The sequence below is a fragment of the Crocodylus siamensis genome, chromosome 5 (assembly GCF_052110815.1).
Source record: "Crocodylus siamensis isolate JL-2025a chromosome 5, ASM5211081v1, whole genome shotgun sequence".
Taxonomy (NCBI): Eukaryota; Metazoa; Chordata; order Crocodylia; family Crocodylidae; genus Crocodylus; species Crocodylus siamensis.
Genome location: NC_143399.1, coordinates 155,436,619 through 155,556,358, shown reverse-complemented (window position 1 = coordinate 155,556,358; position 119,740 = coordinate 155,436,619). Strand labels below are relative to the sequence as shown.

The 119,740-nt window shown below is 43.8% G+C and overlaps 1 protein-coding gene across 1 annotated transcript; it reads left to right on the top strand.

Moving 5' to 3' along the window:
- The first annotated feature begins 26,168 nt into the window (after positions 1–26,168).
- Positions 26,169–116,578, top strand: ABCB5 (ATP binding cassette subfamily B member 5). Its single transcript, XM_090046804.1, has 28 exons — positions 26,169–26,238; positions 27,095–27,192; positions 46,793–46,853; positions 47,341–47,491; positions 52,327–52,381; positions 54,030–54,221; positions 56,198–56,369; positions 59,151–59,275; positions 59,357–59,534; positions 61,937–62,050; positions 62,493–62,603; positions 63,208–63,333; positions 66,709–66,912; positions 68,049–68,219; positions 69,157–69,318; positions 71,357–71,509; positions 72,282–72,425; positions 74,540–74,656; positions 74,980–75,057; positions 81,431–81,514; positions 83,708–83,911; positions 85,708–85,808; positions 88,234–88,374; positions 103,236–103,392; positions 106,791–106,988; positions 109,850–110,056; positions 110,610–110,756; positions 112,930–116,578. Exons 2-28 carry the CDS (start codon positions 27,116–27,118, stop codon positions 113,125–113,127), a joined length of 3,828 nt encoding a protein of 1,275 aa, XP_089902930.1. The 5' UTR covers positions 26,169–26,238; positions 27,095–27,115; the 3' UTR covers positions 113,128–116,578.
- The last annotated feature ends 3,162 nt before the right edge of the window (positions 116,579–119,740 follow it).

The following is a 119,740-nucleotide window of genomic DNA, read 5'->3' as shown; positions in this document are numbered from 1 at the left end:
ACTCTTGAAGGTGTTCAATGTAGGTGCTTGAACCACCTCCAATGGCAGACTGTTCCAGACCTTGGGGGCTCGGACAGTAAAGAAATTCTTCCTTATGTCCAGCCTGAAACGGTCTTGCAGGAGTTTGTGACTGTTCGACCTCGACATCCCTTGGGGCGCTCTGGTGAACAGATGTTCCCCCAGATCCTGGTGGTCACCCCTGATAAACTTACAGGTGGCCAACAGATCACCCCTGAGCCTGCGCTTTTCCAGGCTAAAGAGTCCCGTGGCTCTCAGCCTGTCATTGGAAGATCTGTTTTGCTGACCTCTGATCATGCACGTGGCTCTCCTCTGGACTCTCTCAAGCTTCTCCACATCCTTTTTGAATTGTGGAGCCCAAAACTGGATGCAGTACTCCAGCTGCGGCCTCACCAAGGCCGAGTACAAGGGGAGAATGACGTCCCGGGATTTGCTCGAGAAGCATCTATGGATGCACGCCAGCATTTTGGTCGCTTTACTAGCCGCAGCATCGCATTGCAGGCTCATGTTCATCTTGTGGTCAATGATGACCCCCAAGTCTTTTTCTTCTGTAGTGCTAACCAACGTAGCACTGCCGAGCCTATAAGGGTGCTGCAGGTTTTTCCTCCCAATGTGAAGAACCTTGCATTTTTCGGTGTTAAACACCATGAGGTTCTCGTCTGCCCATTTGCTGAGCTTGTCCAGGTCAGCCTGGATCACCCGCCTATCTTCTGGCGTGGATGCTTTGCCCCAAAGTTTGGTGTCATCGGCAAACTTGGCCAGTCCACTCCTCACTCCAATGTCCACATCGTTAATGACGATGTTGAACAGTATGGGCCCCAGGACAGAGCTTTGAGGGACCCCACTGGTTACAGGGCACCACGATGAGTGACTGCCATCAATCACAACCCTCTGGGTCCGACCACGAAGCCAATTTCCCAGCCAGCGGATAGTGGTGGAGCCAAAGCCACAACCGGCCAGTTTGGCCAAGAGGTGATCATGGGATACCAGATCAAAAGCTTTTTAGAAGTCAAGATATATGACATCAATCTCTTCTCCCTTGTCCAGGTGATAGGTCACCTGGTCATAGAAGGAAATGAGATTGGTCAAACAAGACAAACCCGTGCTGGCTGTCCCTTAGAATGTTAGCCTGGGCCAGTCCCTCAAGGATGGCCTCCTTAATAAACTTTTCTAAGATCTTCCCCAGGATAGAAGTCAGGCTAATGGGCCTGTAGTTAGCCAGATCCACTCTCCTCCCTTTCTTGAAGATCAGCACCACATTGGCCTTCTTCCAGTCTTCGGGCACTACACCAGAGCGCCAGGAGTTCGCACTAGACAACCTCCTGAGGTCCCTTCCAACCCTATTTTTCTATGATTCAATGATTCTATATTGACCGAGGTGCTGGAACACGTTATCTACACAGCAAGTGACTTGTACCTAAGCTCAAAAAATTACAGTCTAGAAGCTGCTAATTAATTTTAGGTCATATTTCTCTGCAACCCAAAAGAAGTTCATATATACTCTCCACTGCTGATTCAGCAAATGCTCCAATGTCACCCATGTGAAAAACTCCAGAACAAATTTACCAACTTTTTTTTTTCTAATTCTCTTAAATTGTTGTTTTCCTGGGAACTTCCATAGAAAGAGATATTCTTAGTCTCTGCTGACTAGTAATAATTCTTATTTGTATGTTTACACTGACCACCATGTGCTCCCATTACCCCCATTCTTACATAAAAGTGGCACCCTCACCCCCACATACTCAAGGGCAGGGATGTCTGTAAATACTAATATCCCTTTATCTTGTGTGGACCAACAAGCAAATGCCTTTCAAGCAAACACTATATTTAAAAAATGGATTGAGCTGTTGTATCACCATCCCTGCTATTGTAAGGAATGGTTTGGGTATAGTTATTACTTCTCCAAGTAATCCTATCATTTTCTGCCTTTTTCCTGCCATTTTCTGCATTTTGATGTAATGCATAGTTGGTCTTACAAATGTGAATTAATATGAATTCTCCTTGTGAAAATACTTGTCCAAATTTCATTCATGGCTGCAAAGGACCAGTGGATATAGTATTTGGCCATTAACTATGAGGCATCTGGAACTGCTGCCACATGCCTATCCATAATTTTAGCAGGCGATGATAACTTGAAAGGGGAATAAAGCTTGAAAGTCTGGTCTTTTGAAAAGAGCTATTTAGGTTGGAGTATCTACTCCTAGAAATAGTCTTTGGAAATAGCTTTGGCACCAAAATGGAATACAGAACACAAAGGCAACAGTGAATAATTTGTTTGCAAACAATTTACAGTCAGGCTTTTGAGGAGAGGAAGTATTTCTACAATTGTGGGAAATAAGCTTCTTGATTTTGGGTGGAGGAGTTAGATTCAAGAGGAAAGCACTGGATATAAGGATTGTTGTTGATGACTATCTAGGATTGGGACAAAACTGGCAGATTACAGCAGTAGCACCCAACACTACTTGCAAGAATTGACTGAGTGAGTAACCAAGAAGCCTGCAATTCAATCTTTGTTTAAATTTTACATGAGGGTGTGTGTGTGTGTGTGAATATTTTACACAAATTTTTAACTTGCTATTGATCAGGGTTCAAAATAGATGGTCTCTATTCCTCCTTGGCCTAACCTGCTGTTATGAACCCTCTCTTCCCATGGTAAGTTAAATTCTCATTTTCCCATTAGCTGTTCATCTGAACATACACCTGGGAATTTTGTGTATACATTGCTTCAGGGGCAACTCTGTCAAACAGCTATCACGTTATACAGCATTACTAGACTTAGTTATAAACCCAGTACATATCTTTTATTTAGTATAAATAAAATGAACATCACATCAGCAACAATGAGCATGAAACCAGAAATGTCATGGTCCTTTCTGTGATGTACCAGATGCAAGCAATGTGAAGAGACATCTGTAATGTGATTTATTTTTTCATACTTGGTTAAATAAAATAGTTTTAGTTGGACTAGGCAGAGTTCCCTATAAAGACTCACATTACTGTTTTTCATGTTCTTATTTCAAACATACTTTGAGACCTGGAGCAACTTTTTCCATGCATTCATGCCAATCCTTTTTTGGCTTTTTCCAGTCTTATGTATTTACTGTTTCTTTTCTTTCATATCTTAGCAAATATGCAGTTCTTTTTTTCACTTATCCATTCAGTTGCATAACATGACAATGTGTCTTGATTCTAATAAAAGCTGTCTGCATCTATAGAAATTATGTTTTTATGAATCATGTTAAATGTCTTTTGCAAAAAAAGTGTGTTTGTTAATTTGCTTAGTACAAATACAAATGTGCTAGCCACTCTTGTGAAACTGACAATATCACTTTTGGAGATGTGTGTGCATTCTGATACCTTTTGTAAATAAACAGAAGTTGACTAGCATGGGCAGGCTGGAAGGATGCAAATAGTCTGATGAATCACAGGAAATCCAAATTGTTTTCAGCAGATTCTTTTAATTATGCAGGTGACCATAAAAAGGGAGGGTTTGACTATCATCAGGCTTTGATGATGCATCTTGTCTGTCCAACTATCTTTGGTTAGTCACATAAACCACTAGATTCAGATCACTTGCTAACATTTGCCCACATGACATTAGTCACTTGTACAGATTCATTTATTTTTTCAGTCATTTAAACCTTCGCTATCTGGTATGTCTAAGCCTTGGTGACCAAACTTCCTCAGAGAAAATACACCCTGCATTTGGAAAGCCAAGTCAGATCACTTTAGGCTGGGAATAGAGGAAATGTAAAAACCTCAGAATGTGTCCTTTGGCTTTAACTAGATATTGGTTGATAAAAGACCACAGAGTTTCATCCTTAATCATCAGTTCATATGCTCTCAGCAAAATCAGAATCTCCCAAGTTGACTCACTTCTTTATCCATAAACTCCTCTTTTTCCAAAAAAAACCCAAAAAACCTTTTCTGTGAATGCAGAAAGCAGGGTAGATTTGCACCTTAAAAACTAAGTCAAAGATGTATATATTATAGGCTTCATGGCTGGATGCAGAGATCTCCTCTTCGTAAATGGCTGTTATATCTGGATGATTCTGTGTGCTGTTTGTTAGTTCTGCAAGTCTGGTGTTGAGCTGTTGCTGTTCTTTGTATAGAGCAATGGTAAGGTGGTTCCTTGCTTACTGGACAAAGAAAGCACAGCTTTTCAGAATAGGCTGTATGGTACGGAGAATGGAGTGGGCTGGTCATCCAGAGTCCCTTCAGTATGCAAGTCACCTGCTTGCACCTGGTAAGAAAAAAGATAGCTGAGCATGCCTGAACAAATTTCTTGTGTAGTTTGGCTGCAGTCCATTTCATTTGGCTGTGCATGGTACCATCCACGTTCAGGGAGAGGTAATTAGCCATAATAGCCTGAAGTCAGGCAGAAAGTAGAATATCTATAAGGTGCCAATCTGCCCTGCCTTCTGTCTAACTTACATAGCTAACTACCTCTCTCTTTCCTATGAAGGCCAGATATTTTCATCTTGAAGCATCAGTCCCGCAAACATATACCTTCTATGCCATATTCAACAGACACCTAAGACCAGCTCTCACTCTTGTCCCCATTTACTGCCTCAGTGATATATTTGTCCACTGAATAAAGGAACCATATCTGGCTAAGGTAGAATTCTTCTTGCACAGAAACAATATAAAAGTGCCTGATGGTGAGTTAAAATATGCCTCACCAGGACAGACTGTTATTAAAGGGTACCAGGATACACTATTATTAAATACCATTAAATTGTCTTATTACAACAGGCATAGGTGCTGTGTAGGGCAGGCCTTAGATTGTTTGGCTATCGTAAGTATCCATTTTCATACTCCCACCATATTCCATTTCCTGTAAAATGGAGTCCTAGCTATATTTTTTTTATGTTCTATTGTTTGGTTGGGGTTTGATAACAACTTCCCTGTAATACATTTTATCCTCAACTACTGCTATGTCCTCTGAATCTTAGCACCATTTCATGGATATTAGTTTTGTCTGGGAATAAGCTTTTATAGATTTTGAAATAACCTTATGTTTAACCAGATAAGACTTAAATTGAACTTTAATTTCCCAAAATACTAGGAGTTAAAAAACCAACACCTGAATTTAGTGAATACCTCATAAAATATACATCATAGCCTTTTTTCCACCACTGTATATTCTAAATGTGAAAGAAATCCCTAGATTGTAGTGTGTGTATCCCCTATAACCATTCATTTTTGAGGGAATGGTCAAATGAAATTGTTACAAAGCTTTAACTTCCTGAGGGGGATGATTACAGAGGTGCAGATGAATGCAGTGTAATTGTTTTGTCTCTCCACTCCAAGGTAAATCAAAGCTGAACTGGGAAAATTCACTCCTGAATGAAACAAGGTTAATTTATTGCAGTTAAGCTTCACTTACTACATGATAATAGTGGACAGATGTATGGTCTCTTTAAAAAAAAATAACCTGCAAATAAAATAATTGTTTGCTACTTATACCTTTCAGGATTCCTAGTTCTATAACTTTTTTCATGCGTGAAATTTAAACTTCTGGCAAACATAGTTGCACCCAAAAAAAAGTTGTGTTGTGTTTCATTTAGTGCCAAATTATAACAGATTATTAGCCATAGTCTGAAGGTAGGGGAAGTGCAGAACCGCACCACACCAGGTCAGCCACCAAAGAGACATCCTGTGTTGGGCTGCAGAATTCCCACCTCATTTGTCTACAAGTGACAGAATGCAGAAAGCCCTACACGCAGTCCTCAACATTTCCCCTATGTCTCTGTCTCTTACACTGTGCACAGCCATAGGATCCTATTAAATAGGCCTTGATCAGTAAATGAGTTGGAATCGGGTTGTGAGGGACTCTGTCCTTGGTGCAGGTGAGGAGAATTCCACAGGCAGCTGAAATGTTATCTCAGCCTTTTAAATCCAATGATAGTTTTAAAGAAATCTAAGATTCTGGCAACAGTCAGTTTCCCCCCTAATTTAGGAAAGTCATTTTGTACACTTTTCCTAAGAGAATTATTTCAAGGGCAAAAATAAGTAAAGACTAAAGTGGCTGGATTGGACAGGGTTATGAGAACTTCATCTAGTGAAAAAGTGTATTCTATATAGAACCTCAATTTTAATGTCAAGTTAGATGTACTGTTGCTTATTATTATTTACATTGTAGTTGCACCCAAAATGTGCTAGTCACTTTGCATAAAGAGGAAAAGAAAATCCTGCCCTGAAAAGCAATCGACCTGAAAAAAATAGGTATCTACAAGAGGTGAAAAAATGTATACACACAACCAGAATTATCTCCAAATCTTTTCCTAGGATCCACTCCTGCTTTAAAACTTACAAAAATAAAGACACATCAATGAGTAAGTTGAACAACAGTTGGGTATAATGTCTTTTTTGTGTATTTCCTGAGTGTGGCAGAAAGGGGGAGGCTTAGCTGCTAGTCACCAGGGCTGCACAGCTGCTGGTTGCCGGGGCAACTGGTAAAACCAGCTGACCAGAAAGGGGCAGGGCTTATCCCTTCTTAAGCCCAGGTAGGAGGCCAGGAGGGCAGTCCCTCTCCAGCAGCCATGGGAGTAGGGACTCAGCTCAGACAGACAGAGGGGAGGACTCTGGCATTGAGAGCATCCCCCGGTCACTGCTGAGGTTGGGGAGCCCTCCTTCCCCCCCGCTCCCTCACTCTCTAGTAGGGAGTAGATTTTTGTTTGACCGGACAGTCTAGTTTTTTATATTGTAGCCCAGGGGCTTTATGGTTTATGTTTACTGTTTTGACCGGAGGACCGGGCGAAGCTATTAGGGGTGGAGGAGGCCTCATAGGAGCTCCACAGTAGCGTGGGGTCTCCTGGCACCAGAGAGGGTGCAGCTTTGTTTGGGGGCACATTGGCCCCAGTCCCGAGAGAGAAGGGGGCAGTGAGGACCCCGAGAGACAAAGGGGCAGCAAGGAGCACCAGAGCAAGCGAGAGAGGGGGCAGCGAGGAGCCCCGGGAGTAAAGAGGAGGGCCAGAACATAACAAGGCCCAGGTCAAATCACGTCAACTCCATCTGCGAGGCTTGGGCTGTGGTGTAGGGGAGGAAAAGGAGCTGCAGGTAGCGCCCCCTGTCACTGGGGCGCGGAAAAATGGGCAGCCTCTTGCTGATTACAACCATCTTCTAATCAAGTAAGATCAAGGCATGGCAGGCAAGTAAGCAGGTGGTTGGCCCATTACAGGGGGTGGGGGGGCACTCCCAGAAAGGCTCTGATATTGATACTCCTGTCACACTGAGGAACAAAAAATACTTGAAGAAGATTAGGAATTGTCAAGTTGAACAGGGTCATTACATTTGTATCATCTGTAGACCCTCCTCTCATTTTGTTGGTCACATTCACTTGTCACATTTCAGTTCAAACTAGACTACAAGCTCTTTGGGATAAGAACTGTGTCTTTCTATGAGATTTTACAGCACATGTCAGATAGGGCTGTGCGAAGCTTCAATCCCTGATTTGATTCACTGCCTGATCAGGTGGAGGTTCAGCCCAATTCGGTGGCTGAATCTCCAAATTCGAATCAAATCAGAGGATCCTTTAATCTCTCCAAACTGAACCGGAACCCTCTGAATCGATTTGGAGAGAGTCGGAGATTCGGACATAGAGACAGCCTTTAAAGTTTTTTCTACATACCTCTAGGTAGCAGGGGCTCCTGAGTGCTGTGATGCTGGGATGAATGAAGTGTCCCACAGAAGCATGGAGGGCTCCCCAGTGTGTTCCGCAGCAGAACTAGAAGTGGACCAGAAGCACTTCTGGGTCTGCTGGGGAGCACACTGGGGGCCTCCCCATGCCTCCCTGGCTCAGTGACTAGTGCCTCCTGGGTCTGGGGTGGGGTCTGCAGGGTCCCTCCGTGACTGATCGCAGAGCTGGGAGATGCAGGGGGACCCCCAGCGTGCTCCCCAGCAGATTAATCGCCAAGCACGTGGAACCCTCCCCCCCCCCAGTGGGATGCTCCATGTGCCCCAGCACAGTAGCAATCATGAGACCATGCTGGTACCTCGAGGTATATAGAAAAAACTTTTAAAGCTGTGTCTATGTCCAAATCAGCATTGAATCTTCAGATTTGGATTCAGCCAAATTGAATCAGAGACAGTGATCTGAATCAACTAATCAAATCACTGTCCCTGATTTGGGCCAAATCCAAATCGAATAGGGCCCACTTTGTACACCCCTAATGTCAGCACCACAGTGGCAGTGTACACCAGCTGGGATGTACACAATATGCCCTCACTGATTAGTTCCCATTCACACGCTTCAAACCTGGAACTATGCCAGTGGAGCTGTTTCACAGTCAACCCCAGCAACCTCTCAAGCACAATGGAGACAGAGGTCTTGAGAAAAGCAGAGAAATTCCTTGGAGCAGCCTCATGGGCATATTTCTGTGTCTGGAGTGTGTGAGCAGGAGCAGACGGGCTGGGCATGCTCAGGAATATCCCACCCAAAGCATGCTTGGGTCATGCTGTAACATATGCACCGTGTCTAGTGCCATGCAGCTCCAATCCTGACTGGAGCCTTTCAACATTGTACAAAATAATAAAATAGTTAATAATAGTTCATAATAAAGTGTTTGAATTTGCAAAGTCATCCTCATGCAGTGACTAATGACTTCAGGAAAAAGATCCGTGCTGAAAAGATAGAAAAAGAAAGATCTTTGACTGGAATTGTTGGTCACTGAATGACTGGTAAGAGAGTTTGAAAGGTTGTATGTTATGAAGAAGCCTCATTCTTCTTGGATTCCCACATGGCAGGGATTTTCTCTATCAGTGACATCGGGGACAAGTAATCTTTCGGTTTAGTTCCAGCTTTCAGAACTGTGAGTATGTCAGACTTTTCCATAAAGTTTCCCCTTGAGCCTCCTGGGGCCTCTGCAGGAAATTGTACAAATACCATTACCAAGTGAGCAGGAGGGAAACAACAGAGAGACTAACATTGCTTGAAGAATGGCTATTTTGTTAGATCCTCCGCAGTCGGTACCAGACTGTGCGTCAGAGGGGCTCACACTGCGATTCCTGCTTCTGTCTAATGAAGTTAATTTTACTATGACAGGTTCTAAGTACAGCTGTGTGGATAATGGATTTTTGGCTCACCTGCCAACAGGAAAAAACTCAAAACAAAATTAGTTTCAGGCAGGCCCCAAATGAAATCTTTTCAGTTTTTTCACTGGGACAAAAGTAAAAAACAACAACTTGTTTTAGCCTGACTGCAACAGTTTGACTCACTGCTCTTTTCCAAACTAACATTTCCAGAACCCCCTGAAATACTTTACAGGCCCAGTAATGACAGTAGCTCTTTGGCTAAAAATCAAGCCTCAGGGGAGGGCTGTTGCTCCTTCCTCCACCTGTGCACAGCACTGCAACAGGATGATCCCTCTCTTGAAGGACCTGCTTCCAGCCAGCCCACCTCAGTTATTAGCCCCAGCTGGAAGGCAGACAGGGTACAGCCAGGTTGGGGAGAGCTCTTGATAGAGGGGAAAAAGTGTTGTTTAGTGGGTGTTGTTTCTGTGGACAGTCTTAGAGCTGCATTCAGAAACCTCTGGGGCCTTGTCCTCTGTTTTACATAGAGGGACAGCCTTGTTTTGTGTCACCTTCTTAAGTTTGTGTGTGTGTGCGCGCATTAAGATGTTTTGACTTGAGGACAGTGGTGCTGATCCTTGAAAAGCTAGGGAAGTAGGCCAGACACAGACGAGCAGAAGGGTGCAAGTAAAATGAACGGAGCCACTTGCTGTGCCTTGGAGATCCAAACCCTCTCCTTGACCGGGCCATGATCTTGCCCCTGACACCAATCCTTTTAACTTGTACTGTTGGCAGATCGTGGGGAGGATGTAAGAGTAAAAAAGGAAATGGGTAGAACAGGAGAGAGGGCAACGAAAGTCTATGCAGGAGGTAGTGATAGCTGCTGCCTCCTAGGTGTCTTGCCTGATTGTCCTGCTACAAAGCCAAGTATTAGTCTGTGTCTGCCTGGTAGCTGCCCTTGTATCATCATGAGTTTTCAAAACACCCCTTCCAACAGGGTTGCGGCTGCTTCTGATTAGGTTTGACCTGGGCATCCACCTCCCTTGAGGATGCTGCTGTGCTCCTCATGACATTGTCCCCTGGGCAGTGCTCTGCTCCCTGCTGTGCAAGACTGAGCCGCTGCAGAGCAGGGCTTGCTTTGGGCTCCCTGCACTCCTACTCTCTGTTTCCCAAAGGACCTGTCTTGTTTGAGCAGCTCCCTTCCCTCCATTGTGGGCTGCCCTGACACCAGTTTTCTGTTGCCTGTCCCTGTCCTTTTCTCTGTACCTTCAACACTGTAGGCTCTGTTCAATGCTACTCTTTTCCTCCTCTCCCCAGCATTATCTCTGCTGTCCATATCTCATTTTCCCCACCAGCGTATCACAACACTCAAAAACACAGTTCTTAATTTCATAGGACATACCGTTTTAATGCCTAATGCAGCATAGGAGGGAAGTGCTATTACAGAGAAGGGTTTCTGGATTAACTTGCTTTTCCAGGGGCTAGTGTTGGGTTAGAACTAGACCTGCTTGTAAATCAGAAAGGAAAGCTGTGACTGTCAAGAAAAATTGCCTTAGAAATTCTGGATTGCACCCCCTGCTACAGGGGTTGTCTAAATACCATTTTTGTCATTAAACAAGGCAACAGATTACTAGCTAGCATTACATAAAATTCCACTCTTCCTCTCTTCAAGAAAAACCCACAAAACTCTCAATGCCTTTTAATTCTTCAGCAGCCAGCTGAGAATATTTTATAACTCCCATAAATCAGAGAGATGCGTTAGCTAAAATAGATCGGAGCAAAGCTTTCCTGAGAATTCCCATGCCACCCCAGCACAGGAAATGGCTGAGATTCCTCAAGAAAGGAGAGCATTACGAGTGCAAGGTGATGTATTCTGTAGTTTTGTATATCTAACTTCGGTTATTTTGGTGAGACCAAGTCTCAATGACGAGCTCTGCCTAATAGTATTTATCTCTTTAGGACATTTATGTCAGTTTAGGGGGGAAACAATTAATCACCTACAACATTTACTTTGTTAATGTTGAAACCTTGGAAGTAATTTACCAGAAGCATGGTCTAACTAGGACAGGTTTGGTTCAGATTTGAATCAGATTCACTTTTTATCCCTCTCGGGAAAAAGAAAGCACAAATTACTTAAGTGACTTTCTCAGAATTAGAATGGCAGGGGAAGTTACAGGACAGAGGTCATCATCCCTCCTTCTACTGTGTCCAGTTAAATGAAGAGTGCGTCAGATCAGGGGTCCCTCTATACCTATTTTCTTGTTCTCCACCCCAAAAAGAGTGGGGGGAGACCCATTAAGAACATGGGGTCTATTACTTCCGCCAGGCTGCTTGGCATCCTGGGGGAAAACAGAACTTGTCTTACTGATAACGAGTCGCTTTCCATCTAACAAGCCCACAACGAGACACCCAACACATAGGGCAGTATTTGGATTGTGCTAATGGGGAAACTTAAACTAAAACTAGCATGCGGTGAGAGACAGTACTCTTTCGTGCTTTTAAAAATGGGTCTGCTTTTAAGACCGTTGCTTCTGCCTCGTTACAGATGTGGAATGGGTCTTTTAATGAGATGCAGGGAATTTGGGAAACCAAAACCCTCAGAGACATTATGAACAATGAGAAGAATTGCTAACGGGATCAGAAGATACCTTATGCATTATACCTATTAACCTGAGAGTAGCACATTTGACATAATTCATAAAACATTACAATTTGAGGATAAACATATTGCTGTGCCCTTTCTATTATAAAGCAGGAAAAAAAGAGTGAGCATGTGGTTTGAAAAGAATGAGAGAACAAGGGAGACAGGCCTCTAACGTGGCAAGAAGGTCAGTATGTAGCAGTGTTCTCTATTTCTTCAATAGAGAATTTCTTTGCTATCTAGCCAGATGGGTGAGAGTCGGTGTGGATCCAGAGAAGGTGCAGTTGTACCCTCACTTTCAGACCGTGTCACAGAGGCAGCAGCTGGGAATGTTTTTAAGTCCCCAAAGTGGGTAAGAATCCCCTCCTTCCCTTTCCCTCCTTGTTCAGTGGCACGTCCCCTTCCCTGCCCTCCCCAACCTGCTGTTGCCACTGAGCTTCAGAGCTGCGACTGCCCAGCTCCAGCTGAGGAGCTGAGCTTCTGAGCATGGAAAGAAAGAGAGGGGCAGGATTCTTATCTGATTTGGGGATTTAAAACAATAAGTTTTCAGCTCCTGTTCCTGCAGTATGTTCTACCTATCCTGCTTGGGGGCGGAGGGGATGGTAAGATGAGACAGGGAGCAAGGGGTGCAGCCACCCCTGCAGTATCAGTTGCTGCTGCCATACTTTCCTCTATAAAAGCCTGGACCTGCCCATGGGGAGAGCGTACCCTGGGTATAGACAAGCAGTTTGAAATCAGGTGGCTATTGAGGTCTATTCAGCAGGTTTATAAACTGTCAATCTCTAGTTAGAAATGACAATTCCTTTGACAATAAAAATAAGCTATTTCAGTAAACTGCGGTCCCCCTCTGATTTCTCAGGCAAAGGGAAAGAGAGTTTTTATTTTCAGATGGATGATGTATGATGTAGAAGTGTCTGGTGGCATTGCCAGAATGCTTTGTGCCAAATATAGCTCTTAGTGTCATGCACTGCCTGAGGTCAAGAGTGTGGCATGTAAGCAGAAATTTGCCTTATAGCCTCAATGATGGATACTCTCTCACAGTTGTAACTGAGTGGAGAGTGGTTGCTTTAGGCAAAGTGTTATGTTATGTTAAATTGACAGCTATGTTCCATACATAATATCTCCAGGGTATCAAATTGCAAGTGCAAAGGTGGTATTCTATCTACAAGTCCCACCAATTAAAACTGAGATTAGAGAATCAAGCTGTTTTCTTCTTACCATCATCTAAAACACGTAAACTAATTTTACCATTTCTTTTAATGTTGTGTAAGGCAGAAAATAATCCTATTCCATTGCTCATTGTATCGAGTGGCTCTGTCGTGTTCAGAGGAACAGACATAAAGGAACCAAGTCTATGAAGTGCGAGGAGAACATTTGCTTATAGTCACCTTTCTGAGCAAAACTCTCAGAATTTGCAAGGCGTGTGTATATGCATTACATATACAACAGTGACATCTAATGGTGCCTCAACTCTGTTCAATACCTATTATTTGTTCTCTGTTTAAAAGTGCTAAAATAATTTTCAGGAGTATTGGTAACATGTTTAGTTCTGTGCTAAGATAGAACTCTCTTAAATAATAGTTTCCAATTATGCAAAAAGTTGAACTCAGACCCTGCAAACCAGCAAGTTGTCTCCAGGAAGTGGCCAAATTTATGATCAAGCTCTATTTTTACTATGCTGTGAACATTATAAGCACCTTAAATACCTGCATCTTCCTGTTCAGAGAGATGGCTAGAATCTTATGGTCCCAATAGATATTTTAATATGTTTAAATATTTAATTATAACAGTGAATTCCTCTTCTGATGCATTAGTTGTATAAGGTAAAAAAGGGATAAACCTGAAATCACATTTTTATGGTCTTTCAAGGTCTTCCAAGGTCATAGAGACTGAGAAGCAAGAAGGGTAGGAAAAAAACTGATTTTTGGAGAGGAAGTGCCTCTTGCGTGTTTGGTTGTATGTGAACTGTATCTCTGGATAATGGGAATCCTCTAGGAAGAAGAGAAGTAAGAACAAGCAATTTGGCCTCTTCTAATGGTGAGTAGAGAGGTGAAAAGGAGGGGAAGTGAAGGAGGACAAAGAAAGTCATCCTTTGGGCAAGGAAAGCAATGCATATTGGAAATGGGAGAGAGAGAATGGAGAGGAGAAATGGCAAATCCCCTTAGTTCCAAGCATAGCCATCTTTCCCTTCCTCCCCACCCCTGCTATGTCACCACCCAAAAACAGTTCCGTTTTATGAAAAAGATCCTGTAGCTAGTCCTTCTTCTTCTTCACAAGAACCACTTTCATTTTTAAAGTGTTATTCAAAATCTTCAAAGACCCATGTGTTAGTCATAAACATTTCCTTTACTCTCTTTTCCATTACTTTCTTGGTTATGAATACACAAACACGCGCTTATGAATACACAAACACGCGTGCACACACAGCTCTGTGTGTGTGTGTGTGTGTGTGTGTGTGTGTGTGTGTGTATAGAATATTCCCCAATATCATCAGTCTAAGCCCTTGCAGCAGTGAAGAGCTATAAATAGCTACTTGAGACCTCTACACTATATTATTTCTTATCACCAGCAATCAAGGTAAGCCTTGCTGCTTTTAGGTCCCTTCCTTTTTGAGATCCAACATTTTAAGACACGCTTCCAATTGAACTGGCAAGACAATCAATGGACACTTCTCACAAACAGACTCTCCATCGCATCCAATTTTCGATGGGCACAGTCAGCAAGGAGGACCCGGCCATAGTTTGCTAATTTTGGCACAGGTTAGCCTGGAGCCTGCTTTGATTTGCTTCAGTTATGTATGGCCTCTGAAGAATTATACACTGTACGCTAATCTCAGAAGGGCCCTTCTAGAGGTATTCTTTGTGTTGCACCCCATGGTTGGCACAAAGGGAATGCAACAGAAGACAGTCTGCTTCTTGCTCCTTAAAGATAGAATTGGATATAATCTATTTACTATATGTCATGACACAGGAGTGAGTGTGTGGTTAGTGAAGGGGATGAGCTGACACTAAGGAAATGAATTGGTGCCATACACTTTATCTTTAAATTAAAAACAGTAAGCCTTGAATAAATTGCTTTGTCATCAAGGAGGCAGAGGATGCCATGATTATCCTCATTTGCCCTTTGCTAGGAGAGGTGGTGGAAGTGGCATCAATGAAACAGATTTGCATACAACTGGAGTCCCCTATTCTTTTAAGCAACCAAAATCACGGCAATAGAGTTAGCTCTTTAGAAGCTTATAAAGATTAATGCCCCTATCTCCTTTTGCTATATCCATAAAAAATCTCTAAAATTATACAAACTAAGGGTTAAATAGAGTTCCTAAAATACTCAAAATGCAGATTGAAATCTGTATTTCAAGAACTCAGTCAGGTCAGATTGAGCTTTCCTTTTGTCATGTTTTATAAAGACTAATTTCATTTTTTTCCTGATTTTTGCCTGTTTTAAATTACATTAGGGAAGCATTTTAGGCATATAACAACAGCAATGCTTTTACAGTATAAATAGCCTAGTATCCTGCCAGGCTTTGAAAAGCACATACTATTAGAAAGTGTAACCAACAAGAAGTAGTTGCTGTCATTCTCCCGGTGGAGCAGAGAGGAAAAAGGAAACTCAGAATATAAATGCTTCAAAGTAAATTAGATTTTGAGAATGCTACCAGTTTATATATTCTTTGCTATTTCTGGTAATATAGAGGATTGTGTTATATAAAAAGTGACCTTTAATATGACAGGATCATTAACAGGCAAAAGGAAAAGGGAAGTTGCACCCTATAGACTAAGTCAGAAAAGCACAATAGCTTAGTTCATCAGGTAGAAAACCGGTCTGCAGAAAAGCATCTAAATTAAATAAGATCACACAACATGAATGTTTTGAAATAGATCAATAAAGAAATAGAAACTGCTGGAAAATGAGTAAGCACAGTGATTTTCTGCTGTAGTCCTGCAGACAGTGAATCAGAGGAGAAGGATACAACTTTTGGGACTAGACACCAATGCGATCCCATCGCTTCTTCCATTAGCAAGTGCCCAGGGAAAAACAGAAGCTAATGCACTTACTCCGGCCAGCTGAGGAAGCACAGCCCCACCTGGACACAACGCTCAGGAGGAGGAGGATTTTTCTTTACAGAGAGAAAGAAAATCCCCATCTTCTGAGAGGAAGACAGGAAGGGGGTGTTTTCCCAGCAGGATCAGAAAGGTAAATCATTCATATGCTTTATCATTCTTTCTCATGTACGGTCAAAGTCTGCAGCAGGTGTGTGAATCTCTGTGGGTGAGAATTGCATGTTAGTGAACTCTCACCATCAGAGATCGAGCTGACAAGGTACTGAAAAAAAAATTTGAGAATATTTCCACTGAATTTTCATGGCTTTGGGATTTTGCTGGTATCAAATTTTTATTGTTTACTTTTCTGGTTGCATGAACAGTCAGGCAAATACGTGCTGTTTGCACTAATACAAGTGAGCAACTGCAGCTGGTTGGGAAAAGGGAATAATAAGTTCACAAACATTTTTAGAAAGCCTTGCTAGGTAAAGAGCATAGTCCACATCCAATTTGCAAGCTTATATAATTAAAGCAGCTAGAAGCAAGTGATGATCAGTTACTGAATCCTGGCACCCTGGTAGGCTGTTTGCCATTATCAGGTCCCTGGCTGTACATCCTCTTAGGGAGTCCTACATTGTTCCATGGCTATGCTTTTTTATAGGGCTTCTGTCTTTCTATTCCCCTCTTGCCTTCACATAACTATACATACAGTATGACCTTCCTCATTTATTCAGATAGGACCTTTGAGTTATATAAATTATTCAGTCATTTCCCAAGTAATTCTTTCTTCAAAATTCAAAGAAGCAATTCAGTGATTTCCTGTTCCAGGAACTATCCATTTCTATACAATTTGAGTCACATGAGTAACATGAATCCCACCTATAAAGGTTAAATAAACCTCACAAAAAGTTTTACAAAAAGTTTTACATGAACAGCCAAGCATAGGAGTCTTTGTCTTGCATATTTATTAGATATGCAAGGATAAATGAAACAAGTATCAATAGTTCATATGATCCCTCAATCACTTGTTATCCAGCAGTTTGTTTTCCAATTGTTTTATTGAAATTTTGTTTTCATTGACGTCTCCAGCTCTTACCATAGCACCTGTTTTGTGAATACACACGTGGACCTACAAACAAGGATATTTGCTATCAAACAGGAAGTGTTGCATGTGGCTATAACTTGTCATCCAGTCAAGAGTTAGAAATGATACTGTGCAGTGTAAGTAAGCAGTCACGTATTGCAAATAATAAAAAGCAAAGAATGGAAGACAGAATCAGTGTACATAATTGTGAAGAATAATACATTCACACACTGAATTAGTCAAGCAATTGTGAAGAAAGAATAATTTGTTTGCAAACAGATTTAGAGAATTCATTGTCACAAACACAGCTAAGATTGTCACAAAGGTGTTCCAGTTTTCCCAACTCTATTCTAAGGAAACTGCCAATTTGGAAAGTGGTACCATTGAGGACAACTTCCTGAGACTCACCAAATTCCAGTAGCTAAGCCCAGTGCCATTACATTTGATTTCTAAATAGGATGCTAGGAGTCCCAGTGTCCATGAACTCTGCACCTTAGATGCTAGCAAGCTCTTTGCCAGAGCTGCCAGGGCACTCCAGTGTCAGCGAATCGTATCTTTGCTGCCTCTAGCATTCAGAGCACAAGAATATTTAACTGCTTCTTAGACGTGTTTTAGAAGTAGGATAGAGACGTAATGAGTTGTAACTTTATTGCTTCCCAATCTTTGTTCTTAATTTTATAATCTTTTCTTAGAAAAAATATCAACAAATAAAACTGCCCCTTTTTATCCCTCTCTTCTTGTATCAGCATCCTCAGTCTTGAACCTCACTTCCTTTGGGTTGAACTGTCACCAAAGTAGGGTTGCAGACTTCCAAATGACAGTGTAACACCAGGGTCCTGGAAAGTAGATTGAGGCAACTTCCCAATGAGCTGACAGAAAATGAGTTCTTCACTGCTTTTCCCTACTCACTCAGAAGTCCCTGTGGGGACCTTGGTAGATGTAATAGTGTTTGCTGGACTATCTGCTATATTTAAACACCACTTAATTCTGAGCCTTTGTAATCTTACAAGAGTGCATGAGGTTTGATTAGAGAAGCCTGGCAGAAGGTGCTAGTACTGAGGACATGTCTGATGTGATGTAGAAATCCTTCCCCACCTGGGCTGAGGCCTCACATCTCTATGGAGCTTGCTTCTGCTACTGAGGGGGAGTAGAAACAGAGCTCCAAGGTCTGTCCTTTCACCTTCTCACTGACTGCCCAGAAAATGGGAGAGGGTGGGCATTGCATAAAAGAACAGGCAATTCACACAGCACTAGACAAGTAACTGTATTAGAAACAAGAAGGCCAACATTTTCCCAATACTTATTCCATCTCCGTCTGCACTTCCCACCCCTTCTCACCCCTTCCTGCTTTGTATCTTGTTATGGTTTTAAAGAAACTGCACATGTAGCTTCATATCAGGGGAGTGTCAAGAGCAGGAAAACAGACAAGTCCTGGTTCCTATGGCAATAAGCAATTCTGGCCAACTCTTCTGGAACAGTGAAGCCATTGGTGACTCCAGTATAACCTCTCACATATAGCTTTCATAGACATTAGGGCTGGAAGAGACCTCAGAAGATCATTGAGTCCAGCCCCCCGCCCAAAGGGCAGGAAGCCAGCAGGGATCATAGGATGCCAGCAAGATAAGCATCCAATTTGCTCTTGAAGGTGTTCAATGTAGGTGCTTGAACCACCTCTGATGGCAGGCTATTGGCCCCCAGATCTTGGGGGCTCGGACAGTAAAGAAATTCTTCCTTATGTCCAACCTGAAATGGTCTTGCAGTAGTTTATGACCGTTCGACCTCGTCATCCCTTGGGGCGCTCTGGTGAACAAACGTTCCCCCAGATCCCGGTGGTCACCCCTGATAAACTTATAGGTGGCCATCAGGCCACCCCTGAGCTGCTTTTCCAGGCTAAAGAGCCCCATGGCTCTCCACCTGTCGTCGTAAGGTCTGGTTTCCTGACCTCTGATCATGCGCGTGGCTCTCCTCTGGGCTCTCTCAAGCTTCTCCACATCCTTTTTGAGTTGTGGAGCCCAAAACTGGACGCAGTACTCCAGCTGCGGCCTCACCAAGGCCGAGTACAAGGGGAAAAGGACATCCCGGGATTTGCTTGAGAAGCATCTATGGATGCAAGCCAGGGTTTTGGTCACTTTACTAGCCGCAGCATCACATTGCAGGCTCATGTTCATCTTGTGGTCAATGATGACCCTCAAGTCTCTTTCTTCCGTAGTGCTAGCCAGCATATGTAATGTGTATGTGTTTTCCTAGTGAAGCTGGCTGCAAAAGCAGCATGTGAAGATTCATCTAGTTATGCATCACGTGCTGGGGGAAGAAGTAAAAGTCTGAAGGAGCAAAGGAATAGGGTAGCCAGTAAATGAAAAGGGTGATGCTGAGGTCCTCGTGAACTGTGCACTCCAAATGAGAATGAGTTGCACCTCCAAGATGCAGAGTTGAAATTCACTTTCAGTCAGAGAGGTATTCATAGATAGTTATATCCCAGAATACAGCAGCACCAAATACAGAGAAGTTTGTAAGAGTTAGTTTTGGAGGTAGGAATAGGTTCAGATGCTAGTGTAAAAATGATCACAAGGGAAATGGGCATGGTCCAATTTATCTGACTTCTCTATCCTTTCCAAAGAATGTGCTTTGATAAGACTGAAACACAGGTTTCCCTCCCAGTAATATACACCCATTTGCTAACTCTAATCCTTTGAAATGTCCTACATAAAAAGACTATTGCATCATGTTGGATGTCTTTTAATCAACAAGTGTTGGTGATGATGTAGAAGGAGAAATAGTAGCCATTTGAAAATAAATGTACTTTCAGACAAACACCTTTTACCGCTATATTTTCTGTTAAGGCAAACCTGTTCCCAGATGTAGTCAGCAAATGAATTCCAGCTAACCTTGTACAGTCTTTATTAAAATGGACGTTTGATTTGTGCTCAGCCCACAAGCTTTATATTATTCTTTAGTATCAGTAAAATACTTGTTACTGTCAAGTATTTTAGTAGAGTCACTCAGTCATAGGAATTAACAGTATTCTCAGAAAAAGTGTAAGAAACCAAAAGAGCTTCATCTAAAATCCAGAGTCAGCATCTTGAATCATGTTCTGCCAAGCTGGCAGTTAGACCCTGTGGGGCCAAATATCTGGTTGGCAGTCACAGAGCTAATGCTAATAGGTAAATCTTTCAGACATATGGATGGGAAAGGGTGCAGTGCCTTGTAAAGTTGTTTGGATAAAATGTCTTAATTTTGGGTGTGTTTGTAGTGAAAGAGCTGTTCCAAAAGCAAAAGTTAGAGGCCAAAACAACTTGAACATATGTGGTCTCTGTGTCTGTCTGCACATGTATATGGAAGAACTGGTCAAGATTCCATGCTTAAAGATGTTAAAAAGTAGGAATATCCATAAAGTAGGAATTCAGTCTTATATATGAAAAGTGTGCTGCCCAAACTTACAGTTATTCTTTGAGTATAAAATGATATTTTTAAGGATCTACAAGTACATTCATTAATTAAATTGAAAATTAAGTTTAGAATGATAATTTATAAAAGTTGGCCTGTGGGCATGAGCACCCAGATGTTCTCATTGACAGCACTATATGGCATACCTAAGGCAAAGTGACCAGGGCCGGCAGCAGCAGTGAGAAGTTGCCACCGCCCTTATGTGTGGCAGCTGCCTGGGCACCCAACCCTGTCATTGTGTCACATAGTATCATAGTGCTTAGGGTCAGAAGGGACCTAAACAGATCATCAGGTCTGACCCCCTGCCCCAGGCAGGAATGAGTGCTGTGGTCATAACACCCCAGCCAAATATCTATCCAGCCTCTTCTTGAAGACCCCCAAGCCGCCTCTTGAAGATCCCTTGGGAGCCCATTCCAGAGCCTGGCAGCCCTAACCATGAAGTAATGCCTCCTGATGTCCAGCCTGAACCTTCTTTCTAATAATTTGTGGTCATTATTCCTGGTAACCCCTGGTAGTGCCTGAAGGAAGAGAGTCTTACCCAATTTATGTCCGTCCCCCCGCCCACAGTGAGTTTGTAAATGGCCACCAGATCCCCTCTCAGCCTTCTCTTGTGGAGGCTGAATAGGTTCAGGCCCTTTAGTCATTCTTCATAGGGCCTGTTCCACTACCCCTTGACCATGCGAGGGGCCATCCTCTGGACCCTCTCAATGCTAGCCACATCTGTCTTGAAGTGCGACGCCCAGAACTGGACACAGTACTCCAACTGCGGCCTGACCAATGCCACATAGAGGGGAAGGATCACTTCCCTAGACCTGTTTGTGATGCATCTGTAGTTAGCCCTACTGACCTCTTCCTCGCATTGGCAGTTCATATTCATCCTGGAGTCAACAATGACTCCAAGGTTTCTTCTGCCTCTGTGTTGGCAAGAAGGGTGTTCCCCAGCCCATAGGTGTACTGCTGGTTCCGTCTCCCTACGTGCAGCACCTTGCACTTGTCTGTGTTGAATTCCATTCTATTCTCATCCGCCCACCGTTGTAACCTGTCTAGATCTAGCTGGATTCTGTCCCTCCCCTCCAGCGTGCCCACCTTGCCCAACAACTTGGTATTGCCAGTGAATTTGGACAGCATGCTTTCCACACCCACATCCAGATTGCTGATAAAGATGTTGAATAGTACAGGCCCCAGGACCGAGCCTGGGGGACTCCATTGCCCACATCCCTCCAGGCTGAAAATGACCCATCCATCACCACTCTCTGGATGCAACCATCTAGCCAATTTGCCACCCATCTGACTGTGTAGGCATCAATGCTGCAGTCACCTAGTTTTTTTGAAAGAATGTGGTGAGAAACAGTGTCAAAGGCCTTCTTAAAGTCCAGGAAGATGACATCCACCTCAACACCCTCATCCAGTGACTTTGTGACCTGATCATAAAAGGAAACCAGGTTAGTCAGGCAGGATCTGCCCTCAATGAAGCTATGTTGGTTGCCCCTGAGCATTACGTCCCCTGCTGGGCCCTTGCAGATGTGTTCCTTGATAATTTTCTCAAAGGTCTTCCCAAAGAGCAAGGTGAGACTGACTGGGGTCCTACTTCCTCCCTTTCTTGTAAATGGGGACCACATTGGCCTTTTCCAATCCTCTGGTACCTGGCCAGAGCCCCACAAGCGCTCATACAGCTGTACCGGGGCCCCGCTATGGCCCTCACCAATTCCCTGAGCACCCTCAGGTAAAGAACATCTGGATCTGCTGATTTAAATATGTCCAGCCCTTCAAAAGTTCCCTAACTAGGTTGTCCCTGACCCTAGGCATGGCACTGCCTCCCCTGGGTCCATCTGTAATCCTAGTGGGGGAGATGTCCCGAACCCTGTTCAGAAATAAGGAGACAAAGTATTCATTAAAGAGGTCGGGGGTTTTACTTACTGGTGGCAACTAAGTTTGGTGGCAGGTGAAGGATGGGTGGGGGGACACAAGTAGAAACAACATTAACTCCCTGGGTTCTAGACCTGCGCTGAAACAGGAGCTGTGGTGGGCACAGGGATTAACACCACCACAGGAAGCATTGTGGTCTGGATCTGGCTATGGGAAGTCCCAGATGAGTTTGATCTAGCCAGCAGGGAGATAAGGAGAAGAGAAGAAGAGCTGGGGTGGGGGAAAGTAGGGTGTTAATGCATGATAATGTGGTAGGGCAGAAGAGAGATGGGGAGACTAAAGTGTCTAAGCATGTGGAACTATGGAGAGATGGTATTGAATCAGTAACCTCTAGAGAAAATCCTGTGCTCACTAAAAGTACTTTTAAACAGAACTTCATGAAGCAGTTCAGTTACTCTGCTTCTCATGCCTGTTATATGGAACGACCTTTGTGACAGCAAGTCTACCTATTACTGCTATAGTTAATTATCAGTTAGCAATACTAGAAGGTATGCAGCACAGCATAAAGTTCACACTTGAAACAGTGACCTCACCTTCACCGTATATGGAGAAATAATGGCATGACTTTCTTCACTTATGTAAGAATCTCACCCAGTTTATTGCAACATACTAGATTAATTAAAAGGAGTCATGGATTTCAATCTAAAGCATCTATGCAGATGCTGGTGGAGGTGTCCCTGGTAGTTCTTCTAACATCAGGTCAGTGTGCTTGTCTTCTGCATTTATGGGGCAAATTTAATTTCTGGTGTAGATCTCTTGGTAGCAATAAGACTTACAACAGGAAAGAATTTAGTTTAAGGAATGTTTCAATTGCAGATTAACAGCCTCTCTTCACTATTACCTCATGATGCAGATCTCAAATCTTGCTGAAGTGCAAAAGACTTTATGTTCCAATTACTGTCCATCAAACCAATTATGCTGATTCTAAATGCAACTTTTTAGATGCTGTTGTTTCTGTCAAATAAAGTTAAAATAGCCTAAAATCCACGTGTAAGGATTGAATGTGTGTCAGTTACTTCTTATGTTATCTAAACCATTTCACCATATTAGGTGGTCTTTAATTTCTGTCATTTTTAAAAAATGTTTTTTAAACTGGATGCTTACAATATTTAAATTAATACATTTGTGCCAGGCATTTTGCTGGGAAGCTGTTCTGTCAAAAGTTTTTTAAATCTCTGAAATCAGAATGGGTTTACTGTTGATGTCAGTAGCAGCACAGTTAGGATATAAATGAAAATATTTTAAAGCAATTTTAATATGTATTTAATTAACAGTAAAATAACTTAGGTGCATAAAGGCTACCATGTTGTCTGGGACATGAGGTCCAAACCAGCCTCCTGTGCTTGGCAATGGCCAGTGCCAGATGCTGTGAAGTTTCAAGAAACTAGATTGGTACTTGTAATGGCCTTTTTTGGGTAGGTGAACAAATCAAAATATCAGGGGTAAAAAAGCAATTTACGTTAATCAAATAGATGATCTTTTAAATTCATTTTTCAGCCAAGAAAGAAAAAGCATTATATTAACCAAAACAAAACATTCTTTTTGGCAGATTATGAAAAGCAAAAGAAAAGCACCAATTTGAAAACAAAAGATGAAATATTTTGTTTAGAAAAATGTTAAGAGGTTTCAACCATCTAAAACATAATCCTCCAGTTTTTTGGTGGGGTTTTGTTGCGGGGGGGGGAGCAGGTTCTGTGCCTGAAACCGTTTGCTAAGTTTGATCAGAATTTCTAAAGCTCTTTGTCATCTTCTGGACTGACAGAGTTGCACATAAATAAGTTTAAAAACAGAAGTTCAGTGCACATAAACCAGTTTCAAAATGGCTGAAACTAGTTTAAGATAAACCTGGTTAAATGTAGTATCAGACTTAACTGATTTAGGTCAAACCAGTTTATGAATCTTCTGGCCCAGACCCCTTCCTGGTTCAAGTTGAATCAGAGTCCCCCAGCATCTCAGCATGCTTTGCAGCCCTGGGCTGGGCTGGGCTGGGTGGGGCTGGGCTATACTGTCTGCTCCAGAGAGCAGGGCTGGCACCACCTCTCTGCTCCCTAGCCAGAGCAGTGAGGGCTGGCTCACTGTCCCTCCCCCCGACCAGGCAAACCCCAGCTGGGGTCTGGGGCCAGGGAGGGGAGTTAAACTCCCCTTCTCCTGAATACAGAGCTCCTGCTGGCTGCAACTTACTGCTTGCTGCAACTGTGGACTACAAATCCCAGAGGAACCTAGAAGCAGGAAAAGGAAGTGATGAGCAACCCTGGAGAGTCCTGTGGCTGTGATTGTGGACTGCAAACCCCAGAAATCTCAGAGTCAGCAGAAAGAGGAAGCGAACACACAACCTATGCTGGCTGTTCCAGACAACCGTGCTCTAGTGTCCCCCTGCTTCTAGCTTAAGCCACTGCAGGCATGTTGCTGCATTTCCTGACTCAAAAGTGGATATCTATACATTTGCTTATTGGTTCAATCTTTGCAGCTTAGTCTAATGTGCAAAGACTGAATCAATTTAGCCTCAGACTTTTTGATTGTCTATACTTAGCCCAGGTACATAGTTCCCCCTGCCTCATCTTCCGGATGTATTAATAGAAAGTAATCATAGTCCCTTTCAGACTCCATTTTTAGCCTAGCCATACCTATCTCATCAAGTCTTCTCTTATCCTTTGTTCATCCCTGGTAGCCCTTCTTTGTTTATGTTTTACTTTCAATGAATCTTGAGCATAGGTGAGTAACATCTCTCTTGAGATAATTATCCATCCAATTAGATCTTGAACCCTTCACTGAAGGAATTTTCTTCTTTCTTGGGATCCAAATTCCAAAGAGCTTAGGAGTGTGTGATTTAAGAAATTCTCAGGGTCCTCCATATTTATGTCCCTGAGATCTTCATTCTAGATGACTTCATTTACTATTAAGGGAAAGATTTTTACTAAACCTTATCAGCTGGAAAAAGTTATCTTGAGTTTGATCAAATGCCTACTGGAGTCCATGAAAAGACTCCAGTTGATTTTAGTGGCTGTTAAATTGAGTCCCACATGTCTTATGCTTTTAAAAAATCCCATCTAATACAAATGTGGATATTCTCAATTATCCTGTACACCAGGTTAATCATTTTTTCAGCACTAATGTCTTGCCCTAAATTATATTTAGCGGCTATGAAATCTACAGGTTAATTGTTTTAACCTGTTGTTCTAAATATGATGCCTTAAAATGTCATTAAATGTTCTCTTATTCTTGTTTTATAAGAGTTAGTAAAATAGAAGCATCAGATTTATCCACTCTGTATTGTTCAGCCTTTTGTTTACCCCTCTCATTTCCCCTCTCCATGCCTCTGATTAATTTCATTCCCTGGCTCTCAACTTCTTCTCTTTGTGACATCCTCTCACTAAAGCCTATCATTCAAGTCCTTTTAGGTAGTGCAGGTGGTGCAGAAGAAGGCAGTCTAGAGTCTTAGCAAGGACTGGATTTATGTACTATACTAAGCCAATGCTTCATAGAAGGCAATGTTTGCTTCGATTTAACAATTTAAACTGAACAATTTAAACGGTTGAAAAACCATGGATTTAAATGTGTGGGAACTTTCAGCAAGATGACTTCAGCTGAAGTCCTTTGCCTCTTAAACCTGCTTTCCACACAGGTCCAAAAAAACTAGTTACACTGATGCCCTGAGTTTGTCACTTTACTTAAGGTTTGCCAAACAAGTAAGGAGGGATATTATTTCTGTTTTGATCTATTGTGTTAGTGGGTCCTTTTTCCTTGAACTAACATTTGTCATACCAATTTTCTTTGCTTGGCAATATTTTTCTGGCACAGGTACAACAGTTAAGGGTGCACTGCAAATAAATAAAAGACCAACTGAAAACAATATTTCTGAAAGTATTGTAGCTTTATATAGAAATAACAACCTGGGGAAAAATAGGATCAGACATCAAAGCAGTTCCTGATAAAGGGCAGGAAATTGGTTCCAGTTGATAATATTTCTCTTGAAGTGAGCTGTATCTGCTATTCACTGTTCAGCTTCTATACACTCCTGAACTATTCCAGATGCAGCCCTGTAAAACCCTCTGAAGCTACATACAGCACTGGTAGGTATGGACAGATGTTGGGATTTCTCAGTTGATTTGCTGTTCAGTACAGAAAAGTTTCTTATAACAAAATGTGGTTCTAAGAAAACCTGTGTTGTATTGGATACCTCAGCTTACATTTCCCCTTGCTGAGGACAGAATAAAAGAAGACGAATTTTGAAATAAGGTACCTGGAACTAGGCTTGTAATTTCTTGTCCACTTAGCTTTTTATAAGTAAATAGACATAGAAACCACACAGAATGATATACAAAATAGGCTGTTGTATGAGACATGAGAGCAAAAACAATTTTTGAAGCAACTATAATGTTCCTAATGTGTGCCAGATTGATAGTCCTTTGTTCTTGTATTATGAAATAGATTGGAAACTTCTGTTTTTCATATCTTCTCTGTACCACTGATTACTGTGTATGCTTTCATCGTGTCCTTATTTATCTCATTTCTAAGTTAAACAATCCTAATCCTCATATGAAAGTGTTTTTCTATGACCCTCATCATTTTCAACATCTTTCCCAGTGAAAATTTAGAAAATGTTATAAATTAACGATAGTATCTGAACTATATTTGTGCTCCTCTACCGTATTCAGCTTTTCGGAGAGTATTGTGTCACTGTCAGACAAATTAATCTCTAATTTGACTCCTAAGGCTACTCATTCAGTAGAGTGGAGAAGGGGCAACTCATTCAACAACATTAAACCAAGAACATGTGGTAACACTAGAGAAATTCTGTCATCATGTAGCTAAACATGTGACGGACAAGTTAGTAGTATATCTAATATAAAGTTATATTTTATAGAGATTTCTCATAAGAATCTCCTAAATGGATGCAGTAAAACTTAACAAAGTATTTTATTTCAGAATAGATAACCTGTACATGTAATGATGGAAGATATTGATATAAAAATCATTGGAGACACAGAACAAAAGTCAGCTAATAATGTGGACTTGGATGACCAGTAAGTAATAAGACATCTTGTTTTCTTGATTGCATTTTTTTAATAGCTCATTGGAACTGTCTCAAGTGCTGCTTGCAGAATTTTCAGGGTAAAATATGTATAGACGCCAACTAATGAGAATTGTACTCTTTTCACAAATGTTTTATTGCAATGTAACTACATTTACTTTAATGAAGTTTCCCCTTATTTTAAGTGAGATCTGAGATCAGGCCCATTGGCCTTTCTTGATTTCAGATTTAATTCTCTACATTGGCATCAAGCAGCCAGTAGTGGGTTGAATTTCCTGTCCCTTACAAAAATGACTATGTATGCTAAAATAAATTTGTGCTAATTTGAGCTCCCTGGGACTTCTGTTCGCAGAATGATTTTTGATTTTTTCCTGCACACAACTATTTTACTTTAATTTTCCTCTCAGAGGAACTGTATACGGTGTTTTATTGATTTCTTATTGACATGTTGAACTACATGTAACAGAAAACAGGGCATAGCATTACACAAGATGGCTGAGAGAGAAAATTTAAATTTCATACTCCAGCCAGGCCTGTCACAACCCCAGAGAGTATCACCCTACAAGAAAGAATTGCTGCCAATTTTACTTTTTGGATTTCTTTTGATGGCAGGCAGATTTAAATTGCCCTAAATTGCCGTAGGATAGCCCTACGGACATAGGATCTGTATGTGTGAGCAGTCTTAGGCCATGCCCAGGCAGTATTATCCACTTTGTTGGTCCTCATGGTTCTATGAAATTTCAGATCTATGATGGATACTCCACCACATTCTAACAAACATTCTGCTATTGTGTATGTTTGTGACTGAGCTACAACTCCTTCCTCACCCAGCCATGCACAAGGGCTTGCAATAGGATCCTTGAAAAGCAGCTGCCTTCTGGTGCCTGTACCAAGAGAATTCTCTCTTAGTTGTCCCTATCTCTTTCACCAAATGCTGCTTTAGCCCGTTTGCCCAGTACGCAAGGCCACAGAGGGGGTGAAAATCTCCACTATATGTCAAACACTGCAACCTCAAAAACACCTTCAGACCTCAATCCCATAATCATTTACATACATGCCTGATTTCTGATTTAAGTAATAACTGTGTATATGACTGAGTCTATCATTATTCAAAATGAAAAAATTTTAAAAACCAGAATTGACTTTTACTAATTCTACGTTGTCTTAATTCAGAATACAGCTTATAGCCAGTTTCTCTTTCATGCATTGTTTAACCTTCTGTGCCTCTCTCCCTGAACCTCTCGCATCTTGGTTTGTGTTGAACCTCACTGTAGCCTCCTGGGCTGCACGGCCAGGCTACTGGGAGCGGCCTTGGGTCAGCTCCCCAGGGGTCTCTCCTGCCCCTGATGGTAAATAGTATTCTAGTGGGAGGATGGTGTCTGGTCCTATCTCCCCTGGTACCCTCCATTGGTCATCCTCACAGCTATTGCTTCTTGGGCCTCCACCTCCCCTACACCCCACCTAACGCCAACTGTGATGTTGTCCATTGGGGCCAATGTTCTGGCCCTCTCCGATGCTCGGTTTCTTAGGGGCTGCAGCCATGGGCTACAGGTGGTACTTGCACTGAGTGTCCACCATGGCCCTGCTGTGCTTCCTGGCTCACATGGTACCTGACTCCGCCTGAGTCTCAAACCCCCTTGTTACATGGTTTCCTCCCTGAGTTTGGTACCTGCCATAGTTTCATAGTTTGTAGGGTCAGAAGGGACCTGAGCAGATCATCGAGTCCAACCCCCTGCCATGGCAGGAAAGAGTACTGGCATCAAACGACCCCAGCAAGGTGTTCATCTAGCCTCCTCTTAAAGACCCCCAGGGTAGGAGCCAGAACCACTTCTCTTGAAAGTTGGTTCTAGATCCTAGCCGCCCTAACAGTGAAGTAGCGCCTCCTGATGTCCAGTCTGAATCTATCCTCTGCCAACTTGTGGCCGTTATTCCTAGTCACTCCTGGTAGTGCTTGGGGGAACAGGGACTCCCCCAATGCCTGCTGGTCCCCTCTAACTAGTTTGTAACAGGCCACTAGATCCCCCCTCAGCCTTCTCTTGTGGAGGCTGAATAGATTCAGGTACAATAGCCTCTCCTAGTAGGGCCTGCCCCGCTGTCCCCTGATCATGCGAGTGGCCCTCCTCTGGATCCTCTCCATGTTGTCCACATCCCTCTTGAAGTGCGGCACCCAGAACTGGACACAGTACTTCAGCTGCGTCGTGACCAGTGCTGCATAGAGGGGAAGGATCACCTCCTTGGGTCTGCTTGGTGTCCACGTCCAGGTTCTGTCTCCATTGTCTCCACCAGTGTCCCAGTTGCTGCTGTTGCTGGCCTCAGTCCACGTCGGCCTCATAAGTGACTCCTTGGGCCCTCGCTGACTCGGCTTGCCCTCCATGCTCCCCTCTCTGGGGCGCCCATGTTCCCTCCTCTTCAGGGTCCTCTGGGCTCTCTGGCTTCTCTGGGCTGGTGGGGAACACTACTTCTGGTCCTGCTGGCTTCCTTCCTGCAAGGCCTTTGATCTTTGTGAGTTGCCATGGTTTCACTTTTACTGCTATTGGCTGCCAACGCGGCATCCTGCCACCTCTCTCCTGCCTCTGGTAAGTTTCTTTCAAGTGTCCCAAGGCAACTTAAATGGGGGGGGGTGTCTCATCCTGCATTTCTTTCCTCTCAACATACCTCAATAGGAAATCAGCAACGCGATTAGCCATTCCTGGTCAATACCTTACTTTGAACTTATACGGCTATAGTGACAACGCCCATTGTGTTATCCAGGCATTGTCGTGCTTAAACTTATTCAGCCATTGTAGTGGGGCACGATCAGTAAGTAGGTCAAACTCTCGCCCCATTAAAAAATATCTGAAATAGTTTACTGCCCACTTTATGGCCAGGCACTCCCTTTCAATGGTGAAATACCTGGTTTCCGTGTTGTTTTACTTTTGGCTTACGTAGGCAGTTGGGCGACCTACCCCCCCTTGTTCCTGGCAAAGAACTGCCCCAACAGCCATCTCGGAGGCATCGGTCTGCAGAATGAAAATTTTTGAGAAGTCAGGTGTTATGACGACTACCTCACTGCACAAATCTCTTTTGACGTTTTCAAACCCTCTCTCCATTTCAGGTGTCCACTTAATAGGACCCTGTACCTTCCCTCTTATAGCCTCCGTTAGTGCTATGGTTTTTTCCATGAAGCTGGGAATGAATTGCCTACAATACTTTGCTAGTCCCAGAAAAGCCCACATCTGTCGCTTTGTCTGTGGAAGCAGGTATTTTTGTATTATATCTATCTTACTAGCTAGAGGGCATATCCTACCTTGCCCTACTCTGACTCCCAAATAATTCATCTCTCACACCCCTAATGCACATTTTTTTGGGTTAACAGTCAGGCCTACCCGGAGTATTTCTTGCAGCATCACTCCTACATGTAGTAAGTGCTGTTCCCAGGTCTGCGAGTAAATTACTATGTCGTCAATGTATGCGGCTGCATACATCAGGTGTGGGGCTAGGACACGGTCCATCAGTCATTGAAAGGTTGCTGCAGCAAAGGGCATTCATGTAAACTCAAACAACCCCCAGGAGGTGCCAAAGGCCATTTTTGGCCAGTTTCTTCCTGCCACAGGGATTTGCTAGTACCTCTTTGCCATATTGATAGTGGAGCTGTATCAAGCCTGCCCTATCTGCTCTAGTAACTCTTCTACATGTGGCATGGGAAAAGCGTTGAATCTGGCAACCCCATTAACCTTCCAAAAATTGATGCATAGTAGGAGTTTACTGTCACTTTTTGGCACTATTACCATTGGACTGCACCAGGGACTATGTGATGGCACAATGATCCCTTGGGCCATCATCTGTCATAGTTCTCCCCGGACCTTCTCTCGCCAGTGATGGGGGATGGGACTCCACCTTTCTCATATGACAAACGCTTCAGTGTATGCATCTCATGTTGTATCCCTTGGGCCCAGCTGGGCCTCTCGTTGAACACTCCATGGAACTTCACCACCATCCTCCCCAGCTGGTTGTGCTGTCAGGCATCGAATTCTGGTCTGTACACTGGTTGACCACCTGGTTCTGGCCCTTCTGGTAGCTCTTCTACCTTGGGTCCTAGTTCCTCCCAGAGATGTTCTGGGCTCAACAGCCAACCTTTGCCATTCTTTTCTATGCCCAGGGTGATGGACTTCATAGTCCACAGGCCCAGACTGCCACACAATTTTGAACAGGCCTTGCCACCATGTCAGCAACTTGTTGGCTGTAGTGGGGAGTAGTAGGAGGGCCTCATCCCCAATGCAGAAGTGTCTGGCAGGGGCTCCTTTGTTGTATCCTTGTTGTTGCTTCCGCTGGGCCTCGGCCAAGTGTTCCTGGGCAAGCTGCCTCACTTTTGTTAACCACTCTATCATTTCCTGTTGGTAGCGGTGTACCCCGATTTCGGGCCGACCCGTGCTTTCCCATTCCTCTCTTACCCCTTGTAACAGGGCTTGGGGCTTGTGGCTGTATATTGATGAGGAACAGAAAAGTACTGGAAGGAGTGTATATGTGTCAGGACAGGATGAGGGATATGGGAAGGCTGAGTGAGAACAACACGGTGACCGTCAGGATAAGCTTATCAGGAGACAGTTTGAGAAAAGACACCAGGATGAGTCACTGTCAGACTGCCAAGAGTATGTTACGGGGCAGGCTGATCTGTATGTGATTTATCAGTATATAAAGAAGTCTGTGCTTTTTTTCTGTTGAGAATGAGCTGCCCCTTGCTGTTCTCCCATGGCCATGCAAAATAAAGTGCTTCTGATAGCCAAACAGTGATTCTGTCTGAATTTCCACATCATCTTGGGGGCTTGCCTGGGAAGTGTCCTCACACAGACCACCCCGAGTAGGACCCTTGCCTCAGCTCTTCAACTCCATCGCTCCGAGAAGGCTATCCTTGACTCAGTTCTTTGGCTCTGTGGCCTTGACACCCCAGACCCTGATCTACCATCTGCCTGTTTGGCTATGGAAAAAGCCCTGGCCAGGGTGAGTACCTGCCTGTTTCAGTGTCAGTAAGACCTAGGTGTGACAATGGGTAGCGGGACCTCTAAGGTCCCACCGCGGGATCCCACCTGGTATACATATCTGAAATATGGGCCCCGGTAAACACAGTACTTAATAAAATTACCCAGACATCTCGTGGGAAGATCACTCAGCTAAATCTGAGCGGGCGCAAAGCTTTCTCTCGTGCGTGGATGACCTCTACCTGACCCAAGAAGTCTATGGGCCAACGAGAGGCAAAGCGCTGCTTGACCTGGTACTGGCTACGGGGGACGACCTAATCGGTGACCTAGTGATTGATGGGAAGTTGGGTGACAGCGACCACGAGCTGATCACCTTCACCATCCGCCGTAAAGCTGGCAAGTCAGTCAGCAACACAGAAGTCCTTGACTTCAGAAAAGCTGACTTTGACAAGCTCAAGAGGCTAGTCGGTCAGGCCCTCAGGGACCGTGACCCCAGGGAGATGGGAGTTCAAGAAGAGTGGTTGCTTCTCAAGGAAGCGATCCTCAGTGTACAAGCTAAATCTATTCCAACACGGAGGAAAGACAGCAAGAAGGCACAGCAGCCCCCCTGGCTCTCCAGAGACCTAGCGGACCTACTGTGGCTAAAAAGAAAAGCCTACAAAGGATGGAGGACAGGATTCACCTCCAAGGAGGATTACTCCGCGCTGGTCCGGTCCTGCAGGGACCAAACCAGGAAAGCCAAGGCTGCAACTGAACTCCAACTAGCTTCAGGCATCAAGGACAACAAAAAGTCCTTTTTCAGATATGTGGGGAGCCAGAGGAAAAGCAAGGGCAATGTTGGACCCCTGCTAAACCAGATGGGGCAACTGACAACTGACGCCCAGGAAAAAGCCAACCTATTAAATAGGTACTTTGCGTCAGTCTTTCATCAGTCACACGGGATGCCCATGCCTGCTATGGGACAGGGAAATCTGGGTGAGGGGGATCCCCTACCCTCCATCAATGCTGACCTTGTGAAGGAACACCTTGAGAAGCTGGATACCTTCAAGTCAGCCGGCCCTGACACCCTGCACCCCAGGGTACTCAAGGAGCTGGCGAGCGTCATAGCCCAGCCCCTGGCACGGATCTTTGAAAACTCCTGGCGCTCTGGTGTAGTGCCTGAAGACTGGAAGAAGGCCAATGTGGTGCCGATCTTCAAGAAAGGGAGGAGAGTGGATCCGGCTAACTACAGGCCCATTAGCCTGACTTCTATCCTGGGGAAGATCTTAGAAAAGTTTATTAAGGAGGCCATCCTTGAGGGACTGGCCCAGGCTAATATTCTAAGGGACAGCCAGCACGGGTTTGTTGCGGGTAGGTCTTGTTTGACCAATCTCATTTCCTTCTATGACCAGGTGACCTATCACCTGGACAAGGGAGAAGAGATTGATGTCATATATCTTGACTTCTAAAAAGCTTTTGATCTGGTATCCCATGATCACCTCTTGGCCAAACTGGCCAGTTGTGGCCTTGGCTCCACCACTATCCGCTGGCTGGGAAACTGGCTTCGTGGTCAGACCCAGAGGGTTGTGATTGATGGCAGTCACTCATCGTGGTGCCCTGTGACCAGTGGGGTCCCTCAAGGCTCTGTCCTCGGACCCATGCTGTTCAACATCTTCATTAACGATGTGGACATTGGAGTCAGGAGTGGACTGGCCAAGTTCGCCGATGACACCAAACTTTGGGGCAAAGCATCCACGCCAGAAGATAGGCGAGTGATCCAGGCTGACCTGGACAAGCTCAGCAAATGGGCAGATGAGAACCTCATGGTGTTTAACACCGATAAATGCAAGATTCTCCACCTTGGGAGGAAAAACCTGCAGCACCCTTATAGGCTCGGCAGTGCTACGTTGGATAGCACTACAGAAGAAAGAGACTTGGGGGTCATCATTGACCACAAGATGAACATGAGCCTGCAATGAGATGCTGCGGCTAGTAAAGCGACCAAAATGCTGGCGTGCATCCATAGATGCTTCTCGAGCAAATCCCGGGACGTCATTCTCCCCTTATACTCGGCCTTGGTGAGGCCGCAGCTGGAGCACTGCGTCCAGTTTTGGGCTCCACAATTCAAAAAGGATGTGGAGAAGCTTGAGAGAGTCCAGAGGAGAACCACGTGCATGATCAGAGGTCAGGAAAACAGATCTTACGATGACAGGCTGAGAGCCACGGGACTCTTTAGCCTGGAAAAGCACAGGCTCAGGGGTGATCTGATGGCCACCTATAAGTTTATCAGGGGTGACCACCAGGACCTGGGGGAACGTCTGTTCACCAGAGCGCCCCAAGGGATGACGAGGTCGAACGGTCACAAACTCCTGCAAGACCGTTTCAGGCTGGACATAAGGAAGAATTTCTTTACTGTCCGAGCCCCCAAGGTCTGGAACAGTCTGGCAGCGGAGGTGGTTCAAGTACCTACATTGAACACCTTCCAGAGCAAATTGGATGCTTATCTTGCTGGGATCTTATGACCCCAGCTGACTTCCTGCCCTTTGGGCAGGGGGCTGGACTCGATGATCTCCCGAGGTCCCTTCCAGCCCTAATGTCTATGAAATCTATGGAAAATGGAACCGGTATACCGATGGTGACCCCAAATTGTGCTGGCCCCTAGATGGGTTGTGGGATCGTCATATCCTCAAACGTCTCCAAGAAAATTTGGAAAGCAAGCACCCTGTTCAAATGGAAGCTTGGTACCTGTGGGAGGACGAGTCCAAAAAGCGCCATAAGTGCTCCATTGTGGCTTCCTATATGATAATGAAGAAAAATTTAAGAAGCAAATCGATCACCTTCAGAATCAGGTTAAAGATCTCCAGTGTCAAGGGCCGACCCCGTCTGCCCCTTGTTCACCGTGTCCAGCTAGACTTTATCCCGCTTTGCTTCCACCACCAGATGACCCACGCCGAGACGGTTTGTTGGATCATTGGGTCCCGCTCCCGCCACCACCCGCCGGTCCCAGAGCTTCAGGTGCTGCTGTGTCCACGGCGCTGGCTTCCCCGGCAACTCCACCAACACTCACCCCTGGTCTTTCGTCTCCCATTACCGCCGTCACTTTTGATTCTCCCGTGGGGGACCGGTTCAAAATTGACATCCCCTTGGACCCCCATAACGGGTGGACCATACATTCAGCTTCCCTAGACCAGCAGAATCAAATTGACCCTCCGGAACCGAAATAATGCCACCACCGAGATAGACTGCCAGAAATCCCTTGTAAGGAAGACTCACCAGGGCAGAAAGCTTGTTGGGGCACAGCATCCCGTCCAAGAATACCCTGTGCCAGGGGGGCAACCCGTGGTGGTCCATGTCCCCTTCTCACCATCAGAAATCATCTCTTGGTCAACTACCTTCCCTAAACTCCGTGATGACCCTGCCGGGTTTGCTCAAAAATTCCAAACCTTCTTTCAGGTTTATAAGCCAACCCACAGTGATATTCAGATGCTCCTCAGTGGTCTTCTTCCTGGAGACCAGAAAGACACCCTCCTTAAAGCGGCCAGCTGGCCTCCTCAAGACCCCAGCGAGGACCATCAGCCAAACTTCTATAAACAGGTCCTTGAGGCCATCCCCAGGGTCCCCCCACAAAAAACAGATTGGTCCAAAATTTCCGCCTGCAAGCAAAAGCCAGAAGAACATCTTGCTCACTACTATTCTCACCTGATCCAAGGCTTTAAGGCACATTCTGGCAGCTAGGACCCAGAAACCAGCCTCCCTGCCATGATTATTCAGGCCTTTGTTTTAGGGCTGTTACCTAGGATCTCCGAGCCCCTGCAAAACGCCATGATCGGGGGGGTGGGAATTAAACCCCTCACCGAAGTTTTGGCTGCTGCCACTCACTTCTATACTAAAGCCCAACAGCAAAAATCAAAGGCTCAGGACAAACTGATGGCTTTGCAAATCAGAAATCCCCAGGGTGGCACCAAACCACCTTGCTCTGTGGGACCATTTCACTCGGCCCAACCATCTGGTCCCTCTGACATTCCCAATGATGTTTGCCTCTACTGTAAGTAAAAAGGCCATTGGAAGAATGAGTGCCCGAATAAAACCCGGGGGCCCCCACTCTCAGCTAGTCCCCCTTCATTTCAGCCAGTTGCCCACTGAGCTCCACCACCCGGACCAGCTCCTCTCCAGTCCCTCAAAGTTGAAAATCCGTATTAGGACAACCAAGAGGACCCAGAGACTCTAGCACCTTTACTTTCTACCTTTTCTGATGCTACAATACCTGTTACAGTGGGAGGACAAACTGTTCCTTTTCTTGTCGACACTGGTGCTTCTTTGTCTATGCTTAGCTCTGGTTTTTTTTCTAAGGTTCCCATTTCTGGTAAGGTAATCACTGCTGTAGGTATTGGGGATCAACCCACTGACCACCCCATTACACAGCCACCTTTGTTTACCTTGGGTCCTCTTACTGAGCAATATGCCTTTTTGCTGAGTCCTTGCGCCTCTGTAAATCTGTTAGGGCGAGACCTCCTTTGCAAATTGTGGGCAACAGTTCACTGTTCTCCAGATGGGGTCTTCCTCACATTATCCCAGACCCAAATTCCTGCCCTGATGTTGACACTAATGGAACAGGAACCCGAGCCCAATTCTTTCTCGTTGCAACAGGAACTACTGGTTCACCTTCCTGAGTCCTTTTGGTCCCACTCCACAACCGATGTGGGGCTTCTCAAGGGTGCCATCCCAATTTCTATCAAGGTTAAATCAGGAGTGTCTCTGCCATTAATCCCGCAATACCCACTATCAGTTTCTGCCTCCAGAGGCATTGCTCCTGTAATACAAGGTCTCCTAGAACAGGGTGTCCTACCCGTTCTTGTTGTAATACTCCAATCCTTCCAGTCCAAAAGAAGGAGAAGTGTACACCTGAGGGGTTGCCCGTTTATCGTTTTGTTCAAGATTTGTGTGCTATTAACAATTTCGTGATTCCCTTGACAGCTGTAGTACCCAATCCTGCCACTGTACTTTCTCAAATACCTGCTTCTGCTCTTTATTTTTCTGTGGTGGATCTCTGTAATGCCTTTTTTTCTACACCAGTTCACCCTGACTCTCAATATTTATTTGCTTTTACCTACCAGGGCCGGCAATACACCTTCACCCATCTGCCTCAAGGATTTCGTGACTCACCCACCATAGATAGCCAACTTCTCAAGTCTGAACTCGATACAGTCCAGTTGCCTCATGATTCTGTGCTAATTCAATATGTAGATGATTTGCTTCTCTGTTCTGATACTCCCCCTCATTGCCAAGCTGACTCTGTCGCTCTTTTAGAACAACTTGCAGCACGGGGCCACAAAGCCTCCCGCTCTAAGCTCCAATTCTGTCAGACTTCTGTTACCTATCTGGGGTACACTATTTCTCACAGTACCCGTCACCTGTCTCCTGATCGTCTTTCTGCTGTTCTTTCCCTTCTACGCCTGCAAACTAAATGCTAACTTTGTGGTTTTCTAGGTGCTGCCAACTACAGTGGATTCCTAATTATTCTGGACTTTCCAGACCTCTCACCCTTCTCATCTGTGACTCTTCCCCTGACCCGCTACCCCGGGAAGACGTCCATAAATCTGCCTTCTGTTCAGCTCAAACAAGCCCTTTCTTCTTCTCCTGCTATCGGTCTGCCTGACTATTCTAAGCCTTTCACTCTCTTCTGCCACGAGCACAAAAGCACTGCCTCTGGTGTCTTGACTCAGCCTTTCAGACCCTCTTCGCACCGTCCTATTGCTTACTATAGTGCCTCCCTTGACCCAGGCACTTCGGGGTTTCCTCCTTGTCTCTGTGCTGTTGCTGCCGTCACTCTGCTGGTTTCTAAAACTGACAACCCTATACTTGGGCCCCCCCCTTACTGTTGCTGTCCTGCATGCTGTCCTCACCCTCCTTCTGTCCTCACCCTCCTCCAGCATGGCAGGGCTCAGCACTTGTCCCCTGGCCATCTAACCCACTATGAGGTGGTTCTCCTGGCTGCGGACCACGTGACCCTTGTCCACTGTGATCCCCTCAATCCTGCCTGTCTTCTTCCTTCGCCCTCAGACGGCCAACCCCATGACTGCACTCAGCTTGTGGACTTTGTTTCTCTTCCCTGTCCTGATCTTTCCGATACCCCTCTGACTAACCCTGACCTCATTTTCTACGTTGATGGCTCCTGTTTTCGAGATAATCACGGCATTCTCTGAGCTGGCTATGCTGTTTGTTCCGATTATACTGTTGTTGAATCCACTCCTCTTTCTGTTACTAGTGCTCAAGCTGCTAAACTCATTGCTCTCGCTCGTGCCTGTCACCTTGCCACTGAACAATCTGCTAATATCTATACAGAATCTTGCTATGCCTTTGGTGTCTACCATTCTTTTGGACAGATCTGGAAACAGCAGGATTTTCTTACTTCTGCTGGGACTCTCCCGGATGCTATTCTCCTTCCCTCCACCCTTGCTGTTCTATGGTGCAAAGCGCACACTGCTACTGTTGATCCTGTGTCTCTGGGAAACGATAGGGTGGACACCATGGCCAAGACCGCTGGCCTGTCAGAACTCTCGGCTCTGGTCCTTCAGGCTGCTTTCTTCCCCTGTTTCCCCTGACCTCCCCTTTCTCCAGGATGCCACCCCAGACGCCGAAAAGGACACCTGGATCTCTGCCTCATCAATATCAACTCGAATGGGGACAGCTACATGGACGCCTGAGGGGCATCCCTCAGTGCAAAGAGGAGGGGTATTAGGATCAAATCCCACCTCCTTGGTTCATCCTGGGCACACCAAAATAGGTGTTTAATTGTTCCATTTAGACATTTTACCAGTCTCTTGGTCTGAGGGTGGTAGACTGTGGTACAGAGTTGCCGTATCTTCAACAGCTGACACATGGTCCAGATAACCCTGGACATAATGTCCGTCCTCTGATCCATGATTATCTCCTGGAACTCCCACCCAGGACACCCATTTTAATAATTCCTCCGCAATTCAGGGGGCTGTCATTGATTGCAGTGGTATAGCATCAGGGTAGTGTGTAGTATAGTCAATGATGACTAAAATATATTGGTGCCCGGCACTACTCTTTGTTAAGGGCCCCACTACATCTAGCACTATCCAACCGAAGCGTACCTCAATGAGGGGCATCAGTTGCAATGGTGCCCATGGGGACTGTCTCCCTTGGACCTTCTGACACTCAGGCAGGCTTCACAATGCCACATAATGTAATCCCTCATCCCTGGCCATAAAAACCACTGCCCAACTCTGGTCACAGTCTTGTCTGCCCTGAGATGGCCACCCATTGGGCTAGCATGTGCTAACCACCATACCTTCTCGCGGAGCCTCCAAGGGACTACTAGCTGTTGGGTCCACTCCCCTCGGACCGAGCATTTTGTGACTCGGTATAACAAACCCCAATGTACCCAAAAATAGGCATCACTTATGTCCATCCGAGGCCGTATCATTTCTTCCTCCACCCAAGCCACTTCTGTCTCTCAGACCCTCTGTAGCTTGCTGTCCTCCTCTTGGGCCACACAAAAGTGCATGCCCTCGGCACTCATCCCCAGGCTAACCCACTATTCCTCATTGGAGAAATCCGAATCTTCTTCTGCTATCCAACCTTCCCCCTGGGGCCAGCTTCCATGTCTTAGTTTTTCCATATGCACTTCTTCTAATACTTCATAGAGGGGTGGCCAATTCCTCCCCACAATCATCTGGCCGTCCAGTTGTGGGGCCAGTCCAATGCGTAATCTGCCCTTACAACTGGCAATCCTCACATCCATGAAGCCCCTTTCGTATTGTTCTGTTTTGCTATGTATGCAGCACATCCAAACAGGAAGGCACCATTCAATAGCACTCTTGGGGATCGCCCCTACCCATATCAGTGTCTGGGAGCAGCCCGTGTCCAGCGTAGCCTGTATTGGCTTGCCTGCCACCCATGCCATCATAGATTTCATAGATTTCATAGACATTAGGGCTGGAAGGGACCTTGGGAGATCATCGAGTCCAGCCCCCTGCCCAAAGGGCAGGAAGTCAGCTGGGGTCATAGGATCCCAGCAAGATAAGCATCCAATTTGCTCTGGAAGGTGTTCAATGTAGGTACTTGAACCACCTCCGTTGGCAGACTGTTCCAGACCTTGGGGGCTCGGACAGTAAAGAAATTCTTCCTTATGTCCAGCCTGAAACGGTCTTGCAGGAGTTTGTGACCGTTCGACCTCGTCATCCCTTGGGGCGCTCTGGTGAACAAACGTTCCCTCAGATCCTGGTGGTCACCCTTAATAAACTTATAGGTGGCCATCAGATCACCCCTGAGCCTACGCTTTTCCAGGCTAAAGAGTCCCATGTCTCTCAGCCTGTCATCGTAAGATCTGTTTTCCTGACCTCTGATCATGCGCGTGGCTCTCCTCTGGGCTCTCTCAAGCTTCTCCACATCCTTTTTGAATTGTGGAGCCCAAAACTGGACGCAGTACTCCAGCTGCGGCCTCACCAAGGCCGAGTACAAGGGGAGAATGACGTCCCGGGATTTGCTCGAGAAGCATCTATGGATGCACGCCAGCATTTTGGTCGCTTTACTAGCCGCAGCATCTCATTGCAGGCTCATGTTCATCTTGTGGTCAATGATGACCCCCAAGTCTCTTTCTTCTGTAGTGCTATCCAACGTAGCACTGCCGAGCCTATAAGGGTGCTGCAGGTTTTTCCTCCCAAGGTGGAGAATCTTGCATTTATCGGTGTTAAACACCATGAGGTTCTCGTCTGCCCATTTGCTGAGCTTGTCCAGGTCAGCCTGGATCACCCGCCTATCTTCTGGCGTGGATGCTTTGCCCCAAAGTTTGGTGTCATCGGCGAACTTGGCCAGTCCACTCCTGACTCCAATGTCCACATCATTAATGAAGATGTTGAACAGTATGGGTCCAAGGACAGAGCCTTGAGGGACCCCACTGGTCACAGGGCACCACGATGAGTGACTGCCATCAGTTACAACCCTCTGGGTCTGACCACGGAGCCAGTTTCCCAGCCAGCGGACCGTGGTGGAGCCAAGGCCACAACTGGGCAGTTTGGCCAAGAGGTGATCATGGGATACCAGATCAAAAGCTTTTTAGAAGTCAAGATATATGACATCAATCTCTTCTCCCTTGTCCAGGTGATAGGTCACCTGGTCATAGAAGGAAATGAGATTGGTCAAACAAGACCTACCCGCAACAAACCCGTGCTGGCTGTCCCTTAGAATGTTAGCCTGGGCCAGTCCCTCAAGGCTGGCCTCCTTAATAAACTTTTCTAGGATCTTCCCCAGGATAGAAGTCAGGCTAATGAGCCTGTAGTTAGCCGGATCCACTCTCCTCCCTTTCTTGAAGATCGGCACCACATTGGCCTTCTTCCAGTCTTCGGGCACTACACCAGAGCGCCAGGAGTTTTCAAAGATCCTTCAGATAGTCCCATGCCTCTACTTCTTGGCCGCGTACAAAGCTACAGTCCATTTCCTTGATTGGTTCATGGGCCTCGTGGCACTCCTTCAACCCCACCTTTTCTCCAGCAGGTCTCCACTTCTCCAGGGACCCTAGGGCGCATTCCTGAGACACATATCCCATTTTACCACATTGGTAGCATACAATTCCTTGCTTACTATAGCGTACAGGCCCCTGTCAGGGCTTTTCCTCCCTCTTAGGGGTCGTCCCTGTATTTCTGTAGCTCTTTTCCCACAGCAGTTCCCCTTCTGAGGCAGTGAAAGCCTCTGCAATCCTTAAAGCTTCAGCAGCCAGGTGAGGAAGGTGCTGATGCACCCATAGCTGGGTGTTCTCATCCAGATCCTTTACAAATTTTTCCAGTAGGCTCTGGTCAGCTAGGGCTGCTCAGTCAACCTTCCCTAGTGGTACCCATTTATCTAAGAGATCTTTTAAAAACTGCATCCAGTTTTGGGGCCTGTGGTCTTTCTTGCTCTTTTGGGCCCAGAACAATCTGCGATAGTGGTTTGGGGTGAGTTCTAACCACTGTAATATTGCAAAATGATTGCAAAATAATTGTAAAATGATTCAATGTAGGCCTCTATGTCGTCCTCTAATGTCATACGATGCATTTAGAAAATGGTCCAATTTTGGCGCATCCATTCCTGTTGTTGTATGGCTTGTTGTTGTTGGACCTCAAGCACTTTTGATACTGCATGCAACGTCTGGCCTAACAACTCAGTCTGGAGGTTTAGGTTTACCTCCATAATCATATCAGCCTCAAGGGTTTCCCTGGCTCCATCATTCCTGGCCAATGCACCAAGTTGTAACCTTCCGTGCCTCTCCCTCCAAGCATCATGTGTCTGGATTTCTTTTGAACCTCACTGTAGCCTCCTGGGCTGCACAGCCAGGCTACTGGGAGCAGCCTTGGGTCAGCTCCCCAGGGGTCTCACCTGCCACATCTTTGATGGTAAATAGTATTCTGGTGGGAGAATGGTGTCTGCTCCCATCTCCCTTGGTACTCTCCCTTGGTCGTCCTCACAGCTATTGCTTCTTGGGGCTCCACCTCCCCTACAGCCCATCTAACGCCAACTGTGAAGTCCACTGGAGCCGGTGGTCTGGCCCTCCCCAATGATCAGTTTCTTAGGAGCTGTGGCTGTGGGCTACAGGTGGTACTTGCACCGAGTGTCTGCCGTGGTCCTTCTGTGCTTCCCAGCTCATGCGGTGCCTGACTCTGCCTGGGTCTCAAACCCCCTTGTCACATTGTTTCCTCCATGGCATGGCATCTGTGTCCAGGTTCCGTCTCTGTCATCTCCACCAGTGTCCCAGTCGCTCCTGGTGCTGGCCTCTGTCTACGTCAACCTCATAAGAGACTTCTTGGGCCCTTGCTGGCCTGGCTTGCCCTCTGTGCTCCCCTCTCTAGGGTGCCACTATGTTCCCTCCTCTTTAAGGTCACCTGAGCTCTGTGGCCTCTCTAAGCTAGTGGGGGACACTTCTTTCAGTCTCACCGGCTTCCTTCCTGCTGGGCCTTTTATCCCGGCGCCGGATGGCCGCATGGCCAATCGCCCCAGCACACTTTTACAAGGCGTGCCCAAACAGATGCGGGAGCTGTTCCCAGCTCCTCCCAGTTCTGCCACAGGTTTTTCCTTTGATATTCATCTCAGCCACTGAGGTTTCACTTTTGCCACTATCAGCTGCCAGCGTAGTGTCCTGCTGCCTCTCTCCTGCCTCCAGTAAGTTTCTTCCACATGCTGCTTTAAGGATAATGTTTTTGGTTTCCAACACTCCACATGGATGTTTCATTGTTAAAATGCAAGTTTATATTAAAAATATAAACAAACCTGTGGAAATGTTTGGATCCATATTAGTTGCTTTGCAGGAAGCAACCGCTAAATTGTGGGCCAAGATTTCTTAAATGTCCTTAAATATAACCCATTAGAAATATGATTCTTGTCCAATGAAGTTACATGTATTTCTTATATATATTTATTTAGTTTTATAAATGTAGAAAATATTTATATATATTTATTAACTGGCTAAAGCTGATTTTTATATGTGATGTAATGTAATATAATGTAATATAATAATTCATCTTTAGCCAGTTAATAAACTACTTACATTAACTGTTGAAAAATTAATACTTAACACTTGGACTAACTATCCAAAAAAAATTTTATTACATTTCTTTTTTATCATATTAGCATACTTTCATGCTTTCTTTCCAACAAAATGGGGCCCTATGGAAAAGTGGTTAAGCTGTCCCTGCAGGGGCACGCATGGGTTTCACCCTTACTCTGAATTTCTTCTGAATAACACTTCCAGTTGACCCAGGTGCAAATTGGTATCTGCTCACTCAGGGAGGGGAGTTGAAAGTGGCTGGATACCAGGGCTATGTGAATTTCATCAAGCATTTCATTTCAAAGCTGTTTTGTTGTGTTTTGAGTTCAAAGCAGTGAAATTGAAATGAAACAAAAAGCATTGAAACAGCTTTGAAACAAAATGAGGGCATTTAAAACATTTCAAAAGTGTTGAAACATTTTGAGTTTCAAAGGATCCCAGTGGTGGGAGGCAGGGGAGAGCCAGGGCTGTGCTCTGCGTGGCTTCACAGCCCCATGTAGCTCAGCCTAGTGGGGAGTGCACCCCTGGCTCTCCCCACCTTCCACCGCTAGGCTGCACTCCATGGAGTTGGTGGAACCAATCAGAGCATAGTGCCAGCTCTGTCCACCTCCTGCCACTGAACTAAGTTCCATGGGGCTAGTGGAGTGCAGCCCAGCAGCAGGAGATGGACAGAGCTGGCTCTGCACTCTTCCTCCTACCATTGAGCTGAGCTCCATGGAGCTGGCAAAGCTTATCAGAGCACCCCGGAGGTGGGAGAGGGGAAGTGGACAGAGCTGGCACTGTGCTCCACCTTCTGCCACCATGCTGAGCTCCATGGGGCTGGCAAAGCCAACTGGAACAGCTCAGCAGTGGGAGGCAGACAGAGCTGGTACTGCACTCTGATCACCTCCACAAGAACCATTGAGCTCAGCCCGGTGGTGGGAGGTGGAGCACAGTGCCGGTTCTGTCCACCTGCCACCACCAGGCTCAGCTCCGTGGGGCTGGCAGAGCCAATTGGAGTGCAACCCAGTGGCAGGAGGTGGACAGAGCTGGCGCTGCACCCTGCCTCCTACACTGGGCTGAGCTTCATAGGGCTGGTGGAGCCAATTGGAGTGCAGCCTGGTGGCAAGAGGCTGGACTTTGCTCTGCCTCCCACCACTGGGATGAGCTCCATGGAGCCCAGCAAAGGGTGCAGGCTGTGCCTTGTGCCAGTCCCAGGTGGCAGCAGCAGCCTCCTGTCATCTAGCACAGATCTGGGAGCCCACACCCCTGGGAGGAGTCCAGCACAGCCTGGCAGCTCTCCAGGGGGTGTGAGCCCCTGAATCTGCACCCCGGATGAGAGGAGGCTCAGGCTGCCTCTACCACCTGGGGCCCAGTGCTGGGTGCAGGCTGCACCCAGCACTGGACAAGATTGCTGCTGCCACAACCTGAGCCTTCTCTCATCCAGGCCACAAATCTGGGAGCTCACACCCCTAGGAGGGCTACCAGCTTGTGATGGACTCCTGCAGGGAGTGTAAGCCGCTGGATCTGCATGCTGGATAAGGGGAGGCTGCCACTGTTGCCAGGGACAGGCAGCAGCAGCAATTTTCTCCAGAGCCTCTACCCAGTGTCAGTCCCAGGTGACAGGGCAGCCTCCTCCCATCTGGGGCACAGATCTGGGGTTCTGAACCCCTGGGAGGAGTCCAGCACAGCCCCGCAGCCCTCCCAGGGGTATGGGCCCCCAGATCTGCTCACTGTGGCCAGTGGCAACATCTGTCTTCCCTGGTGCTGGGTATGGGCTGTGGCCAGTGCCAGTCTCAGGCAGCAGCGGCAGCCTCCTGTTATCTGGTGCAGATCCAGGGGCCTCACCCCTGGGAAGAGTCTGGCACAGCCCCGCAGCCCTCCCAGGGGTGTGAACCCCAGATGCCAGGAGTGCTAGATGACAGGAGGCTGTCACTGCGGGCAAATTTTGCTTTCAAGACCTTGAGGTGCAGTTTCTGAGAAACTGATGCACCTATCTCCTTGAAACCTGGCAGGCTGCATGACCTCAGAACAGCCACCATCCCTGCAATTTGCATGTAATCAGGCAAAAATTGACAATGTTTAAGGCATTTTCATGATTCCCCATTATAGCCTATGGGCAAAAAGTCGAAATGAGTCAAAATGGCGAAACAGTTTCAATGAAACAAAACAGGACAGTGCTTTGAAATGAAAGAAAATAACAAAACAAAACACTGTCCCTTCAAAACAGACGTCAAAATGAAATGATGGTGTTTTGTACAACCCTACTGGACACAACATAAATCATATCAGCCCTATGTGTAGCCGGCTATAGAAACTGTTGTGCTTTAAACATGCTAGTCCAATTGACCATTAACTCCTAAATAAACCATTGGGCTTGACCTTTTCCTCCCAATAAATAAGAGTAGGTCCCTCAGATATAGTTGCTTGAGTTTGGAATTGCTGGTAGTAATGGGGATCGATAGTCTGGGTCAGATTCTTCCCTATCTACTTGCATGAGTAATCCCCCAAAATCAATAGATTCCTTATCTGAGAAAAGACTGTTCAACTGGATAAGAGCATTTAAGATCACCAGATTCTATAACCCTGATTCTGAAACTTCCTCCACATGGAGCAGTTAAAGATCATGGACTTACTTTGTGTTTTGTATCTTAAATGTATTTTATACTTTGCCTATATCTTATTTGACATTCCATTACGTTTCAGCAGCTTAAATTTCTACAATACTTTGGGTTAAAGTGGTGTTGGAACAAGGTCCGTTTCTTGGAATTACCTTGGAACTCAGGAGCAGGTGTCTTTTCCCTGCATAGCCACAAGCTCCCTGTATGACCTTCCACAGGTTGTAGAAAGTGGGAAAAAAGACTATTTTAGTACATGACAAAATTCACTAGAGTCTACTATCTGTAGACTATCTACTAGCTGTGCCTTGGTTATTATCAATCTTCAAATGAGCATACTACTACAGTACTCACCTACTTTACAGAGTTGTTGTGAAAGTAAATCCTTTAAAAATTGTGAAACATTCTGAAATTCTGGTAACTCTGTCAGTATGTAAACTACATAGCAAACCAAAAATATGTATATTTGTGCTTATTTTCAAAATAGAAGACATTCAGCTTTCAATTTATATCTTTCAGGCCACCCAAAGAAAAGGAAAAGAAAAACAAAAATCCAGAAACCATTGGTCCAATCACAATTGTAAGCAAAAGTATATTTGTAATTAATTTAACTAATGCTGTTGGTTAAGCCAGTGTTTGTTCATGATGTGTTTATATTGTGAAACGTGTGTTACTTTTTTTCAATAGCCATATTATTCAAGATTCTGTTGAATCATTTCATGTTAGTATCTTTGGAATTCCAGTTAGACCTGTTCTAATAATTATAACTGCCCCATTCCTTATGTATTATTCCCCAATGTCAACACTAAGCAGTCACCTCAAATGGAATGTACCATGGGAAAAATGCCACTTGAACTTTTCTATATACCTTTTGTATTTTCATGGATAATTTTGTTATAGACAGTCCTAAACAGAATATTAAGTTATTAATTAGAGTATTAAGTCCCTAACATTTTGTTTAATGTATTTTAGTTTATTTTATTAACATTCTGACAAACAAAGAAGTCAAAATAGTTTCCACTTGCTGAAATAATCTGATGGTTTCTATCTTTTACTGTTTCCGCCAGTTCCGTTATGCAGATAGTCTGGACATAACTCTTATGATACTGGGAGCAGTAGCAGCAGTAATCAATGGAACTTGTCTTCCTCTACTGTCACTGGTTTTTGGTGAAATGAGTGATAGCTTTGTGAATAATTGTCGATCCTACGAAAATGTTTGTAAGGATGTTATTAATATATATTATCCAGAATACTTTTGGTATTTAATTTGCTTCTATAGGAGCCTGCTTCTCTTCATAATTATGTTCCTCTCTCCCACCTGTTTTCTTTCTTTTCCTATGATCATTTCAGTTTTCCTGTGAAAAAGGTTTGAACGTTAGTTTGATTCGTTGTGCATGTTATTGCCATGACAGAATTTTGATATTTTTCTCGGCTAAGTAGTGATCAGCTTATTTTAGACAAATACGTGAATAGCAATGAGCCTTTGTGTAGCTTAGTAGATTGTTTTTGTTACTTGCTTAGTAGATTATTTTGTTACTTTTGCATGTTTAAATTTAATTTATCAAGATCACATATGTTATGGGTGAACTTCTTCTTTTCTATATACAAACACAAGTCTGACACAGAAGAAACAAAAGGCTGAATAAACCTTGACAGGACTTTAGTGCTTTTGGTACTTTTTAAACCCCACTTTAAAACATTAGGCAAGAGCCTCATGAAGTGTTATTCACTTAATCATTTTTCATTCAGCTATTTTTTTTATGTGCTTTACATGTAATATGGGCCCACCAGCTTCACTAAATGTCGGTAAGTGTATGTCCTATTAAAATAATGGCTTACAGAGGCTACTACCACGGGCTGCATCCTGTGCTGCAGTGGTGGCAGAGTTGGCAGTGGGGACTAGGCTGGCACTGGTAGCAGCCATAGGTGGCAGAAGGCTGGAGCTAAGGGAGATCAGCCCCCACAAGCATGGGACAGTGGGTAAGGCTGCAAGGCAGCCCAGTCACAGGATCCAGGTGGCTGCAGCAGGGGTGGGGAGGGGTGCACACATGGCCAGGATCACAGCCCAGCATATGGATGGTTAGCAGCATGGCAGACAAGTATCAATCTATTAAGGGAAGGGGCTGAGGGTGGCAGATCAAGGCCCTGGTGGTGAGGGAGGGAGTGGGGCACAGGCACAGGCTGGGGTAAGTGGGGCCCTGGCTGGGCCAGATGGTGGGACAATCAGAGTCCGGACAACTCACCTAGGGATGCGGGGAGGCTCCTGCCACTGCATGCACCCTGGCAGAGGCCGGGGGGCACATACCCCCCAATCTGTCTGTGACCAGGGCAGAGGTAACTGCTGCTGAATGCTGGGCTTTGCTCCCTGTTGCAGCAGCCCCAGGAAAAGTACGCCATGTGCCTGGCACCGCTGGCCTGTGCTGCACCCCCTGCTTGCCTGATGGGGGGGACACAAACGGCATTGCACAGATCTCAGGGCAGCTGCAGCAGGAAGCAAAGCCCATCACCCAGGGGCAGCCACCTTTGCCCCACTCACAGATCGGAGGGCATGTGCCCCCCAGGCCTCCGCTGGGGTGCACACCATGGCAGGAGCCTCTCGTGCCCCTGGATGAGCCGTCCAGGCTCTAATTGTCCTACCACCTGGCTCGCCTGGGCCCCATTCACCCCAGCCCCTGCCCTGCCTGTGCACCACTCCCTCCCTCACTGCTGGGGCCTCGAACTGCTCTTCCCCCACAGACTTACCTTACATGCATGTGCTCAGCCTCACCCCACCCCCAATAATTTTTTCTCCCTCTACCTATGATGGCAGCTGCTATTCTTGCACAACTAAGTAGGAGCCCAGGGCTAATTCTCTGGTTGCCTGCCACTCATTATGCTACTGATGGCTTGTGTGGCGGGCCAGTAGAGGGTGCTCCTGTGTTGAGCCACCCACCTCACTGTGCCCAACCACCTTCCAGGCTCGGAGTGCCTCCCTGGGAGCGCCTCACATCTGGCTGACCCCCTTCCTGGAGCACACCCACTAGCCTGGGGGTTTCACTGCCACTACCCACCACTGGGCTTGATTCTGGCTCTGTGCACCATGGGAAACAGGCCTAGTAGCCCTCAAGGGTACTTGATTTTCTTCAAGAACTTGGGATGCTTCCCTCAGTCAGAAGCACAAGTAATGGTCTCCCTTAGACAGCTAAACCAAGGCATAATCTAGACCCACTCCCAATAAGTCTCCCACACTAGATAAAAGGAGAACTTTATTGGTTACAAAGGGTAGGGTTAGACTAGGGTACAGGGTAGAGCAATATCAGAGAAATCCCATAGAGCAAACTCCCCTGGCTGGGTAGCCTTTGATCACGCATCAGAGTTACTGCAAGCTATATATCTCATTAGATCTCAGGTAGCTTACTCACAAGTATCATCCAGAGGCAGGTGGAGAGTCTCTCTGGAGGCAGGCAGTTCATTGATCATGAGTTTTGAGAGAGAAAGCAAGTTTCATATGGTTCAGCTCTTCTCTCTCTCTGAGCCTTTCTCATGGCTGCCATCCACTCCTCCTAGGCAGTCCTTAACTTATATAGCCTTTGTGACCTCATTTACCTGGTCCAATGGAGGCCAGCACCTGTTGGCTGTCAGCCAACCAATTTGAAATGCATCACTAGTTGCTGGGCAGACTGGCAGTTCCTAGCTCCCCAGGGAGCACAAGCCCCTCACCCACGTATGTGATACCAGTCACGTAGGCAGAGGGAGCAGGTTTTCCCCCTTCCTCAGCAATGTATCCAGCTCAGGTTACCTAAAGAGATAGCGTAAGGTGTGTACCCTCTGCTGGGCCCAACCTAACCAAATTGTCACAGAGCAGAGTTTTTGGGGAGAAACAGAGGTGGCCTTCTGCCACAGCTTGTACCCTTCTTTATTCATATTCAAGTACTTGGTAATTTAATATTGGAATCATTACCCTAAAAACCATCTCCCCATTCCCACAGCACTTGTGCTGTTAGAGAAACATGGAAAAGTCTAGAGATGGATGGAAAACGGAGAAGGGGAATAGCTTTAGACACGTGGGCTTTTCGCCTCCACTGTAGCGGAAACAAATTTCTTAAGAGCTTTGCTAACAGGGAACACCAAGAATGTGGGAGAAACTTTCTCCAGCAGTAGCTGGTTACCCAGCAGTTTGTGTTCTGTAAATGCACATTTTAATTCTAATAATAATTAATATTAAGTTACTTAATTTTATGGCACTCAGAACCAGATCACTTGGAAGGGCCTTGAAAGTGTTTTGCTCCCTTTCCTTTTAAAATTGCCTTATTTGGTTTTTTTGTTTGTTTGTTTTTACATTAAAAGACCAGAGTCCCCTGTGGTTCAGTGCTAGAATCCTTGTTTACCACACCGGAGACGTGGGTTTAACTCCCAAACACTTATATGTATACTTATGCGCGAAGCTTCCGTCACTGATTCAATTTGGTGACTGATTATCCAAATCGAATCAGGAGACCCTTTAATCTCTCTGAATCAAATCAGAACCCTCTGAACTGATTCAGAAAGATATGATGATCTGGACATAGGCAAAGTTTTAAATGTTTTTTCTACATGCCTCAAGGTACCAGGTGGCTCGTGAATGCTGAGATGCTGGGGCAGATGGAGCATCCCACGGGAGTGCGTGCAGATCCCCAGCGTGTTTGGCAGTGGACCTGGAGGTGGACCAGAAGCACTTCTGGTCCACCTCCGGGTCCACCAGGGAGCATGTGGGGGACCCTCCCCCAGCTCCCTGGCTCATCAACTGGCGCCTCCTGGGTCTGGGGGGCACCCGGGGTCCCCCTGTGGCTGATTACTGAGCTAGGGGGGATGTGGAGGGGGTACCCCGCACAATCCACAGCAGACCCAGAAGTGGATTGGAAGTACTCCATCCAGTGAATGTTCCATCCGCCTCACCATTGCAGCATTTATGAGCCACACCTGGTACCTTGAGGTACATAGAAAAAACATTTAAAGCTTTGTCTATGTCCAAATTGTTGATTCTCTGAATCAGCATTGAATCTTCAGATTTGGATTCAGCTGAATTGAATTGGGACAGTGATCCGAATCAATGACTCGAATCGCTGTCCCTGATTCGGGCCAAATCTGAATCAAATATGGCCCATTTTGCACACCCCTACTATACAACTACAGCCCCAGAGGCATCAAACATCTGGACTCAGTCTGGTCTTCTATCTCAGTGGCCTAAAGGGAGGCTGGAAGGTCTGGGCAGCCTCCACTCCTCCAAAAATTCCTGCCCAGGTATATGCATCAAAGGTCTGGGTGGCCCTCATCCATACACCATGATCCAGGAGGATTGACAGTTGCCACCAGGAAACATTAGAAGACCACGTGGCATCTACCTAATTTCTCTGAATGACTCAACAGAGGACTAGAGAATTACTGGCATTATTAAATCCCAAGGATGCACTGAAAAAAGCAGGAGGAAGTTTTAATCAGACAGAAGCAAGAGCGCATAAAAATACTGGTTGAGCTGAAAGTTCTGAGAAATAACGTGGAAAAGGCCTGTCTCTAGGCATAGAATATTCCACGCTGCTGCCCCCTCAACTCAGAGAGCTCCCACTCCAGAAAACCTTGTAGCAGGACGAAAAGGCTAGATTTCATATTTTTTTATATTTATAAAATTTAAAACAAGCCAAGAAAGCATCTATAAAAAAAATTCTCCTTGGTTTATCCCAGAAGTTGCATGTAGATCGGTCTGAGGGATGAGCACAGCTAGAAAGAGGGTATGTTTTTATATGATTATTTTCAGCTATGCACTTCTTTTATACACGTCAATATTTCACTTGCATATAACGTTAATGACTTCACAATGAGCATGAAGTTCAACCATTTCAGTGGTGATTAATGTGTTAGGAACTGCATGTCAGGCACTGAAAATAAGTTCTAGATCCTTCCGTGGGATGTTGTAACATTAATAAAATTATACAGTGCATTGTCATAATACAGATCCTGGAGTAGGAGAGCCAGTAGTGAAGAGGCTTAAGGCAGACAGGGAAAATTATTAACTTTTAAACCTCTTTTCAATTTTACAGCAAGTTCATCACACTGCAATCAGACTCAGATGCCCTCTGAAGAGCAAATAACAGTGTAAGTTCAGTGTAATTATTAACATTAAGTTAACTAGCGGCTGTATTACTTGTACAGCAGATATAGACTATAAGTAAACTGTCACTTTAGATAGTTAAAAATGTTGGATAGAAGTCATTGTTCATCAGCTTCTCTTTAATTTCCTCTTGTGCTGGGAGATCAAGACTTCTCTATTATCTATAGATAGACTTGTCTATTGAATTTCATCCCTTTGAATATTTTTCCTTTGTCACAATTCCCAATTGTGTTACCTCATGAGTAAAATAAAAAGAATGAAATATAATGAACCTGATTCGCTGCTGACATATGTTATTATAAATCAAGAGGAACACCAGATTGATAATTCTGCCAATTCTAAACAGTTTTAACTAAGAAAAAATGGCTTGGGTGCTATTGAGGAGGAGACTTCAGGAGTTTCATGTGTAATTATGAAATCAGGCATGGTCATTTAAGCCCATCGGCTTTCAAAGAAGAGTTTTTCAGTAATGAAGATTTTTTTGTACTGCGTACAGATAAGGAAAGAAACTCCTGCCAAAGAGAGAAATTTGGACTCTCAGTGTGCATTGTAAAGAACTGGCAGAGGGTGGTGGAATTAATCTGATAAAAATGAGTCTCCTGCTTCTGGGGCTTCCATCTTGACTACTGAAAGACATCCCAGAGGTCTAGGATCTGTAACAAATACATGAACGGCTGGAGATGTGAAGGGGACATTGAGGGGGGTGGCAGCTGTGTCTTTCAGATTCACATAACTAGCCCTTTTTTGCAGGTAAGGTCACACACCTATTGTAGTTAAACACATTACATCAGCCTTGGTTTTGACATGAATTTCCCTCCACCTACAGCAATGGGCCTGCTGCTATTTAAGCTTTGTCAACAGATAGCAGAGAGGTAGTTAGCTGTATTAGTCTGAAGTCAGGCAGAAGGCAGCATAGATTTGCATCTTCTGGACTAATTAAATCAGTGATACATGAGCTTTCATAAGTACCAACAGACTTCTCAGATGCTATGAAGGGGTTGCAGGAAGCAGAGCTTCTAAATAAAAAGCAGTGATTAGAATACAAAGTTTAGGGAAGAAGAAGAAACTAGGGAGCACAGCTGGGAGAGCCAAAGTGGGCAGAAGGTCGAAAAACAAAGCACTTAACTAATTGAGGGACTTAGGGGTTATAAAGGCTAACCCAGGTAATGGGATAAGAATCCATAGTCTTGGTTTAGGGGTGGTCAGCCTGTGGCTTGACTGTCACAAGTGGCACAGGCAGCCTCTTTGTGTGGCACATGGCAGATTACAGAGGAAGCAGATTGTATGGTGGTAGATAGTGCAGGGACCAGAAAGCAGAGCAGTACATCAGGTGGGGAGTACAGGGCATGGAGCAGAAAGCAGATCAGCAGATCAGCATGGGGAAGAGGTTCAGAGGAACACTCGGGGAAGGTACACGCTTGCCAAAAAGCTTGACCCTTGTTGGTTTACACCAGCCGGTCTGTGGATGATTTCTAATTCTGCAACTTCCTATTTAAGTTAATACAGCTACAGAAATGTAGAATTCTGTAGCAAAACTTTCAGAAGCAAAAGTTAGATTCTGTGTTTATTACTAATGAGAATCAGGTTCCTTCCTGTCAAGTTACTACAGCTTAAAATACTCTTTTCTTTAAGGTTTTCTTTATATTATGTTGGTATTGGAGTAGCTGCTCTGCTGTTCGGCTACCTACAGATTTCATTCTGGGTTTTAGCTGCAACAAGGCAGACGAAGAAAATAAGAAGAATGTTCTTCCATGCAGTTCTGAGACAGGAAATCAGCTGGTTTGACATCACCACCAGTGGAGAACTTAACACACGCCTGATTGAGTAAGAAGTTTCCAATTTGTCATTGTTTAAGGTCTTGTTTTACAAAACTTGTCAAGAAATCTGAATGATAGAGAATCATAGCATCATAAAGCAGTACTACTGGAAGGGAACTCCTTAGTCTACCTAAGGCAGGATCATCCCTATCCCAACCATCCTATACAAATTCATAATCTAACCTCTTAGTAAAATTACTGTCAACCCTGACACAACACAAGATATAACACCCTAGCTTGCCACAAATAAAGCAGGGAGACCACTGTAGCCAATGTCCTGCTTCTATAGAGGGTTGTTAATATACACTGAGGAGATCCCAGAAGAAAGCCGTGCCCCCTGTTACAGAGAAAAGCAAACCCCACCACAGTATATACCACTCTGACCATGGAATAAATTCCTTCCTGACCCAAATATGGAAATCAGTCTAACACTGAGTGGAGGGGCAAGTCCCTCTAACCAGGAACCTCTGGGTTTTAGTCTCAGCGGGAACATTGGCACACCCCAGTCAAAATCCCCAGCCTTGGCTGCAGCCAACACAAAATGTCCCTGAGGAAGACTTTAAAAACCCCCTGACACATGTAGTAGTGAGGGATGAGGGAGTGGGACTCCCTCCCAGCTCAGTGCAGTGACCAGCTTACAGAATTATACTCTTAATGGATTTGTCAGCCTTCTGAGAGGGAGTTTTGGTGCTTTGTGCGGCTGGTCTTCAAATGTTTCCATTGACTGTGAAATTGTGTGCATACTCAGAGGGTGCATCTACATGTGCACTTTACTGCAGAGCTCTGCAGTAAAGCATCACTGGCTATATATGTGTGCATATTAGGGCCCAGTTAACTAATTAACTATGCTGTAGGATAGTACTGTCTGGGAAAGTACTCTCCTACAGTGGAGTAGTTATGTATGCTGAAACGCACATGTAATTAGTGACCGGGGCTGACTGCGGCACAAGGATGCTAAAGTATGGGAGCTGCCTGCTGGCTAGTCTTGCACTGTAGCACCTTCATGCCCTGGCCACACCCTCCATAGCATGTTGAGCCAGGATGGAGCAGCCTTGAGCAAGCAGGCCATTCCCCCAAGCCTCCTGCCAGCCACAGTGGCTCTGCTGTGGCTCAACATGCTATGCTCCCAGGTGTACATGTAAATGCTGTGCCTAGGAGCAATAAACTCCAGCACAAACTGCACCAGAGTTTCTTACTATGAGCTAATTATACGTTTAGATGCACACAGATTGTACTAGACTGTACTACTTTAATTTTGTGTAGCAGCGCCTAAGCTGGTACGTGGATATTGATCCACCTTTATGGTAAACAAGCTGCAGCTCATATCTCTAGGCCCCCTGCTCAAATTTGTCTTCATTCTGCAGGCCAGATCCATCTAGGAGACCTGGAGCAAACTTTGACACTATTTGAGTTGCTCTAAATTTACACTGATGGCACTGAATGCCAAAATTTACAGCTCTACCAACTAGGAAATTTGAGCTGAAGCCATCTTAAAAACCTTTGTAGATAAAGTCACAGCTATTGTAGATAAATAGATTACATCACCCTTGACAGTGGCAGTGACATCAGCTTCTGCAAAGCACTGAAATCGACCTGAGTTTGGCCAACAGATAGTAGCACTGAGACCTGATTCTGATCTCACTTGTATTGATTTCATCAGAGGTATTATGATTTTAAGCCAGGTATATCACACTCTAAACTGTAACTTGGTAATAAAATTAATAGATCTCTCCTGAACTTAGGCCCTTATCCTGTGAACACTTACTCATGTACTTAAGTATGTGAGTAGTCCCACTGAAATGAATTGGGTAACTTGTGCCTAAAGCTACCATGTGAAATAATTTGTAGGATAAGGGGTAATGTAACTGTTCAAAACAGGAATCCTGAGGGGTATTTTAAATAAATATTGTTCCAGGAAGTAAGCAGTATTTTGAAATCATCTCAAATCAATGTCAGCTAAAACAATTGGGTTCTTTTTCTTAGAGACATCAATAAAATCAATGATGGCATTGGAGACAAGATCGCTCAGCTGATTCAGAACATGACAACTTTTATAGTAGGCATAGTGATTGGTTTTGTGATTGGATGGAAGCTAACACTTGTGATCCTGTCTACTAGCCCTCTGGTAGTCTTATCAGCAGCATTTTGTTCTAAGGTAGGCTGGATTTTAAAAATCAGTACATTTCTTGGGGAGGGGCAATTTTATGGAAGTTGTTTTCCCATCTGCCAGTCAACCTTACATTAACCAAACATGCCTATACCTCCAGAGTACAGGCAGGCACTAGGCAGTGCTGGTGGGAGCAGCTGGGGAGCAGCCAGATGAGCCCCAGCTTGAGCGAGCAGCCCCGGGAGAAGCTGTGGCTCATCTGGCTGCTCCCCCAGCCCAGCTGCCCCCCACCTTCCAGGGTGAGGCAAGCAGTGCTGGCAGCCCCGGGAGAAGCCGAAGGGGCTGGGGAAAATGATTGGAGAACTGGAGAGAATAATCAAGGAGCTGGGGGGAATGATTGGCAGCTGAGGAATCAAACTGGGAGCTGCAGGGAAGCCTCTGTTCATTCCCCCAGCTCTCTGATCATTCCTCCCGGCCCCTGCAGCTTCTCCTGGGGCTGCTGGGTCAAGCTGCAGCTTATCCACCTGCTCCCCCAGCTGCCCCTCTCCCCACCAGCTGGAGCAAGGCAGGCAGTGCTGGCAGCCCTGGGAGAAGCCGTGGGGAGAATTATCGAGGAGCTGGGGAATCGAACCAGAAGCTGGAAAATCAAACCAGGATCTGGGGGGGAATGAACTGGGGCTACCCCCCAGCTCCCAGTTCAATCCCTCAGCTCCCCGATAATTCCTCCCCCGGGGAGGCAGCTGGGAACAGGTCGATGAGCCATAGCTTGAGCCAGCAGCCCCAAGAGAAGCCACGGGGCCTTTGGAGAACGACTGGGGAACTAGAGGGAATGATCAGGGGCTAGGGAGATGAACAGGTGCTTCCCCACAACTCCTGGTTCAACTGGGGGGGCTTCCCCCCAGCTTCCCCCGCAGCTCCCTGATCATTCCCCCGAGCCTCTGCAGCTTCTCCTGGGGCTGCCAGCACTGCCTGCCTCACCCCAGTGGGAGGGCAGCCAGGGGAGCAGCCAGATGAGCCGCAGCTTCTCCCGGGGCTGCCAGCTCAAGCTGGGTCTCATCCAGTTGTTCCCCCACCTGCTTCCACTAGCACTGCCTGCCTATATAGTCTATGGCCAAAATAAGATTCAACACTGAATATCTTCAGATTTGTATTTAGTCTAATCGAATCAGGACAGTGATTGAATCACCAGATTGAATCACTGTCCCTCCAAATCACTGAATCCAAATCCAAAATGAATACTTTCTGCTTCGCACAGGCCTAGTTTACAGTAGCATGTAGAGGCTCCAGTGAAGTATAGGACCATTTACTGCTAGTAGCTTTACATGTACAAAGTCAGTCCCTATTTGAAACAATTTGCAATCTGCACCATAGTGCACCTGTACTTTCAGGTGGTGATCTACCCAAACACATGCTTTCATGAGTTTATCCTTGTCTTTATACATCTGAAAATCTATCAATAAAGTTAAGAGAAAAAAGCAATAGTGACTAAAAATTGGTCTGGATTCTGCCATATTTCTCAGACCACTTTTTCACTGCACCTTTCTGAAGACCCAGATTTCCAGGTTTTACAATAACATTCCCTTGTCACACATTACGCTTAAGGTGCATTTTATTTTGATCGTAGTAAGCATTACTATAAATTAGAATGTTTTCTGAGCAGCATCACAGTAATGCTTACCACGATCTGAATAAAGCATATCCTAAGCATCAGAACCGTTAAAGATTGGTGTGGTTGGAAAGCTGGGACCAACAGTCAGCTATTTTATTCTCAGCCCCCTCACTGTACCAAAGTCTCCTGATCACATTATCTTTGTGGAGCAGTTGGACATTAGTTTAACACATGTTAGGTAATACAATCTGAAGATACTCCTCAGTGGAACAGTCCTATCTTTGCTACACTACAGTGATATTTAGCACATGCTTTACTGCTTACATACTTGGTAGCTAGCATTTTAAGTGCAGTTAAAGGGTCTCAAAACAGGAGAGACTCCCTGTGCCTTGGAGTCTCACTTGGAGACTCAGGACAGACCTTGAAATAACACCCCTACACTTTTCCCATTTCTGGGGCACCATGGTTGATGGTTAAGGCATCCTGCAGGGTGAGTCTGAGCCTTATTCTGGATTCTCATTCAAGCACAACCCCAGGTAATCCAGCTTTAAAAGTGCTCCTGATTATTCAGGCTGGAGAAATCTCTCTCTTGGAGGCCATTGGCTATAAAAACTAGCGTGCCTTAACCACATTAGCTCCATGAATATCCTAAGCTGGCATAGACTTTAGACCAGGCTTGTCCAACATATGGCCCGCGGGCTGCCATGAGGCCCTCCAAGCTGTTTTCTGAGGCCCGAGGTGCTGCGACGGGAAACAAAAGTAAACACTGTACTTTTGTTTCAGGGGGTAATGTGATACCACTTCATGTGAGGTGTTTGAATATGGCTTGCCAGCCCACTGGGTGATAAAAAGTTCAGATCTGGCCCCACATTCAAAAAGATTAGACACCCCTACCTTAGACTCATCAAGTCTAGGTTGGTTTCAGGAGGTTGTTAGCCATGGAGAGACACCTGATCCATATGCTTCCATAGCAGCACAAAATTTTAATTGCTCCCTGAAAACCCAGTTCAGATAAGTATCACACACATAGGACTTCTAACAGTAAGTACTATGTGGCTGTATTGCAAACCTGAGACTTTGAGGTAGTACTGAACAGTGACCCGTAGATCAAAAGATCACTACATACCTGGTAGTTCTGTGCTCACAGAAATATAATGAGGTAAGAAGGTACTCTAGATTTGGTTCTGAAGTTTACTTCTTTCTGCTTCTGTTGATTGTAGATGATCATCACATTAACCAGTAAGGAGCTAACAGCCTATTCCAAAGCAGGTGCAATAGCAGAAGAAGTCCTATCATCAGTGCAAACTGTTGTAGCCTTTGGAGGACAAGAGAAGGAAATAAAAAGGTGTGACTCCTTTAAGTAACAGCTTTTTAATGGAGCACTTAAGACCACAGTATCTTAAATGTCATTATTTCTTTTCTGTAGGTATACGAGTAGGCTGGGAGAAGCAAAAAACATTGGTATAAAAAAGGCTATTGCTTCTAAGTTGTCCCTGGGTTTTGTGTACCTAATTATAAATGGATGTTATGGGCTTGCTTTTTGGTATGGAACTACCCTGATCCTTGAAGACAATTCTGAATATACCATTGGGTCTGTTCTTGCAGTAAGTAATGTATTTTGACATAAGCATCTTTTCAAAACTAACTTCGTTACAAGGTTGTGTTGTGTGTATAGCATATTGGCTATAGCAGGGAGAATGGTAACCGCAGGCATGGAGAACCTATGCATTCTGAGGAGCAGTGTCCTTTCCCTGATTTCCTTTGGAATTGATTTGGGTTCCCTAAAACCTAAGCTTGAAAAAAACGAAATGCCTTGATACTGTGACTGTGAAATTGTGTGCAGCATATTAGATATTGTGGTTAGAAGAAAACCTTCAGTATATTTGCAAAAATTCAATTATGAAGCTCCACCACTCATCTGAATCAGTGGTGCAGTAAAATATAGATAATCTAAAGCCACCTTGTGTTGTATTTAGGTACACATAGCTGAAATTATTAATATTCTTATGTGTTAGAGTGATGTTGTAGCTGTGGAGGGTCATGATACATGAAGCATGGATTTTTGTGGATGATATCACAAAAATGCTTGCATCCTTACATAGTATGCTTATGTAATTCAGCAAAGCAAATCATGAGGCAAATTTAAATTGTAGTTTGAATTTGTATAGTAATTCATCTCAATCATATTTGTACTCATGTTTGCTTTCTATGAACATTCATACAGTGCAAGTTTTACTAGCAAAATCTTGCATGAAAATCAAATATTAAATATATATTTAAATATATTTAACATTTAAATATGAGTATATATTAAATATTAAAATAACTTTCTAGAGAGATTGTAAGAGTTTAATTCACCATTCAGAGAGCTGATAGAGTAGTATATGACTTCACTGATTGCATAAATCAACAATAAATGAAATTGGTGGAAAATTTCATCAGATAGTTTTAAATAACTAATAAATCAGAGGGAGTCGTAATCTGCTACTGGACATTCCTCAAACAGAAGAGGAGATGGCATTTGTCAAATAGATTATATATCACACATTATTAGTTTCACTGTTATCCTATTGAATTTATAATTTAGTGTTACTAGATATGTACACGTCACATCTTGTTTCCATTAATTTTCACTATAGCCAATAGAATAAAGCTGAAAGTTTTGAATCTCTAGGCCTTTTTATTGCTTGGATAACTGAAGCTCTACTTATTACTTGCCACAAAACATGAAGTAATAATCTTCACAATGTAGTCAGCTAAAAAAATATATTGTACTTTCACAGAGCACAGGATTTTGTGAGTTTTCTATGAAACAAACACATTCTATGAAACCCCTGACACACATTACACTTAAAATGTGATTAGCTAGTTAATCACATCTTAACTAATGACCTAGCCATGCATTCATTCAATTAATGGCGTGATATAACTAGGAATAAGTGAAAAAATTATTACACAAAATATGTGTAATAACTTTGTCACTGGTTCCTACCACACCTTTAATTGAATATGTGGCCAGTGCTCCCAGTCTCTGGAGCACGCTCCCGTATGCTCCAGAATCTGGGAGCCCTGATCAGCTGACAGAGCTCCTAGCCACTGAAGCACGGGGTGCCCTCCTCGCCCCTCCCCACACCCTGAAGCTGAGAGCACCAGTCACTAACAGACCTCCCATCCCCAGGGCAGGGCACAATGCACTCCTATGGCTGGGAGCCCCTTCAGTGATTGGAGGTCTCAGCCACCAGGGGCACCATGTGCTCCCACACCTGGGAGCTCCATCAGCTCATTGGACTTTTTCAGCTCTGATCAGCTGATGGGGCTCCCAGCCACAAGAATAAAGACTGCCAGTGCAGTAGGATCACAGTCCTGAGCTCCGCCTGAATTGGTAATATGACATGATGAATCTGATGTTCAGTCCCTCAATTGCTACTCCTACCATGCATGGCAGGAAGTGTAGTTGTTGGGATTGGGCATCAGATCCCATCACGCTTCTAATTGCACATCTGCCAGGGGCTTAGCAGCAATAGAGGCTAACTGTAATAAGGAATGAACCTCATGTTATATTTGCTGTTAACAACAGAACCCAATAGAATGGAAAACAAATGGGATCTGTTTCCCCTATGTCCCACCTCTAGAAATTGTATATAAATTAAATTAAATCTAAGCCTTAGAATACCAGCACAATACCTTACAAGCCACAGCTATAGAAATCAAGAAGATTGTTCTATATGTATATGTATATGTATAAATTGAACAACCCTGTCAGTTATTATAGCTGTGGCTCATAAGGTAGTGTGCTGGTATTCTAAGGATTAGATTTAATTCTTTTTATACTTTAGTAATGCCCTGAGTCATCCACATGTACTTGGCCCAATTCTGCTGACTTTATTCTGGCAAAGCATCTATGAATATGAACGGGGGAGCAGCCTGAATAGGGACTGTAGGACCTGCCTTTTAAATTTTGATCTCTTTTACTTTCAGTAGTATTTTTATCTTTCTTCTCGTTTAGGTTTTCTTCTGTGTAACTTATAGCAGTTATTGCATTGGGTTAGCATCACCTCACTTTGAAACCTTTGCTATTGCTAGAGGAGCAGCCTTTAAAGTTTTCAAGATCATTGATGAGGTATGAATTCTGTTTTCACAACTGGGCTATAATCCTGTGTATTGTCACTGATGATGTCCATAGAAATATAAGGGAGAGATAAGCAAAAAAAAAATCTCTATTAAAACCAAGTTAATTTCTATTAAAATTAAAGGTGAAGAAAAGGAGTGTTTGTCAGATAGAAAACAACACAAATCGGTTTAGAATTAAATATGATATTCAATCTTTTAGAATAGAATTATAAGCAATAGAGATTATAATGAAAGGTAATTATACCAGCCAGCCTCAGAGCACAAATTATAAACATACTTTATATTTCTGTGTCCATTTTAGTATTTTTTGCTCATTTTGTTTTGTTTGTTTCTGAACTGTAGAGCGAATATATTTCCTGCAAAGGATGTCTCCATGTATAACTCTGCATTTTAAAAACTTTGCCTAAACTTTCATTTTTTCCCTTTGTTAGAATCCTTCTATAGACAGTTTTTCTTCAGATGGACACAAACTCAGTCACATAAAAGGAACATTGGAATTTGACAATGTCCGGTTCAGTTATCCTTCAAGACCAGATATCCAGGTAATAGAAACGTCTCCTCTGTATTATGCTGCAGTCATTGTGATAAACCTGCATGTCATTTGTGTAGTGTGATGAAACCGTTTTCTTAAAGGTGGAGAAGCAACATAAGATTGGGGACAGGAAGTTAACCCAAGTTCTTTGTGTAAGGAAAAGGTATAAAAGTAAAACTATTAGGGAATGTACAAAGGGAGCACTCAGAAAACTGTTTGAGGCAGGTTAGGAAAAGAGTGCCTAGCCCAAAAGGAACAAGAACAAAGTAACTGGAAGGATCATATTTGTAAAGTCCTGAAAGTGTGGACAAGGATTATGAGGCAAAAATGAGTCAATGGAGGATCTTCAAGAGGGCCAGAATCATAATACTGGCCTTAGATGAGTTTTCTCAGAAGAATACTGGAAAAAGTAGAGTGAAAGAGGAGTGCTGGGAAGGATAGGTCTGAGGTCTTCCAGTGTCTGAGGCATTAGACAATAAGGGTCTGAATCTGCAGATGGAATGACTGAGTTTTGAAAAAACGGCAAAGATAAAACTAGTGTAATTGAATGACAGGCTCTTTTATTGAATGCAGTGCTGTTCCGTGTTCATTTTATTTTAATCAATTTCCTCAAGATTTTGAAAGGCCTCAGTCTGAAAATTGGTGCTGGACAAACAGTGGCATTGGTTGGGAGCAGTGGATGTGGGAAGAGCACAACAGTTCAGTTGCTGCAGAGGTTTTATGATCCACAAGAGGGAGTGGTGAGTACACCCATTTTAAAACATTACACAGGAAACACCAAGTACATTCATTAACAAGTAAATCTTAGCAGAATAGATGAACACAATCTTCCTGGTATTGTACCAGTAAAGAAGGTATAATACACAAGATTTCAGGACTATTGGCTAATGTTCCTTTTAGATCGAAGAATTAGAAGCCTTGTTTTTATACAGTGATTTATCTGAATTTTACAAACCCACAACCACGGGTTTACTTTGAAGCTGCATAAACCCAGTGGATTGTATTAGATGGTCCTTGTGTTCCCTGCCAATTTCCATAATTCTATGGCTATCACAGTTATTTAAAGAGCAGGCTGCTTCATCTCTTAAAAGGACCCTTGTTCTTTACATGAGAATTGGCTGCAGATGTTGGAGTTTACTATAAAAATCCCTAACAACATACATTTCTTCGGTGTCTTGCACTTGTGCATCCTACTTCTTTTGGGAGCCTTTTTCTGGATTTACAATTCAAAGCAATGGGTGAGTCTACACAAGACATTTACAGCAGAGCTGACTAATTAGCTCCACAGTATATGTCTAAGCATCTACACACATGCCCCTATTAGGGCACAGGAAACTAAACTCCACAGCCAGCAGGGTAGTACTTGTAAATACAGCTATACTAGCCTGATGCAGCTTTTCATGCACTGCAGAACACATGTAGTTGCTGACCTGGCTGGCTGGGGCATGAGGGTACTTCAGTGTGGGAGGCTGCCTACCGGCTAGCACCTTTGTGTCCTGGCCAGCCCCTCCACAGCACATTGAGCCTGGTTAGAACGGCCCCAGGCTGGCAGGCTGACCCCCAGGGCTTCCTGCCAGCCAGGGCTGCTTCAGCTGGGCTCCACGTGCTGCACATGAATAAACGCTGGAGCTGGTTAGGGTTGGAAGGGAATGCAGAAGGTCATGTAGTCTAGCCCCCTGCTCAAAGCAGGACCATCCCCAACTGGATCTTGAAGCCGGGTCTTGAAAACCTCCAAGGATGGAGATTCTACCACTTCTCTGGGTAACCTATTCCAGTGTTTTACTACCCTCCTAGTGAGAAAAGTCTGCCTAATATGTAACCTCAACTTCCCTTGCTGCAACTTGAGACCATTGCTCCTTGTTCTGTCATCTGCCACCACAGAGAAATCTAGCTCCATCCTCTTTTGAACCACCCTTCAGGTAGTTGAAGGCTACTCTTAAGTCCCCTCTGCCTCCTTGTCTCTAGACTAAATAAGCCCAGTTCCCTCATAAGTCATGTCCCACAGCCCCCTCACTATTTTTGTTTCCCTCCACTGGACTCTCTCTCTCCAATATCTCCATATCCTTTCTGTAGTGGTGGGGAGGAAGGGGAGTGCAAAACTGAACATAGTACTCCAGATGCGGCCTCACCAACACTGAATAGAGGGCACACTGCTGGCTTATATTCAGCTTATTGTCCACTGTAACCCGCAGGTCCTTTTCTGCAGAGCTGCTGCCCAGCCAGTCAGCCCCCAAGCTGCACTGGTGCATGGGATTGTTCTGCCCTAAGTGCAGGACTTTGCACTTATCCTTGTTCAACCTCGTGAGATTTCTTTTGACCCAATCCTCCAATTTGCTAGGTCACTCTAAATCCTATCCCTACCCTCCAGCATATCTACTACTCCTCTCCAGCTTGGTGTCATCTTCAGACTTGCTGGGGATGCATTCTATGCCATCTTCTGGGTCACTGATGAAGACATTGAATAAAACTGGCCCAGGACCACCCCCTGAGGCACCACACTTGATACAGCTGCCAACTAGACATTGAGCCATTGATTACTACCTTCTGAGCTCCAGCCAGTTTTCTATCCACCTTACAGTCCATTCATCCAGCTTGTTCTTCTTTAGCTTGCCTGTGAGACTGTTGTGGGAGCCCATATTAAAAGCCTTGCTAAAATCAAGGTACACCACATCCACAAGTCTCCCCACATCCACAGAGCCAGTCTCTTTGTCATAGAAGGCAATCTGGTTGGCCAGACATGACTTGTCCTTGCTGAATCCATGCTGACTGTTCCTAATCACCTTTTCTGCCTCCAAGTGCTTAGAAATGGATTCCTTGAGGATCTGCTCCATGATTTTTCTAGGGACTGAGATGAGGCTGACTGGTTTGTAGTTCCCTGGATCCTCCTTTTTCCCTTTCTTAAATATGAGCACTATGTTTGCCCTTTTCAAATCATCCCAGACCTCTCCTGTTCACCATGATTTTTCAAAGATTATGTCCAATGGCTCTCAAATCAAATCAGCCAACTCCCGCAACACTCTCAGTTGCATCTCATCCAGCCCCATAGACTTGTTCATTTCCAGCTTTTTAAAGTGGTTCCTAACCTGTTCTTTCAGCACTGAGGGCCACTCACCTCCTCCACAAACTGCTGCACGGTGCAGTAGTCTGGGAGCTGACCTTGCCTGTGAAGACAGAGGTGAAAAAGGCATTGGGAACTTCAGCCTATTCTGCATCCTCTGTCACTAGGTTGCCTCCCCCATTCACTAATGGATCCACACTTTCCCTGATTCTCCTCTTGCTACCGACATACTTGTTACTCTTCACATCCCTTGCCAAATGGGACTTCAATTGCACTTTGGTCTTGCTGGTTTCATCCCTGAATGCCCAAGCAATGCTCTTATACTCTTCCCTAGTTGTTTGTCCATATTTCCATTTCTTATAAGCTTCCATTTTGTGATTTAGTTTACTAAAAAGTTCCCTGCTAAGCTAAGCTGGTCTTCTGCCATACTTGCTAATCTTCCTGCACATCAGGATGGTTTGTTCCTACACACTCAGTAAGGCTTCTATAAAGTATGGCCAGCTCTCCTGTACTCCTTTCCCCCTGAGACTGGCTTCCCAATCAGTCCTGCCCATGAGTTCCCTGGGCAAATTCAAGTCTGCTTTTCTGAAGCCCAGGGTCCTTACTCTGCTGCTCTCCATTCTTCCTTTCCTTAGGATCCTGAACTCAATTATCTTGTGGTCACTGGTGCCCAAGTTGCCATCCACTACTAGTTTCCCCACCAATTCCTCCCATTTTGTGACTGCTTCAGCTGCTTCCAACTGTTAAAAGCATGAACAATATATTTCTAGCCAACACCATGTATAGTAGAATTTAGACTGAGCACCCATTCCTTTGTCTACTTAGCTTTCGCCCTACTGTGGAAGTAGAGTACAGCTGAGGCAAACCATTATTTAACATATAGAAACGTTTGGCCAAGGAACATTTCTTTGCTGAAATCAAAATAAACCATTATTGTTGTCACTGGACTTGAATCTGCCCTGAGAAGATACAGATTTTGCCTTAGATGTTTGTGTATATATTTCATCCTTGAATCTTTATGAACATTCTCATGGATGGTGGTGTTTCTTTTTTTTAGATCAAAATAGATGGACATGATATCAGATCTCTTAATCTGAGATACTTCCGAGAATGCATCGGTGTGGTCAGTCAGGAGCCAGTTTTATTTGGGACAACTATTAGAAACAATATAAGGTATGGGCGAGAGGATGTAACTGATGAAGAAATTGAGAAGGCAACAAAGGAAGCAAATGCATATGATTTTATAATGGATCTTCCTGAAGTAAGTACTATTCAAACAGTAACCTGCTTTCTTTTAAATGAACTGAAATATAGTGAGGTGTTAAATATAGCCATAGATGAAATATTTTTTAATTTTATGCCTGTTGGAGCTGTGTGAGACAGAGAGCATGTATAGAAAATGCAGCACAATGCTAAAGTACACATCACCTTAGCTAACAGATCTTACTCTCAAGCAGATATTTAGGGAAGCAGAAATAAATGGGAAGGCTCAAGAAGCAGGGACAGGTTTCTGTTATGGATGGAGTTAACTGAGAAACCAAAAGCTAGAAACATGCATGGTTTAAATACAAATGGATCTTAACAGTAAGAACATCTGTTTTCTTTTTTTTCTTAAACCACAGTCCCAAATAAGGGACAGGTGTCCATCTGCAAAATGGCAAAATACAGGTGATGGACACTCAGCAACAGCTGATAAATGTAAGCAGGAAAACATTGATTTTTTACAGCCACCTTGTGGCTGCAAGTGAAAATTGCAGCGTCTTTCAGAATTTGTGTTTTGAATGACTGAAGGGATAGATAGTCCAAGCAGAGCTAAGAGCATAAAAGCCCCAGTTCAATAAGGTATTCAAGCAATGAGTGACTTCGTGCTCCAGAGTATCCCTACCATTCTGAACAGAAGTGCTTACAGTGATGCAGGAGCTTAAGTATCGTTTCTTGAATCCATGCAGCAAATCTGTCATGTTGTGTGACAGGCCATGCGGCTTAGAAAAGGAGATCCGTTAAACCACATCAGACCTTCCAAAATTCCTTCTACTACATTGGGTCACCGCTCTGGCTTTTATTACTTCATCTAAAAATATTAGAGACCATCTGCTTCTGAGTACAATATTCATTTTTCTCTAGAAAATAGTTATACAGTGAGTTTGTATTGTTTTTCTTCAAATCATATTTCTATACTGCTGCTTGTGGATTTAACAATGTAATAATAGCTCATATTTTACTAGACATATAGTTATTTAGTGTCTTTTGGATCTCCCTATAGGCTTGATCAGTCAACTTTTAGATTGAGTTGATGAGGGTCTTTCTGTCAACTTATAAAATGGACTTTAGATTTGATCATATTAGCAATTAGCTGTTTATACTGGAAAATTAATAGTTTTTCTAATGTTGCTCTAGAAATTTAATACCCTTGTGGGAGAAAGAGGAGCACAAATGAGTGGAGGCCAGAAACAGAGAATAGCTATTGCTCGAGCTTTGGTGCGCAACCCTAAGATTCTCCTTTTAGATGAGGCCACATCTGCCCTGGATACTGAAAGTGAGGCAGTCGTCCAAGCTGCTCTGGAAAAGGTGACTCCTATTTCTGACACAACCTTCTATTTCTGTTTTCTTATATCATATATTTACTTCAAATGTGTGAGAGAGATAAATTAACATAATTATTACTGTTTTCTCCTACAGAAGTTGAACAGTGAGGCGTAAACACTTGACCTATCACAAATGATTTTTAATTCTTAAAATTTTTAGAATTGGCATCATCTTGGCCGTATCTTTGAAATTAACCTTTTATATGAAATACCTTAATTGAAGGAATAAGCACAAAATGCAGTAAAACCTTAACATTTTACATGTGGAAGTATTGATACCTGGTAGTTAATGTTTCACAGAGATGTGCAACAGCAAAGAAGTTTCTATTCCTGTTGAACTCTACTGACAGCTATCCCCTCCAAAAATAACTTGGCCAAGACCCTAACCTTTGATAAGATTATGTGACACTCGAGCAGTACAGAAATCTCAGGGAAACAGCAGAAGGCAAGAAAATACCTGGTGAAGAAAGATAGCATTGTTGATTTCATGCCATCTTAACTTCTACCTACTGGGGCCAAGACAATGCACACATTGCTCTCTCTGTCCTCTGCCACATAGCTAATCCCTCTAAGAACTCTGCACCAATGCAACTTAGAGCAGCTCAGGGCTGTAGCCTTTAATTTTAAGCAGAAGAAAAGCAGAGATGTACAAATAAAGCAAAAGCAGAAAAGTGAGCTTTCTGACTGACTTGATGTGGATGACAACAAGCAAGATATGACTATAGCCCAGCACAGAAGGACCAGGAAATGCATCAAGGTGTCAGTTGAGTCAGTTGTGAAAAATTCATGGATTGTCAGGATGTTTAGCAAATGTAATCAATAAGATGTAACAACAGTATCAATACTACAAATTAGAGTAAATTACAATAAATCATGAAGCCCCAGGGGACATTAATTACAATTTGATATTTTGTTTACAGGCCAGCAGAGGTCGAACCACAATTGTTATAGCTCACCGGCTTTCCACCATTCAGACAGCAGATGTAATCATGACCATAGTGGATGGCACTGTGGCTGAAAGAGGAACACATGCAGAGCTGATGGAGAAAAAGGGGCTATATTATTCACTTGCAACAGCACAGGTACACTTAATACTTATTTATGTGTTACCATAACATGCAGGAATTTCAGTCATGCACCAGGACACCACTGTATGCAATTTTAGACCCTAAAGTTAGAAACAAGAAGGTAAGTAACTGTGTTTGATTTTAACCACCCAGGTACTTTATGAATGTGTGAAAGTTTGAGTTCAGGAATTTTTTTGTATGCGGTCTATCAACTTTGTTTATCTGTGAAGATCTAAAATATTTTTTTAAGATACTATACGTGCTTTCAGTTCAGGTTACTCTGCCAAAAGTTGAAAACACAATTTTAACTAAAGCCAAACTACTCCCTATGCAAAAGAAAAGAAAGAAAGAAAAAAAAGCCTTCAAAGTGGTTCATTATATAGGAACACAAGGCCTACCTAAAGAAGTTAGGAGACTCTGTCCTCCCACACCTACCGACATCCCAGAATTGACTGGAAATCAGATCCCAGCCACACCATCTAGCTGCCTTGTGGTACAGCTCCTTGGGGATTGGCTGGCAGCTGCTATTGGGAATCTCAGCTAAAGCACAGAGGGAGGTTTTCACAACCCAAAGGAAAGGCAATAGTCTACTTTGTAACTTAATTCCTAAATGTATTGTTAGATCTACTTGACAAACAAAATGCCTGTCAGGACCAGATGCCCATAACTTTGCAGGCAGCCATGTGCTAGAACAGATTAAACATTAAACAAATTTTAAAGAGAAAGGAGGACATATCCAAGTTCATCTGAGTATCTCTGTTCTGTCCGCCCACACCTGTCCTTACCTAGGTGGAAGCTTAAACTAGGACTGGATACCTCTAAATGAAGCAAGGTTAATTTACCACAGATTCATGTCACTTAGTGCAGGATATGGTGGAACATAGTAAATGGTTACAGCTGACACTTGCTCACAAGCAGCAACCCCCCTTTCAAAACAGCATTATTGTTAATCTGTCTGTGCCCTTATAGTCAGAACATAGAAGTGTCTAGACACTGGAAATCTTGCATTTCTTGCACTTTTGGTTTAGCACCACTGCAAACCCATCAGTGAACTGGTCAGACTGAGAGTGTGCTATGGACAATGAAATGTGGGGCATAGAATTTTTTTTACCGTGTCATCTAAGTGGGTTAGAATAGAGGATGATCAACACTAATTCCACTACTCTTGATAGTCCAACAGTCAAATCAAGGTGCTGGTAGTACACTAGAGAGACTTTCATTATTGACTCCAAGATGAACATGGGCTGACAATGCGAGGTCACGGTTGGCAGGGCTAACCGGACCTTGTTGTGCATCCACAGATGCATCTCAAGTAGGGCCAAGGAGGTGATCCTCCCCATCTAAGCGACACTGGTCAGGCCACAGCTGGAGTACTGTGTCCAGTTCTGTGCGCCGCACTTCAGGAGGGATGTGGACAACATTGAGAGGGTCCAGAGGAGGGCCAGCTGCATGATCTGGGGTTCCCACAGGTGGAGCTCAGGGGTTGTTCCAGCTAGCAAGTTTAAACCCCTTCACTGACATGCCCCAGCAGGGCTAATGGACTTTGCGAGTTAAACTCTGCAGCAGGGCAAGCCCTTTGGCTCTGCCTGCTCCATCCTGTGGTAGCCCCAGGATTACTGGAGACCTGGGGCTTCCTGAAGGGAATGCTAACAATCAGCTGATTGTCAGTTTGGGGCTAGTTGGAAACCAGGGCCACCAGGGGCTGATTCCAACAATCAGGTAATTATCATCATCAGGCCTCAGACAACTCTGGGGCATGGACATGCTACACATTCAGTTTACAGCTGCATGAAAACCAGTTACAAAGCTGTCCTACATTATATGTGGACCATCTTTGTGGCTGGTTTGCCATTTTATGGTGCCTTAAATTTTGTAAATGTGTGGCACCATTGTCAATTCTGGTGCAATTAACATGTTAATCCTGCCATAGACGTAACAAGTGCCAGAGACCTCATAGTACTTACCTGACACTGCTAATGGAAATTAAGTCCTTTTCTTACAACTACACTGTTGTACTCGATATATTTGTAACTGAATTTCTGTTATGTTAAAGTCAATTAAAAAAGCAGAGCACAGTGAAGAATCAGCAGAAACAGTTCTGAAAAATCATGAAGAAGCACCACCCAGCAACAGCTTGATCTTTGAAAAAGCAAGTATAAAACATATTCCACAAAAGATGTCTGAAGAAGTAGCCAAACCTGAAGAGGTAATCATTTACAGAAGCTACATTTGATTTTCTTGGTGGGTCTTGCTCAGTCCTAAAAAATGATTAGTTACGGTGTGGTACGGTGAAAAGATATGAGTTTCTTCCTGCAGAGTTCTTCCAAAGAAATGGCAGCAATTTTGAATAGATCAGTCTATTCAAGATTATCTCAGTGCCAGTTAGAAAGGCTGTTTCTTCTTTCTAAATGTATATATCTGATTCATGTGACATTCAGCAAATTGCTTAACTTTTCTGTTTCTGGTTGTCCTCAGCTATCATATTTTTATTAGGAAAAACTTTCTCACTAGAAGGGTGGTGGAGCACTGGAATAAGTTACCTAGAGAGGAGGTATAAACTCCATCCTTGGAGCTTTTTAAGGCCCAGCTTGACAAAGCCCAGGCTGGAATGATCTAGCTGGGGATGGTCCTGCTTTGAGCTGGGTGTTGCATTAGATGTCCTCCTGAGGTCCCTTTCAACCCTAATTTCTATGATTCTATGACAATACTACCCTCCTTTGTAACACTGCTTTGGGACCCTTGGGTCAAAGTTGCTATCTTATATGAATAGAAGACATAACTATTAACACAGATGTTGCTGTTAAGGTTATTATGGAGTGAGTATCATAGAATGGATTGGGCCATTCCCAGATTCTTAAATTTTCTTTTTCTATATGCAGTGTACAAGTAGTTCAAGTCAGGACTCTGAAAATGAAAGGAGAGAACTGTATTTTACAAAGATACAATAATTGATTTAATGTTTCTGTTTTCTTTTATAGGAACATCTGCCCCAAGTTTCTTTGTTGAAACTTTTTAGATTAAACAAATCTGAGTGGCCTTTGATTGCATTAGGGACGCTGGCTGCCATTATAAATGGAGCATGTTCCCCCGTCTTTGCCGTCATATTTGGTAGAATTGTAACAGTTAAGTATAAGAATAATTATTCTTTAATTTAACTGTAGAAGGACTGTAATGAATATGACATGACTGGAACTTTTGGTCCCATCTACACTATATGAAACCGTGCAAGCCAGAATCATATTACTGTAGCTGTCTGGTCACTGAACATCCAACCTGGGGAGATTAGAAACATGGTGTGCTTTCTCTAGGGAAACAGTGTTTGTGTCTTTCTGCATACAATTTGTTCTGACTAACATAGTTTCTCTATACTATAATAATTCTTAGCACTCATGTTGGACCAACTGAGTTGGAAAAAAGTTCTTTGCAATCTTTCGGACACAACCTTCCTTCTTCAGGCATAGGGAGTCTCTGCTGTTCTGAGATGTCCAAGCAATGAAAGAAGGGTGCTTGTGCCAGAAAGCTTGCAAAGAACTTTTTTCCAGTTACTCAGTTGGTCAATAAAAGATATCACACCTGCCCAAAGAAGCTTGCCTGCCTATATCCTTAGACCAACATGACTACAACCAAAAAACCCTGTAGCATTCATATAGCACTTTTTTTCCATTTACATAGCCTGCAGCATCCCTATGACATAAGAATATAGGAAGTGCCATACTGGGTCAGACCAGTGATCTATCTAGCCTAGTATTATATCTCTGACAGTGGCAGGAGCAGATGCTATGCAAGGAGAGCATCGAACTGCGTATCTCTAGAGTGATCTATCCCCTATTCAATAGTCTCCCTATCATCCACCATATATTGGGTTAGAGATGTCAGAGAAAACATCTCTAGCCATTCTGTTCAACTATTATGTACTCAGTTTTCCAGCTATAAGAAAGTGGAAATCACAGGAAAGATCATTCTTAGAGTAGGTTTAAAACACAGAAGTTTCTGGCCCTTGCATCTGTACTTAAAGCAGTGGGCTGCATTTTTTCTATCCCTTTCTTATGCAGGTAGGGATCTTTCTGAACTGAGGACACTGATAAACATGGAAAAAAAGCACTTTATCAGAAGAGGAAGCTCATTAGTCTGACCCAGATCCTAACTATCTGTATAGATCAGATATCTGAGCAGGGCTTTTTTGCTGCTTTTAGCTGAAGGTGATTGAATCGGCTATTAAACAACAGTGCCAAAAAGCCCCACTGTGGTGTGTAATCTATGTAGACACTGGATGAACTGGGTCAAACTAATGCAATGCCTCTTGTGAGGTTGTGCTGCACTTGGTATGGGGGTGCACTGAGCTGAAAGTAAAGCTCTGCTTTGGGGAGTTTTTCACACCTGTAAGCAACCTGAGAGTTGGAGAGAGAACATGTCCTTGAAAGGTTCTATCCATTGAAATAGTGGCAAATAAAAAGGTTTCTTGATGCCATTAGGGAGTTATGCCCCCCTCTGTTGTAAAGGTACTTACCAGCTGAATGCTGACAAGATATTTTTCCATCCCTGCTAAGTTTGGATTCAGTGCTTTTTCAGTATTTAACAGATAGAGAGTAGGTGTAATAATTATTACTGTCTAGAAGTTTAAACACAGGTAAGTGACTAGTAACCAGGCTGCTGAGATACACCACTAGCATTCTCAGTATGGTCCCAAACAAAATAGGCAAGAAAAGAATGCATGAAGGTCCCCAGCAACGGAAACACTTGTGCATGCACCTAATATTATACAGGTTTAATTTAAGTGTTTTTTAAGAATTTTAATAATTCAGTAAAAAAACTGCCTTTCTCCTCCCACCAAAATAATATAGACTGATAATAAATAAATAAAAGCTATGAACATACCATCTTCTACTTTGAACTTTTTTTGTTGTTCTAAATGTTCCATTCAAATTAAACTAAGTTTTACCAAAAAAGAAAAAAAATTGAATGAGTATTATTTTTTCCCAATTTTTGTATTGTTAGAATTAACAAACTTTATTTCTTTGGGTTTCTTTCAAAATATACTTGCCAGTATATTTTTTTAAATGCCTGAGTCCCTGTGACTTTCAGTGGGTTAAAATTGCTAAAGTGTTTTTGAAAATGTTATGCTTACACTTTCGTTGTAGAAATATTCATATAAATGTTTTTCTAAGTCTGCGTGTTTCTGTGTCTGTTAAGATGAAGGCAGCTAACCAAACATTTGTCTTTTCTTCCATTTCTGCAGATTTTTGAAATAAAAAATAGTACCTCATACAAAGTGCAGATCCAACATGAAGCTAACATTTTGTCCATCTTATTTGCTGGGATAGGTGTTGTTTGCTTTCTGACTTATTTCTTGCAGGTAAACTCTTATTTAAAAATGACCGACTTTTTAAATTAATTGTTGGTTTAAGACTGGTAACTGAGGGATCCTGGCATAAATATGGAGGGGAAATTGGCAGCTACATTGTTCATCTCATTATATTGTTTTCTTTTTATTATTACAAATATTTTATTATTATTTATAAATTATTTGTTAGTATAAATTAAATTCACATCTAGAGATAAGTGCTATGTTTGTAATCGATCAATATATTTGATGCATAAATATTAGAATTTCTTGGAAGTTAAAAATGCTTTTTTTAAAAAGTCAAAGGTATAAAATAATATTCTTTTTTTTTTCAGGGATTCCTTTACGGGAGATCAGGAGAAATCCTAACAATGAGATTAAGGCATATGGCATTTAAAGCCATGCTGCGACAGGTTAGTGTTAGAAATTCATCATTTTCTTACTTCCCTTGTAAAAATAAATTACAAATAAATCAAACATTTGCCTGGCAGTTATATTCGAAGGCCACCAAGTCATTTGATACCATTAAATTCATGAAGAGACAGTCATTAAATATGGTGGCAAATCAACCTTGTTCCAACAATTGGAATAGGATTTTGAAGTCATCTGTCCACACAGGCTAGGCCAAGACATGTTAGAACACTGCTGAGCTGCAACTGCAACATGTAACTTCAGTATCTTTTTTCAGCGTGGAAGGAATTCAGGATTATCACCTACTTTGGTTTATATTCCGTTAATTTTAAACCCGGCTTTTCACTGCCCTGATCATATTCCAATTCACCATGTGTACCATGCGCCAACTTACCATTGTTTTTATGTATTAACTCCACAGAGACAGTGTGTTCTCGTGAATTTTGGTCAGTGTCACTGGCCATCAAAAGCCCCATGGCATGAACTTTAATCTTCTGAACAGTGTCATTAAGGGGATCTCCAAGGAGAGATGCAAAAAGAAACACAAACTAAAGAAAATTTCCCTCACTGACTTCCAGTAAACTTCCTTCTGCCATGCAGGCAAACAGACATTGCTCCACCTTCCTAACTGATTCTTAGACCTCTACCAGACCAGGCAGGTAAAGGCGTGGCGGGATCTGATGTGCAGTCTTCACAATTGCACTTCCTACCATATAACACATGCATGGCAGGATGTTTGATTGTGGGATCAAGCATCAGATTCCATCACACCTCATTGCCAGCACAGGGGGAGCCCAGGATCATAATCCCAGGCTTCCACTGCACTAGTGTTTCCATATTTCCAGTTCAAAAAAAAAGGACATCTGTCAGAGGCACAGCTCACATCTCACCCACAGCCCCTTGGCCCTGCCAGTGGCCCTCACTCCCAACCTGCATCCCCTCCATCTGTGTTGCTGCCCCTCACTACCAACCCACAAACCCCTGGCCTGGCTGGTACCCCTCACTTCTCACCCACAGTCCCTCGCCCCCCCATCCTGGCTATACTGTTGCCCCTCAGTCCCAACCTGCAGCTCCCCAATCCTTGCTGGTGCCCCTCACTCCTGACCCACAGCTCCCTCCTCCCCCCCAGCCCTGCCAGATGGGAACCCCAGATGCCCCTGTCCTGACCAGGCCAGATCACAGTGGTTCTGATTCATGCAGGTGGCGGTAGAGCAAGTTCAGCCATGGCCTGGGTTGTAGGGAAGAGGGGATCCTTGTGGCACCCTCTGCCCTGGGCTGGGACTCTAGTGCCATGCCAGGTGGCTTAACCAGACCTCCTCTACCCTGGAAAGTGCCTCCCGGCCAGCCCAGGCCCACAAGTAGGGACACCAGCCCAGTGCTGCCAGTCTGGCTACGGAGTTCCCCATTGCCTTCAAAGGTCTCCCTTTCCCCCTCCCCCTGCTGAAAGGGCAGGTACCTTCCCCCCACCCTCCCTGCCCTGCCCCAGCCCCAGCCCCAGCACTCAGACGGTTTCCCCCAATGCCTTGCACACCCATCCCCTCCATACACCCCCACACACAGACAGTCCCAAGCTCTGGCCCTCCAACCCCTACCCCCCAGAGACTGACTTGCATCCAGCTGCTGATGCTGCTCCTACAATCCTGCCTGGCTGCATGCTGGCCATGTGCGTGGGCACATGTATACAACCACTGCCTCTAATCGCCCTGCTCCTTGCTCCTGCCAGTGGAACGGAGCAAAATACTGGACATTGTTTCACATTTCAGAAAACTAACGGAGACTGGAGAGCCCAAAAAGAGGACATGTCTGGGTAAACCCAGATGGGGGAGCACCTACAAAACCGAAATATCTAAGTCAGCAGGACCAAATGAACTACACCCAAGAGTGCTAAAAGAACTGGCTGATGTCATCCCACAACCATTGGTGACATTATTCAAAGACTTTTGGTGCTCAGGAGAGATCCTAGAAGACTGGAAAAAAAACAATGTGGTTCCTATCTTCAAGAAAGTGAGAAGGGAGGACCTGGAAAACTACAGGCCAGTCAGTTTGACCTAAATCCCAGGTAAAATCCTGGAAAGAAAAATCAAAGAAACCATCACACACTGAAGGCAGTATTCTGAAGGGTCACCAACATGGCTTCATCATGGGCAGGTTGTTCCAGACATTTCCAGACCTCATTTCCTTCTACAATCCGGTTACTCACCACCTGGATAGAGAGAATGAGGTTGATGTCATATACATGGACTTCAAAAAGGCCTTTGACCTGGTTTCACATGATGTCCTCCTGGTCCAATTGGAAAAATGTGGCCTCAACTACTTCACGGTCCAGTGTCTAGGTAACTGGCTTCATGGTAGGACCCAAAGTATTGATGGAACTGGGTCATCATGGCAGAGGGTGACCAGTGGCATCCCTCAGAGGTCAGTATTTGGACCAGTGCTCTTCAACATGTTCATTAACAATTTGGATTCAGGTATAACAAGCAATCTGGCAAAGTTTGCTGATGACACCAGGTTATGGGAGAGCTTTGTCATGCTCAAAGACAAGCTGGCAATACTGGCCAACCTGGACAGGCTCATGAAGTGGGCAGATCTCAACCTGATGTTGTTTAATACAGAGAAATGTAACGTCCTCCATCTAGAGAGAAATAACCCACACCACGCTTATAGGCTTAGCAGTGCTCTGCTTGCCAGCACCACAGGTGAATGAGACCTGGGTGTCATGATTGACAACAAAATTAACATGAGCCACTGATGCTATGCTATAGCTGGCAAAGCTAACCAAACACTGTCATGCATCTACAAGGCATCTCGAGCAAGACAAAGAATGTCATCCTCCCTCTTAACTCAGCCTTGGTGAGACCGCAGGTCGAGTACTGTGTCCAGTTTTGGGCACCACACTTCAAGAAGGATGTGGAGAAGCTCAAGAGAGTCCAGAGGGGGGCCACAAGCCTGATTAGAGGCCTAGAGACCAAAATGTATGAGGAGAGGGACTTGGGATTGTTCATCATGGAGAAGAGAAGACTCAGAGGGGACTTGGTTGCAGCCTATAAGTATATCGGGGCATACATCATGTTTTTGGGAAGCATCTATTCACCAAGACCCCCCAGGGGAGGACAAGAAATAATGGGCACAAGCTGATTGAAGATCACTTCAGGCTAGACATAAGGAAAAACTTCTTTACAAGCCAAGTGCCAAGGGTTTGGAACAGGCTCCCCACAGAACTGGTACAGTCATCCACCCTGGCTATCTTCAAAAAATGTTTTGATGCCCATTTTGCTGGGATCATTTGATCAGTCTTTCCTGCCCACCTGCAGTGGGGCCGAATCCAATAATCTGTAAGGTCCCTTCCAGCCCCTAACAACTATGAAACGATGTGTGGTAACCCTACCCTGCACCAGCAAGTAGCAAACTCCCACAGCTGGGAGCCCCTTCAGGTGATGGGGCTCCCAGCTGTGGGGGCAGACCATATGCTGTCCTAGCTGGGAGTCCCACTGGCTGTGGGTTCCCAGCCACAGGGGCACACCCCTGGCCACCCATGCCGTTAATGGCATAATAGGAACCAGCCAGAAAGTTGTTATACATTTTTGTAGAATAACTTTGTGGCTTATTCTTTATTTTATGATACCATTAATTGCTTTAATTTTTGGCTAGGTTATTACTTAAGATGTGATTAACTAGTTAACTAGTTAATCACATCTTAAGTTTCACACATGGCAGATATCTTGAATACTAAATAGACAAGGTGGGGCAGAAAGTGCAGCAACGTTTTCTGGATCAGAGCACAAAGAAATTATTACCAAGCAGGCAAGAACAAAAAACCCTCTCAGTATCTAAGCTAGAGTTACCAATGGCCCCTAATGTCAGGGCTGAATCCTGGTGTCTGTGCCCCATGGAGTTTCTAAAAGGGACTTCTGTCCTGATTTTGAAAAATCAGTCACAACCCTGGATGTTCACACAGTGCAAGATAGTGCCCTGCTATGTCTGTTAGAGGACTCAATACAATGCTGCTTTTGCCAGCTGGATGTATCCGTACTACCAGATCAGAAGGGCTATCTTCTGAACCAGAAACAATATAGTACTGATTTTGCTGAGCTACACCTGAACTAATCATTTCTTTCTCTGAGCAGAGATACACAATTAGTATGCCCATAATACTATGTGGATGCTAATCAGTCTGCTGATGGAGATGACTATACTAAACGGGATCAGGGGTACGATTCTAGTTCTGGAGGTCTGTGGAGCATCTGGGATTGTTTCCTCGATTTTGCTTCCCAAAAGTTGGCTTATTTCATTCTAATTGTGCTGTTTCTGGAAGCCAGTAGCCTGGAGCAGGCACCAGTAAGAGCACAGGATGATCCTGAATGGTTCTACAGATTTCAACTTTTTCAGGTCTTTAGTAAGATCCACAGTTAATATGGTTGTACCAGTCATGCCCAATTCTATATTTAAAGATATGTAACATTGTCACTGGACATTCATAAATGTCACTGTCTCTGTCAGTACAGCATATATGGGACCGTAGAGAGGCTAGAAAGGAAAATTACTAAGAGAAAAGCGTGGTGGCTGGTTATTTTACCTGCACTGTTTGCACCTGTTTCACAAGAGAGGTGGATTTATCGATTTACCTAGATTTTTTTAATAAAATATGGGAAAGTTTTTTATTACAGTAAATGTTTTATCAGCAGTCTTGTTTTGTTTCTGTAATGCTGTTTACCTCTGCATATATAGAGTTAGTTTTATATTTCCAGTATCTCTTATATTTTGGCCAGATTTTACAAGATTTTGTTTCCAGCACTTAGCAGCTATAACTATGCCTGCCAAGAGCAAATGCTTAATCACATCTCTGAAATAACTTAAAGGCTGTTGATCAAGTAAATATTTCAAGAAGCAAAACTTAAGGGCAAAAAAGCTGTTGAGTCTTCTACATGGCAAGGAAGATTTATTTTGTTATCTTTGGATGCCAGAAATGTCTGAATGTTAGGTCCTCTTGAGTGTCAAACAGAACTTTCTATGGGCCTTGTCGCTTTGCTGCTTCTCCAGATCTCACTATACTCGTTTAACTGGTTTGGCTGTTCCTGTGCCTTCCTTGCTTTCTGTTCAGGGGGCCTCATGTGGCTCTGGGGCTTTCCTGTGTGCAGGTGCTCCAGGCACACCACCTCTGCTGAGGCACTATAGTAATAGCTGCTTGGAACTTCCCAGGATGCACTGCAGGCCTCTATTAGACTCAGAATGGTGATCACCACATTTATCCATGTTGTAGAAAAATCCTTCTGTGGTGGTTGTAACCAAACCAGATAAAAGCATCACAAACTTGTTACAGAAATACATCTGTGCTCATACTGGTGACTGGGTCTAAGGCTTACTTTCCATTTAAGACTTAGCTTCTATCCATATGGTCTGATTCTCGTCCTGTTGAAATTAATAGAAACACTCAGCTTGCCTTAGGATTGGGCCCATACTTCCTAAAAACAGAAAGGAAAATCACAATTCCGATCCCTGAGATAATTTTATGAAATGGTTTTAATTTTGATTTTAAAACACTTTCTTTTAAATAATGCTAAAATGTGTTAGTCTTTCAGACTATATTTAAAGGAACCAGTGTCCCCATACAATAGTGACAGAATGAAAGTGCTCAACTCAAGTCCAATATCTGCCTCCCAGTAGTCTTCACATGGATAGAGAAGTTGACGTTGAAATATATTTGAATATTTAACACTTTTATGCCTCAACTTCACGCGTTAGCTAAAATAAATCAAGTTCTGCAGCTAGTTTATCTTAGCTCCAGGCCTGAAATCAGAAATTATACTGATCCTGACAACCCACCTAGTGTCTCTTTGTAACCCATAATTGATCTTCATTTGATCAGTATCTAAAAGTCAATCTGATATATAGGACCACCCAGGGGCCCCCACATTAGCATGACATCCACTCTATAAAGGCTAATTGTTGACCTCCTTTGCCTACACACTGCAGGTTGCTGGGCATAATAAGATTTATAGGGGAGGCCCCTGAGTTTGCAGGGGGAGAGAATAGACTTAGACTATAGGACTGCAAGAAAATAAAAAATCTAGTCTATCTTTGCTGAGAATGCAAAGGGCCAACATTTAAAGAATCCCTAAAATGCCACGTGAGGGTGTTTGTGTATGTCTGAATACACAAAATATCATGGGACAGATATTTAGAAGGTATAAATCAGCATAGCTTCATTGTAGTCAGTGAGGCTACAGTGGATTAGAATCTGTACACATTGTGTAAATTAGGTAATTGTTTGCACAAATTAGTTTTCAAGTGTAAGTGGCCATAATAAGTGGAAACGGCTTTTGTGAACAAATATCTTTGGCCTTTTGTCATGTGGTGTTTTTTCAATCTGTTTTATAGGACATCTCTTGGTTTGATGATAAAAAAAATAGTACTGGAGCTTTGACAACAAGGTTGGCCACAGAAGCAGCACAAGTTCAAATGGTATGTATGTGTCTAATTTTGTATCTATGTAACTACAATTAGATGCATTTCAGTCTGTGTGGTTGTTGGTAACACACGACAGCCTATAAAGTTGGAAGACCAGTACCTCTCTCTAGGTAGTGAAAATGAACAGAAAGAAGCCAGATTTAGGTAGAGGTGGTAAAGTTATTTGAAAGGGTTGAAGAAAGGGGTTTTTAAATAGGGAGAGACAATATTAGAGCAAAGAGGAAAAAAAAAGCAGGAAAATAAACTGAGCTAAATGTAGGAAACACAGGGAAGGTTTAGAGTAAGGATGGATGAAAAAAGGAAAATCCAATTTTTAGTAATGGGCCTGAACTAAAGATTTTGTCTCTGGATCTGGATTTGAACCTTTCTAAAGTTCAACTGTGTTTAGATCCAAGGTAATGGTTTAATCCACCAAGGGGTACAGCTTCAAGTTCAGAGCAGAATAGAAGTGTTTACATTTGCCGTTTCAGATTAATCTTTTGTTCCTTTTAGAGTTGTCTAAAGTGAGGCATGGGCCAGAATGAAAGCGAAGTAATTCAGCTGATACTGCTATATATATCTTGTAGAGATTCTGTGTAGAATGTAGTAAAATCTTTTTCAGAAAATAGGAAAATCACAAAAAATGCTTTTTCAATGAACTAAAACCCTTGTCAAGTTAAGAGTTTAGTTTTGGTCAAAAAGGGGGGAAATTATGAGAGAGTCAGAAAATCTCATTTTTAAATGGATCATTTGAATCATTTGAAATAAATATTTCAATTTTAGTTTCAAAACATTTTCATTTCAAAATTGAACTGGGTTTTGAAAGAACTATGTTATTTTGGGTTGACTTACATGTTGTTTGCTCTGCAATCCCTCTCCCCCAAAATCATTTGTTTATATATTTCAGTGTATATGGTAGAAAAAAACAAGAATTTCCATTTCAGGTCAGTCCTAAATGATTTTTAGTTGGTTGGTGGTTTGTCTGGCAAAGCCAAAATTTGCTTAGCCCTAACTCTCAATTTCAGTTAACATTTTAACTCAAATAGTAAAACAATGTGGTCAGCTATTTTTAAGAGTGGTTTACAGAATGGAAGAAAAAAAATGGAATACTTCAGAATTCCTTTAAAAGTATAAAAAAAGGGTATAAATATCATGACCACTGTGAATTCAACAACTTGCACCCCATTGGTCCTTTCTTGATCTCCGTAGGTATTGATCTACTCAATTCACGATTTTTGTAGAAACCACAAAAAAAGGCAGTTTCTATGATCACTGTGAAAACTGGTGTTCCCTGCAACTTTGCATGGAATTGCCAGAAAAAAGAAAGCTTACTAAAAATAAACTTCCGGTTCCTCAGTGGGAACTAGTGGCTGCTGTAGCCCACACCTAGCGGGTGAGGGGAAGCCGCTGGCACAATGGGGAGCAGTCAAGATGATAACTGTCACCCTCTACCTATGATGGCAGCTGCTACTCTTGCACAACTAAGTAGGAGCCCAGGGCTAATTCTCTGGTTGCCTGCCACTCATTATGCTACTGATGGCTTGTGTGGCGGGCCAGTAGAGGGTGCTCCTGTGTTGAGCCACCCACCTCACTGTGCCCAACCACCTTCCAGGCTCGGAGTGCCTCCCTGGGAGCGCCTCACATCTGGCTGACCCCCTTCCTTTTGTGCAGGGCCACCCCTCTCCGCCAATCAGTGGCAAGTGCCAGGGCCACATGAAAGGCAGCCCTCTACACCAGTCAGAGTCAAAGGGAGAGGCCATGTGACAGGCAGCCCTCTCAGCCAATCAGCACTGATGGGCAAGGCCACTGAGGCCTATCAGCCGATCAGTGGTGGGGGACTCACCCTGAAAAGACCAAGACAGTAACACTGGACACCAAGTGGCTCGCAATTTTTATTCCCCCCCCACACACTTTAAGTAGATACCTACTTACAGGTGAATAAAATTAGCAAGTCATTCTTGGTGAGGCTGCCCCCAGTTAGGAAATATAAATGTAAATAGATAATGAGACTGTTAAAATAGTGCTGTGAAGGTTCTGGATTGCACAATCCATTTCTGCCAGGAGAGTTGCAACCAAAGGAAAAGGCTTCTCTGAAATGTTCTTGGAATTTTACTGTTTCTCCTAGAAGTGCTTGCTATTTTGCAGGTAGAATGAGACTATTTAAGACTCATTAGTAGATAATAGTGTTCATATTTTACCTGATTACAGGCAGTAGGCTCAAGACTTGGTGTAATAGCACAAAACATTTCCACCATGGGATTGTCCATCATCATTTCTTTTATATATGGATGGGAGATGACTCTGCTGATCCTAGTGATTGCTCCCGTGCTTACAGTAACTGGAATGCTGGAAGTTTCTGCGCTGACTGGATTCGCCAACCGAGACAAAAAAGAAATGCAGAGAGCCGGGAAGGTAAAATGAGTCTTCTGCATAACCTAACAGAATAAAGAGAGACTGGGAGCTTTCACTTGTCTTCTGGCCTGGAATGTGACCCACCCAAGGGGTATTTTCAACATACAACCAGTCCTCTTCATCTTTACACCAGCAATTCCAGTGCAGGGCTGGCCTGTGACTGGGACTTCTAACTGCCACCACAATACAGTAATAATACAATAATAAAAATTACTCCAAACTTTATACTGTAGAATGTGTAGCATCCTACCTACACTGTATATTTTTCTTAAAGAAAAATGTGCTAAGATTCAAAATTCAGATCAACAAGAGTTCAGTAATCTATACCAGGGCTTAACAGCCTCGGGCTCCCTGTTCCTTTAAGATAGAAGTAGCTCAGCCAGGGAGCACTGCAGGCTAGTCAGGGTGCAGCATCTGCCAGTTCCTGGGGCAACAGAGCAAATGAGACAATTAAGCACCTTGTAGGAAGCCTGCAAACCATAAATGGGCAGGGCCCTGAGAGCACATAAGCCTGGGGTTTGGACTGGCAAGACAGTCTAGCCCTGTCAGCAGAAGGGTTAGGAGCTCCTACCAGGAGAGCTACCCAGGGATGCTAAACTGTCTGCTTTGCTGCAGGAAGGAACACTGAGGCTCAGGGAGCTCACAAGGAGCCCAGACTGGGAGGTATGCCAGTGCAAGGGGTAGGCTCAAGGCTTGAATGACTACTGAGCCTGGAGTAGGCAGAGGCTGAGACCACAGAGCCAGACTTATGTACATTAAAAGGGCAGAGTCTGAAGAGGCTAAAGCCCCAAAAGAGGTGACAACATTATGGTAACACCTGTGAGGCTTGGGGCATGGTGTAGGGAAGGATTGGAGGCACGCAATTAGCCCTTAAGGCTGTAGGTGCCCTGAAGGGCACAGTTGACCAGAAAGGCCCAGCAAGGTGCCGGGGTGCAGTAGAGGTCAGCAAGGTCTAGTTGGACAGAGGTCATGTAAAGCCTTGTGGACAGCCTCCCTAATGTTACTATTTTTCCATCAAGACACAATGGGTAAGAATGGAAGGCACCTTAGGGGCAGAGCAAGGCATGGTTATAGAGCCACCAGGGTGTGTCACAGCTGACCCTGGGAACTCAATGTGCTGCGCAGAGGAGTTCAACCCCTGACCTATGAACCCAATCCAGACCCTGGTGCCTTGTCATCTGGCCCGTGGGGCTCCTCCTAGATCTATGGGGAATCCTAAGGCCTTAGCGCTGTGCACTAGGCTGGTGTGCAGGATAGCAGAGGGCCCTCAAAGTCTGATCATGGTGTACGGGACAAGACAAAGGCAGTATAGGCCCCTGGAGTCCGATTCCAGTGCACAGGCCTGGGCAGGGACAGTACGGGGCCCCCAGGGTCCAATTCTAGTATGTGGGGTCTAGTTCAACTTGCAGACTAGCCCCATGATGCTCATCTGGCTAAGGGGCCAAAAGGTTGAGCACTATTCCAAATACCACCACAGACAGTCCAGTAACTTTAGGCCTAGCTTTGCACTTTTTTTGGTGTATATCTACAATAATGAACTTTTGAAATGTATTTTTTTAAAGATTGTGTTTCTTTCTGTGATTAAACCTTTGGGGGGGGTGAAAGAGAGAGAGAGAGAGAGAGAGAGAACAAGCCATTTGTTTCCCCACTTAAAATATTAGAGTCATGTATTAGCCATAACATTTCTTGTTGATAAAATATTTACTGACATGCAGGCTATGTTGAAAAGGACCAGTGAGAGCGATAACTTTCTCATCTCATTTATCTAATTGTTTGTTTTTCCTCTTTAAATAAAGGTAGCAATAGAAGCTGTGGAGAACATTCGAACTGTTGCTTCATTAACTAGAGAGCATGCTTTTGAAAAAATGTATGAAGAAAATATGCAGAAGCCGTATAGGTAAGAAGCAATATCAATAGACTTTTCATATTCAAGTAGGAAATCCCAGTAGTTATCAGGTATATTGAAACCAAATGCATTGTCTCTATCCATTGCAATTGTTCTTTTCATTTCTATTTTTATTTTATTTTAAATACTAATTAATAAAGAATACAAAGAAATAAAGGCTAATGAATATTAACATGTTAGGGCAGACATATTGTTAAGAAGAGAAAGTTCTGGTGAAAAGGGAAAAGGAACAGAAGAATTAGAGAAGGTACAGAGAAGGGCAACAAGAGTGATTAGTGGTATGGGGGCTTCCATATGAGGAGAAACCTGAAAAGGCTAGGCCTATTCAGTTTAGAAAAGAGACACTTGAGGGGGAACATGATAAGGGTTTATAAAATACTAAATGGTGGAAAAAAAGTGAATAGGGATGTATTATTTACTCTGTCATACAATATAAGAATCGGGGGTCATAAAATGAAACTAATAGGTAGTAAGTTTAAAACTAACAAAAGGAAGTTCTTTTTCATACAACATGTAATTCAAACGTAGACCTTATTGCCACAGGATGTTGCAGAAACTCACAGTTTAACCAGATTGAAAAAGGGACTGGACAAATTCTTGGAGAAAAGATGCATCAGTAGCTACTGAGCATGAAAGTTAGGGGTACAGCCTCTGAATCAGAATTTACTAGACCAGAGATGGTCAGCCTCTGGACCACAGATCAAATGCAGCCCATGAAGCCATCACATCTGGGAAATTCCCAAACTCCCAGCCCCACATTCCTGGATGGAGCTAGGTCTTGATTCCTTCTTGCTGTGAGTCCAGGTTGGGCCCAAGCCACGCCCCCTTCCCTCTGTGAAGCTGGGCTGCAGCCCTTTTTCCCCTATGGGGCCAAATTGGGGCCAGGCCATTCCCCTTTTTCCCCTTTGGGGCCAAGTCATGCCCTCTTTTTCTTGGGTGGTGGAGCTGGGCCAGGTCATGCCCCACTCCTCCTGCCTCTCCCCATGGGCCTGAGGCAAGCCCCCTTCCCCTGCAGGGATGGGTCACATTCCTTTCTCTGTGGCCCTGTCAGAGGGCCAGGCTGCCCCCTATTCCCTCTGCGTGGCCAATTGGTGGCCACCATGCCAGCCTGGGTACTGAATCAGAATGGCCCTTGGTCCTGCAATCAGGCCAGGCACCACCCATCTGGCCTGCTGATGAGAAATGTGGAGCACCACTGTCTTAGACCTCGAATGCTGGAGGCTGCAGGTTGGAAAAATCCCTGTTCAGACCCAGTTCACTCTCTCTTTCAGCATCCACCCTCTGCCATTAGGTGACAAAGGATACTGGGCAAGATCTGCCCCAGTAAATGGTAGTTCTCAAATCCTTATGTTTTTATATGTACATAGAGTTTGACTGCCCACGATAATCTTGGTAATACATAAGGCATAAGTCATTATATTTTAGTTCCGTATTCTAAACAAATTACAATCTTTTCCATGAACATTATTTCCATGAACTCTCTGGAAAGATGTCAGGAGACTGAGGTAGATGAAACTAAAAAAAATGCCTACATAAAAAGTTGAACATCCAATATATTTTTGCAGTTCTAAGCACCAGTCCTGCAAACATTTATGCTCATGATGTCAAGTTCTGCCATTTGCATTGACTATAGGGAATGTCTTGGCATACTCCCTTTTGAATAGAAATGGCATGATAACATCCCACTCCACTATATCTTATTTGTTCCAGAAAAAAGTAGATAAAAACTCAACCATACAAATCAATAAGTTTCCCTATAATTGCAAAGCTCGGACCAAGCACCTCCTAGCCAACCCAGAAAATCAAAGCCTAACATTGCTTGTATGGGTACATATCTGGAGTCAGGAATATTTAAAATTCATTTCTGTCTATGATTTACACAGACAAAAGGCAGAGGTAGTGCTCCTAGGTAGATATAATATGTAGCCCTGCTTTCTGGATTACGTTTGGAGGGCCCTTATTTTCACTGATCCAAAACAGCTTTCTCTGTCACAGTTTGTTGCTGCCTGATTTTGCTCATGTTAATAATAGTTCTGGGTCCATGCATGCAGGAGCAGGCCTGTAGCTATAGGATATTTATTTTCCCCAGGCTGTTTATCCAGTTTACCTGTAACTGGACCCATAATCCTACTACAGTTCTACTACCCAGAGTCCTACTACAGTTCCACCAGTGCAGCATTACAGAGATTTTAGTAAAGTCAAGACCCAGGAATTCTTACCAGTTTTACACATGATGGACATTTGCTATATCTGCCACCTACCACCTTCAGTCCCTGCAACACACCTGAATTACACATAGAAGCAAACTGTACTAGCTACAGCAAATAAGAAAACTAGTCTTTCTGAACAGAAAGAATGTACCCTAATGTTTTTGCCAATTGGTTCATGGTTTCTATACAAATGTTGTATGTTGCAGAAATGCTCAAAAGAAAGCCCAGATCTACGGTTCCTGTTATGCATTCAGCCAGGCTTTTCTGTATTTCACCTATGCTGCAGGCTTTCGATTTGGGGCATATTTAATTACAGCTGGAAGAATGACCCCTGAGGGCGTTTTCGTGTGAGTACTGCAAATTAATAAACATTAAGCATGTGCAGATTTACACTTCCCCTTAGTTCCCCAAGGATTTCCTCATCTCACAACCTTGTCACAGAGATAAATTATCATCAGATTAAAAGGAAGTAGGGTTTACTTTATGTATTTATTCTGTGAGTACAACTAGAGACCTTATTGCAGCACTATAGCATTGCTCGCTGTATAATGGCCTAGAGCTTTGGAAAAAAACTGTGTTAATTTTAGTATATTTGGCAACAGAGAGTTGGTCTCAAGTTCCCCCTCCCCCCCACCCCATGTATTTACTTGCATGAACAAGCAGGAGCCCTGAGTCACATTAAAATCAATAAAGGTCTGCACAAAAATCATGATTGTATTGGAGAGTGAGACCCTTGGAAGTTAAGACTGCCTATGTCACTCAGTGAATTAGTAGAGTTTTGATGATGGAAAGGAGGTCTGTTCTCTCTGAGGTTCTGTTCTTGGCCAAAAATTCTGAAGCTGTAGGATATAAAAAAGCACATTATGGGCAGAGATGCCAACTGTCAGTAAAAAAAATCAGCTAAAATGGTTCTCAGTGAAGTTCATTAAAAAAACAACAACTTTAGCTCTCAGTAAAAACACTAAGCAGGTGCAGAGTGATTGAGGCTTTGATAGACAGGACAGAGAAGTGCCACCTGGTGTCTGAGTGGGAGTGCAGCACTCTGTTCTCTCAGCCATGTGCTGCTGTGTCCCAGGCTGCCTGTAATGCTGCTGGGCCACAGGTAGGCTTCTTTGGGGTTCTGGGACAGGATAGGATGGAACAGGAGGGAAGCGGGGCCAACAGGAGTAACATTTTTAACTTCTTTATGATTGATGTTAAACCCCTAAATTTGAACCCAACCCTTCTAACTGGGGCCTGGCAGCAGGACAGGGCTGGGAGAGCAATTCCACTTACATTATGTACAATATATATCAGTAAAAACATGTGTCAGTAATAAAGTTTGGCTACCAGTAAAAAGCTTGCAGATTGTCAGTAAAAAAAAAAAAAAAGATCTTGGGTTGGCAACCCTGACTAGGGGACAAATCCTGCTGCGCTATAGAGGGTGAATTCAATATGACTGCATAAGCAAGGGAAGGGGGAGAGCAGGATATAAGGTTGCATTCTTGTGGCACAGGGCTCATTTGTTAGTAAATTCATGTACACAAGGGCATCTGTGGGGCAGAGCAGCTATGAGGCAGGGAGAAACTGCTACCAGGATCAGTTTGTCCCTCCCATCAATGGAGGTATCACAGAAACTCCTGCAACACAGTGGCAGAAGGGAATTTCTCCATTCATGCGTATCTGGTACAGCCTAGTATTCAGGCTGTGCATAGTACACATGATGCAACAAACAAATCATGTGCTTAAGGATTTTGAATTGGGGTCCAGATTTATTAAAGCTGTTTAAAAAAGGTTTCTCAGTTCACATCAGCATTTATTTCACCTGCTTTACACATTCACTGCTAGCTAACAGTTCTACTTTTGCCCCTTCATTTTTTGTGGTGTTGGATAATAAAATGTAGAAATGTTTTACTGGCCCACAAAAAACTTGGGCACATTCTTCTTTTGGAGCCAAAGCCTTTCAGCTGATGACACATTTTTGGAGACTGCTTAAATCTGGTGTCATACTGTTGGCAACAGTTTTTATTTACTCTCACTATGCCTAATCATATATGCTAATAATACATGGGGAGTTATTGGCAATCTAGGTGAGAGAGATCTGCTTGGCAGATGCTCAAGAATTGAAAATAGTCACTTGAGAGAAGGAAGGCAGACAGAAGTTTCCTATAGTTAAGACAGTTAAGTATTAAGCATGAAGGTTCAAGTCAAAGGTGTGGTTTTAGAGGTATCTTTCAATTCGGCTACTCAAGAAATCAAGTTATGTTGGTGGACAGAGCACAATATGTAGGCACCAGGAAAGTGAGAGCATAGTGAGCAAAGATCCACTGCTGAACATGAGACCATTAAAATTAAGGCATACTGAGCTGAGGTAGATAGGCAACTGTTTGCTGAATTTTATGTTAGAAGGTTTTAAAATCAGAATGCAGCTCCAAGGTCTCTCATAAAGAACTCTCTTTTATCTTTGGAAACAATGCAGACAGGTTGAGGCATATGCTGATATTAGCCAGTCTCACTATTTAGGGCACTGAATTTACTTAAGTTTTGTCCCAACATTTTATTATAGATCCCAATATATATCCAGCTTTAAGATTTCCTTGCGCTGTGACTTGATTTTAATTAAACTAAGCCATATCACATTTTAGACAGCAAAGATATTCTGTAACATGTTTGTACATCATCAGCAAATCCTAATAAGCACTCCAATATCACATTAGCAGGTGGAGTGCTCCAATAATTAAAAGCCATCATATCTCTCCAGTAACTGCAGGACTCATTAATGACACTGACACAGTAAGTGTTTCCAGAAGATAGCTGTCTGCCACAATAGCCATGAGAATTACATGTCAAATCAGTCCCATTAACAGGAGGCTCAGCAGGTGATAGAGAAATCTATGAGAGGCATGTCCACAAATGTGTAAGAGAAAAGTGAAGCTTCTTCCCACCATATTTTTAGTGTTTACATTGTACCATAGTATTTACATAGCATTGCCATAGTGTATACAGAAAAACACTTAATTATGATGAAGAGGAGGTTTGTGGTAAAGAAGAAGCATCCTAAAGCTGCAAACATTTAAATTCTATCAACAACAGTATTGTTTTAGGAGCTGAGTTTTTTTTTAAATCTTACAAGATATTTAAGCAATTGAGAAATGAGAGGATGCATATTAAATATAGGCTTTTGACAACTTTTTTATGCTTGCTTTCACTTGAGGCAATTAAAGATGTGACGTCATCTTGAGGAGACAGGTAAAGATCAGTCAGGGATAAGAAACAAAACACAATAGTAAATTTTTACCTTGAAAGACCCATAACTGGGCTGTCCTAAAATGTAATCTTAGGACTGATGCTGCTCTACAGAATTGTAAGTAATATTGAGAAGTGAGCAAATGACATGACATGAAGAAAAAGAGCAACTCCAGTGGGACTTGACTTCAGAAAGAGTTAACTTCAGAGAACATCTATCTTTATGTGCGTTCTTTGATGTTTTTGTGCTTTCCTCTGAGGGCCTTGGGTCTGGTCACTTCTGGAAACACAATACTGGACTAGATCAAGCACTGATTTGATCTAGTATAAGTGATAACATCTTATTAAATCTCACAATCACTGAAAATCTTCCTTGCACGCATTAAAGAAAAGCTGCTGTACAATAAGTCTCACCTCCTACAAGCTGATTTTTTTAAGAGTTTTAAATAATCTGACCAAAGGAATTGCTTAGCTGAGAGCAGCATTGTCAGATGATGTTACATGGAGAAGGAAATACATGCAATACAAGGAAACATATGTAGTATGAGGTGAATTTTTAAGTAAGGTACAACTCCTCATCAACAACCTGCTCCAAGAAATAGACATATTCTCTTGTTCCAATCTGCATAACATGTAATAAATTAGGTCTACCTGGATGGTACATACTGTCACAACTGTAGGAGTGGCAAGTTGTCTCTGTGTAAAAAACAAAACTCTTTAGAGTCATTGTCATCTTTTATGGGACTGACTTTTAGCAATGTCACAGTATAGTAGACAATGAGGGGGTGGAGAAAAAATAATAGAAGCAAGAACAAGTACATAAATAGAAGAGCCTGCCAATAGGTGATCAATGATGGTTTTTTTCAATATTGGATGAGATGCACTTTGGGGAAGCTGGTAGAAACCCAGATACATTTTTTGGCAGCTAAAATCTTTCCACTGAAGGCTAGCATCAACACAAAATACTTATAACTCCAATTCAACAGGGGTTCACAACTAGCACAACCCCAGTGCTCACTGGCAATTTGAAAGTGACCTAAAATGGAGCCTAAAAGCTGGAAACCTGCTCAAGCTGAAAATTGTCTATTGTCCCAATGTGCCGTATGGGGAATTATATGTATTCAATCTGCATAAACTGGAAACTAATGTAGAAATAGAAAGGTAACTTGGACCCATTTGTAGAATTACCTTGTATATCAAGGAAAGCAATTACACATGTACACAGTCTGAGCAGGGAGAACAAGGGCTGGGCTGGGATGCTGAGAGAAAAACAGAAGTCATGGAGCAATTGGGACACAACAGAGACCACAAGCAGACAGAACAAGGAGAAGGAAAGTGGAAGCTGTCCCTATAAAACTGAAAACTGTTTAAGATAGAACTTTTCTCTACTCCCAATCATTTTAGATAGGTTTCACTGTAGGTAAGTAGACTCAATATTCTGCATCTCTTTGACAGCATTTGCACAGCAGTGTACATAGGGAACCAAGCTGGACTGCCTTCACCCAATTCCTGTGGGAGGACAGCAGGGCACAACACCTCTCTGCTTTCATCATACTATTCAGATACATTTGTTGCCAACTTCCATCATGCTAAAGTGTAATAGTAAAATAAATCTAGCTACCCCTCTGAGAGAGGACCTTGCAGTTCTTAACATTGTTTTTATAGTCTGTTTTTAAAATAAAGTCTGCTCTACTGAACTTTCTGTTAAAATAATGTTCATGGGCATTTAAAAAAAATATTTTAACTACCAGGAGATCTGATTTTAACATTTTTGCTGAAATATGCTGCTTGGTCAAATTATATCAGTTTTCATTAAACTTTCGTCTGGAAGGTTAGGGGTCTAAGAGAAAACTTGATGCTTTAGCTATGTAGTTAGGACACTAGCCAGGGGAAATGTGAGAATCAGGCTGAATTGCACACATATCATAAAAATGTAGGGTTGGAAGGGACCTCCAGAGGTCATCTACTCCACCTCTACAGCTAGGGACAGGCATTCAAAAAGCCATAGCGTGAATTGATTCAATCTTTGCAGGTTAGACTAACCTGCCTAGATTGAACCAATTTGCAAGTGAATAGACATTTCACTTTTAACTCAGAAAATGCAGGCACATGTCTGCATTGGCTCAGGCCAGAAGCCGGGGGGGCACTAGCGCATCCATCAGCTGCAGTAGCCTCAAGTAAACTGGCCAGCGCAGAGATTTAATGCCTCCTTCCCTGTCCCACTGGCACGGACCTGTGCTAGAGTCTGCCTAGTGCTCCCCTTTATTGCTGCAGTAGCGGGGTGGGGGCGTGGACAGACACTGGCCAGCATGGCCCCCTGAGGCAAAGGGGAGAGGGAGGGGTTTTTTTGCCCTCTCTGCCCCCAAGAAACTGAAGTCAAGGTCTGCCAGTCCTGATTGTCACCTCCGCCAATTGCTCCCTGAGTGGGGCTAGCAGCAGAATTAGCTCCTTCACTGCCCCTTCCACCAGGCACTGGAGGGAGGAGAGAAGTAACCCCTCTCCCTGTCTCCTTTTGCCTAAGAGGACCATGCCGGTCGGCCTGTGGCCATGCCTCTATTAGAGGTTTAAACCACTGGAGTGGCAAGAGGAAAGTGACCCTCACAGGGCAGAAGCCCCAGTCATGGTTTTCCGGGAGCACAAGCCTCTTCCGGGTCGGGGTGCAGCACTGCAGGCAGGAGCAAGGTGGGCAGAGCTGCTGCGGACTGCACAGGGAGGGTGATGGCAGTGCTAAGGAGGGCTTGGGGGGCTATGGCCACCCCTCCAAGCCCAGGTTCCACTGCTCGCCCCATGCAGTCTGCGGCAGCTCAGCCCACCCTGCTCCTGCCTGCAGCACAGTTCCCCTGCCAAGAAGAGACTTGCACTCCTGGGAAGCCATGACAGGGGCTGGTGCCCCATGAGGGCTGCTCCTGCCTCACCACTTCAGCAGCGGGGGAAGGGATGTGGCCGGAGGTGGGCTGACATAGGACCCTTAGACAAAGGAGGCAGGAAGGGGAGGTTATGACTCCTCTCCCTCCAGCATCTGGCATAGGGTGGCCATTCGTCCAGTTTTATAGAGGACAGTCTGGTTTTCTGGTCCTCTGTCCTCTATGGGATGCCTTTATGGCCTCTATTTTTCAGCACTCGGCAGCCTCCTCCCTCCCCCTCCACTGTCAACACTGCCGTGGCTGCCTGTGGGAGCTCCCCACTCACCACCGCCACTGCCGCCTGCGGGAGCTTGTCATGCCTGCCCCCACCCCCCACCTCAAGAGGCTGGGGGGACACTGTTCTCTATTCTTGAGGTACCTCAATGGCCACCCTAGTCTGGCAGAGGGGGCAAGGAAAGAGCTTATTCTGCCTCTTGCCCCGTGCAGGGAATAATTGGCAGAGGTGGCAGTCAGGGCTAACAGACCCCTGCTGTTTTCCCACAAGAGTAAAGGCAGGGAGTAAACCCCCTCCCCACCCCCTTTGCCTCAGGGAGCCATGCTGGTCAGCATCTGACCGTGCTCCCGCCCCTGCTGCTGCCAGGGGAGAGCGCCAGGGGAGAGCACCAGGCAGACCCTGGCTTGGGTCCATGCCAGTGGGACATGGAGTGGGGGGTTAAACCTCCTCCTTGGCCTGCTCACTTGAAGTTACTGCCAGGGCTGGTCCCATCCCTGCAACTGGGGCAACAAGTGGAGAAATGCCTGGCAGGGGCTTCTGCACCCCTGTCATACCCAAATGGGGGCCGTGATGGTGGGACAGGAGAAGGAGGGGGAATTAAACCTTGTCCCTGCCCCCTTCACCTTAAGGGGGTGGGCATCTGCCCATGCCCCCACCCCTGCTCTAGCTAAGAAGCAGAGGGGTGAGGCCTGCCCTGCTCCACAAAAGCAGAGAGCACAGCCCAGCCCAGGGCTGCAGAACATGCCGGGATGCTGGGGGACTCTGGTTTAACTTAAACCAGGAAGGGGTCTGGGACAGAAGGTTCATAAACTGGGTTGAGTTCAATCACTTAAGTTCAATGCTACTTTCAACCAGGTTTATATCAAACTGGTTTTGGCCATTTTTAAATGGATTTACGTGCACTGAATTTATGTTCCGTTACAGGTTTAAACCAGTTTTTGATCACTTGAACAGATTTGTGTGTAACTTCTGTCTTTAGCCTAGAGGTCATCTGAGGCAGGATCATCCCTATCCAGATATCCTATATAAATCCATTGTTTGACCTATTCGCAAAACTACAGTCACTTTGACGCATCCATAAGACATAACACCCTAATCTGCCACAGGTAAAACAGAGGGACCTAGCTGGAGTGATCTGGGATGAAGAACTCTGCTCTGAATCAGGAATTCATTTTCCAAGCCCATGTCCTAGCCACCCCTCTATAGAGAGACTAGCACAGACACTTATAAGAAAGATTTAGATTTCAGATCCGGATAGTGGGGGGGAAAAACACATTTGGAAACAAGAATTAAAGTGTAAAAAAAGGAATTGTCATCCTCCAGAAAGATCTAGAAGCCAGTTCCTCAAAGGTTGTGGTTGGTTCATTCAGCATGTCCTCTTCCTTACTTTTATTTACTAATTTTACATTAATACAGGAAAAGTTATGTGTTAAACACTTGTACACTGACAGGTGGCAGACTTCACAGATAAGCTCCTTTGAAAGAGATAAAGTATTGGTACACAGTCAAAAACCATGCTCGAGAGATCAAGTACTGGTGAACTGCTCTGTTTGTCTCTGTGCCCGTCTTTGTACTGCATGCACTCCCCCATACCTACATGTAACCTGACCTAGATTGCGCATGATAATCCTTATGAAGCAAGACTGTGTTTGCCTCCTTTATGTAAGAGTTGTATTATGCAGGTTTGTTCTTTAACTTACAGGAAAATCAAAGTGCCACATCATGAAAATCACAGCTGACAAAGGTTTTTGTTAGGGTTAAACATAATCTTTGCTATCAGATTAAGATTTTAATGGCTCTGAGTGAACATAAGAAAAATGCAAGAGGAATAGTCCACACATTTTAAACAGTAGGAGGCCTGAGTTTTTTTTATATGCAACTTGAGAAAGTTCAGCAAGTCTTGATTTTCAGATAGTACATACTTAGCTGCTATACTTAGTTTCCAAGTAATGATTTCTATTATAAACTGAGCATTATGACCAAATTATAACTAATAAAATCGAAGGCTCAAGGTCCTTCTTCATATATCTATTACATAATACTTTTCAGTTAAAGAAAGTGTGTTAAGATGCTATTAAATGACTGATCATTATTTATTCTGTACAACATAAGGTACAGCAATCAACTTTAAAACAAGTGCTTAAACCTGATCATATATATATATATATATATATATATATATATATAAAAATTCTTTAAGAATTGCTACATATAAGTTAGAATCTTTTCAGTTCTGTTATGTTGTTTACTTTTACAGATTGAAATGTCCTCTTGCAAATGCTATCAGCAGAGTCAATTCTGTATATGTGGATGCATAAAATAATATTTTTACTGACTAGATACTTTGTACTCCTGCTTTACCTGTGGCAGATCAGGTGTTGTGTTTTATATTGAGTCTGGGTTGACTGTGTAGTTTTGCTAAGAGGTTGGACAATGGATTTGTATAGGATGGTTTGGATAGAGATGATCCTGCCTCTGGGAGGGGGTTGGACTAGATGACCTCTAGAAGTGCTTTTCAACCTTATTTCTGTATGATTTTTATAAGAAGTCAGAAATATTATCCGTAATTCTTCAGCTTGATAGTGTTCAAAAGTATACTAGATGCTTCAGAACAAGATGCTAAATACTGCTAAATTATCAAGTCCTGTCTCTATCTCAAGCATAATAGAACTCCTTCCACTAACTGATTTTGCTTCAACTTCAAATTAATTATGATTTTGTTTTTATCCTATTACTTGAGTTGGAAGGCTGTTGCAGAATCTTACTGCTCAGATAGAAACGTTCTTTAAATTTCCAGTTTAAATGTATCCATTTATACCCTTTGTTCTTGTGCCAGCTGCTGCACAATCATATTGGTAATACCTCCAGCCTAATAGATTTATTAAAATGGTTACTATCTAATGTATGCTGTCCTGTGCTGGTTCTATCATAATTCTGGGACAGAGCCAATTCAGCCTTGAGTACATTCAGTTCTTTGAGTTTTGTTTCTGCATCAAGCGTGAACATTTTCATTTCTATACTCTCATTCCAGCTTTCACTCCTCCCAGTGTTCAACATCACTGTCTTTATTGAAAACCTAGGTCAAGTTTTCGAGCCATTTCTAAATTATCTTTGATCACCCTATCCTCCTTGGGCAGCAGCCTAACTTCTTCCATGTAATCTCTCAATATGGCTGAAGAACCTCTCACTATTTCTCAGGCCAGAAGTCAGGTGGCACTCAAGCACAGCTCTCTGGCATGGAGCCAGCATGGGCTCTGTGTTCGCTTCCTCCTGCCGCCCCCAAGGTCTCTGGGATTTGCAGTCCAGATTCACAACAGCTAGACTCTGCAGGGTTGCTTATCACTTCCTCTTCCTGCTTCTAGGTGCCTCTGGGATTTGTAGTCCACAGTCACAGCCAGCAGTAAGTTTTTTAGCGACAGGGCAGTTCTGTATTTGGGGGAAGAGAAGTTTAACCACCCCTCCCTGGCCCCAGGCCCCAGCTGGGGTTTCCCTGGGATGGCAATCCCTGCCTTTCCCCCCACAACCCTTCTGTGCTGGAGCAGACCACACAGCACAGCCCAGGGCTGGAAAGCATACTGAGATGCTGGAGGGCTGATTTAACTTGAACCAGGAAGGGATCTGAGACAGAAGTTTCATAAACTGGTTTGACCAAAATCAGTTAAGTCTGATACCACATTCAGCCAGGTTTATCTTAAACCAGTTTCAGCCATTTTGAAACTGGTTAATGCGCATTGAACTTCTGTTCTATTAGAGGTTTAAAGCAGTTTCTTATTACTTAAACCAGTTTATGTGCAACTTCTGTGCATAGTGTTAGTGCCTCATTTAGGGATTATTCAACACAGTCAAAGCCAGTGTTTTGGGCTGGTATGTACAGGTCATCTGCATAGATTAAACATTTTCTTTCCAAATCAATTGGTTGGTCATTCGTATAGATGTTATATAGCAGTGGTGCAAGTATGCTTCCTTGCACCACTGGTTCAGCTCCATCTGTTGCTTCCATCGGTTGCCTTATGGTGCTGTCGCCTTCATCTGCTTTTCTTCCCATCCAGTTTGACAAATAAAAAAGTATGTTTTTGAGCAGGGTTCATTATCAGCTCTGTAAGGTGTAGATCTTTTGTCATTTCTAGAGTCTTTTAGAGGAGTCATTGGTAGGTAATCATATCATAGGTAGTTGTTGGGTCAACAAACACAACTCGTGATTTGGCCTCCTTCAAAACCATCCTCAATATGTTGACTTGGATTAAGCAGTTGGTTTATTGTTGATTTTCCAGGGTGAAAGCTGTCCTGTTCAGGGATTAGGTGTTTACCCACATATGGGGCAAGTCACTTCAGTATCAGTTGTTTATAGAATTTGTACATGTGGCATAACAGAGATAGGTCTGAAGCTCTTTCAAACAGATGAATCTTTCCCTAGCTTTAGAAGTGCCACTACCTGATCATGTTGCCATATCTTTGAAATGTTTTGACTGACTGTGCATGAGCTGTATAGGCAGAGGAGCCATTCTCAAGTCTGGGGTCCAAATTGCTTGATTTGTTTGATAAGTATGTTGTCAAGGTCAGCTGCTTTCCCAGTCTTCAGTGTGTTACTACCAGTATTCAGTTCCATCATTAAAAGGCATTTAAACCCAGGTCTTTGGAGTACTTGTACCTCTATAGTCAGAGGGTTTTTGTGTTTGTTTGTTTGCTTTTGGTTTGGGGGCCTTTTCCATTGAGAAGCATCTGGTGAGCAGTTTGGTTAGTAGTCACATTATGATGTTGATCTACCTTTCATGGCTTGTTGCTTAGTTTATATGTTGTCAGCCAGGCCTTTTTACTATTATGCATCTTATCAGTTGACTCAGTCAGGGTCTCCTAGGATTTCCTGCATTCTTTTTTGATGACCAGGGATCCGGGTTTTCAGTTTCCCATAGAAAAATGGAGAAAATGACAGATTTCCCATTTTGATCAGAGAAAATATGAATTTTCCCTTTAAAAGAGAGATCCATGGATTTCCCCATTTTGCAAAGAGCTCTGCAGGTGGGCAGAGTTCCAGCCTACAAGAGCTGTTTACCAAAGGGGCAGGAAACCCCCAACCCTGCCCAGAGGGGAAGGGAGAGGGAGAAGGGTGGGGCCCAACATTCACACTTACCAGAGGATGCTTCAGGCTCCCTCTTCTTGCTGGAGGTAAGTGGGGCTTGGGGTTTGCAGGGCTGAGCTGGGGGGGAGAGGGGGAATCTGGCTAGGGGCAGAGGGAGCAGGGAGATTTGCGGCCAGCTGGACACTCAGGCCAGGAGGGGGTTTGCAGCCTTCCTGCTCCCAGCTGGAGTTCTTAGCCAGCTGTAAGCCCCCACTGCTCCCAGCCGGTTGCAAGTCTCCCCAATCCCAGCTTGGGCATTCCCTGGCTGGGTACTCTAGCCAGGAGGTGGGGTATGCAGCTAGCCGGGAACAGTTAGAGTTTGCAGGCGGTTGAGCACTCTGGCCAGGAGCGGGCACATTGCAAACCCCCTCCCAGCTGGAGTGCCTGGCTGGCTGCAAACCTCCCCATTCCTTCAGCCCCCAACCAGCTTGGGCACTGCAGCCAGGCGTGGGGGAGGTTTGCAGTCTTCCCACTCCCTCAGCCCCGAGCTAGCTTGGGCATTCCAGCCAGAAGAGGGGGTGCAGCCTGCCTGCTCCCAGGTGGAGTGCTCAGCTGGGTGCAAACCCACGCTGCTCCCAGCCAGCTGCAAACTCCCTGTCCCTCTCCTGGCCAAAGTGCCCGGCTGGGGAGTGCCCAAGCTCACTGGGGACTGAGGGAGTGGGGAGGTGTGCAGCTGGCCAGGCACTCCAGCCAAGTGGAGTTGCGGGGGTGGCAGTTGCAGCCTCTCCCACTCCCTCAGCTCCCAGCCAGCTTGGGAACTCTCTGGCCAGGAGGGGGAGTTTGCAGCCAGCCAGGCACTTCAGCCAGGAGAAGGGAGATTGCAAACCCTGCCTCCCCATCCCCGCTCCCCTGGCCAGAGTGCCTGGCCAGATACAAACCCTGGGTCACAAACACTGTGCTTCCCGCCCTGCTGCCATTCCCCAGGCATTCTGGAGTGCAGTGTTTGTGACTGGTGCAGCAGGACACAGTGGCACCTCACATGAAAGCTGCCTGCCACTGCAAGCTCTGTGCTGCCCTGGCCACACTTCCTCTCTGTGCACGGGGGTAGTGCACACCTGCCCTGCCCCCACCCCCCCACACACAGATCTGGGGGGATGTAAGTCCCCCCTGACCCTGGGAGTGCATGCTAGCACTGGAAGACGGCCCTGCCCAAGCCTGCAGGAGGCAGCAGTGTTGGGGGATCTGGCTCATGCTCCTGCTGTAGCAACCACTGCCTTCCACTGAGGGCAGGGGGATGCAGACCTGGATCCCTGGCCCTGTAGCCCTGGCAGCCGTGGGATCCCTCCAGCAGGGCTTCAAGGGGCACAAGCAGGGCTGGGGGGTGGGAGTGATGGACACCAGCAGGGCTGTGGGGGGGGCTCTGAGAGACATTTAATTTTAACCATGGATTTGGGGATTTTTATCAGAGAATTTGCAATTTTTTATCAGAGAATTTATGATTTTTTATCATAGAAAACAAGTATCCCTGGTGACGACTAACATGGGGTCCTCACCTGTAGTGATATTGCAGAAAAAAGGTCTAGATCATACTGTTACCTGTAGTCTTTGTATAGGCCAGTAGTTTGCAGAGTGAAGCCTGGGATGTAATTCATGTGACAGCACCAAGGGATGTTCTTCCTTGAAGATTTCTGTACAGCTTTAATGAATTGGACATAGGTCTCAAGCAATGCTTTGATGGACTTGACTGTGGCATCAACGTATTCTGAAAACCCTTTTCAGTGTGCCTTATTAAGGTTGAAACATTGGCAAAATAGCATTGTTATAGGTGTTGCTGCAGCTTTGAATCTAAATGCTAATTGGTTGATGTTGAGAATGTGGGATAGAGTCTAATATCATTTTATGATTTAGCCCGTGATGGTGAATATAAAGTCTGGGTTGTATCATTTTTTCCACTGACCACTGTTGAATGATTTAGGTAGTTTTGGATCATGAATTGAACTCAACTGGTATGCATCTGACTAGCCTTCTATTGCTTTAGCGTCTTCATTGGTCTCATTGTAGCCCCATTGCTTGCTGTAGCTGTTAGTTGCCAATGATCACCCATGGTTTATTCTCAGTGACCCTTGGTGTATCTGTAAAGACAAAAGTTGTGTTAGGTAGTTTGTAGATTGAAGTGATTGCAATTCCACTGGATTCAACAGTCAGGATTTCAATGTTGTTTTCTTCAGTCTTTGCTGTAGAAATTATGACTGTCCCAGTTTTAACAAATATGGCACTTCCAAATTGCTTGTGTGGTCTTTCAGTCACCATAGTCATTCCAGGTATTGAAGGACGATTATTATGAGGCCCTCAGGACGTCTCCTGTAAGCACAAGACATCACACTGGACTTTCTTACATATATTTACAATCACTTTTTTTCACTGCTGAAGACCCTTCAAGGTTTGTGGACAGTACTTTCAATACTGGCCCTAGGGAGGGCTTGTGTCTATTTTAGTCACAAGGCATTATGATTGTTATAGCTGGTCAATTTGTAGAGTCAAAATTGTGGTTTGGAGCATTAGCTGAATTTTCAGGTATTATCAGGTGTTACCTGACAGGGGTCACAACAGGAGCATTTCTACCATGTCCCCCCAACCTCCTCCCTCCCCATTCCTGGCAGGACTGAAGCAGCAGGGCAAAAACGCCTGCCTGCTTCTCATACAAGAGACTCCTGGTACGAGAAACAGACAGGGGGCTCTCAGTATTGCTCCCTCTTCCCAGGTTCAAGTGCCTGGGAGTCAAATGGACTGAGCAACACCCCTGCCTGCTCCGCACACCTCAGATTCCAGTTTGAGGAGCTGGTGGGGACTTTGCCCCACTATCCCAGGGAGAGCCTCCCTAATCCCAGTTCCCTGCTGGCTTCCCCTTGCCCCAAACCCCAGCCAGTGCAGCCCTGAGCTGGGCTCAGAGTGGCATTCCCCAGCCAGTTTTGCTGCTGGCCAGCTTCTGGTTGCTGTCCACACCACGCAACAAGAAGGGGAGTGGGGAGAGGAGGGAGAGGCAAGGGGAAGCAAGCAGGGGACAGCACCATTCCTGCACTTGATTCCTGGTTTACAGGAGCTAAGAAGAAGGAGCAGCAAGGCAAAGCTGCCACCTGCTTCTCATGCCAAGCACTCAGAAAGGGTGCTGCACTGCACTCTGCTGCTTGGCTCCTGGTACCAAGCAGCCAAGTGAAGGGAGTGGTGCTGCAAAGCTTCTGTCTGCTTCTGATACTGGGAACTGGTGCAAGAAGCATCAGGAGAGCAGCTGGTAGCTGATCCTTCCCTCCCTTCATGATCTATGGGACAAGTGAGAGCAGCTGCCCCCTGTGCCTTCTCTAAACCAGTGACCCTGGTCTCAATAAGTCACTGGAACCTTTCCTTTGGCTCCTGATCCCAAGAGAAGTTAAGCCAGGGGAAAGTGTGTAGACATTTAATCTCACAGGAGAAACTCTCTCAGGAGTGATTTAACCCTGGCTTCTCCTGGAAAAAGAGCTTGAATGTCTGCATACTTGTGGTGTTTACCAGGAAAACAGTGATTCTCCTAGCAAAAACTGAACATTTGTACATAGCCTCTGATAAATCCTTGTTATACTTGAAGAATATACAACACATGGTTTACATTAATGTTGGTTATTAGATGTCTTGGATTGATTTAATTTACTTGTTAAACATCTGCCACAGGTCATATCCTTTCAAAGAGAATCAGCACTCGCATTTCCATTAGTACATCTAACTAAAGTTGTGTTTGAAATATGTTCCTTCTTATAGGGTTTTTACAGCAATTGCATATGGTGCAGTGGCAGTAGGTGAGACATTGACCTTTGTACCTGACTATGCCAAAGCCAAATCTGGGGCTGCACACCTGTTTGCTCTGTTCGAAAGGACTCCAGCCATTGATAGCTACAGTGAAGAAGGAGATAAACCAGTGAGTGGAACTTCAATTTTAAATAAAAACCCACACCTCCTTGTTGCAAGAATTTACCTCACCTTATTGATGCCTTTGCTTAAAATAAAGAAAGTGGAAGCATGGGCATTTGAGCCTATGGCCAGTTGACAGGCCTCTTACCTTGCATTGTCTCAGTGCTATTGTTATGATTAATTATTCGTATTACAGCACAGCTCAAAATGTGCTGTAATCTAATAATGGTGCCTGGCCAAGTAGCCTGCTAGTGACTGATTAGACCTCTTCCAAACTGAATACTTAGCAAGTAAATAAAGCTTTGTGTTCCCTTACTATCACTGGGTGCATCTACACATGCAATTATGGTGCCTGAATAACTGCAAAGCTTATTGCGCTACAGTTAATTGCTCCCGGGCACGCTCTTTGAATGTGTGCCCAGGATCAATTAACTCTGCAGCAGTAAGCTCCTCAGTTTATTCAGGTGCAGCATGTGGAGCCCAGGCAGAGCAGCCCCAGCTGGCAAAGAGCCCTGAGAGTCAGCCTGCCAGCCTGGGGCTGCTCCCCCCAGCTCAGTGTGCTGCAAAAGGGCTGGCTGGGGCATAAGGGAGCTTCAGTGTGGGGCTAGCCAGCAGACAGCCCTCACACTGAAGCATGCTTGTGCCCCAGTCAGCCAGGCAGGGGCTTCTGCAGGGTTTTTCACTCTGCAGCAGGATAGTACTTGTATTTACTAGTACTGTCCTGCTGTGGAGTAAATCAGTTTATTCCAGCCCACTGGGGGCACACATGTAGACTAGACACCAAGACTTTTACTGCACAGCTAATTAGTGCAGTAAATGTCTTTTGTAGATGTGCACACTGTTGTTTTCCTCACCTCCCTTTCTTTATGTTCTCCTCCCATCCATCCTGCAGCATCTCCTATTTAAGCTAGGACACTGCACCTTGTTTCATATTTATGCTGCTGCTTCCTACCTCCAGCATGCACAGAACAAGTTGTCGTATTTTAAGTCCATAGGGGAAAGGAATATCTAGTGATTATGCCATACCCAACAAAAAAATACTTGATCCTAATGGTGGCTTCCTGGTTGCTGCTGTAATACAAATGAGCTGCACTCATTCACACAATACATTTACAATCTGTAAAGACAAAAATCAGAAAAAGGCAACATGGTCAAAGTGGGGTTTTCACTGTACATTCAGACCCCTTTCTCACCCTTTGGTTTTGTTAGTAATCACAGGGCAGGTGCCACAGAGCTAAATAAAACTTTTGAGTAGAGATGGATAGAATAACAGTGGGTTGGAAGGGCCCTCAGGAGATCATCTAGTCCAATCCCCTGCTCAAAGCAGAACCATCCCCAACTAGATCATCCCACGCAGTGCTTCATTCTAAAAAACTCCAGGGATAGAGGTTCCACAACCTCTCTGAGTAACCTGTTCCAGTCTTTTTTGACCCTCCTAGTGAGAAAATTCTTCCCAATATCTAACCCAAACTTCCCTTGCTGCAACTTGAGACCATTCCTTCTTGTCATCTGCCACCACAAGGAACAGTCTCACTCCATCCTCTTTTGAACCCCTTTCAGATAGTTAAAGGCTGGTATTAAATCCCCTCTCAGTCTTCTCTTCTCATAAGACATGTGCCCCAGTGCCTGCACCACTTTTGTTGCCCTCCGCTCTCCAATTTGTCCGCATCCTTTCTGTAGTGTGGGCCCAAAATAGAACACAGTACTCCAGATGTGGCCTCACCAGTGCTGAATAGAGGGGAATAATCACTTCCCTTGACCTGATGGCAACACACTTACCAATGCAGCCCAGTATGCTGTTAGCCTTCTTTGCAGCAAGGGCATACTGCTGGCTTATATTCAGCTTACTGTCCGCTGTAACCCCCAGGTCTTTTTCTGCAGAGCTGCTGCCCAGCCAGTTAGCTTCCAGCCTGTTCTGGTACATGGGTTTGTTTCATCTTAAGCGCAAAACTTTGCACTCATCCTTGTTGAACCTCATGAGATTCCTTTTGGCCCAATCCTCCAATTTGTCTAGGTCACTCTGAACCATAGCCCTACCCTCCAGTGTATCTATTACTCCCTTCAGCTTGGTGTCATCTTTCAGGTCGTTGATGAAGATATTGAACAAAACCAGCTCCAGGACCAATCCTTGGGGTACTCCAATTGATTTTGGCTGCCAACCAAGTATTGAGCCATTGATTACTACCCCCTGAGCCCAATTATCCAGCCAGTATTCTATCCATTTTATAGTCTATTCATCGAGCCCATACTTTCTTAGCTTGCCTGAGAGAATATTATGGGAAACTATCAAAAACCTTGGTAAAATCAAAGTGCCCTGTGACACCTTTTCTTTCACCCTGTCGCTGCTCATCTCCTCCCCAAACTGTACTGCCCAGTGCAGTAGTCTGGGAGCTGACCTTGCCTTCGAAGACAGAGGCAAACAAGGCATTGAGCACTTCAACCTTTTCTGCATCCTCTGTCACAAGGTTGCCTCCCCCATTCAGTAAGGAACCCACACTTTTCCTGATCTTCCTCTTGCTACTGACATACTTGTAGAAACCCTTCTTATTACTTGTAAAAACCCTTCACATCCCTTCCTAGCTGCAACTCAAGTTGCGCTTTGGCTTTCCTGACTTCATCCCTCCATGCTCAAGCAATGCTCTTATACTCCTCCCTAGTTATTTGTCCTAATTTCCACTTCTTATTAAGCTTCCCTTTTGTGATTTAGTTTACTGAAGAGTTCCATGTTAAACCAACCTGATCTTCTGCCATACTTGCTAGTCCTTCTATGCATTGGGATAGTTTGTTCCTGCACTCTCAGTAAGGCTTCTTTAAAGCTTTATTGAGTATCACTGGGCTTTAATGTGCTTTCAGTGAAAGTACTGTCAATAATTACAGCAATGCATTTAGACCATAAAAGAGTCACAGAGACATTTGGGGTCTTTTTTTAAATCACTAGTCTTTCAGAACTTTTAAGAAGTTAGTCTATTAACATGTTGTATTTGCCTGTTTTAAAAATGTTTAGTTCTGTACAGACATAAGACATTACTGTGCAGGGAGATGGAAATCAGCTGGTACCATTATTTTCCATACCAAGGCTGAACAACTTCTTTTCCTGGAAGTCTTAAGCATATAGTCCAAAACCTAAAATTAAAGATTGAGTGTAGTAGAATAAAATTGAAGAACAGTTAATAAGTGTTATTCGGAACCGTTAGTCACCATTACACCCACACCGGTATTTCAAGAACATTTTAGAAATCTTTTGGTGAACATAATACAGCATGGCATCTGAGTACAAGAAGGACATTTTAGAGTATGTATCTATAATATATGTTTAAATTAACTTACTATTTCAAAGGCTTAGATGGATTTACTAATTCAGATGTATAATGCAAGTGATGTGACGTTACCAATCTGTTCTCACAGGACACATTCAGTGGAAGGTTAGAATTCCGTGAAGTCTCTTTCATTTATCCAACTCGCCCAGATGTTCCCATCCTGCAGGGTTTGTCTCTTACAATTGAACAGGGACAGACTGTAGCATTTGTTGGAAGCAGTGGATGTGGGAAAAGCACTTCTGTTCAGCTCCTACAGAGGTTTTATGACCCTCTGAAAGGGCAAGTGGTAAGATTAGATTTTGATAATGCCTATGCTAGTGATTTTTATTACTGTTTTCTAACGGCATGTTCCTACTTAAGTTTTATTGCTATTTTAAAAGGCCCAGTGACAGAGCTGCTAGGATGCCAAAAGGGAGGCCTGATCTTATATTGATTCTGTATCTATAGAACATAGCTGGTCATTCAGGTTTAGTGACTTTTGGCATTTGTACATGACACAGGGGTTTAATTCTCCCTAAATTGAAGCAGTGGTTTTTATGTACACCCGTGTCCTTACCTGCCTCTCTGGCAGCAGGGAGCGGAAAATGAGCTGCCAGCAGGCCAAGTGGTCCCTGAGCTGTGGCAGGGGGGCAGGAAGCTGGTGCTTCCCTCTGTGGCAGCGGTGGCTCCCCCCCAGACAGAACCCACCCACAGGAACCCGGCTGAGGCGGTCCCATGAGGCACTGAAGCTGCGGAGGGAAGCACCATGCCTCTGCGCAGCTCAGGCAGGCAGGCAGGCCCCAGGGAAGGAAAAGAAAAAAAAATCAGGCTCACCGCTTTTTTTTTCTCCTTCAGTGTAGCCTGCCTTCCTGGACTTTTGGCGGGCTGCCTGCTGGGGCTCCCTGCAGAACCCCTGAGCCACAAGGGCCAGGTGATTCCCTCCATGGCTGGAAGGTAGCAAACTAAAACTCCTCAGAGGTGTTATAGTTTGTGCCCCAAAGTCATTTGCTGTGCCCCAAAGTCCTTTAAGGTGTATTACACTGCCAAATTTGCTATGGCAGCTAAAATTAACACGCAGTACACTGCCGAGTTTGCAAACTCATGCAAACAGCAAAGCTATTAAAACAGTGCAAAAGGGCATTTAACCCACTTTAATGTGTTGTCTACACATACCCTATAATGCTCATTTGCCCCAGTTATAGCTGGAGCAAAGGAGCAAGCTTTAAGTTAATCTATTGCTTCCTCTGTTGGGATTTCTCACTGTTAGAATCAGTATCATGCACAACAACTCTCTTTTTTAAGAAGGTATTTCCAGCAACTGGTCCAGAAATACCAATAGTATTTTTTTAAAACTTTCTGTTTAGTCATAGCCACTGCTGTGGTTGTATATTATTGACTTTATGAAATTTCATCTTGCCAGTCTCAGAAAAATGGGTGTGATTTTTTCCTTTCCCAGATTTATTTTTTTCCCACGAAATGTTGTGCAAATAGAAATAAGAAAGCCTCTTTAGTCTAGACCCTCAGCTACTAAATCAGTATAGTTCCACAAAGGGCAGTAGAGCTTTGTTATTTTATATGAGATGAGGGTCCAGACCATGAGATTTAATCAGTTTACTGGGGTTAATCAAGTTCTAAGGGGGAAAAAATCTACAAAATGTAAATGGGAACCTCTCAGAAGGTTACTTTAAGTATATGCTCATTTTCCAACCCTATGGAGAATGACTACAGGCCACGGTATAGGCATCAAAAAACCCCCCCAAAAAACAAAAAAACCCAAAAAACACCAGTTTCTTGATCTTAATTTGAGTAGGATTGTAAGAGAAAGAAGAATAAACCACCCAATTCTATCACAGGAACCCTGAACTCTGGCTCCACCCTTTTGGAAACACACAAATGGAACATGTTTTATTATTCTACCCCACAAATGTATAGAAGCAATTTGGGTTTGTCACATTTCTTGATTAAGCTTTCTGGCATTTAACTAAATCTCTTGCCTATAGAAGAAATCTTTGCTGGTTTGGGAGGGAGAGAGGAGGAAGGCACTGATATAATTAAACAGGTACAGATTCCTATGAAATACCTTTATTTGGTTTAAGAATAGCTTACTGAAGTTAAATTTTAACCTATCCACAATTGGTTCAAGCTAACAGCCATGGTCTGCTGTCTAACCCTGCTAAAAGATGAGGGAAAAATGCATTTTACCACAAGAAACAGCATGTTAGTTCGACCTGGCCTGCCGACAAAACGAACTGGCACTTTACTTTAAACTCTGAGTGCCCCCACATTGAACCCAGTGCATGTCCAGAAGCGGCATCACATTAGTTGGACCTGCTCACCTAACTTCTGTATAGATCGGGTGCTTCAGTGGAGCTTCTCAGTGCTTTTATCTCAAGCTGATTCAATCATTTACTAAATAAAAATTCCAAAAAAGCCCTGCTGAAGCACCCGATCTATACAGAAGTTGGGTGAGCTGGGTCCAGATAACGCAGTGCTTCTTCTGGTCGTGTGCTGGGTTCAGTGTGGGGGCACTCAGAGTTTAAAGTAAAGCACCAGTTTGTTTTGTTTTTCTGATGCCTGTTAGTGGCTAGAGTGTATCATGAGAGAGGTAGTCCAGCCTTGGAGTCTGGCCCATAGAGGTCAAATCATCCTTATGTTAAAACTCCCATGAGGCAGTGCAGCATCATAGGCAGATGCAGTGTCTCAAAGCTTACTTGAAAGAAAACATTTCTGATTCAAAGCCTTTCATTCAATGAAAAAGTGTTGATATTTAACTTTTCTTATGGATATAGGTTGAAAAAAGATGTTGAAATAATGTAATTTCCTGGAGGGTAGAAATTCCAGTTTTTGCTTAGCTCTCATCTGAATCAATGCTGTAAAAACCAATATGATAATCAGCATATTCACTAGAGTTAAGATATGAGAAGTTCATTGCTGCCAGATCAAGGTAATATGAGCAGGTGAAAATGACACAACAAAAACTATCAAACTATCAAAAAATAGCAATGAATAGTTCCTCCCTCTAGAAATCTTTCTTGGAGACAGGCAAGACCGCTTTCACTGCTTCAACAGCTTTTGTAGTTCTTGTAGTGATGATTTTTGCATTTGTGAATAAAGTCTGACTGAAAAAGAAGACAAAAGCCCAATCTTGACATTTGTTGTTGTTGGCAGCTATTTGATAGCACTGATGCGAAGCATTTGAATGTACAGTGGCTACGCTCTCAAATAGGAATAGTATCCCAAGAGCCAGTGCTTTTTGATTGCAGCATTGCTGAAAATATTGCCTATGGAGATAACAGTCGGACTGTGCCAATGGATGAGATAAGAGCAGCAGCAAAAGCAGCAAATATCCATACTTTTATAGAAGAACTCCCTGAGGTAATCAAGTGACTGAACACATTAAAGTAAAGAAAAGTTTGATGGTTTTGTTTTGTGATATTGTGACCTTCTGCAATTTACAGCATCGCAAAATCAAGAGTGTTTGATTTTATGTTCAAATGCTACTTGTTTTATTAAGTGGTGTGAATTACTCCATGAGATTTTCTCCATCAGTGGTACACCAATAGCTAAGACCTGGTGAGAACAAGAGGATTCAGTATTGTAGAATACACCTGGGGCTGTATTCTCCAAAGAAAAGGTGCAGCAAATACACTTCTGCTGTATTCCCCACTCAGCCTTGTGTTTGCCTGTGACAGTGCACCCAAGAGTTGTTATTACAGAGATGATAAGCTTCTTCATTCCTTTCCTACTATGCCCATGCTCTGAATCACAATGGGCAATACAACAGTAACCAAAAATAGACTTTCTACTCTTTTTCCAATACAAAATGTACACAGAAAAAAAATAGAAATAGATTTTTAAGTACATCTCTACCTGCATGTAATTTAAACATTAACCTCTTGCTTTTAATAACTGTATACTATTGTAACAGAAATACAACACACGAGTTGGAGATAAAGGAACACAGCTCTCTGGTGGCCAGAAACAACGAATAGCCATTGCAAGGGCTCTTATCCGGCAACCAAAAATGTTATTGTTAGATGAGGCCACTTCAGCACTTGACAATGAAAGTGAAAAGGTAACAATCTATATGTAATAAAAATGTATAGGAATATATGTCAGCTCTTTAGAAATTAATATGAACAATAAGAAAGGGGCAAAGGTCTCCCAATTTATGCTCTTGCAGTCTTTAGTCTGAAATGTGACATGGGCTGCTTCATCCTGTATCAGAGACCTAAGTAAGCAGTTTTCAGAGGGCCAAGCAGGGATCATAGTATCCACTGCCCTTTCTGGGATATTTTCCTTTTTCTTTATGATGTAGTGTCAGTTGCAGCGGTGTTGGCCTATAGTTAAAGGGGCCACATGCGTATAAGGCAGCACATGCAAACTTTTCAGTATGTTTCAGTTTGTAAATAGGCATTATGAGAAACTCAAATCTCTTGCACTTATATAGGCTCATCTTCTGCTTTGTGAACACTTGAGTTTTACAATTCTTCTTCGTCTCTTTTCACCTTCAGACTGTCTTATATTTCGTAAGGTCTCTCCAGTCTGATGCAATCATACAATGCCTTTTAACTTGCTAAATTCAGACACTTTCATAGTGGTGTCCACTGTTTTTATAGTTCTTTTTCCTTGGAAAAAAAGAGAGAATTGCGGCTGTACTTGCACAAGCTGTCAGGGCATAAGATTTTATTATGAACCGATGAAATTTCTGAGCAGTATTTTTTTAATACCACACTAGGACTTGCTGATGATTGCTTGTATTTAAGTGAAAGTGAGCAACCACTTCACTGCTTAATGTCCTTAGTTGCACTGAGTAACACCTTGTTCCACCAGTAGCTTTGCTGAATGAAGTCACTGGTGATGTATGTAGCCCTATGGGTCTATGAAAGATCAGTCCCATGTTTTACACAAGAGCAGCTAGGGTGAAATGCTGTTCTGATTTAAGTCAATGGCAAAACTCTCATTGATTTTAAAGAGGCAAGATTTTTATTGTTCATATTAAGTTATAAAGCAGAGGACCAAGGATGAAAAAAAATCCATTACAGTTTGCCCATGTTAAAGCAGACTCAAAAATAAACCCATTAAATCACTGGTTTAAAACCTGCATGCAGAGAGGAAAAATAAATGCTACCACTGCCACTGAGGGAACATACAGTCAATACAACTGTAGACTCCCTCTGCATGAAAAAGGGTGTTTGTACCCAAAAGCTTGGAAAGAACAAATTTTCCAACTATTTAGTTGGCCTAATAAAAGATATCACATTTACCCAAAGAACCTTGTATGCCACTGAGGGAATTGCATTTTATTCTATCCAATTTACAATTTTAAACTATGGTCCTCAATACATTTTAGGTGTTTTTATTTGGTTCATTCCAGAACCACACTATGTTCTAATTTAAAATTGTTTTGACCAACTATAACATTGTCACAACACAAACTTTTTAACACCTTTTAAATGTGGCTTTGTGTGTGAAGTTATAACTAATTTTTTTTTATTTTAACAGCATTTTGTGAAATGTCTGTACTCAGTGACAATGCACATGCACCCCCTGAGAACACTGGTGCACCCCCTGACAGCAGCGTTACTGGACAGGGGGTGGGCAGGCAAGAGTGCTGTTGCCCTTCCTGAGAGCACCAGCCAGGGAGTGTGCTAGGAGAAGCAGTCCCTCTACAGCTGATCCCGCTGACTCAGAAGTGCCAGCGGCACACCCGGCCCGTGGGATCAGCTGCAGGGGGACACCCCCCCCCAGCAGTCTCTGACTGTTCACTGGGGGGGGCAAGTGTCCCCCCTGACTTGGGAGGTACCAGTCACCCATGTCTGCACTTACTTATCCACTTGGGAAATTGCACTAGTAAATTGCCTTGTGTAAACAGACTTTTTCTGCTCCTCCAGAATACTAGTGTCTACACAGGGAATTATAGTTCTGCTAATAAATTCCCCCAGGTAGAAAAGCTGTTAAGGCTTTGGCAATAAGAAAATTCAGTTTTTGAATTCAGAGTTGACAACAGGTGGTAGAAATTGTTAAATTTTAGTGTAGAAAGGATACAGCCCACCACACAATTTCACCTTATTCAGGTTAGACATGAATAACATGGGCTAAGAAAGTTTATGATCTACAGATTTCACTGATAAAATGCATTATTAGTGCACTTGTTGGTGAATTATTTAATGTTGCCAGTATAGGGTTAAAAATTTTGAAATTGATATTAAAGTAGGGTCCATAATGTTTTCCGTATTTTTCTGTAGGTGGTACAACAAGCCCTTGATCAGGCACGGAAAGGAAGGACCTGCATTGTGATTGCTCACCGCCTGTCAACCATACAGAATGCAGATATCATTGTTGTAATTAACAATGGAAAAATAATAGAAGCAGGAACTCATCACCAGCTAATGGCAAAGCAGAAAGCATATTTTAATTTAGTAAATGCACAAACGCTTCTCTAAAACAAGGATGGCCTGAAGCCATCTTTAGAAATGAGATGTCAGGAAAAAAAAAAGTACTGTCGTGTGTGGTCTGACCTTGTGGTTTTACAGGTAACTTTCTTCACACGCTGTTCTGCTGGGGACTTGGAGCTGGCAGCCCGCTTGCAGTTTTTAGCTCAGAATGCCAAGATACACCTACAATACTGAACTGAATAGGAACATGGAAAACATCTATTTCTCACATTAGCTTATGATGAGTATTTAACTTAAGTGTTTTTTTCTGATTCCTTCCCCTCTCCATAGGCCGTGTAACTGAATGCTTACTACTGTGTTAGTACTGACAGATACAATGGTCTTGATGTATTATCTTGGACTGATGTTAATTTTTTCCCTTAATTTTTATAGAAGGTGGTTTGAATAATAAATTTAAATTGACCTGTTTGCTACAATTGAAAATAATGTTGGACATTCCCTTAAAACTCAAACAGCCCTCCCTTTGAACAATGTTTAGATCCAGATTAAAGTTTTATTACTCAACCCACCCCATATTTCAGTTATTTACTTAATCTCTTCACCTTTTTAAGTCCTAGTTTATTTTTTTTACAGAAGCCCCCTAATATCAATTTAAGATTTAGAATTCTAACATCAGTTCAAGATGATATATGAAGACCATTATATCTGTCAGTGCTAACACAGCAATACCTTCCCTGACACAAAAGTAACTGTCCTGTTGTATGCCTTATGGAAGAACGGAAGGGATCAGAATAACCATTTGAGTAAAATACTGATCATGAAATGATTACAGAATCCCCTTCAGGGATTTTCCTACATCTGTGAATAACTCACTGAATGTTGATATCTGAGCCCCAATGTTCCTATATGAAAAACTGAGTTTATGCTACTTTTTCAAATTTGCATAGTGCTCTAAGACCCACGAAGGAAAAGTGCTAGCAGCCAGCAAATGGGCTGTTCAGTAGTTATCATTAAAAGTTAGGCTATGAAGAGAAGCCCAAGGGTTGTGAAAACATTTTCCTGAATTTTGTGGAAAATCTGCAATTGCCTGTTTTGTTAATAAAACCATGCATTCAAATAGCTAGGAATCTAATGTGTGTGCAGTGGCCTTATTTGTGCACATACGCACACACTGTAGTAACTTCAAGAGTGCTTATAAGTATGTAACTGTGTATGCAGACTCAGGTGTTTAAAGACAACTTATAAAGAGGTCTTTTTTCCTTCTTGTTAACTTTCTTTTACCAGTTATGGTTACCTTTTTATAATAAGTTGAAACTTCTATGTGTTTAAGTTTTCTTTCATTCCCATCATGACTATAGTGGTTCTGATAAAGGGCTCTGTCAGTGTTCACTAGAGAACAGTATTGGAAACTTTCTCAGCTCCTACCTGTAGATAAAAGGACATTGAATCTTGCAACTAAGTGATTTTTTCCCCAATTTTTTGATGAGAATGTACATTTTTTTAAAGTGTAAACAATTTTTTTTCTTCCCAGTTGCTTGGATTTGTCTCCTGCAATGCTATAAATTCTGCTGTCTCCAGTCCTCAAAGGAATTTTCCAGTATCAAAAAAATGTTTATAATTTTGAATTTTCCCCCCCTTTTAGCAGGTTCCTTTAAGTTTGTGATGTTGTTAAAATGTCATTTCCAAGAATCACTTTGTAATTAATCAAGTTACTTACAACTCTGTTAGAAATTAGACTTGGAATTAGAAACTCATTTTCAAAGTTGGCAAAGGGCTAAAAGTTGTCTTTAAAGCTCTTAAGGCTAAATCCTCTCATAATCTGTGCATCCTTTCCAAATGTAGTGCAAGATTGGCTACAGTACTTGGGTAATGATAGATGGGACACTTCCAACCTGTGTGCACCAAATGTACCACTCGGAATTGGCAAAGTTGCTCTCTCAAAGGTCTTGGCCTGAACTATAATTAAGTCAGATCTACTGTAAAGCTCAGCCTAAATTAGATTGATCCCACTGGAAGATTTCTGTCTACCTGTAGATGGAGTGACTAAAACAGCAGCTACACCTTCCACTAGTCTAATTAGTATAGCATATTAGTATATTAACATGTCCTTAAATTACAGATATTTTAGTTATGTTTAGTTATGTGTAAAATGCAGACTGGCTTTCAAAAGCAATATGAATTAAAGGAACTTCATTGTGAGTGACATGATTTGGGTCACTGCTTTTTGGGGACTTGTTTGTTCTCCAGCCCACCTTCTTGCTTACCTGCCAAGACATGTTATTCATATATTTCTTGGGCAGGTTCGATGGTTCCACAGAGTGAAGGTCTGTTTTGCTAGGCAGTGTATTCTTTTGAAGGGCTCCACCTCCCCTACACAATGCCCCTTTTCTCTCAGATCCATGGTGTGACTCACACTGGTCCCACATTCATGATTCCACTTCCATGGCCACCATCTGAGGAAGGTTTCTGGATTCCTCCACAAGTAGAATTCAGAGTCCCAGGGCTAATAATTCTCAACTTTTAATGTTTAACACCTGAGAAGGAGGAAGTGTAGTCCTAGCTTTGACTCGGGATGACCAGTATATTCTCCAACTCCTTCATGAGTGAACATCTACGAATTCTCCCTGTTCCTTGTTCTTTAATTACCTTTATAAATCCATTCATTTCTTATTTCCCCAAAATAAGCATCTATGAGTTCATTCACTTATTTCTCAATTAATTATATAAATTCATTCATTCTACATTTCTAAATTAATCACCAATGAATTCAGTCCCTTCCTAAGCAGTAGTAAATGTATCACTATATAAATATAATTGCAGTCCATTCACCAGATACCTTGAGACCTGGCACTCATATCCGCCAATCCCTGGCACTGCTAACTTGTCTCTTATTATCCCAGTAGCCCACTTCACTTATCTTTTCATTCAGCACCCAGACATATCCTACTCAGGTTCTGGTTTTCCTTCCCTGGATCTTCCCAACTCAGCTGTCTGAACATCTAGGTCCCATGTCCCCACATGTGTTGTACAGCTCATTGGCTCTGCTGTACTTTTCCCACTCCAGGGGAAACCCAACAGGCTCTCCCTTTTCTGCCCTGCGAGCATTCCAGGCCAATGAAGGCTTGCACCCCCTGGCACATGACTGCATGACACCAAAAGTCTATCCCCTTCCTGGGGTTTTCTCCCAGACCCGTTTCCCTGACTCCACTGGGTTCCACTGGGTAAGTTTGCTCCTGGCTTGGCCAGTTTCTACTGTCTGTAACAGAGGCTGGAGGCAAGCCCATTACATTCATGAAAACCATAAACCAACAATTATTTGGGCATTTTGACAGATGTGCCATATTCTTATACATATTACACCTTACATTAACAGATTTCAGTGTGTGACACTTTCCTATACACTGCAAAAAATATACAGTGCTATTATATATTATGTATTTGCATTACTCAAAACCACTGTTTAGAAGATAAGATGCCTCTTGGAAATATAGCTCTGTGAATAAACAAGTATTTTTTTTAAACTTTTTTGTTTTCTATTATGTATGAAACTGCAGACTTCTGAAAGGCACTGCTACTTTGTTCTGTGGTTTGTACAGCTCCAAGCAGAATGAGATCATGGTCTTGTTGCTGTGGTGCCCAGGCATCACTTCAGTACAAATAATTTTAGAGGGTGGTATCCTTTCAATTTTTTCAATTACATTAACTACTTTGATTAGAAATGTAACAAAATTAGGTAAGGTGATTTAAGTTTCTTTTAGATTAGCTACTTTATATAAACCAAAATAATAAATACACCTAGAATGAAATGAGTTTGGTTTATATAGGAGTTAAACTAAACCCGTAGACCACTAGTGCCCAACCTTTTGCCCTTTGGGCTGGATTGGCAGTGCTGCTCCATCCATGCATGGATACCTGGTGCCTCCTGAGTTGTGGGGGTATGTGCCCCCCCCAGTGGCCAGTCAGCAACTTGGGGGGAGGGTCCCCCCCATGGCCAATCTTGCCGACCGGGGGTATTCCCCCCCCCCGCAGCCGATCGCACTGACTGGGGGGGGTACCCCCACGGCCAAACACACTGACTGGGAAGCACAAGCAGGGCACCCAGAAGTGCCAGTGGTGCTTCTCCTGGCTCCCCCACTACCTGGCCGGCACTCGCAGGGGGAGCACTGGCTGTCTAAGCGAGGAGCGCTGGCTGTCAGGGGGTATACATGCACCCCTATGTACCTGCTACATGGTGCCACTGCATCCATGGGCCAGATTCATCTAGGCCCAATTCAGTGTGCAGGGCGAGCATGGCAGGTCCCAATCTGTCTACACAGGGCTTGGAAATTTGGTAGTGGTAGGAGGGGTTCAGTGTTAATTGCCACTTCCCCCTCCCCCACTTTCCCTTCTGCCAAATTTCCCAGCCCATGGGGAGCTCCATAGGCTGGATGCTATAGGTCCATGGGCCAGGGATTGAGCACTCCTCCTGTAGAGAAGCACAAATCTAATCTGTTTCATAAATAAAGATTCAGTGTTCTCTTCCTGCATTTGGTAACCAGGTAGCCTGCACCAATAACTCTGAGAAGTTCAAACTGTCTTAGACATCATGACAATAAAAACACTGGGAGCTAGTCCACACACCACATTGACTGTAACAGTGGTGCTAACTTGACTGTAGCAGTGGTACTGCACCAATAGAGAAGTTTACTAGGGGAAAAGCCTATGCAGACTTTTCATGTAATAAGAGCTGTTTGACTATCCCAAGGAAAATGGGAGGCTCTTCATTCTATGGTTACCAATTTTTATTGCATACAATTGCTCAGAATAAAATACACATCTTGTTTTTGAAAGACAGAATGAAGAAAAGAGAACTTTCTGTGTAGTAACTAGGTGTATCTACACTTGTGTTTTAATGCCGAGTTGGCTAATTAGATCCACAGTAAAGTGTCACCATCTACATGTGCACCCATATTATGGTACAATAAATTAATTAACTCTGCTGTAGGATTGTGCTGTCCAGGACAAGTACTATCCTATGGCAGAGTAATTTACACAGCTGCAATGCATGTGAAGACAGTAACCAGGGCTGACTGTGTCACAAGGGTGCTCATGTGTGGGGGCTGCCTGATACCATCACCTAGAGCCCAATCCAGACCCCACACCAGCCTGGGGCTGCTCCACTCCAGCTTGAATTGCTGTGATTGCAGTCACACAGAAAAATACTGTGCCTGGGAGCAGCTTACTCCAGCACAAACCATGCCAGAGTTTGTGTTGGGGTAACTCACATGTAGATGCACCCACTAAGCAGCAGCAGCTAGGGAACTGAAGCCCACTGCTTCCTGTGGATTGTGTGCAGACTTTAAGCTGTTCTTAAATTTTCTTGCATCTAATACACATTCCAATATCCAGCAGTTGGTTCTTTTTGAAAAAAGGTTTATGGTGCTTGTGAAAAAAAATAACTGTATATTGGACAAAATGTTACTATTCATTAGCTTCCAGAGGAGGGTGATCTGACCATTTCTGACCTTTTTAGCAGCCCATTACCCTGAATAAACACATTTGCAAAAGGTTTATGATAAAGTGATCAGCTGAGATGCAGGTTTTCAGTTTCCTACAGAAAAAAATGTGGATTTACCCTTTTAACAGAGGAAAATGTGGAATTTTCATTTTAATGGAGGAATATGCAGATTTTCCACTTTTGCAAAGAGCTCTCTGCAGACTGGCAGGGTGATAAGTGCAGCAGAAAGATGGTGGTCAGGCCAGGGGTCACCATGTGCATGTACATACTCACATATGCACATGGCCACCAGGCAGCCTGGAGAGCAGCTTCTGCAGGTAAGTCTGGTGAAGAGGTAGAGGAAATTGAGGCCCTCATAGGGAAGAGAGGGAAGGAGTTGGGCAGGGCTGGGGCTGGGGCTGGGGCTGCAACTGCTGCCCAACCAGAGCACTACATGGGGCTTGGGGCCCAGGGTCTGGGGCTGGAATGCACAGCTGCAGGGCCCTGGGCAGGGACCAGGTCAGAGACATGGGCAGCTTAGGAGGAGACTGGCTCCCCAAAGCTACACACAGTCCCAGAACCACAGGAGGGGTGGGCATGTGCCCCCCCGCCCCACTAGATCTGCATGCGGGGAAAGGGGAGGCAGGCTGCCTGCTATATGCTTAGGCTCGCCTCCCTGCTGCCCTCCCCCTGGGTCCTCCATGGCCCAGTGGGCAGGACCCAGAATGGCAACACAGAATGGAACCAGATGGAAAAGTTCCTTGTCACTGCAAACCCCATCCTGGTGAAGTACCTCCTGCCTGCCCATACTCCTCGTGGACCTATGTGAGATGTTCCCTATGTGATCCTATGGTGACTTTCATGTAATTCCATTCATTTTCTTGGTCATTATCACTCTAGCAAGAAGGGTTAGTGAGATCCAAGGTCTGATGGCAGATTCCCCTGACCTGGTCATAAGGTCTCATTACGCACTCACCCCAAGTTCCAACCAAAGATTGTCATCAAATTTCACCTTGTTTAACAGATACATTTGTCCATCTTTCTTTCCAAGATTTCAATCCTTGAAAGATGAGGATTCACTCATACTAGGAAATTAAAAACAGTGTTCCATAACAAAAGATAGGCTTGCTGCACTGGAGCCAGGTCACAGTGACCTGTAAAGCCCCTAGGATTTCCAGTTTTGGT

Excerpts from the sequence above, each read along its gene's own strand:
- ABCB5 (XM_090046804.1), top strand. The coding sequence starts at position 27,116 with ATGATGGAAGATATTGATATAAAAATCATTGGAGACACAGAACAAAAG. Across the intron at positions 56,370-59,150 it reads CAGCAGCATTTTGTTCTAAG|ATGATCATCACATTAACCAG; the intron begins GTAGGCTGGATT and ends TGTTGATTGTAG. Across the intron at positions 88,375-103,235 it reads ACCCCTGAGGGCGTTTTCGT|GGTTTTTACAGCAATTGCAT; the intron begins GTGAGTACTGCA and ends TCCTTCTTATAG.